Source organism: Balaenoptera ricei, chromosome 6 (assembly GCF_028023285.1).
Source record: "Balaenoptera ricei isolate mBalRic1 chromosome 6, mBalRic1.hap2, whole genome shotgun sequence".
In the NCBI taxonomy this organism is placed as follows: Eukaryota; Metazoa; Chordata; class Mammalia; order Artiodactyla; family Balaenopteridae; genus Balaenoptera; species Balaenoptera ricei.
Genome location: NC_082644.1, coordinates 44,089,595 through 44,233,773, shown reverse-complemented (window position 1 = coordinate 44,233,773; position 144,179 = coordinate 44,089,595). Strand labels below are relative to the sequence as shown.

Sequence of the window (144,179 nt, the reverse complement as noted above, 5' to 3'; positions counted from 1 at the left end):
TATATATATATAAATTAAAAAAAGGTAGAGAGCAACCAAATCAATAAACAAATGTACCAATGATAATAAGCTCTAAATATTAAACTAAGATAAACATAATACCAGAAACAAATTAGATGCAGAAAGCAAACCCCAAGTCTACAGTTGCTCCCAAATTCCACCGCCTCCATTTTGGGATGATTCGTTGTCTATTCACGTATTCTAGAGATGCTGGGTACATCAAGTTGATTGTGGAGATTTCATCCACTACTCCTGAGGCTGCTGGGAGAAATTTCCCTTTCTCTTCTGTGTTCGCATTGCTCCTGGGGTTCAGCTTTGGATTTGGCCCCGCCTCTGCATGTCGGTCACCTGAGGGCATCTGTTCCCCACCCAAACAGGGTTAAAGTACCATCCGCTTAGTGGGCTCTGGCTCACTCAGACCGGGGAGAGGGAGGGGTACGGGATGCGGGGCGCACCTGTGGTGGCAGAGGCCAGCATGACGTTGCAACAGCCTGAGGCACACTGTGTGTTCTCCCGGAGAATCTGTCCCTGGGTCACTGGACCCTGGCAGTGGCGGGCTGCACAGGCTCCCAGGAAGGGAGGTGTAGATAGTGACCTGTGCTTGCACACAGGATTCTTGGTGGCTGCTTAGTGTCTCAAGCCCATCTCCGGTGTCTGAGCTGACAGCAGAGGCTCACGCTCATCTCTGGAGCTCGTTTAGGCAGTTCTCTGAATCCCCTCTCCTCGCACACCCTGAAACAATGGTCTCTTGACTCTTAGGCAGATCCAGACTTTTTCCCGGACTCCCTCCCGGATAGCTGTGGCACACTAGCCCCTTCAGGCTGTGTTCATGCAGCCAACCCCAGTCCTCTCCCTGGGATCTGACCTCCAAAGCCCGAGCCTCAGCTCCCAGCCCCCACCCGCCCTAGTGGGTGAGCAGACAAGCCTCTCGGGCTGGTGAGTGCTGTTCAGCACTGATCCTCTGTGCAGGAATCTCTCCACTTTGCCCTCTAAACCCCTGTTGCTGAGCTCTCTTCCATGGCTTCAAAGCTCCCCCCCTCCACCATTTCCACCAGTGAAGGGGCTTCCTTGTGTGTGGAAATTTTTCCTCCTTCATAGCTCCCTCCCATATGTGCAGGTCCCATCCCTATTCTTTTGTCTCTGTTTTTTCCTTTTTCCTTCTGCCCTTCCCAGTTACGTGGGGAGTTTCTTGCCTTTTGGGAAGTCTGAGGTCTTCTGCCAGTGTTCAGTAGGTGTTCTGTAGGAGTTGTTCCACATGTAGATGTATTTTTGATGTCTTTGTAGGGCGGAAGGTGATCTCCACGTCTTACTCTTCTGCCATCTTGAAGGTCCCCCTCTGCTTCTGATAATTCTTTAATTCTCATCTTAGGTGCCATTTCCTCTGAAGAGTGTCCCCTTACTTCCAACATTAAGTTGTTTGTTCACTCCATGTTCTTGAATTTCACACTTCCATATGAGATTATTGTACATAATATTTACTTATTTTTGCCTGAAGGACCACTCTCTAGACAGATCGCATAAGAGAGAAATCACTCTTATCTTTCTTTTTCTGTTCTGTACCAGTTTATGCTTCAGAAATTGTATAATGGGTGGATAGATGGATAGATGGATGGACACTTACATAGATAAGTGAACTGGAGCCTGTATACCTTCAGGAGCCTATTTCCTTTTACCTTTTAAGGAGTCATTATCTTAGAAAGGAACAGGCTCTCTCACATGTGTGACCATTATCTCTTTCTGATATATAAGGTTCTGCCCTTTATTCTCATTGTAAGTATACATATTTAGGAAAGGGATACTTTGGATATGCTTAAACTTCCATAAAGTTAATGTGAGTAAAAAAAGTTCTGGATGCTCTTATTCAAACTTCTCCTTATGCAATAGAGACCAAAAAGTCATATTCATTTTGGAAAACAAAATATAATATGTGAAAAGTGCTTTACATCTAGCTTCTGCCAGCTTACTTTTGTTGATAAATAAATGATGTCAATTTATATATGACAATGAAATCCCAATATTGACAGTAATGAAAATAGGAATGATAGTACACTTTACAGTGTGAAATAAACTGTGAAATGTTTTACACACATTTTAACTATTACTAACTTCTCTTTGAGAGATATTTATTCTTATTGTAGATCTAATAATTCATGGTTGCTCATTCATCATTTAGACAGCATATTTCAATTTATCTATATATAACTATAAAATAAAAAGAAGGGATAAATCTTCTGCCTTCAGACAGATATATACATGTCCCATTGTACAATTATGTAGATATAATTTCAAGGATTCTATGTGCCTATTTTTAAAACTTCAAGTGTAAGACTTGAAATTCAAGTTTAAGACACTTTCTGTGTTTTTTCCCAATATTTCTTACAAGATGTATTTTTGTCTGGAGATCTCTAACTGTGGACACAGTAAGTTTACTAGACTGAGTCCAAAGTTATTCTTTTAAATGTCTGAAGAGGGCTTCCCTGGTGGCGCAGTGGTTGAGAGTCTGCCTGCCAATGCAGGGGACACGGGTTCGAGCCCTGGTCTGGGAGGATCCCACGTGCCACGGAGCGGCTAGGCCCGTGAGCCACAATTACTGAGCCTGCGTGTCTGGAGCCTGTGCTCCGCAACAAGAGAGGCCACGATAGTGAGAGGCCCGTGAACCGTGATGAAGAGTGGCCCCCACTTGCCACAACTAGAGAAAGCCCTCACACAGAAACGAAGACCCAACACAGCCATAAATAAATAAATATATAAATAAATAAATTGTAAATCTTATTACAAAAAAAATGTCTGAAGAAAACATGTTTATGAAGGGATATATTCCTTTAAAATGCATCTCAACAGAGGGAGAATCAAGAATTCTGTGAAATCTCTGAAGAGATTATGATCATTCCTACTAAGTCTTAGAGAGAAATGTATTAGTGCATGCAAAGTGAGATAAGTATGAACAAGAATATTTTCAATTACAGCAGCAAACAGCTTCAGAAACACAGCAACATGTTATCAATCAGTGAGATTCTTTTGGTATGCTTTTCATTAGTAGTAACAGTCGGTGAGGAACTTTGTGTGTGTGTGTGTGTGTGTGTGTGAACACGTGTTGGTGAAGAGCAAGAACAAGAGTTTCAAGAGAACAAGAGAGAAACTTGACTACTTTTCTAGTTATCACCTTACTGCTTTTTATCTAGTTTGAAAATATGTGTGTCTCCCTTTTCAACTGTTTTATATACAACAATGATTCTTCTTTGGGAAAACTGAAAAATAATTGATTATGATAATTATGAAAATTATAATTTTGTTTCTCAGTTAATTAAGTTATAATAAAATAAAAAGGTCATCATAAAAGTTGTTTAAAACTGGAAAACAGTATGTAGCTTAGATCTCTAGGTGAGAAAAACCAAGACATTCTATTAAATTTTCTAAATATGAATATCTCCAGTAGTAGTGGTTATTTTCCTGTTTGTAAATGATAGTATTTAAAGCATTTTGATTAAACTGACTGATTATTTGACTGAACTGGTAAGCCATTTTTATCCAAATTGTTGAAAGGTTGCTACATTTTGACAAAGCTTTGGTAACTTCTATCATAAAGGGAGCAATGCCAATGTCTGTGTGTTTGTGTGTGTGTGTGTGTGTGTGTGTGTATATAACACGTATTTGTACATAAATAAACAAAATACTGTTAGTAATTTTACCCCTGTTGCCCATAATGCAAGTCCAATATGAATAAATGACAATGGCAGAATGACAGCAGATCAAGGAGAATTGAATGCTACAAAGCACTGACTTTGCTGAAAGTTTATAAAATTCAGAATCAGGATGCTAATCTAAGAATATTTTTGTCCAGGTCCTTTTGTTTTGATGTCTGAATTTCCCTCTTGTTACCATGCTCTGACCTCAAGGAAACATAAAGAAAACCTTACTACCTTTATCCATTCTATATTGAAAGTATTATTTTGTTTACTTGGTTATATTCTTCTTTTAATAATGGAGAAGGCAAGTGTGCTTAGTGCGCCCCTTGCTTCCATTTGCCACCTTTCCTTGGTATTTTTATAATTATTGCTTCTTTTATTCATTGAATGGACTTTTCTAGAAATTGCTAATTAAGACCAAGAGTTATCTGTACTCACTTTTCAACTCACTGCAATTGGATTTCTTCCTAAAGTATTCTCTTTACATCACTCTCATTAAGGTCAGCAATGAAGATTTGGAAAAGAGAGAATGAGACTAAGTCACAGACTGTCAGGTGGCCTCTCTCCAATTAAGCTAATCACTCCCTCCACTTGCCCCTTGAAGTAACAGGAACTGGCTGTTAATAATGGTCCCATTTACCCTGTTTGTAAACCTGGGATAGTACACTATTTCTGTTTTCCTGCATGTTGCCCATACCTTTTTAAATTATTGCTTTATTAGATTATCCTTAAATTATCAAATTTGTGTCTATTACTTGTTTTATTCAGGATCCTCACTGACTATCCATTTCTTCTTGAAATTATATTTCCTCTTACCTGCCTAGTAGTTCCATTTTTTTTTCTTTCTAGAATCTTTCACGAAACCAGTCTTTCTCCATATCCTGGCCCTTACATTTCAGAGTTTTCTAGATGCCCCTCTTTATTCTTTTATCACTCTCTATTCATTCACTCCCCCATTGCTTAAATTATCATCTATATTCACATAAATTACTTATATCTATGTTTAGCATGGGTGTCAAACTTGAACTTCTGATCTAAGATATATATTAAATGACTCCTCCTATGTGTTGCCAAACTGACCACACCATCTTCCACCTCACACATTCATTATTGCTATGTTCACTGAATGATACTCCATCTACCAAGTTGCTCAAGATTATAAATTGAGGTATCATTGGCAACTTCTAATTCCCTGTGTCCAGTCAGAAAATTCTATCAATTCTATCTCTTCATGTCTCTTCAATATTATCCCTGCATTGTACTGTCACTATTACTAACTTAGTTCAAGCACAAATAATTCTTTTATTTTTAAATTTTTATTTATTTTATGTATTTATTTTTGGCTGTGTTGGGTCTTCATTGCTGCACGTGGGCTTTCTCTAGTTGTGGTGAGCGGGGGCTACTCTTCGTTGCGGTGCACAGGCTTCTCATTGCAGTGGCTTCTCTTGTTGAGGAGCACGGGGTCTAGGCATGCAGCCTTCAGTAGTTGTGGTGTGCAGGCTCAGTAGTTGTGGCACGCAGGCTTAGTTGCTCCGCAGCATGTGGGATCTTCCCGGACCAGGGATCGAACCCGTGTCCCCTGCATTGGATTCTTAACCACTGCGCCATCAGGGAAGTCCCAAGCACAAATAATACTTAAACTGAATTATTCCAGTATCTGTTTTACTAAAACCTATCATGGTGTCCCATGCTTCAGACTTTCACTCAGGCTATTATTACCTGAGCCCTTATCTCTAAACATCGGTCTTCATCTGACTGACTGACTCCCAATTATGTGTTTAATTTCAGTCTACCATCTTCTTTAGAAAGCTGCTCCTTGCCTTCTCACCCAATGTTACTTGCTTAAACATGCTTCAATAGCACTCTATTCGTATGTCTACTAAAGCATTTATCACAGTGATAGATAAAAATCTGTTCATTAGTTTTTGAGATCAATGATATTGACATATGTATCTTTAATTACTAAAATAGTACCTGCAACAGTGTAAGCATGCATTCTAATAACTATTATATCAAAAAATTTAAAAAGCAATGTGAACCCTGCTCCCACAAAACTCATCTTAGTACGTGTGCAGAAACACTATGCTGTAAGATTTGCTAGCCTCACTGAAGCTAGCAGATTGCCCTGCAGGTGCTATAATGCCACAGGATGCAGTATTCCATGCCATATGGACTGGTTTTCAAACATGAAATTCAAAATAGAATGAGAACATTTTAAATCATTTTGAGGTTATATAAGTGAAGAATTAGACATTTAATATAATTTTGCTCTTAAAAAAAAGTCCCTTTCTTTTTAATGGATACTTCAATCCAAAGAGTTAATATTACATAATGAGAGTAGAAATTGCTACAGGATAGAGAGCTTTAGATTAGGCTAAGATTGTACTTAATTTTATTTCTCTTCAAAGTTCCCATTAATGGAGAATATCTGTATCCTTTGAAAAGATAGTCTAAGTAAACTAAGGCTAAGATCAATTCTGCTTTCAGTCTGCAGTAAAACTGTCATAGAGAGTTACCAAATAAAATAAAATAATGATTGGCAAAGAGTAGTGAGATCAGCAGCTCAGTCAGACTAGTAATACTGAAGAGTTTTGCCAGCCTGAAGAAAAGGCAACTTAATGATAATAATAAAAGGTTGCACTTGTTACGGTGTGTTGATTTTTGCCTTTTTTTTTTTTTTTTCAAGCTGTAAATTGTAGAATTCAGACTTTTAAGTATTTGTAGATGAAACAAGGAACATAAACTTAAATACTTCTCCTTGGAGAGAAATCAATAGTTACAGTTCTCTCTTTTAAGTCAATATTTTATATTCTCACCAAAAGGAGAGCCATATCAATATTTTAACATCAGTGTCGTACACATCCTTATTTAGCCACTTGTTTGTCTGAGTCCTCTGATGATAGTAAAAATGTCTGTGATGGTTTCCAAATAAAGCTCCACAGTAAAAAAGAACGGGCCATTAACAGTAACTTAATGAGGGTATTTCTGCTTCCAAAACTTAGAATTTAATGATCACTTAATTATACAAGCCTCATCTATCTAAAATAGGAAATGCCACCAAATTTATGATGGGAAAGGCATCTTTCCCAGTAGCCTTACCTCTAATTGCAATGACAATTAAGAATTCTGATTTGTGTCCACATTTTTAATCTAATGTAATCATTAAATGAAAATAATATAAAACCATGCTATCTCAGAAATTTGAGCTTAATTACCCAGTGGATATTATAAAGTAAATACATGCTGACTGTTTTTCAATATTAAAGAAGAAGAAAATCCTGCTGTTTGTGACAACATGGATGACCCCAGAGGACATTATCCTAAGTGAAATAAGACAGTCGCAGAAAGACAAATAACTCCAGTTACATGAAGTATCTAAAAAAATCATACTCATAGATGCAGAGAATACAATAAGTGGTTGCCAAAGGCTGCAGGGTAGAGGGAAGTGGGGAGTTATACAATGGGCATAAATTTCATTTATGTAAGAGGAATAAGTTCTAGAGATGTGCTGTACAATCTGGTGCCTATAGTTAATAATAGTGTCTTGTTCACTTCAAAATTTAAGATAATAGGTGCCATATAAAGTATTCTTTTCACAAAAATATAGATACACACACAAAACACAAGAGGACAGGAAACTCTGGGAAGTGTTGGACATGACTATAACCCTGATCGTAGTGACTGTATCACTACAATGTCCTATGTCCAAACTCATCAAATTGTATATATTAAATAAGTGCAGTTATTTGCATGTTAATATTTCAATAAAGCTATTAAAATAAAACAAAATGAAGGAAAATAAAACCAGACAATTAAAAAGTAAATATGTTCTTGGTGTAAGCCAGGAAAATATTTAGGTGGTTTATTTCATTAAAGGTATGTGTGCATGTTTAGGTATGTATGTTTGTATGTGTGTGTGTGTAATAGCCAGTTTTAGACAATTGATTAAATTATATAATTAAATAATTCATTACTCGATTGTTTTTCATAATTTATTAATCTGATTATTCAGGTCTTTACTGAGGTGACATGACCAAGGCAGACATAGCCTTAAGGCACAATGACTTATAATAAACTCAAGCCATGATCCTGGTAGTCATCTCATTGCATTTCTAATGTCCATACTTGGTCTCTCTCTTTTAACTGAACTCTTCCCTCAGTACCTTAAATAAATTTTGGAATTTAAAGGTACTTGAGTAGCCCATTCTCACCTTAGGTGCCTCAACAGCAAATCACTTTACATCTTAATTCTATTCTATGGAGTGTTTCATTTCTGATAATTCTATTTGCTTAACATTTTAAAGCCCTAGATACTAATAATACAGTTGACCCTGGAACATCATGGGTTTAAACAGCATGGGTCCGCCTATACATGTTTTTGTATTCAATAAATATAGTATCAAGATTTTCATTTTACAGATCTGTAAAATAAAATGTGGGGACTCAAAATCAGGTAGTGTTCAATTAGAGATCACAATATGTGGAATCAAAAGGACTAGGGCTTAAGTCATGATTATATCCAAACTGTTTCAGCTTCCTGCCCTTGGGTGAGTCATTCATCAATTCCTTTGGTTTTGAGGCAGAGATAGCAGTATGCAGATTTTCCTGTGCCTAGGGTTTGGCATCTCTAACCCCTGCATTGTTCAAGGGTCACTTGTATGACTTGGTTTTGCTAACTAAATGTTGGGCTCACTCTCTGTCCCCAAATTACTATTCTAATTATATGCCCACTATCCCAGGTCCTTTCTCTGAAGAGACAGTTTTACTTTTACTATCCTCCATCCTAGGGAGTAAGAGCTGAGAGACGCTTTACATCCCAGTGCCTCAAAATGTGATAAATACTGACAAACCTACTGGATGCTTGTCTGAACTTTAAGGTGCTCTGCACCCCTATACCATCTTTTGGGATAACCTTATTTTGAATTTTAAATCATATCTAGGAAGTGAGATTGAACATGTTCAAAAATGATTAACTGTATTTTGTCTTCCTTCAGTGAAGGACCATTTCAGAAATGATACCTACTTCCTAAAGCACAACCACATACAAGTGCTTAAATCAATGAATTCTAGTCTAACATGAAAGTGGCAAGTAAAGACCGAGTGCCACTGGTCCACCACATCATATAGAGGCAGCCATAAGACTCAGACTTCAATCCCCTGACTATGACAGATGAGGGACTGCTACTTCCCTGACAATGAATTCTGAAGAAGTGGCAGAACAGAGCTGGATGCCAAGTTTTCTTCATAGTACCATAAGATTTGATTTCAAACCCTGTTTATACGAGGCATAGAAATGGTTCTTTCTCAAATCTACGGCAAAATATTGGAACAGATTTGGAGGCCAGATTCCACAATGTCATATGTATAATTGTAACCCAAAGAACCTAGTCTTCGTGTCACTTTGGGTGAGGCAGCTTTCTGAAGCTGAGACAATCCCTGTATGGGATGGCAGTTGAATACTAACTTTCAGGACTGGACCACAAATCTACCTTTGCAATATGATCATAGTGGCTCATCCCAACATCCACCTCATATGTTTTGAGTCCATGTTAATTGGGTACATACCTATTAAGAATTTTTATATATTGTTGGTGGATTGAACTTTCATCAGTATGAAATATCACTCTTTGCCAAAAGTACTGCTTCATTCCTTAAAGTCTACTTTATCTTGTACTAATATAGTTATACTAGCTTTCTTGGTGGGTATATCTTTTTCCATCACTTTACTTCCAAACATTTTGTTTCTTTATATTTAAAACCTGTCTTTTAGAAGCCATATTTTAAAATTCCAGTTTGAAAATATTAACCTTTCAATTGAAATTCACATTTATTTGATGTGATTAGTGATATATTTGGTTTCAGATCTACCTTCTTTCCATTTGTGCAATACTTGATTTATCTGTCTCATGAAGTTCCTTTTTTTCTCCTTGTTTGCCTCCTTTCAGATGGGTCAAATATCTTATTTTATTATTTTAGCTTAATGTTAGTTTTTCATTTTTTAAAAATAAAACAATTTTACTTGTTCTTTTACTGGGTAAATGACTTAAACATACACTCTTATTATAGTAAAATGAAACGATTGATTTTATCATGCCTTAGTAACAGCAAAACTGAGAGCACTATATAGCCATTTACATCCCTCCATATTTTGGCATCATTTTATATTATTTTATGTGTTTTGATGCTACATATATTTTAACTTTCAAAATGCATTTCAATTAGTTTTATAAGTAAATATTTACTTCTATTTTAGCATCACGTTCAATTTTCATTGCTCCTCATTTTTTCTACATTACCATGATTCTATCTGGAATTATTCTTTTTTTCTGCTGGGAGAACTCCATTTAAGATCTGTTTTAATATGGTTAATTCCCACAATTTTTATTTCTCTAGAAACATATCTCCTTTTCCTCTCATTACTTTTAGTTTTTTTTTCACTTTGCCTTTACTTTTAGACAGTAGGACAAACTGGAAATAACCCAACCATCACATGGAATGATATACATCAGTCTCAAAATCATTAGGCTGAGTGAAAGGAGCCAGATAGGAAAAAAAAACTATATGATTTCATATTATCTAATTTTAAAACACTAGAAAACGTGAACTAATCTGTAGTATTCCCCCTGTCATCTATCTTCCAGTTAACTTATCTATCATCTATTTAATCTATCTACTGTCTTTTTTTATCTACCATCTACCTTTTCTGCCTATCATCTATAAATCAATCTACTATCAATTATCTGTGTACCTTTCCATTATTTTTTACACATATATCATCTATCTTTAGCCTATCTTCTATCTTAAATCTATATGTTATCCTTCTATCTCTCTTTTTCAATCAGTTGCTATTCTATCTCTTTCAATCTATCTGCTATTTATATATTTGAATGTCCATCCATCTCTGCCATTGGTTTATCTACAATTTTTTTCTCTGCTGCTTTTACACTATAATAGGCTTTACTTGTTAATGAATTATTATGACACATAAAACAGACACTCTTTAAAGTGTCATTTCTTTAGCCTAAAAGAAAAGACTAAAAGAAGATATAATTAAAATCCATTAAACTATAAACATTTGTTTAAGCAGAATCCTAAAACAACAGAAGGCAGGAAAAAAATCTGTCACTTGGAAAAAAATAATCACAGATTTAAAATAACTATAATTTTGGGGGGTAACAAACATATGTCAGATTTTACATCCAATTAACTTTTTATCTAAATCTCACAATAGTCCCAGGATGTAGGAATGACTCTCTTCATTTTATAGATAAGGTGACTAAACTTACTAGTTGCTCCCAGCTAGTAAGTGGCAGAGGTGACATGGAAATGCAGGACTTGTGTAAATAACATTTAGACTTGGATTAAGAGTTTACTATAACGAATATCCTGCATATCTAGTATAGGATAAAACTAAGGAAGGATTTATAAAATTTTGGAAAGACTCCTTGACTTAAGACCAAGATGCCTCACTGATATAAAATAGAATATTTGGTAGTGTGTGCCAAGTTCCTGAAGTCACCAGCAGAGAAGACAATCATGATCCTTTATTGTATGCCACTTGATATTTCCAAGAGAGACTCCAGAGATAGAGGAAGTGAGCCATGGGTTAGACTGAGCATGGACAAACAGTAGGCTGCCTTGTATGGTAACGTGCAAATAATAGGCAAGCAAATATCTGTGCACTTTAAATAAATAAGTACAGACATCTTAGAAATCTCTTACAAGATTGATAAGTAAAGAATTACTTATTATCTTTTCTGGACCACGTTAGAATAATTGGCCTATACTATGCTGTAATTTAGTTTAGCAAATTGGCATATACTGCACTAAAATTTACACTTTCTATCATAAAATCCTCAAAAATGCTATGGAGTAAATATTCTTCACCTTTTATTTATTTATTTTTACAGATAAAGGAACTGAATCTCAAGGACATTATAACATTTTCCATGTACATACAGATAGTAAAAGGCAAAGCAGGGACTCAAAATCAGGTAGTCTGAGTGTAAATCATCCTTTTGTATTTTAGACAACAAAATATATTAGATCATGAGGAAAAAATAAAACACACTCAACTCATCAAGAGCACAGCAATTGTTTACAAGTATAAACGTCCTTGGATAATAGTAACACCATCTGGATCAGTGAACTGCCACTTCCTCCTCTGGACACAGAATCCAACCTAACACGCCTTACCTCCTGTTACCACCAACTGGACAACCTAACAGACAAACAGAGAAGAAAGCACAGCAGTGGTTTTGTGGGAACATTTAGACAGAAAATTGCTTCCTAATGATTTTGAAACTTCAACCTAAGGAAGGCTGGGGCTTCTATTACGAGTGTGGCCCACTGAGAAATCGGCAGAGAAAAGCTGAAGACAACTCTAGACATCCACAGCAGAAAAGAAGGAGGAGGAGAAAACGTATGTATCATCAGGGCTGTGCTCCTTCCAGGAGGCCCTGAGGGATAATTCATCCCCTGGCTCTTCTAGCTTTTGGTGGCTCCACAGAGGCCTTAAGAGTTCCTTGGCTAATGGTAACATCACTCCAATCTCTGTCTTCTTTACATTGTTTCTTCTCTGTGTGTTTGTGTGTCTCTGGTCTTTATGTCTTTTAAAGGGACATCTCTGTTGGAATTACAAGATGATCGATTCTCAAAATCCTTAATTTCATCTTCAAAGACCCATTTTTTTTCACATAGGGTGACTGATATTCACAGGTTCGAGGGATTAGGAATACATAGTTTTGGAGGTAACTATTCACGCTAGCACACTGGGAAAAATATTATTTACATCAATCTCTATTGCCTTTCTACACAAAATATCCAGAACACTAACTGGGGTCCACACTCATGGAAAAATCCACAAAAGATGGGAAAGTCACCAGTTGCTACTTCTTTCTTTCACATATACAATCTGCTCCAGTTTTTGCACACTTTTAATTCCCCCTTGGTGCCTTCAGTTGTTGTACTATTTTTTGTTTTAATATTTTGTCCAAAGTTTATAATGGTTATTAGTGGTAGGTTTTATCTGATAGGGGGGATTCCTCTATCACTGGAAGACAAAGGTGTGCAAATCCATTTAAGTTGATTCTCTTTATACTCAAATTGTTGTCTTTTCAACACCACCATCAGCAGTCCCTGGAAGACTGCTGTAAAGGGAGATTCTCAGTCTCCATTCTGAGCTGACTGAAACAAAATCTGCATTTAAACCGGATTGACAGTTGATTCTTGGCATATTAAAGTTTATTGCTATTACTCACTAGAATATGCTTGCTCCTTGCCACTTGCTCACACATCTCTATTTAATAGTTAGTATGATTCTTGATATACCTTGAGACAAAAAAGGAAAATATGTATGTCTGCATGTATCAGGAGTGGTGAGGAAAATTTGGAAAATTGGACACAAACTTGGCTCTTTACAGACTGTGTAGCATTTGTCATCAAAGAGTGGTTTGAACTAATTATATGTGTCCCTCAAATTTACTGCCTTTCAAGACTATTTAAATAATCTTCTTATTACATATATTTGAAATATTTTAAGATTTTCATTCTATACACATATTAGAAGAATGAAATTAGCTATTATTACAAAGACTTCTAGAACATTCAGCTTAGAAGGAACCTTGGAATGACTTTAGTATACAGTTTATAAAGTAATATAGAACTTTAAAACTATAACTGTGATTTTATTTCTGCTTTTCTTAAAAATTTACAAACACACACATATAGCATTTGAGGCAATATACAAAATGATATGACATCAAGGTACACCAAGTCCCTCCCCAACATAGCAGCTCACTTTTTCCTTACTGTAGTATTTTTATTCAAAAACAGATATCCACCTAATTTATACCTGTCATTTTATCAAAATGTCAGCATGTGTTTTTCCCTTCCATCTTATTCCAGATCACAAATTTGATGAAATTATTACTATGTGGTTCATTTCAAAACTTCTTATGATTCTAATTCATTCTTGCTGAACTTTTCTACGGCTAGTACTACCATAATCAGTGGTTTTTGATATATATAAAAAACCACTGATTTTATATATATATATATATATATATATATATATATATATATATATATATATATAAAATTTAGCAATATCTAGTCATATAATTTAGCAAAATTGTATAATTATATAATACATATATAATTTAGCAATTTGGCAAAACCTTAAGGTCTTCAGAATATAACATGAATGTGATGCACTGAGGGGAGTCAACCATTGGTTATCCAAGTTTTAACTCCTTTGCAGATCTAATACATGCACTGAAAGAACTAAAACTAGGATAATGGTACACTTAGTAATCAGCATTTCTGCTTGGCCTCTCAATAAAACACCCTGAATATACCAATGTCTATTTATGTATATCTCCTTCACAAATCACATTGGATTTGAATTTTATTTCAATGAATTCTATACAGCTCGGTCTCTATCTATCTCATTACTTTGGGGAGAAGTCATTCCTCATGTTTTAAAAAATGGTCTTTAAAGAAATTCCCTAATCATTATTTTTTAAAAGCGTGATTATCAAAGACAGGTAAATGTCAATGTAATTTATAAGATATGTAAGAAAGTAATTATGACAGAGGTTAATTGAAATGCATTGACATAATTAAACTCTCAGAGAAGTCATGGAAAATTTTAGAAAACACAATCAACAACTCCCTTATCTATATTTACTCATAGACAGTAATCTATTCACACACACACACACCACCCTCATTTCTGAATGTATGAATGTTGGCTTTTATTTCTTATTTTTATTTTTCATAATGATAAGGTTTCATTTTTATATAAATAATAGAAGTGTTCCTTTCAAAGAGTGCTGAAAAGTTTTTCTCTTATAATAGCTTTATTCTCTATAGGACCTGCTTCAGAACTGTTCTATAATCTTTAAGCTTCCAGCATGAACTTTGTTCTATTTCAAAATCTGACCAGGCACTTAGACCTGGACAGGGCTTACTGTGCTCTGGATCTCATTTTTGCTTACTTTCTCAAGATTTCATTCCTTTGGGTATTTACAAAAGAAATTATAAGATATTTGGTATTTTCTTAAAAACAACATCTGGGAGTAGGAGAGAGGAGGAAGCATAGGAAGTATGGAGGAAACAAGATGAAACATATTTTGATAATTTGAAACCAGGTTAAAAGGGACATCAGCATTTATTGTGCCATTCTTTGTACTCTTGTTTGTGTGTAAAATTTTCATAATGAAAATTTTAAAAATATATCTTCTTTTGGTAATCCCCACTCTCTCCTACATCTTCTAGCAGTTTTCTCTTTTTAAATAGTGCCCTTAGCATTCAAATATACTCCATTATTAGCAATCTTTAAAAAAATGAGCACTCCAATAGTTGTCCCAGATGCTCTGCTCTTTTCTGTCTACACTGTTGAACCAACCTTGAGTCAATACCTCCCAAATGTATAATTCAGATACCTTATTTCCTTATTTTTACCTCATTTAAATATCTTCCACATTCCATAGAATGTCTTTTTTTTTTTAAGTTAAGTTACACCACTGCTTAAAATTCTTCAATGCTTTGTGTGCCAGTACCATACTGTTTTGATTACTGTAGCTTTGTAGTATAGTTTGAAATCAGGGAGCATGATACCTCCAGCTTTGTTCTTTTTTCTCAAGACTGTTTTGGCTATGCAGGGTCTTTTGCGTTTCCATACAAATTTTAGAATTATTTGTTCTAGTTCTGTAAATACATTGGTATTTTGGTAGGAATTGCATTAAATCTGTAGATTGCATTGGGTAATATGGTCATTTTAACAATATTAATTCTTCCAATTCATGATCAAAATATATCTTTCCATCTGTTTGTGCCATTTTCAATTTCTTTCATCAGTGTCTTATAGTTTTCTGAGTACAGATCTTTTACCTCTTCAGTTAGAGTTATTCCAAAAACAGACACATAGATCAATGAAATAGAATAGAGATTCCAGAAATGAACCCACACTTATGTGGGAAATTAATCTACAACAAAGTAGACAAGAATATACAATGGGGAAAAGATAGCCTATTCAATTAATGGTATTGGGAAAATTGTATAGCTACAAACAAAAGAATCAAACTGGAATACTTTCTCACACCATATACAAAATTAAACTCAAAACAGACTAAAGACGTAAATGTAAGACACAAAACCATAAAACTTCTAGAAAGAAACATAGGCAGTATGCTCTGACATCAGTCTTAATGATATTTTTTCAGACACGTCTCCTCAACAAGAGAAACAACAGCAAAAAAAAAAAAAAAAAAAAAACAAATGGGACAGGACTTCCCTGGTGGCCCAGTGGTAAAGAATCCACCTTCCAATGCAGGGGACACGGGTTCGATCCCTGGTCGGGGAACTAAGATCCCACATGCCATGGGGCAACTAAGCCCACGTGCCACAACTACTGAGCTCGCATGCCACAACTAGAGAGAAGCACACACACTGCAACAAAGGGCCCATGCACCACAGTGAAAGATCTGGCATGCCTCAACAAACATCCTGCGTGCCTCAACTAAGACTCAATACAGCCAAAAAATGAAGAAAATAAATAAATTTAAAAAAAAACAAAAACAAATGGGATTACATCAAACTAAAAATCTTCTGCACAGCAAAGGAAACTATCAATGAAACAAAAAGACTGCCTACTGAATGAGAGAAGATATTGGCAAACAATATAACCATTTAGGAGTAAATATACAAAATATACAAAGAACATATGCAAGTCAACATCAGAAAACAAGCAACCCAAATTAAAAATGGGCAAAGGATCTGAATAAACATTTTTCCAAAGAACACATAAAAGAGGACCAAAAGGCACATGAAAGATGCTCAACATATCAGGGAAATGCAAATCAAAATCACAATGAGATATCACCTCACAACTGTTAGGATGGCTACCATCAAAAAGATAACAAAGCAGGAACTAACACACCATTGTAAAGCAATTATACTCTAATAAAGATGTTAAAAAAAATAAAATAAACTTAATTTTCAAGGAAAAAAAAAAGACAACAAATAGCAAGTGTTGCTGAGGACATGGAGAAAAGGGAACCCTCGTGCACTGTTGGTGGGAATACAAGTTGGTACAGCCACTATGGAAAACAGTATGAAGATTCCTCAAAAAATTAAAAATAGAACTACCACATCATCTAGCATTTCCTCTCCTGGGTATTTATCTGAAGGAAAAAAAAAAAAACTGATTGGAAAATATATATGTACTCCTATGTTCATTGCATCATGTTTACATTAGCCAAGATACAGAAGCAATGTAACTGCCCATCAATACAAAAATGGGTAAAGAAGATGTGGTATAAACACACACACACACACACACACACACACACACACACACACTGGACTATTACTCAGTCATAAAAAAAGAAATCTTGCCATTTGTGACATGGATGGAATAGAGAGTATTATGCTAAGTGAAATAAGTCAGACAAAAAATGACAAATACTGTACAATTTCACTTTTATGTGGAATCTAAAAAGTTAAATAAACAAACATAACTAAACAAAAACAGAGTCATAGATACAGACAGCAAACAGGTGGCTGCCAGTGGTAGAGAGAGCGGGGATAGGAGAGAAATAGGTGATGGGGATTAAGAGGTACAAACCTCCAGTTGCAAAATAAAAAAGTCATGGATATGAAAAGCAGTGTGGGGAATATAGTCAATAATCATGTAATATCTTTTTATGTTGACAGATGGTAACTAGACTTATCATGGTGATCATTTTGAAATGTATAGAAATATCAAACCACTATGTTGTGTAACAGGAACTAACATAGTGTTGTAGGTCAATTATATTTCAAAAACAAACAAACAAACTCATAGCAAAAGAGACCAGATCTGTGGTTACCAAAGGCAGGGTGTGGGGTGAGGGGGAATTAGTGAAGACAGCCAAAAGGTACAAACTTCCAGTTATAAGATAAATAAGTAGTAGGGATGTAGTGTACAGCATGATAAATATAACAAAGCTGCTGTATGTTTTATATGAAAGTCGTTATGAGAGTAAATCCTAAGATTTATCATCCCAGGGAAAAATATTTTTTCTTTTTTTTTTTTCTGTATTTATATGAGATGATGGATGTTCACAAGACTTACTGTGATAATCATTTCATGATGTATAAAAGCCAAATAATAAGACTGTACAGCTTAAACTTATACAGTGCTATGTGTCAGTTATATCTCAATATAACTGGAAGAAAAAAAGAAAAGGTCTTCAATGGTTTTTCATTGAGCATAGGATAAAATACAAATTCCTTAGTAAGATCTTCCAGGTTTTGCCTGTTTTTGTCCATATCTACTCCTGTGACTTCATCTGCTTTCACTCATCTCTCTTAACAACTAAATTTCTGTCACTTGATTTTTTTTTTCAAACACTCAAATATATCAAGCTCTTTCCTACTTCAAAATGGTTTGCATTTTGTGTTCTCACTCCAAGAAAAGTGTTTCATCCTACTCTTTAAATGGTCTTATTTTTTATTAAACTTTTCATTTTAAATGTTGAGTATTCAGAGATGTTTTTTCTGACTACCTTTTCTGGAATAGTTCCCTTCATAAACTCTTTCTTAAAATACTATTTTATAAATACCACAGTATATAAATAGTTCATTCAACTGATTACTTGGTTTTGTATGCTCCCTTTTCTAAACTGTCTCCTTTATGAGATCAAGCATATTTTTATTTACTATCTAGAACATTATCTGGTACATGATTAATCTTTAATGTATTTGTTAAATGCATGAGTAAAAGGTAGACTGTACTTTCTAGAAACTAAAATCTTTAGAGAATATTTCAATATTAATCTATGGTAATTAGCATGCAATATAAGTAAATCTAAATTTAAATTATAATATATATTTGTTAAATATATATAACATATATATATCTAAAGTATAAATTATAACACATATTTGTTAAAATAAAAACTATCCTATTTTTTAAAAGTTAACTGTAAATTTTATGCTAGGGTGATATGATAGTTTCCAAAAATTATACTAATCGGCTCTTTAGTATTAAAAGGGAATTTTTGGAAATTGGACTTGAGGTATGGAAAGGTGGACTGTACTGTATAAGGTGTACAGCTTAGTTATCTGATACATACATCATGAAATGATTACCACAATAAGTTTACTGAACATCCATCATCTCATATAGATACAAAAAAAGAAAAAAAGAATGCTTTCCTTGTGTTGAGAAATCTTAGGATTTACTCTCTTAACATGGAAAGGTGGTGCAAGTTGTTTTTTGGATATGGAAAAAAAGTGTTACTTGAGAAATATAGCATGTTTACAAGCACTTAATTTACCTATAGAATTTCATAAAGTGATTTTTATACACAAAATTATTTTATACATATTAATTGTTCTACTTTATACTCCTGTGGAATCCTGTGGGAATACAGTAATTAAAATGATCTGGAAATTATTTTCTTCTTATGGTACAAGAAATTATTTTCTTCTTATGCTTGCAAAGAGTTGCAATGGCTTAACCATGTTCACACAATTGGTATGTAATAGAGACATGTCAGGAGAAAACGTGAAAAGTCTCTAAAATGGGCAAAAGTTGCTGGGGGTCCATTCAATGGTATGTTGGGCTTGCTGGGGTTTTTGTACTTACCTAACACTATAGGATTTGCAATTTTATTTTCTTTGACTATAAATCTGTAAGTTATAGAACACTGAAGACATTCCAAGTGTTTTGTTTTGTTTTTTTTTTTTTCAGTAGAAATGCAAGTGTCAGGCAGAGATACAACTGTTTCTACCCACATGAAAAGGTTATTTCAAATGACCATACTACCCAAGGAAATCTATAGAGTCACTGCAACCTCTATCAAATTACTAATGGCATTTTTCACAGAACTAGAGCAAAATTTTTTTAAATTTGTATGGAAACACAAAAGACCCTGAAGAGCCAAAGCAACCTTGAGAGAAAAGAACAGAGCTGGAGGAATCAAGCTCCCTGACTTAAAACTATACCACAAAGCTACAGTCATCAAAACAGTATGGTACTGGCACAAAAACAAACATATAGATCTATGGAACAAGATAGAAAGCCCAGAAATAAACCCATGCACTTATGGTCATTAATCTATGATAAAGGAAGCAAGAATATACAATGGAGAAAAGACAACCTCTTCAATAAGTGGTGCTGGGAAAACTGGACAGCTACATGTAAAAGAATGAAATTAGAACATTCTCTAACACCATACATAAAAATAAACTTAAAATGGATAAAAGACCTAAATGTAAGACAAGATACTATAAAACTCCTAGAGGAAAACATAGGCAGAACACTCTTTGACATAAATCGCAGCAATATTTTTTTGGATCCACCTCCTAGAGTAATAGAAATAAAAACAAAAATAAACAAATGGGACCTAATCAAACTTAAAACCTTCTGTACAGCAAAGGAAACCATAAACAAAATGTAAAGAAAACCTATGGAATGGGAGAAAACATTTGCAAATGATGCAACCAAGGGCTTAAGTTCCGAAATATACAAACAGCTCATACAGTTTAATAATAATAATAATAAAACCAACAGAACAACAGGTAGAAGATCTAAACAGACGTTTCTTCAAAGAAGACATAGAGATGGCCAAAAGGCACATGGAAAGATGCTCAACATTACTAATTATTAGAGAAATGTAAGTCAGAACTGCAATGAGATATCACTTCACACCAGTCAGAATGGCCATCCTCAAAAAGTCTACAAATAATAAATGCTAGAAAGATGTGGAAAAAAAGGAACCCTCCAATGCTGTCGTTGGAAATGTAAATTGGTGCAGCCACTATGGAGAACAGTATGGAGGCCCATTAAAAAACTAAAAATAGAACAACCATATGATCCAGCAATCCACTCCTGGGCATATATCCAGAGAAAACTATAATTAGAAAAGAGGCAGGATCTCAGTTAATGAGCCAGGGGGTTGGGCTGAAGCTCCTGCAGTGGGAGCTCCAAGTCCAAACAACCAGACTAACAGAGAACCTCAGGCCCCAGGGAATATTCATCGGAGTGAGGTCTCCCAGATGTCCTCACCTCAGCACCAAGACCCAGCTCTACACAAAAGCCTACAAACTGCAGTGCTGGAAGCCACAGGCCAAACAACCAGTAAGACAAGAACACAATGCCACTCATAAAAAAAAGGAAAAAAAAATGAGACGGCAAAAAAATATGTCACAGATGAAGGAGCAAGGTAAAAACCTACAAGACCAAATAAATGAAGAGGAAACAGGCAATCTACCTGAAAAAGAATTCAGAGTAATGATAATAAAGATGATCCAGAATTTCAGAAATCGAATGGAGGCATGGATTGAGAAAATACAAGAAATGTTTAACAAAGATCTAGAAGAACTAAAGAACAAACAAATAGAGATGAAGACAACAATGACTGAAATGAAAAATACACTAGAAGGAATCAATAAGAGAATAACTGAAGCAGAAGAATGAATAAGTGAGCAGGAAGACAAAATGGTGGAAATATCTGCTAAAGAGCAGAATAAAGAAAAAAGAAAGAAAAGAACTGAAGACAATCTCAGAGACCTCTAGGACAACACTAAATGCACCAACATTCGAATTACAGGAGTCCCAGAAGAAGAAGAGAAAAAGAAAGGGTCTGAGAAAATATTTGAAGAGACTATAGTGGAAAACTTCCCTAACATGGGAAAGGAAATAGTCACCCAAGTCCAGAAAGAAGAGAGAGTCCCATAGAGAATAAACCCTAGGAGAAACACACCAAGACACATATTAATCAAACTAATAAAATTTAAATTCAAAGAAAAAATATTAAAAGCAGCAAGGGAGAAACAACAAATAACATACAAAGGAATCCGCATAAGATTATCAGCTGATTTTTCAGCAGAAACTCTGCAGGCCAGAATGGAGTGGCAGGACATACTTAAAGTGATGAAAGAGAAAAACCTACAATCAAGATTCCTCTACCTGGCAAAGATCTCATTCAGATTTGATGGAGAAATCAAAAGCTTTTCAGACAAGCAAAAGCTAAGAGAATTCAGCACCACCAAACCAGCTTTACAACAAATGCTAAAGGAACTTCTCTAAGTGGGTAACACAAGAGAACAAAAAGACCCACAAAAACAAACCCAAAACAATTAAGAAAATGGTAATAGGAACATACATATTGATAACTACCTTAAATGTAAGTGGATTAAATGCCCCAACCAAAAGACACAGACCAGCTGAATGGATACAAAAACAAGACCCATATATATGCTGCCTACCAGAGACCCATTTCAGACCCAGGGACACATACAGACTGAAAGTGAAGGGATGGAGAAAGATATTCTATGCAAATGGAACTCAAAAGAAAGCTGGAGTAGCAATACTCGTATCAGATAAAATAGACTTTAAAATAAAGACTGTTACAAGAGATAAGGAAGGACACTACATAATGATCAAGGGATCAATCCAAGAAGAAGATATAACAATTATAAATGTTTATGCACCCAACATAGGAGCACCTCAGTACATAAGGCAAATGCTAACAACCATGAAAGGTGAAATCGACAGTAACACAATAATAGTAGGGGACTTTAACACCCCACTTACACCAATGGACAGATCATCCAAACAGAAAATAAATAAGGAAACACAAGCTTTAAATGACACAAAACACCAGATAGATTTAATTGTTATTTATAGAACATTCCACCCGAAAGTGTCAGAATACACTTTCTTCTCAAGGGCACACGGAACATTCTCCAGGATTGATCACATCTTGGGTCACAAATCAAGCCTCGATAAATTTAAGAAAATTGAAATCATATCAAGCATCTTTTCCAACCACAACGCTATGAGATTAGAAATCAATTACAGGGGAAAAAAACATAAAAAACACAAACACATAGAGGTTAAACAGTGTGCTACTAAATAAACAAGAGATCACTGAAGAAATCAAAGAAGAAATAAAAAAATACATAGAAACAAATGTCAACGAAAACATAGTGACCCAAACCTATGGGATGCAGCTAAAGCAGTTCTAAGAGGGAAGATTATAGCAATTCAATCTCACCTCAAGGAACAAGAAAAATCTCAAATAAACAATCTAACTCTACACCTAAAGCAACTAGAGAAAGAAGAACAAAGAAAACCCAAAGTCAGCAGAAGGAAAGAAATCATAAAGATCAGGGCAGAAATGAATGAAATAGAAATGAAGAAAACAATAGCAAAGATCAATAAAACTAAAAGCTCATTCTTTGAGAAGATAAACAAAATTGCTAAACCATTAGCCAGACTCATCAAGAAATAAAGGGAGAGGATGCAAAACAATAAAATTACAAATGAAAATTGAGAAATCACAACTGACACAACAGAAATACAAAGGATTATAAGAGACTGCTACAAACAAATATATGCCAGTAAAATGGACAACCACGAAGAAATGGACAAATTCTTGGAAAGGTACAATTTTCCAAGACTGAACCAGGAAGAATTAGGTAATATAAACAGACCTACCACAAGTAACGAAATTGAAACTGTAATTTAAAATGTTACAACAAACAAAAGTCCAGGACCAGATGGCTTCACAGGTGAATTCTATCAAACATTTAGAGAAGAGCTAACACCTATCCTTCTCAATCTCTTCCAAAAAACTGCAAAGAGAGGAACACTCCTAAATTCCTTCTAGAAGCCACCATCACCCTGATACCAAACCAGACAAAGATATCACAAGAAAAGAAAATTATAGACCAATATCACTGATGAACAGAGATGCAAAAACTCTGAACAAAATGCTAGCAAACAGAATCCAACAACATATTAAAGGATCATACACCATGATCAAGTGGGGTTTATCCCAGGGATGCAAGGATTCTTCAATATATGCAAATCAATCAATGTGATACACCATATCAACAAATTAAGGAATAAAAACCATATGATCATCTCAATAGATGCAGAAAAACTTTTGACAAAATTCAACACTAATTTATGATAAAAACTCTCCAGAAAATCAGTATAGAGGGAAACTACCTGAACATAATAAAGGCCTATATAACAAAACCACAGCCAACATCATTCTCAATGGTGAAAAACTGAAACCATTTCCACTAAGATCAGGAAGAAGACAAGGATGTCCACTCTGGCCACTCTTATTCAACATAGTTTTGGAAGTCCTAGCCATGGCAATAAGAGAAGAAAAAGAAATAAAAGAAATACAAACTGGAAAAGAAGAGTAAAACTGTTACTGTTGGTAGCTGACATGATACTATACATAGAAAATCCTAAGGATGCCACTAGAAAACTACTAGAACTAATCAATGAATTTGGTAAGGTTTCAGGATAAAAATTAAAGCACAGAAATCTCTGGCATTCCTATACACTAACAACGAAAACTCAGAAAGAGAAATTAAGGAAATAATCCCATTTACCACCGCAACAAAAATAATAAAATGCCTAGGAATAAATCTACCTAAGGAAGCAAAAGACTTGTACTCAGAAAACGATAAAACACTGATGAAAGAAATCAAAGTTGACATAAACAGATGGAGAAATATACCATATTCTTGAATTGGAAGAATCAATATTGTGAAAATGACTATACTACCCAAAGCAATCTACAGATTTAATGCAATCCCTATCAAACTACCAATGGCAATTTTTCACAGAACTAGAACAAAAAAATTTACAATTCATATGGAAACACAAAAGACCCTGAACAGCCAAAGCTGTCTTGAGAAAGAAAAACGGAGCTGGACGAATCAGGCTCCCTGACTTCAGACTATACTACAAAGCTACAGTAATCAAGACAGTATGGTACTGGCACAAAAACAGAAATATAGATCAGTGGAACAGAATAGAAAGCCCAGAGATAAACACATGCACATATGGTCACCTAATTTATGAGAAAGGAGGCAAGAACATACAATGGAGAAAAGACAGCCTCTTCAATAAGTGGTGCTGGGAAAACTGGACAGTTACATGTAAATGAATGAAATTAGAACACTACTTAACACCATACACAAAAATAAACTCAAAATGGATTAAAGACATAAATGTAAGGCCAGACACTATAAAACTCTTAGAGGAAAACATAGGAAAAACACACTTTGACATAAACCACAGCAAGATCTTTTTGGACCCACCTCCTAGAGTAATGGAAATAAAAACAAAAATAAACAAATGGGACCTAATGAAACTTAAAAGGTTTTGCACAGTAAAGGAAACCATAAACGAGACAAAAAGACAACTCTCAGAATGGGAGAAAATATTTGCAAATGAAACAACGGACAAAGGATTAATCTCCAAAATATACAAACAGCTCATGGAGCTCAATATCAAAAAAACAAACAAATCAATTAAAAAATGGGCAGAAGACCTAAATAGACATTTCACCAAAGAAGACATACAGATGGCCAAGAGGCACATGAAAATATGCTCAACATTACTAATTATTCGAGAAATGCAAATCAAAATTACATGAGGTATCACCTCACACTGGTCAGAATGGCCATTATCAAAATATCTAGAAACAATAAGTGCTGGAAAGGGTGTGCTGCACTTTTGGTGGGAATGTAAATTGATACCACCACTATGGAGAACAGTATGGAGGTTCCTTAAAAAACTAAAAATAGAACTACCATATGACCCAGCAATCCCACTACTAGGCATATACCCTGAGAAAACCATAATCAAAAAAGAGACATTTACCACAATGTTCATTGCAGCACTATTTCCAATAGCCAGGACATGGAAGCAACCTAAATGTCCATCGACAGATGAATGGATAAAGAAGATGTGGCACATGTATACAATGGAACATTACTCAGCCATAAAACGGAATGAAATTGAGTTATTTGTAGTGAGGTGTTGGACATAGAGTCTGTCATACAGAGTGAAGTCAGAAAGAGAAAAAGAAATACCGTATACTAACGCATATATATGGAATCTAAAAAAAAAAATGGTACTGATGAAGCTAGTGGCAGGGCAGGAATAAAGACACAGACATAGAGAATGGATTTGAGGACACGGCGGGGGAGGGGGAAGCTGAGGCGAAGTGAGAGTAGCATCGACATATATACACTACTGAATGTAAAATAGTTAGCTAGTGGGAAGCAGCAGAACAGAACAGGGAGATCAGCTTGGTGCTTTGCGATGACCCAGAGACGTGGGATAGGGACAGTGGGAGTGAGGCTCAAGAGGGAGGAGATATGGGGACATGTGTATGCATATGACTGATTCACTTTGCTGTACAACAGAAACTAACACAGTATTATGAAGCAATTATTCTCCAATAAAGATCTATTTAAAAAAATAAAAGAAAAAAAAAGATACTTGCACCCCAATATTCGTAAAGTACTGTTTACAATAGCCAAGACATGGAAGCAACCTAAGTGTCCATTGACAGAAGAATGGATAAAAAAGATGTGGCATATATACACAATGGGATATTACTCGGCCATAAAAAAGAATGAAATAATGCCATTTGCAGGAACATGGATGGACCTACAGATGATCAAACTAAGTGAAATAAGTCAGACAGAGGAAAACATACATCATATGATATTGCTTATATGTGGAATCTAAAAAATGGTACCAATGAACTTATTCACAAAACAGAAATAGACTCACAAACACAGAAAATAAACTTATGGTTACCAAAGGGGAGAGGGAGGGGAGGGATAAATTAAGAGTTTGGGATGAACAGATACACACTACTATATATAAAATAGATAAACAACACGGACCTACTGTATAGCACAGGGAACTATATTCAATATATTTAGTAACCTATAATGGAAAAGAATCTAAAATATGTATATATATATTATATATATATATATATATATATATATATATATATATATATATAAAAACCTCAATCACTTTACTGTATACCTGAAAGTAACACAACATTGTCAATCAACTATATTTCAATAAAAATTTATAAATATATAAATACAAATACTCTATTTCATATCCCTATAGAGTTTAAAATATTTTATATCTCTTGGCAAATTCATTTATCATTCCTAATTTGCTATGTGTGTGTATATATATATATATATGTATATATATATGTTTGCTATTCAGGTATTCCTTTGTAACAATTCCTGATTGTAACATCTTATCATCTTATTGGTTCCTTCACTAATTAATGTGTTAAATAAAAGCTTTGGGTGATTATTTTATAAAGGTCATAATTTTATCTTTTTTAAAAATGGTCATCTAGGAGCCAACACACAATTACCAATGAACTGACTACAGATTTTGTGTGTTCTTCCTCTTGAAACCAGAGTTACTTGCCAGTGTGGGCTGTTTGTGTTAGGGCTGCTGCCTACAAGACGGAGAGCTTCAGTTGGGAAGGGTTTGATAAGGCAGGAAAAAGAACATAGTTTGATGACTGCGAAACACAGTCTGCTGAAATCTCCTGTGTGTGTGAATAATTCCTAATTAGCAATGTGGAAACTCAGCCTGGTCATGCTTCATCAGAATCTCTGAAGAGTCAAGTACTTTTATTTTTCTAACCTCATAGAGGTATTTCTAGCACTGACAATCATCTGACTAGCGAATGGAGTTGATGGAAAAGCACAGCGTGTCCCTCCCCCCGGCAAGCAACTTTTAAGAAAGGAGCCCTTGTGACTTTAGACAACAACTGGAAGTCCATTAGGCCCTAAGACTTACTTATAAGTTTGGAAAGAGGGGTTAACTACTTCAGATTAAGTCCTAGTAATGTGTTATAACTCTGCCTTGATGACATAAGACTTCGATGGTCCTTTAAAAATCTCATCCATTTATCACTTGCAGTCTTGATATCTGACACATTTGAGATCATGAACAGACTCTCCAGATTCTTTGGCTCCAGACCCCATCAGTGATGCTTGCTGCCTGTAAATCCAGTTACAGGCAGGGCTTCATCATTGCCGTGGATGGAACCCTCCATCATAATAAAGATTTAGCAGCAATGGTCAGTCTTCTGAAGTACCAAAAGTGCAGATCCCTTATGATGATTGAAGGAGTCTTTTTCACTGTGATATTTATTGGACTTAAACTGAGCTCATTTCCCAGACCAAGGGGATATAATAAGCTTCTCTTCTATGCCGTCTCATTTTGTCACTTGAGTATCTAAGTGATATTCCCTGGGCCACTTTAATCTGTGATTTACAAAGAACTTCCACAGAAGCGAATAAAATGTTTTCATAGGGGATTCAGATGAGGGAAGGTTAGGGAATGGTTGTTACTACAAAGTCCAAGCAGTCATATGCCCACCATTCCATTCTTGTTCTCCCAGCTCTCCCTTCCTCACCTCTACCCTTCAATTCACAGCCTCATCTCCTTCCACATCCCTTTTCCTAATGCAAATCAGCCCACACAGCAGATGGGCACAAATGGTCTGATGTTCAGGGAGCCCCCCTCTTCTTCATAAGGTCACCTCCCAAGAGGAGCTTTGCTTTATCAGTTGTCTATGGTATGTAACAAATTACCACATACTTGTGGTTTAAAACAACACACAGATCGGTGGTTCAAATAAATATACATCTATTCTCTTACAGTTCTGGAAGCCAGAGGTGAGAAATGGTTTCAATGGGCCAAAACCAAAATGTTGGCACAGCCAGGCTTCCTCAGAAGCTTTAGAGTAGAATCTGTTTCTTTGTCTTTTCCAGTTGCTAGAGCTGCATTCCTTGCATTCCCCGGCCTACAGCTCTTCTTTCCAGGTTCACAGCCAGAAGCAGCATTATCACTCACCTTCTCCTCTTCCGTGTAGTCAGATCTGCCTCTGTCTGCCTTTCATAAGGACACTGTGAGTGCATTAGGGCCCGCCTAGATAATCTAGGATAATCTCCCCACCTTAAAATCTTTAACTTAATGGTATCTGCAAACTCCTTTTGTCATATACGGTAACATTCACAAATTCCAGGGATTAATACGTGCATCACTTTGGGGACCACTATTCAGCCCCCCACACCTACTTATCTTTTCCTCTTTTGGTTGCTGCCAAAGCATCAAATAACAAACTACCAAACACTTGCCAGTGCTTTCAGGGAAAACATCCAGAGGGAATAAAATGTAAACTTAAGCAAAAATTCAAAGCAAAAACTAGTATAATGGAAGTACCACACACTTTCAGAGATATATTAATTAAAACTTTTGCTGAAGAAAGATGATGTGTGGCATTTCTTGATAAGCGGAAAACAATACTTCAAAAATGAAAAATTATTTTCATTGCTAAAAAATGAAACATTAAATAATATTTTGAAAGAACACACAGAAAGGTAAAAGATATTTTCATGCCAGGAGGGACAGTGAGTCATAAATAGTAGATAATGAACAAAAAGTTTGACTCACTATATACAAAGCCAAATTGACCACGTTTCCAGAAATAACTACTGAGGAAAACAGAGGTTCATAAGCAGAGCTATATTATGTAAGAGCTGAGAAAGGAACTCGGTAAAAACAACAGATGAAGATATGTTAGCACAATGCTTGTTTTTTTTAAAAAGTCTTTATCTGGAGACTTGCTCAAAAATAGAATGTTATAAGCAGATTACATAAACTTAAATAGACTCCAAACTTTCACATAACACTGAACTGAATCTTCCAGTTTTTCTCCTAAATAGGAAAATATTTTCTCTAGAATTCTTGACATCCCTTTTATAAGCCACGTTAACAGCATTTGCTAATATGTATGGAAGTTTGACGAAAGTTGAGTTTAGCTCTGCAGCTATAATTTAAAAGCTTTTAAATTATAGATCAAAATATTTTATTTCATAGCAATTTGTATGTACACATAAACATGTTTAAAGTATACCTTGTTCTCATTTCCTGGAGCTGACGTAACAAAGTACCACAAATTGGGTGATTTAAGCATCAGAAGTGTTATCATCTCACAGTTCGGAAAGCTAGAAATCCAAAATCAGGGTTGACTTCTTCTGAGGGATCTTTTCCATGAGTCTCTCCTAGCTTTAGATTGCCTCAGGCATTCATTGGCTTGTGGATAGCATTCTGTGTCTCCACTTCACATTCCCTCTATGGGTGTCTGTCTCTGTGCCCTAATTTCCCCTTAATACATATTATAAGGAGGTTCCCCTAATGACCTTATCTGAACTTGAGCATCTGCAAAGACCATATTTCCAATAAAGTCACACTCATAGGTATAAAGGTTAGGACTTCAACATCTTTTGGGGGGGAAATAATTACAATTTGTTTATTCATTTATGTTGGACTTTGGTCATCTCTCACTCTCAGATAAATTAGGAGAGCCAAAATTTTGATAAAAATTGTAAAGGAAAATATTGAAATGGAGAAACACGGTATTTCCCAACCCTCCCCGTATCCACACACAAGAATTGGAATAGTACCAAGATTAGTTTAAGCAATGAGACACCACAGTCTAGCTTATTCAAAAATACAGATTACAAAGCAATTTTCTCATGGGGGATCAGAGTTTCCTAAACCAGACTGAATTAAGATGAATGTCAAGTGTTCATAATAAACAAAGCCAAAAGCTAAATTCTACATGGGTTTGTCTATGTGTATAGACTCATGTGCACATTGCTTAATTAAGACTCACATTTTCCCTTTCATTATTTCATAAGTTCCATTTGAGAAAAGAGGAAGAATGGCAAACGGCTTCTAAGACTTTTTTTCATGAAAATCTTTCTCTAACATGTTTTCTTTTTCATGGATGCTATATATTTTCCTTTCGATATATCTAAAAAATTTCTTGTGATGACTCAGCCTTTTTTTTTTTTTTGTACTCTATAATTCTTCCTGCTGCACAGATCTGTCCAAACTCACTTCATACTTGGCTTCCCCAATCAGTTACTTTGCCTAACTAAGCACAGTTGAGAATCCTTAATGTCTGGTCTAGGGTAGTTCTCTGTCCATTTTGATGGGCTCAATAGCTTATACTTTTTTAGATTCTTAGACAACCTTAATTACTTCTTTTCTGGAGCTGTAAGTTTATATTAGGTAAGTCATTAACTTTTTGGATACCAAAATTTGCAATTATTTCCTGAAGTCCCTTAAATATAGGAAGTCTTACTTGTGTATTTTTCAGAACCAAGTTTGGTCATGAATTGATTATTTTAATACTTAACTTAATAAATTTTAATATTTATTAACTGCATATCATTAACTATGCACTGTGCCAGGTGGTGATATTCCTTGCTTCCAAACAGATAATTAAAACACAATTGACAGGTACTCAAATTCCAGAACTCCAAACCTGCTCATAGTTAACAGCTCCGGTGCAGTCTGCTTACATGTAGGTGACCACCCTCACTTACAAGTGAGCTCTCATAATCCATTGCTTTACTGTAAATCAGAACAGGAAGGCATATTCTGCATTAAAGTAGATCAATGGATTTTAAGAGCTCACTTGTAAGTGGCAATTTTAGACATGAAGATATCAATTCAAGGACCATAAATTATTGAATAGACCACCCTTCTAAACAAAGCAGCATCAATACAAATTGATATCACTGATACATGTTCTCTGATAGCTCAGAGAAAATCTCACGATCACACCATAGTTGAGCAAGTCATAGCACAGAATTGGGTATAATTAACCATTTCATGTTTCTTGGCCTTTTCTGAGCAAAAGATCCTAATTCTACCCTCCCTTGCAAAATGATTCTTACAGGGCTTAATGAAAATAAACTTCTAGGAACCCTACACCAAGAAAGCATGGTCAACAGAAGGTAATTGATATTATATACGTTTACAGATTATGAATCCTTGGTGTACAGAGTTTTTGGTTACTTAATGTGAAGCCATTTCAGAGCTAAATTAGGGAGACAGTATTCATACTAATTTAATTCTGGCCAAGTAGTCTTCACAATAGTGGGCAACATGTCAGCATATCTGAAATTAAATATCAAATCCTTAAGGTTTTCTTTTTATTTTAACCTGTGAATTATCTGCAATTTAATTTATTTTGTCTATTCTATAGGTGCTCTTACCATGAAAACTGTCTACTGTTTTGTTAGCACTTGCTAGTATTGCATATAAAATGGGTTGTTATAACATGATAATTAACATTGGCCACTGTACTACTCAGGGTTCTCCATAGAAACTGAACCAATAGGATGTGTATGTATATACACGTAGAGAGAGACTTAGTTTAAGCATTTGGCCCACATGATGGTGGGCTGGCAAGACTGAAGTTTGCAGAGCAGGTCTGTAGGCTGAAGACCTAAGGAAAAGTTGACCTGAGCTGAAGCTCAAACTCGAAGATAGTGTGGAGGCAGAATTTCCTTTTCTGGCCAAGGGGGACCGCAGTCTGATCCCCAACTGTTTGGATAAAGTCCACTTTCCCAGCCTCAGAATCAGTGATTTGTATATCAGTTTTATATGCTTTTAATTTGCCAGGTATAGTAATATTGTTACAGATAAGACTCATAGATAAAATAGAATTGGTAAACTGTAGGAGCACATAAGGTAACAAAGAGCAGCTGTGATGGTTAATTTTATATGTCAACTTGGCTAGGCTACAGTGCCCAGATGTTTGGTCAAACACCAACCTAGATGTTGTTTGGAAGGCATTATTTAGATGTGATTAACACTTAAATCAGTAACTTTGACTAAAGCAGATTACCTTCCAAAATATGTGTGGACTTCAACCATAGGTGAGAAATAAAATTTCGGTAAAGTTTGAAATTACAGTTACAGAGAAATAAAGTTTTATATATATATATTCAATTTATTTAAATTTTAAAAATAAACAGCTCACCCATTTCTCCCATCCCCCTACCCTCCACCTCTGGCAACCATCAATCTCTTCTCTGTACCTATGATCTTGTGTTTTTTAAAAATTTATATTTTTTATTTTATTATACTATTACAATATATTAATATTATTATATTAATTAATATTTATACAATAAATCAGTATTCATTAATACTTAATATTAATACAGTACTATTGATATGGTCAATATAATTTTCATATATTATTTGTACTTAGAATATTACATATTCTAAAGTCTGGTCATTTCATAAGCCAATGCATCTTAATACTCCAGAAACTTGCCTCATTTTCAGAACTCTCCATAAAGCCATCCCGATTTATTTTTCATCAACTTCCCAAACACATCATTCCCTTTGACAAAATAGATTTCTACATTACCCTAAGCCTACATAGATGAGGATATTTCATTATTTATTTTTGCTTTTGAGACTTTATTTCTTATTATTTTTATAACTTGCCTAATGCTTTCTCACTTTCAAGAGTCAGTAAAAGTCCCATCAACTCCTTGAAACCCCTTAGGTTCCTCTGTTTTGATACTTTGAAAAAATATATATAGGTCTTATCACTTAATTACAATCCCCTCTACTAGCATTTTCTAGGGTAGCCCTGCACATTTCATTAGAGAATAAGTTCCTTGGGTGTAAATATCAAAGTCTCCAAGCTGAATGAAATGGTCCTGTGTACTCATGGGAATTCAGTATTTATTCAATGACTGTTATTCTGATCCACAATTCAAAATAATTATAAAGGATGTGAAATGAGGAACTACCCTAATGAATTCTGAAAGTATTTTAATGGCTCTACTTTGAGATTTTTCACAATTTAATTGTCTGTAGAGAATTTGTTTTTAAAATGTGTTGATGAAAATTTCAATACATTAGTGGCCTGAATCTTTAAGCAATATATTTTTAGCAAAACAAATTACCCAGAGGAATTCTAAATCCTCCAAAGCACACTGGCAGTATAACCAGGGCTTAGATATATTAATGCATTATTAATAAATTCCCAGAATTGATAAGTTTTTATGAATGTTTCTATATGTCTTTTATACCCTCAGGAAGTACACAGGTAGTACAAGAAAATAAATGAAAATTATGGCCCTATTGACATCAAAATAATAGTTTTCTAGATGAAATATGGTTACATATGTAAACTTTGTCTAGATATAGCAAATACTAGAAAATCAATTTAAAATTCTTATAAAATCCTTGTATTGAAGAAATCTGTTAAAGTATGAGCCTCTAATGTGCTATTTAGAATATCAATACCTATTTGATTTACAAAGGCTTCATAAATCTATAAATTTGTGATTCATCCAACCATTCACTCATCTACCCATTGATCCATCTATTTACCCATTAATTTATTCCTATAAATATGAGTGCATAAGTTAGTCAACCTCAATCTCTTAGGGTACTAGTTAGATGTAAGGTTAAAGCAATAATTTGCACATACCCTTCTTTAAAAATAAAACATAAATATTCAATTATTGTCACACTAATATTTTTTCTTGTATTATCTATGTGCATTTGTCCTTCATGCATGTATATTTTAATTTAGCAAAAGTGCAAAAAAAAAAAAAAAGAGAGAGGACTCTCCCTATGAATAATTATAAATAGTCAGCATCCAATGAAAGTATGTTGAGGAAAAAGATGTGTGTGGGTAGAGTAATATTCTACTCTGATAAAATTATAATAATATTTATAATAGTAAGCCAAACAAAACATCTTTAGTCAGGAAATAGTGTGAGAAAATCAGGAAAGCTAGGTCTAGAGTTCCCATTATTTGAGTTGAATATCTAGTCAATAAATTAGACTAATTTGATGATCTGGGACATTCTATGCTCTAAGACTCTACTCAAAACTCATAAGGATTCACAAGGATTTCTGAAGACAGAGAAACACAAGGAGAACATCGTGTAAAGATGAAGGTAGAGGTTGGAGTTATGTTGCTACAAGCCAAGGAACACTTTGGAGTACCAGTAAGTGGATGAGGCAAGAAAGGATCCTCCCCTAAAGACTTGAGAGAGACTGCCACTCAGCAGACACCTTGATTTTGGACTTCTAGCCTCCAGAACTGCTAAAGCAAAATTTCTGTTGTCTTAAGTCATCCAGTCTGTGGCACTTTGTTACAGCATCTTTAGGAAACTAATACACCGTCTAAGGAACACCCTTTTCACATCAAATGTCCAAAATCTTGGCAATTGGTGATCAGTGAGATTTAGAGGCTTCAGGTATTAGTTATGTACCTGGGTTTGCTGTCAGTCAGTTCTGTGGTATGATTTAAATGCATTTCTTCAAAACAACATACAAAGAAGGCACTTGATAAAAGCAATTCCCTTTCCATGCACAATAGTATGCTTCCTCAGGCACCTACTAACAGGAGCATTAAAAAAAAAAAAAAAAGTAACTGTGATTAAACCTCAGATCTCTATATAAGTGCTTTTTTTTAATGTTGGTAAGAAAACTGATCTAGTCCTCATACCTAAAATAAGAATGTGGAATTCCAGTTGAACATTGCCATGGAATGAATATTTTATTCCCTTTGTCTTCCAAAATGCCACTAAGTTGAATAAATAATAATAGGAGGATAAGAAAAGTTACACGTTGCTCTGTAGTTGGCTCCCCAAGGACTGATTCACGTGGATTCCCTCCCACAGCTTACAGGGAAGTCACGTGACAACAGCAATCTCCCTGCACAATCGTGTATACCCTGTCACCTAGTAACTACGCAGGCAAAAATAAACAGATAAATAACTAAATGCATTTGATAAAAGAAGAAAAATTTGAAAACACATCTCATTAGGGGGATCTAGATTTTTGCATATAGAACCTCCCACCAAATAACCATCAAGGATAATTACTAAGTTTTCATGATTGATTTATCTTCCAAATTATTAAAAATAACTATAGATAGACAGATAGACAAATAAATAAAACATTTTCTAAATTGTTCTTCATTCCAGCCAGTTGTGTTGAGGTCCATAATGTTAGGCTATTAGTATAGTGCTTTTAACCCAAGTTCTGCACACTTCAGTTCTTTTGACATTTATTTTGCAGTATGGGAAAATATGCACTAGATACTTTGGCTTGTCCCCAGTGGTAGATACAAAAGTTTCTAATCTCGAATATGTTTTATTTCTTTGAAATGGCTGTACAGTTGACTCTTGAGCTGTTGCAACATGGGTTTGAACTCTGTGGGCCCACTTACGTGCAGATTTTTTTTCAGTAAATATGTACTACCACACTACATGATCCTCCTATAGTTGAATCCATGGATGTGGAACCACAGATACAAAGGGCCTACTGTACAGTTATACTAGGATTTTCAACTACACAGGGGTCTGTGCCCCTAACCCTTACATTTTTCAAGGGTCAACTATGTATATTATTTCCAACTTTTTTTTTTTTTGTCTTATTTCTACATCTCACTACTGGTGTGTTCAATTTTGTACAAAATTATATTGTAGTCACAAAACATCATAATAGCTACATTCATGAGCAACTCTGAATTATGTTTAAATTCTGTATACAAAACACATAGAATACTTTATATCAAACAGATACAAATGGTATAATCGGTGTATAGGTGTGGGTAGAAAAGAGAAAACTTATGAAAAGTTACTTTTCATAAGTTACTTCCTTTTACAGGAATTACAGAATTCCTGTAATTCTATTGTTACAGGAATTTACTACAGGCAATTTGTTTACCTATAAATTTCTATATTTTCTAATCCTTTAGAACAGAATAGTAGATTGCCATTATTACTATAAGAAGTGTCCAGATTTCTTGTTTAAGGTATGAAAAGAGTTTCTGAGAGTAAAAAAGAACAGGCATTTTTCTTGCTAGTATTTTTTTTAACCAGGAATAAGTTTCTGGATATATTTGTACAGCATAAAAACGATTGTTCTGTCTCAACACAGCTGTGTACAATTACCAAAATTGAAAACATTCGTGTAGGAAAGATATAATTAAAAATAACTAAATATCTTACATTGGTAATTAAATGGAGTAAACTTTGGAAATAAGAAAATGTCTGACTTCTGCCCCCAAAAAGGTGACGTTGTGCACTCAACCATGACAGTTACAGGAATGAGACTGTTGCTAAGCAACACGTCTTCTATAATCTTGTAAGGCTTTTGTATCCAGGAAAATTGAAGCAAGGAAAAGTTTGGAAAGCTAATGAGGAAGAAATGGCTTCAGTGCAAATCGATCAATAGTGCACCTGACCAGAAAATCAACTATTAACGGGATGAAAGGAAGAAAAGCTACTTAAAGCTACTTGAGAACAAATTTATTATCACCAGGTATGTTTAATTGTCTGCCCCTAATTCTCTGTTATCATTTTGTCTTTCTGCACATGCAGCAATACTTTCTTATGTGGAAGTTAAATAATATGCAGCAGACTTTCTACTCAGTGGGTTTAACAATAACCCCAAACAATGTTTTGATCACTTCATTTTCTGTGTCATTTAAGAATCCAATAAGCTGTCATTGGCCTCCTTTCATGTTGTGGTTATATGAATGGCAATAAAGTATGATTTGAACTGAGCTGGGCTGCCTGCAAAGATGGAGTCACTTCATTGACATTACAGTAAATCAAACTCGGAGACTTATTCTATAAATAAGAAGTTCAGAGTCTGGGGGTCAAGATAGGATAGGAGTCAAGAGAAGAATTACAGGCAAATTCTTAGTTCTGTCTGTGAAAAAGGAGCCATGGTCAAATCTGAGTTGCCAAATCTTTGATCAGTTGCCAAGGGGACCCTCCAGATCAATTCAAACATTAGTACCTGCTGAAGTTCTTCTGTGTCCTTAATTGGTGAGCTGACCTGGACCACACATCACTTAGCAAGCTTTTAAACTAGGGTAGAAGCAAACATCACGGTCTTAAGCAAACAGGAGGTCTTTAGGGAATATTCAAGTACTCTCCAAAGATTTTCAGAAATCGTTGGGGGGAAAGAACTTGATCAATCAGTATTCCCTAAGGCACCTAAGAAGGAAGCTTCGATTAGGTCATTTGACTATTAAATTAGGACCTCTGCAGGCTTCAGATTTGGAAATATCTGAACGAAATAAAACTACCCTAGAATCTGGATGGTAACACAATTTGGGGGATCAGACACAGGAGACAATTGAATGAGAAGCTAAGAAAACACAAAACCAAAATGAAGCCCCAAAGGAAAAACTGATGAGGCTTTTTCTCTTTGGTCTAATCTCATTAATGTTTGACTCGAAGTCTGAGAAGTGGAGCATGCTGTCCCACAATGTGCGCCGGAGCAGACCAGCTCGCGGAATTTAGGTCACACTCTGATTTCTCAAATAACTACACAACTGCAGTGCTGGGGTTACACGTAACACTAAGAGCTGTGTTTATTTCTTTTGTTTAAATATAATGTTTAATGCTAACAATGTAAGAATAGAGGCATGCTCACTGACACACAGAGACCTATTTCACTAAATAGCATTTCACTGATACTCACATTTGTCATTCCCTTCTATCTGACATATAACTTAATTGTTTTAACACAGAGCTATTTATTCATTTATTTCTGTTTATAACTTTCTATAAGGCTTATTTGAGCACTCATTTCAAGAGAAACCAATGGATTTCAAAATACTGTTAACTTTCATGTTCCATTGTCTCTAGCCTGTGGCTGAAACAGCAGGCTGGCAGGGAAGAAACCCAAAATGAGTTTATGCAGCTGCCTTCATGGAGGCACAGTTAAACCCATTAAAGAAAAATGGGTTGGAGGGTGGGAGGGAGGGAGACGCAAGAGGGAAGAGATATGGGCATATATATGTATAACTGATTCACTTTGTTATAGAGCAGAAACTAACACACCATTGTAAAGCAATTATACTCCAATAAAGATGTTTAAAAAAAAAAAAAAAGAAAAATGAGTTAAAGAAAAATGCCCCACCCAATCCCCAATCCAACACCATATGACCACAAACACACCCATCTCAAAGATGTTTGATTACAACTGTAAATAATGTCAGAAATTTTACATACTACAAAATGAATACAGTTTTTTTCCACAACTTGGAAGGAAAACAAACAAACAAACAAATAGGTCTGGTTTCCATTTCTAGCTTTGCCAATGGCTACTTTGACTTTCTGCAAGTCACTGTGGAAGACTTGGTTTCCTCCTCTGTAAAGGGGAGACGGTGGATTAAATAACTGCAAAGGTCCCTTCAAAACCAAATATTCTATAACCTTTTGTAATCTAAAACAATAAAACACAGCCTTCCCTTATGTCTAAATTATGTCCTTCCTAATGCAATCAAAACACAATTTATCCTCTAGAGAGGAAAGAAGAAAATATGTAGCACTGTATTTCAGTATCAGGAGAGAGAAAAAAATGACCTCATAATTTTATAAGTGTAATTTAATTTGCATAAAGTCTTTCAATTTAAGGATTATATTTTGTAATAAATATTCAATCCTAATACATATTTTCAAATCTGTGTAATTAAAAGTATAGACATCAGAAGACTTTTTATAGGAGATTTGTCTACAGTATTCAAAGGCTGGCATTTTAAAAAACATAATAGTAAGCAGTTTAACTTACCTAATCAAAAATTTTTGTAAGCATGTTCCTTCTTCCACTATTAATGTTTTATTTTTTAATTATCTGACAATTATAATTTTGGGAACTGCTCAGGGTAAATTAATTTTGAGATTAAGAAATTGCCTACATATATGTAAGCTCATTTTTAGAAAGAAATTTTATCTTGAAATCAACCATAATATGACAATTGTTCAAAATCTTTCATAGACTGAGATCAAATATATTTTCAAAATATTTAGATAGGCTACTGTCATTATAATAACTATCAACAGTGATTCTGCAGCTCTACCTAGTAAATAAAAGTTCCCAGACTAAACACAGAGTTACATTTTTCTAAATTGAATTATCTTTTGTTTTCACAGAAACTATATCCTAGAGAGAATAGATCATTGTTTATCTTTGCTAATAAAATCATGCAAATATTCCAGTCCGGTTTGTAGCTTCCTTTTTATTAAGTTATAGAAGCAATATATAGTTTTGTAAGTATAGAGGTACACGGTGACTAGAAAATAAATTATCCCAAATTATTATAAATAATTCCGAGAAACATCCCTTGTATTCTTGAGTCCTGGTTCACACTCGCAGCTATTACTTGTAATAATTTATCATTACTTGCTATTACATAGCAACTTTATTCTTATAAGCAATAAGAATTATTTTATTTCATCCACATAATCCTACAAATATTTTTTAACTTGTATTACCCTAACTTTATATTTTTATATTAACTTATTCTTCCAATAGCTCTATATTATAGGTATTGTTAATATCATCACACGGATAAGGACACTGAAGCATGGGAAGGTTAAATAACTTGTTCAAGTTCATGCCACAATTTATAGGAAGTTCACATCAGCCAAACTGGCAACTGACTATGTGCTACTAACTAGTAAGGTACCCAGCCTCCCTCGTTTATACGAAAGTAGACTTTTTTACTCATTCAAATGTAATTTGCTTTAAATCCTGTGGTTTCTGGGGCTCCTTATGCTCCTCCTTCTGTTCAGCTGTGTGTGTGTATACATACACACACAAATACATACATACATGTATATATGAATTATATGAATATGTATACATATATACTCTGTGGGTTCACACTGGTCATTTTACATGCTCACATCAACATACGGGAAGGTAGACACCACAAAGCCTTGACTTCCTTGTGCTTGTGCTTGTTTGTTTGTTAAAAGGCACCCAAGACCCGTAATTCTTAGTATTTATTCCCACCTCTCCCTCCCATCTTCAGGAATCTTCTGGAAGAAATCCATTTCTTGTGGGCTGTGTGTGAATCCCTTCAGAAACGATTGCATCTTTCTCTTTTTAGGGAAACGCTTTACTTTCCTTCACCCCAATCCTGTCACCTCTCCATCTTCAACTCTAAGCCCTAGGCTCCATTCCAGCTGGGAGAATACATCATTGTAGGCATTTCTTTTTCATCCCCACTAATGAAGTCAGGTTTTATATTCAAAAAGAAAAAGCAAACTTTAATTATTAATTCAATAAATTATCCTACCATAGTTCTTAGAAAAGACAGAAAATCTCTCTCGTCTAAGAAGCTTTCCCTGAATTAATATAGCCAACAACTTCATAGAGCTCTTTGTTTCAGAAAAGCAAACAAAGGGACAAACTAAGCCATTGCTACCAACACCAACACTGATTAAGTTTGTAGGAGAGGCAGAATTGTCTATCAGCAAGAATCATTAACACTAGTTTGCAATTCATTTTTCCTTTCTAGGTGCCCTTGACAAAAGTTGGTCCTTAGTTTTCTAATTTGAAAATGCAGAAGAAACCAGACAATAATGGTATATACTGAGCACTTTCAATGCCCAGAATACTGCAGTAAACCTTTAAAAATCATATTATCGCCTTAATTCCACACAATGTCTATTATATATATATGTATTCTTTCTATTCTCCATTTTTCAGATGAAAACAATTGAGTGTTGGAGATATTAAGAGATTTACACACTTAACTGTCACAAAACCATGTATATGGTAAATTAAAGAGCTGAGATTCAAAACCCAGATTTGTTGAAATCCAAAGTCCAAGATCTTAACCCATGTGCCACTCACCTTCCAGAGTCAATATAAAGGCAAAGTGAAATCTTGAACACTATGGCCCTGTGGACTTCATAGCACTTTACATAGTAAAGCTTTTTATTGTTATTAGTATTTGACTCCCCAAGTATACTATAAATATATTAATTGCAAGATCTATGACTTTTACTTTTGTTAGTTTTCCTTTGTCAATTGTCCTAACTTAACAGATACACACTAATACATTCACACCTACTCACTGACTTCATTATATGATTAAATATTGTGCTTCATGGACTTGGCATTTAAAAGAAGGCAAAAATATACAATAATAAAGGCTTCATCTGCCACACACTTCGATTAATATTACATTTTTTATTTGCTAGATCAAATGAAGGCAACAGATATCATTGAATTGGCTACCATACATATAATTTTCATACCTATTTTTTGTCATTATTGAAAAAAATTTTATCTGTAGAAGCACAACTTAGATCTATTAGCAAGAGCATCAATATTATGACACTGTGTTTTGGTCCAAATGTTCTACTTTGCCCACTCTCACATTAGAAAAAAAATGTTTTGCTGGTTAAATTGCATGTTGTATATATCCCTGGAAAGAGGCAAAACATCATGAAATGAATCATGGAGGATAATCTGTAAATGAAATGATTTAAATGTGGAGAAAAGAGAGCTGACACTTAAAGAGGGTGCAGTTGTTTAATTTTAAAATAAATTATATTTCTAGAAACTTAAAAAATGTAATAGACAACTCAGAATTCAGATTTGTTGGGTGAGAGGTAGTTGTTAGTCAAGAGTGTTCTAAGACTGCTCTTTACTCTTTGTACAACAAGACTACGCCCCACCCACCTCACCTCTGTGCACTGACTAGTTCTCAGTCCAAATCCTTAGGGATAATTTTCATTTATGCATATACATTTTACATTTGGAATTGCCCTTGATAATCAACCCTAAACTTCAGTCCAAACTGATCTTAGGAGCCACTATTGTTGGATCTAAACTTCCTGCTAGTACAGGTTTCTGATTCCCCCTAATTTTCCTTTATTTCTCCTGCTGCCCTCCATATAAAGCCCATCCCACCAGTAAACCTCAGTTTCTCTACAATATCCAGAATTAAATCATTCTTTCTAGTTCTCTTAACCACATAATCATCTATATCAAAGTTTACCTGGTTACTGAAGAAAATGAGGTACTTTCAGGAGCTAATACCTCATTGTATGATAGTAGTTTCTACTTTTCTTAAATTAAGACAATTAATACAACCATGTTGACCTCATTTTATTCATCATAGTCCCTGAATTATGTAATAAAGTATTATCTCTATCCTTAGCCTCATTCAGACTTTTCTATCAGACCAGGAAATGTTACTGTAGATACAGTGGATATAAAATTTTGTTCTGCCAATACAAAGCAAAACTTCATTACATATATACTATACTTTTTTTTTTAGTATATTATACTTTTTTAAAGCAAGGTTATGAGATGTAAATGTTAAGCACTAAAGCAAAATAATGACTTCTTGGTAGTCGTTTGCATTTTTTATAGTAACTCCAAGTGTCATGCCCTTTCTCAAAGACTTTTTTTTCCCAAACAAACAGATTGAAAGCCATCCTGGACTTAAAGATTTACCCTTTTAACAGAATTTTTAACTTGACTTAGGTTGGTGAGAAAGAAAATAAACACAACTGCTTTGATGATATATTGCTGTAATGCATCATCAGAGTTCTGCTCAGGTGATAAACTAAATATTAGTATAATTCATCATCAAGAGTGCTGTCACTCTAAAAACATATTAGTCTAATTCATCAGCAGCCATCACCACGCACTGCCACTTCCAACAGTGTTTAAGGAATTCTATTGTGCTACCATCTGCCAGGAAGGAAAGAACACCCTTCCTAAATGTAAGCATAATGGATTAATTTTATTTTAAAATTGTCTTTAGAAGCCCACTTTTCCATATCTCTGTCTTCTCAACTTTTATTAACTCTTCTGCCCTTTTAATTCCTTCCTTTATTCACATATTAATCCATGCGATACAGCATTTAAGAAATTGCCTTAGTTTCTCACATTCATTGTCCAAGTTTTCAGACAGTGGGTGCCCGTCTACTCTGCAAAAAGTAAGCCCATGAGGGACAACTGATGGGCACCAGCTTGGCTTGTCTCTATTAAGGCTTTGTGTTACTGGACTTATTCTTGCCAGGCCATTTTACCATAGCTTCTGGTGTTCCATAGTAGATTCTCAGAAAATAAAACCAGAAACTTCTAAGGCCATGGGCACACATTTTATATAAATGTTTCCCTTTCCATAAATGTCACTAAAGTTTCTCCTATCACACTATTCCACTCTCCAATGAACCAGTGCCTCTTTCACTGCTACTATTCACTCTCCCCTGAAGAGTTCAATATCGACTTTCAATATTTTTAGTAGTTTCCTGACAATGATGAGTACCATTTATCTTCTCATCATAGTTAATACACTGAACAATGTGCACTTGTGATATATTTCCTTTCCAAGCTGTTTTTAAGGGTTTTGCCTCACATTTGGTTGTAATAATATGTGCATATGGGTGCTGTGAAAGGCAGGGCTGAAGGCAGACACTTATGCAAGTTTTTCTTTTAATCCCTCACTGTCCAGCATGTACTTCTCTACCTTTTCATTCCAGCTAAGTAACAACATCTTAGAAATACTAAAATACTGGGTACTGGATATTAGGAATATTAATTTTAGGTGTTCGTGGTATAAAATATGGTAGAGAATATAGTTTTTTAAAATGTGTTATGAATTGTTAAAGGTTAAGTGTTAGGACCTCTGGAATTTACTTTAAAATAGTTTAGCAATATAGTTAGACAGATGATTTGATAGATAAATAGATTTATTAAATGTAGCGAAATACTAGTAATTGAACCTAGATTCCAGACAAATAGTTCCTCATTGTATTATTTGTTTCTACTTTTCTTTATATATAAAACAATTTCTCCAAAACTGCATGAAAAATAGACTCAAGAAGCATAAGAAAATATAATATGAAGGCCTTGTTTGAATCCTAGTCCTGAAAAAAAAAACCAAATGTACAACTATTTTGTAAACAATTAGTAAAATTTAATGAAATTTTAACTGAATTTAAGGAATGAAATATTAACTGAAATATTAACTGAATTTAAGGAATTGCTAATTTGTTAGCTATGATAGCTGCATTGTATTGGGGATGCCCTTAATTTTAGAAATGCATTTGGGGATGAAATGATGTGAATTCATAATTTATTTTAGATACACATAGAACAGAAGACTGTTACATAGTAATAACAGCTACTTATTATTACAATAAGATTACACTAATCTTAACTGATTATTTTTATCAGTAATAAATATTAATACTTGTTAAATGTATATATGGGGGTTTTTTGTATTATTTTATACTGATTTCTAAATGCTAAAAACTTATGCATTAACACTAAAGGAAAACCCAGACTGACTTTCTTCCAGCTGAATTTCAAAGATTAAGAACAGAGATTTCCATCATTTATTGCTTACACACGCACTTCCAGGTGTTTAGCTAGTTTCTTCATATTCATTTAACTATGCATAAAAATTATATGACAAGGTATCAACACTCATGACTCCAAATAAGAAAACTGAAGCTCAGAGAGGAGGTTAAGTCATGGGTTAAAGTTCACGCAGCCAGTAGGAAGGAGGGATCTCAAGTGGTCAACTACATCTCTGCTTCATGCCATCTTTCCAGAATTCATAGTGCTGTAGCAGCCCTTATCTGGGACATTATTAGTCTTGGTATAGAGGAAAAATAAACATGACAAGCTGTGAGGTAACTCAAACAGCTTTTGCTCAGAAAAGACATGATGCCCATCACTCGGGCTCACAATTTTACTGGCCAAAATAAGTCATGTAGGCAAGAGTGTCATCAAAGAGAAGGGGATAATAGAATCCTCTTACTGAAAATGACACAACAGGTAGGATGAGGAATATTTGGTAGAAAAATACTGCTACATCACAACCATATTAGCTAAGTTATTGAGCACAACCATTACAAACATAATTGTCAATGTATCCAAATCCACATGGCATCATCAGGATAACATGAAATACTGTGCAAGTGATGTACTGAGTTAGTCACACTAGAGAAGTGGAAACTATTATTTTATAATTTTTTATGTCAACTTTTGTATTTGAGTCACATTCCAAAATTTGAAATTTAGGAGAAAAATGATAATAGGTTTTGCAAAGTTTTGTGTTTTTTTAAACTTTTCCTTAAGTATAATCCCTTAAATCCACCCTACTCTGTGTGAAATATGACTTAAAGTTGCATGATGCTGAGATATGCACTTTTGCTGAGATATATAATGCAATCCATTCCAAATAAACACTATGATGAAATCTAATCATTATTTTGAATAAATCATTTAGAATGTGGAGTGAAAGAATTCTAGAAAGCCAGTGGGAGGTTCAGATTTTTTAAACTGTGTTTTATATATTTCTCTAGTTGTTGGGAAAATGAATATTTTTATGTAGCTCATAACGAATTTAAAGATTTAAATAACTTGCATTTGGAAATTGAAAACAAATTTAGTACATGATTATAGATGAAATAAATTTAATTTATTTGAGATGCTTTGGAAGAATTGCCATTGTCTTCAAATAATTCACTCCTATTCCACAAATGTGTTAGAAACACAACAAATGTATGAAAGCATCTATATATTGAGCCCATACTATGTGTCAAGCAGTGTTTAGATTCTGGGAATAAATGAGACACAGGCCTGTCCTCAATTAGATAGCGGAAGTAAGAATACAAGATTATAGTCAGGCTAATAGCATATGGTAAGTGCTATGATACAGGGCACTCTGGAAAGGTATATAAGCAGAAAGTAATACAATATTGTGTCATCTGCTAAGGCTCCCAGACAAGGTGATGTTAAGAAGAATACGAAAAGTTAACAGGAATTATGTCTGTGAAAATTAAGAGCAGAATTGAACCAAGCTGTTTAAGTCAAATGGAACAGTTTTGCAAAGGTGCCAAATTAAACAGAGTAGGGTAATTTCTGAGAACCTCAGTAACCCCCTATGGCTACACAGTTGATTGAAACACTAGGCTGGAGGAAAAAAGGGGGAAATTGAGTAAAATGACTTTGAAAAGCACATTTGGACAAAATAGGAGCCATCAAAAAGTTTTAAACAAGGGTAGGAAATCAGCATATTTGAAAAAATATTGGAATGCTTTCTCTCTTTATTCAGTTAACCTAGAAAAATCTCAGATGTGATAAGTTAGTCAGGACTAAGTGGAAAAAGGCATTTCTGACCACACTGAGGATCGCAAAAAAGCTTCTAGAGTTAATCATTAAAGTACTTTTTTAACCCCTTCTTGACTGTTATGAAACCATGTCCCTTAGGGTTAACAGAAACTGGTGACTGACAGAAATTCTTGAGCTAGTCTTGCAGCTTGCTAAAATCCCCTCCACTTGCAGCCCACCTTCACTGAGCAAGCTCGCCTTTATTATTTGGTGCAAATTGCATACACTCCAAGCTTCACCTAGCCTAAACAGATGTTTGCCTGAAGTGTTTTCTAGAAACTTGGAGTCAGCTGTGTCTAGTTCGAGCTCAAGCTGGCTAAGACTGGTTGGGGCCACCGACCCTAAAACTGGACCTGTGCAGGTGTCCGATGAATGACCTTTTGACGTTAGAGGGCCAAAAACTCCACCCTCAGATCATGCTAAGCACCTCCATTTTAAAACATACATCCCACGAAGAAGCATGTAACTCAGATAAGCCTGCATAGAACACAGATTATCTCACCTTTTCCCTATCCCCAAACTCCTTTCCCCACACCTAAGAAGTACCCTGCTTGTTTATTCCATAAATATCCTAAGCCCCTGTCCTTCAGGGAGGCAGATTTGAGACTTGTTCTTGCATCTCCTTGCTTGGCTGCCTTGTGAATAAATCTTTTCTCTGCTGCAAATCTCAGCATCTCAGCGTTTGGCTAGCTGCATGTCTGGCAATGAAAAAACCTGGTTTAGTAACACTTGGTGATTAAATATAAAAATCAGTTATTTTTAAAAATTTGTATCACTTTTGATGAGAATGTTTTAAGATACAACATACCACAATATTGATATTTTGTTCAGGGTTCCCATTTACAATGCTACTTTGAGAAACCTTTCAAATGATTTGGATACATTATAATAATCTCCTTTTTTATGTATTTCTGTATTTTCACATTATTTCTATCCTCATTTGCTAGATTTTGCTTTCTTCAGTTTTAAAGTTAGATAAGACAATTTCACATTGTGGTGAGAAAACAAAGATTAAAAATAAAATGGAATTATAATAATGTTTTACTAAATGTATTTAGCACCAGTGGGAAATAATATGACTTTTATTAAACTACTTTGTCAATAACCTAAAAACAATCAAGGTGCTCTACACATAGAAAAGTAGTATTTTTTTCCCAAACATGTGTCATAAACTTTACTACCTCCCTAAATAAACTGCTTGAAATCCCATTAGGTATTTTCAATTTCTGCTATTAAGTAAAGGCTCCTGAGTAATTCAGATTGCACCTTTAAAATAAATTAAGTTGAGAAAAGATACATATCAAAACACCATAAATGGAATATTATTCAGCCATAAAAAAGAATGAAATAATGCCATTTGCAGCAACATGGATGAACCTAGAGATTATCATACTAAGTGAAGTAAGCCAGACAAAGACAAATATCATATAATATCACTTATATGTGGAATCTAAAAAAAACTATACAAATGAACTTATTTACAAAACAGAAATAGACTCACAAACACTGAAAACAAACTTACAGTTACCAAAGGGGAAGGGGGGGTAAGTTAGGAGTTTGGGATGAAAAGATACACACTACTATATATAAAATAGATAAATAACCAGAACCTGCTATATAGCACAGGGAACTATAATCAATATTTTGTAATAACTTATAAGGGAAAAGAATCTGAAAAATACACACATACACACACATCTATATAACTGAATCACTCTGCTGTACTCCTGAAACTAACACAATGTTGTAAATCAACTATACTCCAATTTTTTTAAAAATCAAAATCAAATCAAATCAAATCAAAATACCATGGTAGGAATGCAAATATTTTTCAGTTAAAAGTGTTTGAAAACTTTGTCTTTATCAGCAACTGGAAATAAATTTATATTTCAACACAACATTAGAAGTTTAGTAGTATAGAGATTTTCTTAGAATAAAGATCAGTAACAGTCTCTGTCTCACTCTTTCACTCTGTCTCCTGCTTTCACAGGAGGGCATAAGCTTGATGTACTGGTCATTTTAAAGGTCTTTTCATCTTTAACTGCTGCGATTTCTGAATTTCAGAAGCATAAACTTCCATAAAACATGAATGATTTGCTAATTCCCAGCTCAAAAGGATGGCCTTTGAGGAAAAATGACTCAGGTAGAAAAAAAATTTCTACTAGATGTTCATAAATTTTAAGCCTAATGGTAGAGTCTCAACTCAGTTTCTTAAGTATATCAAGCATTGGACTTTATAAAATGATGAAAATGCTAACTCTATAAAATGAAACAGTCACTGCATTTGTAAAACAGGTGTGTTTTAAGATAGTTGTTAGATACATGACAAATTTTGTAAGGGAACATTTAGAAAGACTCTTCCATAAGAAAAGGTTCACCCTGGCACAGAGCAGCCTATGTCAAGGTATCTTCCCCAGGAAGAGTGTTATTATAATGAAAGTGGGTGCCATTCAAATGACAGTTCCCTGAAGAGAGAAGTGTCCTAGGATTTTACTTTATAGAGATAATTTTAATTACCCATCATCTATTTTGACTTCAGATAACAATGATATTGCAATTGGGAATAGCCCTCCCTGAATCAAATAGCACATCTGGTTTGGGTATATTTAACAACTTCTACACATTCGGTTTTAGAAAGAGTATCTTGCTAATCGGAACATTGTATCTCCTTGGCCACAGTGGTTGCTCGAAGCTGTACATATGACTTAATTTAAGCTTATAAACCTCAGTAATGGGAGTTTTATGAAATTGTTGTAATGATACTATTCTCCTAAGGTTATTATTCATGATAAAGGTGGTGGAATCTTGCCAGTGCTAGGGCTACCATGTGTGGCTTAAGACAATACCACTGTCAGAAGTAAAACAGGATCTTATGGATAGCCATCTTTGGGTCTTTTGATCCATATGGGAAATTCCACCTGTTCTATCGCCACAGATGCCCAAGACCAAATTTACTAATGTGCAGCAGTATCATAATGCCTTGGAATAAATTTCAGCCAGGCCTGAGAGTGATGGTAGACCCAGGAAATTGATATATCGGATTCATGCAGGGAACACTCGCAATATGCTGGGCTGACTTCCTGTTACTTGTCCCTGGACATTTTGAGTGCCCTCTTTTAGGAAGAATTCAACATTGACTTCCAAGTTCTACTATCACTTCAGCCAGCCCACTTTTAGACCTTGATGAAAACCATTCCTAAATGTATTATGACAACCAGTACACATAATGAATGGTAAACAGGATCTCCAGAACAGATGACAGAGACCAGTGGGATCAAACAATGCCAATAAATTAGTAAGGAGAGCTTTTCATAGAGGATCTTCAAGCCATCAAGTGGCATTATAAGCAGTAGGTTTCTTTTAGGGGACTTCAAAGAGCAGGGTTTCCTGACCTTTATCATAGAGCTGTTAATTGGTGTGCAGTAACTACATACTTTCCGGCAACTTTTATCTACATTCAGGTAACTCGTTTCAATTTGCCTGGGTTATGTTGGCCACATTCCATCAATCACATCACCTTGGAAAGAATTGTGAAACAAGTTAACCAGACATTTTTTTTCCTACAGAAAACTTCAGTAAAAGTTGAAACCTAATCAAGAATCATTTTATGTTAGCTAATAAAGTTCCACTAATTTTGAAATGCATTTTTTCATTTCCTGTATTGTCTTCATAGTAGTTACTTAATTGGGTTCTGAAAAATTTGTAGTAAAAGAGAGAAATGTTTAAGTACATTTAAAGGTTAGACAATTGAATATATTTTGCCAGGAAACTTTTTTCTATTATCTTCAGAAAGGATTTTTCTTTACCCACAGATCAGGAATTAACTCACTCAAGGATCCACTCAATACCATTATAAGTGTCATTTCATGTGTTCTTTTTATGACTGACTCTGCCCAAATGAAATATAGCAGATTGTTTACTCAGTTTTACCAGTTATACAGTATGTCTTCCTCTAGTTCTCACTTTTAGGATTATAGACATAAAGTGTAGATCGCCCTAAATTTACACTGGGTCATATACATGTCAGATAACATTTTTACTCCCATTTGTTCCTTCAAAACAAAACAAAATAAAACAAACTGATTTCATGCACCTCAGGGGACACACACACAAATTCTACAAGTGAATGGGAAGAAAAATATTAGAACTTCTATTCCTATTTATTTTTATCTTATTTTCATCTTTATTTAATTCTCTATTGTTCTTAATAAATCAGCATAGCAGTACCTGCATACAAAGATTCATATACCTATGATGGGGATGTCTGTGCACCTATCTTTACTAACAGGATTGATGGTGTGAAGTTTGGAGAGGTTTTCCATAGGAAATCAAAATTATTTCCATTTAAACAGAATGTTTCCTTTTTAATTTGATTATTCAGTCATTCAATAAAGTTTATTTAATACCTAATATGTACCAATTATATAAAGTGAGGTATAAATTGAGGTATTGCAGATTTATCAGTCAAGATAAAACAATCAACACAAAATTAAAACATCAAAAATCTCTAGCCCCATGGAGCTTAAAGTCTGGGGTTTCACTTAACAAACTTAAAATAAGATGGCATAAGAAATATTTGCCAACTTGCTTTCCTCTTTACTGAAATATGAGCTTCTATAGGACAGGGACTAAAAATGTCTTATGACTATTTCATGCTCGGTACAGTATTTGCCATTTGATAAATATTTAATACATGCTTTTTGAATTACATTGAACTAAACCTTCTGCTTCTCTGCCATTGAAACTCTGGGAACTTTTTTATCCTGTTAATCTTCTTGAGTGTTTAGATGATTTGGAGAAGGTGTTTCACTGTCAATTATCACGTTTGATGCAACTCCTTTATGAAAGTTCCTTTGGTCCTTAACAATTTCTCTAATTTCATTAACTCTACTAGAGGCTTTCTTTCTGCCTACAGAATATCTCCATTTCCTCACTTATGGAAATGCACATTTTTACACCAACAATCATCACTATCTGGACCAGAACTTTCACTCTCATCTTTTTACCTATTTAGAGACTTTAAAACAGACGATTTCTTACCTTTCACTGTATAAACCACAGACTCCATTTTGGTTATCATCAGTGCAAAATTACTTTGACTGATGGAAATTCTATCATATAGTTCTCCCCCAATTACTTATGGTGGATTTCCTTTCTATAATTACATAATTATTTAAACAGGCAAAAGTTAGTGAATTGCTCCAGAATTCCTAAGAATAACTTGTTCCCAATTACTGCTAAGGAATCTTGAGTGAAAGAGAGGAAACTGCCTTTTATTTAGCACTCTATTATGCTTCAGATATTTCATATTTTTTTTTCTCATTTTAACCTCACCAACCTAAAAATAAGGTTTGTGATTTCCGTGTCTTACATGAAGCAACTTGTCTCAATTCTCTCAGTTCTATAATGACTCTGAAGACCTCGTCACCCCATCTGCAACTCTATCCCAAAACATCATACCAATCAAATTTGCAGTTAAAAGATTGAATTTGACACAAGTGACCATGGCTGAAGCCACTTTATTTCACTTTAAAATATAGTCTCTTTATTCATTTTGAATTGCTCCACACAACTGATTTCCTCCCATCTCCGTACTTGAAAGATTGGGTCTGAAAGATTGCTTATTTTCTGTGTCCTGTGGGAAACAAATGCTCACTGGTGACTGCAGGACTGTAGTGTCATTAAATTTATGTCTTATGAATTTAACAACATTTGGCCATGTCTGTAACCTCGTCAGTAATATTGGGAACTGATCAGCATGGCTGCCTAATTCTAGGAGCCTGAATCAAAATTTGACCGTTCTGAATTTCCATTCCCATCAATTCCGCCACCTTTCTTCATGAGTTATACATCATCAGTCACAGACAGACCTTACTCTGTGACAGTAGAAAGAGGTGTCAGGCAGTGCCGTGACTGAATACATCTAACCAGACTCAGAAGTAATACGGGGTCCACTGTAATGATTTCATTTCTACAAAGTATAGGTTTAGTTTTTCTTCCTGGATTTATCCATACAAAAGCACTACATGCAAATAACTAATTTGTTCAAGTGTTTTAAGCAGCGGAAAGGAAAAACAGACCAATAACAAAATGCAAGTCATCTAGTAAGCAGTGTGAGAGCAGGAACAGTAGATATGAATTCAGAGAGTGCTATATTGTGAAATACATAAATATTTATGCTAAACATAAATATTTAAGCTAAACACAAAGGAGACATAGTAGACTACATGTTAATTTCTTAAAGTTGCTTTTTTCTACTGAACTAATGAAAGACATTTGATTATGCGTGATGTTTAAATCATACGTTAATTGCAAATGAGAAATGAATGTAAAAATGAGAAGATATCTGGACTGACCATGTGGCATGTAAGCTTTGGAAGATGAGGTAATTCAACAAATAGAAGTCTATATAAATGAAATGTTATTTAATATGAAGAAAACATAGTACACCAAAAGCCTACAAATAGCAATATTATTTCTCTTCACATTCTCTTATTAACTTCCCATTTGCTGCACATGAAGATAAAATTATTTCAAACTTTTATCACAATATTTGTTTGTCTTACATGTACCACCTCCACGGAGCCTCCTTTAATTTCCTTAAGGAAAACAATTAATGATCCTTTCTTCAGCCAAATGCAGCACAACCTGAACTACTGAGTGATGAGCACTTGTTATTCATTGTTCAAATGTCTCCTTTCACAAACTGGACCAAGAAGTTTCTAAGGAAAGAAGGACTGAGTGCTATGCATCAAGAAAACCCTAGGACGTAGCACTGTACCCAGCACAAAATTGCTCTTAAAGTGAGATGAAGAAATATACAGCAATACACATTATAACTACAACACATTCTTGGTAACATAAAATTAAAGGACTCTGGGAACTTTCTCTGGTAATGTATGACCGGCCATACTAAGGTCTCCAGCTGATAACTTCAAGGTCTCAAAATTTTCTCATAACTGTTCTGTCCCTTTTCCACTTCCCAGCCCCATTTGTCACAGTTCCATCAATCAGAAAACAAAGAACACGACTTTGTAACTTGATTCTTGACCCCAGACCCTTGAATTCAAGTTAAGCCAATACAGTATTGTTGAGAGTCATCCTTGTCCTGAACCAACCTCTTTGACCCATCTAAATACTATACACATTCCTCTGTGATATACTGTTTTAGTCATTTTGCACTGTGTGAAAATCTCAGTACCTTTCTAGAGGCAAAAGTGAAAAAGGTTTTGCAAAAACAAAGCTTCTGCATAAAGTCATGGGTAAAAGATTTTGTTCCCTATGTTCCCAAAGGCTTACAGCTCAGACTCTTGTTCCAACAATAGATCATGGTGTGTATTACACCAGGGAGTACTTGGCTTTTCCTTCACATAAATGCTTTCAGCAATGTCGGCATACAAGCCAGGTTTTCCTGCTAACCTGCATGAAGCTATTTCACTGATTTTGTAATAAAGTATGTCAGATTCATTTTCACACACTGTACACACCGAGAGCTTAATGCCATTCAGGGCAACTGGTTCAGCAATGTTTTCTTTCTTTTTCTACCCCCTCTTTTTTCATTGGAAACATTTCCCCAAAAAAATGAATAAGTCTTACAGTCAAGATGTTAGTTGTGTAAAAAGCATTAAAAGATGTGCTTTGTTTGTGTATTTTAGTTGATGTATTTGTCACTTCAGATAATCCAGGTTTAATTCTAAGAGTCTGATATTACTTGGTTGCCCAATTTGCTTTATTTTTCTAACTTGCCTTCATACTTTTTAGACATTTATTACATAGAATAACTTACAAACATTTTACTTTATGGGAGATAGTGTCTACTGCAAGATTTAAAGTAGTGGAGTAACATGATCTCTTTTCTCTTAAAGACATATCTCTAGCTGCTAGTAAGAAATGGATTTGGGGTGGGGGTGAGTACAGAAGGGAGGAAAACAGGATCATCAAGTAGGTCAGGCTGTGATCTGAACTAGGGTGGATAAGGCAGGAATAGAAAGAAGAGGATGGCTTAAAAGGTACATTTTGAAAGAAGAATTAAACAACGTAGATGGACAGTTCTTTTTTGGGGCTAGAATGCCCTTCCATTTTTTATCTGGCTAAATCATACTCTTCCTTCCAAGCTTCCATATCCAGGAAGCCTTCTCTACCCTTCTCTCACTGAATAATGGTCTTCTGAATGATGCCTTCGCACCATGCCTTCATCTTACAGAAGAAATTCTCTCCAAGCATTTCTTTACTTGCTTATCGTCCTCAGGAGACTCTGAAGTGTTCAGAATCAAAATCAACACTTTCCATTTCTGTAATTCTGGTGCCAAGCAATATTTTTAATATGCATTGGGCTTATTGATTAAGAATGTTTGGCTGCATTAAACAGAATACTTAACTTTCAATGGCTTAAATATTTGATTTTTTTATATATAACAAGATGCATAGAGGCAAGTGTGCACTGAAGTTCATTCAGTTGCCCAAAACTAGGACTTGTATATCTGCGATGATATATCATTTCCTTCATTATTGCAAAATAGCCTTACTGGCAGTAAACACTGTATTTGCATTCAAAGCCAAATGAACTGGGAGATCTGGAGACAAACTTTATCTTTTCTTTTTATCAGATAAAGCCAAACACTTTTCAGAAACTTCCCCAAACTGTCATGTTGAATTGGACAGAACTGCTGCCAAGAAACTCATAGGTTCAAGAGAGGCTAGGAAAGTATATGGCTTTTCTGTCTTCTGTATGGAAGTGAGAAGGAAGAAGGGCATCTGAAATCCTTAATAACTGAGTGAGTCAACCGTGCATGCTTCACCAGATGCTCAAAACCATATTTTAATAAATTATATAAATATTTAATGTTTAATAAATTTCAGGTAATATATACTTATCTATGCTAAATTAATAAAAGACAATTGATTAATCTCTACTCTGATATAAAATTGTACTCAAATTAAATTTTAAATATTCTTTTCTGTTGTAGGTATTAACTCAAATTTGACAATCATTATAAAACTTAAAAATTTGCAGGCTTGTAGAGACCATGGTCTCTACACTTATATGTTTCTGTTTAATAAGCTTGGATTGTCATAACAAAATACCATAGACTAGGTTGCTTAAACAACAGAAATGTAATTTTCTCACAGTTCTGAAGGCTGCAAATTGGAGATCAGAGTGTCAGCATGGTTGGGTTCTGGTGAGAGCTCTTTTTCCGGCTTGCCAATGGCCACCTTCTCACAATGTCTTCATATGTTGAAGAGAGAGAGAGAAAATAAGAAAGGGAAAGAAATATTTCTTTTCTTTTTATAAGATCACAGTCCTATTGGATTAAAGCCTCATCCTTATGGATTCATTTAACCTCAAATACCTCCTAAAGACTCCCATCTCCTGATAGAGTCACCTTGGGGGTTAGCGCTTCATCAAATGAATTTGGGGGCAACACAATTCAGACCATAGCATCTATATAGCCAGCTAGCTATTTTCTATGATTTGTAAAAATACAAAAACAATGACGACAACAACAGCAAGAACAAACCAATTTTTTCAGCCTGTCCGTGAATACGTACATTTGGATATCTGGCATTAACTCATATCACTTTTACATTTAAGTGCATTTCATTTAGAATGGTGAGGTGAAATATATTGTATATTTTTTCAACAGTTTTATTGGACAACGTAATGTTTAACACACACACACATTCCTGAGAAGGCATCATCACAATCAATATCCATCACTCTTAACTTCTTTCTCATGACTCTTTGTAAAATAATTTCTGTCTTTCCTCATACCCTCATCCCAAGGTAAGTGCTGATCTTCTTTCTGTTTTCTGTCAATATATTTGAATTTTATAAAATTTTATACTATCATATAGGATGGATTTGGGGGGATCTGATTTCTTTCAATCAATAAAATTACCTTGGGTTTTATCCATCTTTAGTATATATTGATAGTTTATTCCTTTTTATTCTTCAGTAATACAGTACTTCAATTATGGCCATACCATAATTTATTTATCAATTCATCTACTGACAGACATTTATTGTATCCATTTTTTGGCAAATACAGATGCTATAAATTTTGTATACAAATATTTATGTAAATATATGCCTTCATTTCCTTTCAGTAAATATTTAGGTGTGAAATTTTTGGGTAGTATGGAAGGTGTATGTATAACCTTTAATGAAATATTCAAACTCTTTTCTAAGTACTTGTACCATGTACATTCCACCAGCATTGCATGAGAGTTCTGGTTACTTCACATCCTCCTGAACTCCATACAGTCAGTCTTTTTCAATCTTAGACAATCTGTTAAGTGTGTTGTAATATCTTATCATAGTTTCAATTTGCATTTCCTTAAGGACTAATACTGTTGCACACATTATTATGTGCTTATTTAATAGCCACATATCTTCTTCTATAATGTGTATGTTTAAATATTTCTTTTTTTAGTAATCTGTTATTTTTAAGTTTTGAGAATTCTCTATACAGCCCAAATATAAGTCCTTTGGTCAGACATGTGACCTACAAGTAATTATTTCCAGTCTCTGGCTTGTCATTTCATTCTTCTAATAGTGTCTTTTGAACAGCATATATTATTAATTGTGATGAATCCAATTTATCAGTTTTTGAGAGATCATGCTTATGATATTGTATCAAAGGGATCTTTGCCTTAGTAATATTATGAAAATATCCCCCTATATAATCTTCTAGAAGTCTGACAGTTTTCTCTTTTCCATTAGGCCTATATTGACTAGTTTTTGCATATGCTACAGATATGGATCAAAGTGTATATATGTATGTATGTATGTGCATATCTATCTATCTATCTATCTATCTATCTATCTATCTATCTATCTCAAATTGATCCAGTGCCATTGTGGAAAAGTTTGCCTTTTGTTGATTATTAGAGTAATGCTGATTTTATAGAAGGAGTTGGGAAGTATTTCTTCCTCTTCAATTTTCTAGAAGAGTTTCTATAGAATTGATATTAATTCTTCTTTAAAATGTCATAGATGTCACCAATGAAGCTATCTGGACCTACTTTTTCAACTACAAATATAGAGAAATTTATTCAGCTAATCTATTGTTTACTGAGCTTTGGGTTTGTCATTTTTGAAGAAATGTCCATTTTATACAAGTTGTAAAATTTGTTGGCATAGAGTTACTGACAATATTCCATTAGTATATTTTTAATACTAGTAGAATTAGCAGCATCTTCACCTCTCTCATTCCTTATATTAGTAATATGTGTCTTTTCTCTTATTTTTCCTAGTTACTCTGGTTATAGGTTTATCAATTTAAATTCCTGTCTGGAAGGACACACTTTTGGTTTCATTGATTTACTTATTATTTTTCTGTTTTCTATTTTCATACTAACCTCTACTATTTATTTTCTCCTGCTTACTTAGGACTTAATTTGATACTTTTAAAACTTTTTTAGAATGGAAGAAAATTAATTTGAGATCCTTTTCTTTTATAATAAAGGCATCCAATGCTATAAATTTTCCTCAATGCAGTGTTTTATCTGTATCTCACTAATTTTGGTACATTATATTTGCATTTTATTTTCTAATCATCATTTTTGATTGCTTTTCTGACCTATCATTTTAAAAGTCTATTATTAAGGTTTTCAAATATTTGATGATTTTTCAAATTTATTTCTGATATTTATTTCTAATCATTGCCGAATTGTCTTAAAACATGCTTTCTGTGATTTGATTCCATGGAACTTTATTTAAATTTGCTTTATGGTTTAGAAAATGGTCCATTTGGTAAATTTACTTTTGTATACTTGAAAACAATTTGTGTTCTGTTGTTTTTAGGTGGAATGTTCTATAAATGTCAGTGAAGTAAAAGCTCTGTGATAAGATACCAAAGCATTTATAATTATCATGTTCCCATGATGAATTAACTCATTCATCACTACTAAATAAGCCTCTTTACACCTGGTAATATTTTTGCGATGAAATATATTTTGGCTGATATTAATGTAATCATCCCAGTCTTCTTTGACTAGTGTTAGCATAGTATATCTTTTTCTCTTCTTTTACTTTTAACCTATCTGCATGTTTATATTTAAAATCACTTTCTTTATGGCAGCATATAGTTTTTTCTTGCTTTTTATCCATTGGACAACCTCTGCCTTTTAATGGAGATCTTTAAATTATGTACCTTTATTGTAAATATCAATACGAGTGTGTCCTTATATATATATAATATTACTATTTGTTTTATATTTGTCCTATTTGTTCCTCTCAAAACTTCTCTTTCTTCTTCCTATGAAGAAAGCAAAGGATATGGATGTACTCATTTTGATATATCTGTCCTGTTCTGCCCAACATGATAGCCACTTGAAACATACGGCCATTGAGTACTTGAAGTATGAGCAGGTCAAATTGAAATATACTCTAAATATCAAAGATTTAGAAAAAAAAAGTAAAATGTATTATTATTTTCTAAGTATATTACATGGTGAAATGATATTTTTTGATATAAAGGATTTAAGAATTACATTATTAAAATGAATTTTGCTTGTTCATTTTTACTTTTTTAATGTGGCTTCTAGAAAATTTAAACTATATATGTGGCTCACATTATACTCTTTCTAATAGATACTGTCTTAGATCATGACTCAGCAAACTATTTTTTATAAAGCACCAGATAGCAAACATTTGGCTTTGTAGGACTATAGTCTCTGTCACAACTATGCAATCCTGCCATTTGTATCGTGAAAGCAGCCTTAGACAACACATAATAAATGGGGGTGGCTGTGCTCCAACACAACTTTATATACAGAATTTGACAGAGTGGATTTGGCCTGTGGCCTTTGATTTGGTGCCCTTCTGATACAATAATTTTGATTAATGAAGCTATGAATAATTTATGATCAAAGAACAGAAAGAAAAAAGTCTTGTTCCCTGATGATATTAGGGGCTACCATAGCAGCCCTTGACCAACAATGTTTTAGGTATAACAAAAATAAACTGTCTCATTTATGCCTCAGTATTTTTAATATATGTAGCTAAATCTAATTAAGTCCATATGTCATGATTCCACTATATGATTTTGCAAGTTTAAAATTCATAAATTCTTCAGTCCATCCTCAGTCCAAAATTGGCCACTTCCATGTTCACTGTCACTTTCATATAGCTAATTAATATACAGCTTGTCTTATTATCTTCCTATATCATCAAATAATATCTAGTAGGTTTGCTATGTACTAAGCTAATATTTAATAAGTATTAATGGAATAAATAAATATCAGTATCTTGTACAAAAAATGTATGTATCACTTAAGTTTCTACATCTAAGAAATCAACCTCAGTGAGCAAAGAAAAAAAAAGCTCAATTAGTAAAATAATACTACCAAACGTAAAAGAATTCATTATTCAAAACCTTATTAATTTTCTTCACAGCTACAAACTTTATGAAAAATAATTCTCATTAAATATGATAGCTTAAAGTAATTCATCAGCTAATTCACTGTTTCATATGCTGATTAGGATATGAAACATCACAGCTGATTCTATTTTTTAAATCTAGTTACCTATACAAATTGTATGGCTTTATGTTAAATTTGTATTATATGCCCCCTAACATCAGATGACTTGGCAGTTCTCGCCAGCTTACATTGAATTGACATTCAATAAAGCCAGGTTCAACATTTTCTAAATAATACAGAAGAAAATTAAGTAGGACTTAAATGATGTATAAGTTAAGACAAATTTGTGTGGAGTTAATACTAATAGTACTATTACAGAATGCTAGAAAAACTCTAGAATGAAAAGATTTACCGCTTTTCATAAACAAACAAATCTTCCTGGTGCCCTATTTCAATGTATAAAATTCCAACAACCTATAATGTGGAACTAATATGTAGCCAAGACAATACCCTTGGGAATAACGTTGACAAGAAGAGAGAGGCAAGTAGGTTAAATAGCAGCAAACACCACTCATTGCACCACAGTTTGCTCATTGTTCAGTATTCATGACCTTTGCATTCTAAAAATTTTTATCCCACTATATTCTTTGTATATAGACAAAAAAACAGGCATATCAGAAAGGTTGAAAAACATATCCAATGTTGCTGAACTAGTACATTGATTAAAATTCAAGTCTGGTTGATGTGAAAACTGATTCCTTGACAATACAGTCTAAGACAGTAGATGATTGATATGCTTGTCTGTGAATTATAATCTCATCTAGAAAAAGGAATTACTTTCAGACACCAATGAGGAAAGAATGAATTGTCCAGTTGTCACTGCTTATATGACAGTGGTGTCAGTGAACTTATATAAGAAAACACACCTAATAGATTGTCTAAGTTGCTAGAAGTCAGCAAGAGCAAAGATAAATGTGACATCTATAATACTCAACTTATTTTTTCTTGTCATAGCTTTTTTGATTATAGTTTCAGACATTTCCAGGGTACAAGTGGTTTGAATTGGCTTCATAACCTCAGGAATAAAACTAATATTACCTCTTCATTAAATCCTCAATTTTCAATGACTCCAGCCTTCTCTCCTGGTTGATTATCCCACAATGTATATTTTTCTGAAATAACCATCTTCACATAATTTGAAAAAAATCATAATGGAGCTTTCAAGTGCTCAACAAATTCAAACAATGAATTGATAACTCAAAATAAATACCATTAAATACTGAGGAATATTTGTAGCTATCATCACCATCAGTTGAGATTCTAAAAAGGCCCCACTGTGTAACTGACTATTCTTTTAATTTACACACACACACGCACACACACACACTCATGGTAACCAGTTCAGCATGGGTTCTAGAACCAGCTGCAGTCTTTTTTATAGTAACAACAACAAAAAACTCGGGTGCTTAAGTCATAATGCTGCAATGAACACTGGGATGTATATATCTTTTCAAATTAGAGTTTTTGTTTTCTTTAGATAAACATCCAGAAGTGGAATTGCTAGATTGTATGGTAGTTCTATTTTTAATTTTTTGAGGAGCTTCCCATACTGTTTTCCATAGTGGTTGTACCAACTGACATTCCCACTGACAGCATATAAGGTTTCCCTTTTCTCCACACCCTCACCAATCCTTGTCGCTTCTTGTCTTTTTGATAACAACTATTCCGACTGGTGTTAGGTGATATCTCACTGTGGTTTTGATTTGTATTTCCCTGATGATGAGGGATGTTGAGCACTTTTTCAAGTACCTGTTACTCATTTGTGTATCTTCTTTGGAAAAATATCTATTCAGGATGCCTGCTCATTTTTCAGCAGGTTGTTTGGTTTATTTTGATACTGGACTGTATGAATTCTTCATATATTTTGGATATAAGCTACTTATCAGATACAGGCATACCTCAGAAATACTGAGGGTTGGGTTCCAGACCACTGCAATAAAGCAAATATAGCAGTAAAGTGAGTCACATGAATTTTTTAGTTTCCCAGTGCATATAAAAGTTGTATTTATACTATACAGTAGTCTATTAAGCATGCAGTAGCATTATGTCTAAAAATAAAAGGTACATACCTTAATTTAAAAAAGATTTTATTGCTAAAAGATGCTAACGATCGTTAGAACCTTCAGCAAGTCATAGTAGTAACATCAAAGGTGACTGATTACAGATCACCAAAACAAGTATAACAATAAAGAAAAAGTTGGAAATATTGTAAGAATTACCAAGATGTAACAGAGAGACACAAGGTAAGCAAATACTTTTGGAAAAATCATGCCAAGAGATTTATTTCACACAGGGTTGCCACAGAACTTCAATTTGTAAAAAAATGCAGTATCTGTGAAGAGCAGTAAAATGAGGTATGCTGGTATACTGTTTGCAAATATCTTCTCCCACTAGGTTGTCTTTTCTTTTTGTTGATGGTTTCCTTTGCTGTGCAAAAGCTTTTTAGCTTGATGTAGTCTCATTTGTTTATCTTTGCTATAGGCACCCCAGTATTCAGTGAAGCATTATTTCCAATAGCCAAGTATAGATATATATATTTACAATGGAATAATACTCAACCATAGAAATAAATGAAATCTTGTCATCTATGATAACATGGATAGACCTAGAAGGTATTTGCTAAGTGAAATAAGATAGACAGATAAAGGCAGATACCATATTATTTCACTTTAATGTGGAATAAAAAAAACAAAAGAAATGAACAAACATAACAAAACAGAAACAGACCCACTGATACAGAGAACAAACTAGTGGTTGGCAGAGTGGAAGGGGGTGAGGAGATGGGAAAAGTAGGTAAAGGGGATTAAGAGGTACAAACTTCCAGTTATGAAATAAATAAGTCATGGGGATCTAATGTACAGCGTAGAAAATATTGTCAATAATTGTAATAACTTTGTATTGTGACATATGGTAACCAGACTTATCATGGTGATCATTTTGTAGTGCATAAAAATATTGAATCACCATGTTGTACAGCAGAAACTAATATAATGTTGTAAGTTAATTATATTTCATTAAAAAAAAAAAAGTCCTATTTCTGAATCCACATCACTCCCAGGATTTCCCCTTCCTTGATAACATTCTGGGTTCACTCTTATCTTCAATGAGATATCCATCAACTCCACCCACAGTGCCCACCCGCCTTTGTCCATAGCAAACATTTTTATTTCTTTTTACATGCTTTGACCTTAACTAGATAACTATTTAAGACCCTTTATTCACTGGGGGAGGTCCAAGCTTCACTATACAAATTAATTGAATTCAAATATATATACAGGGATAATGTGCTACCTTTTGGGACACATTGGCTTTAACAAAATTCCTGGTTTAAACTGATTTACTGGGAGAAAGATGGCACCTAACTTAACACACCAAGAAAATAAAAGCCTCATCCCTCTTCTCAGTCAAAATATCCCATTTGGTACATACACACTTGAAAGCATGTGCACCCCTCTCCCACCCCCCCACAGACACATAGAACAGTATCTCATTTTTACTTAAACTAGGTTTTTTTTTTTTCCTCTTTTGAATGTGGGTAATGCTTTCTGGAAAGAAAAAACAAAGCAGGAAGTCACTACTGTTTAAGTACTGTGTCTCCTTCAAGTTATTATGAGACATATTGAAACAATAATGGATTCGGGGGTCAAATTCTAAGGAATCGAATGCTTGGAAAGGAGGTCTGAATATCCGTTGGAATGAAAGACCTATTAGTATGTGGGGATTTTACCAAAGTTCAGGGAAACCCTGCTGGGGTGCAGTATATCTAAGAAGGGTAATACAGAATTTAAGAGACTGAGGAAGGTGGGGAATCCCCTGGAAGAGAACTGCATCAAAGGCAATAAATATACTTCTGGATTTACGAGCTTTTAAAGATTCACCAAGTGGGAATCCCTCTCAGAAGAGTTTGGCAGTTTTGTTCTTTTTTACTGTGGGTTTTATGGTTTGCCTGAGAATGAAAACCATACTTTGCAGTTTTCTGCTAGATTAGGGAAAGCAGAACAACCTCTAAAATCTACCAGCAAGCACAAAACTTTGTGGAGAGGCATCTTGTGCCAATAATGACAAAGGCATATGAAAGCTGGAAGTTTCGTATGCTGTAAATACTGATTATTCGTACAACCTGTTCATCATGTTGGTGATTATCTAGTACTCCCAGTGCCAGTACAAGCTGAGGTTTTAAAAAAAGCCACTTGCTTGATTTGAAGCACAGGTACCCAAATAGAAGAATAAAACAATGAGGAGGAAAGCTCCAAAGTAAAAGAGATGAATCAGATGAAAACAATAAATATTTTGGTTCCCTGGGGAACTGAATAGGAACACATGGAGGGACTTGAGATTGCCTGGCCCTCAATAAGCCCTGCATGATCTTGCTATCCATCATTTCAATATTTGATGCCTGGTCTTGTAAAAACCAAATATTTCACCAGAGGAGGTAAAGTATTGGGACACTGCAGGAGCCCCAGTCGGAACACTTTCAGATTCATATTTCTTACAACAAAGACTGTTTTTACCGATCAAAACTTGTGCAGATTAGGCTGGGCTCTGAGATTCATATAACTAATCTACAATATCTGGATTACACATACATAAAAAATTAATTTCTAAATAGCATTAACCCATTTCTGTAGGCTAGGAGCATTATATTAAGTTACAAAAATTGTGTGGCCAATTATGAAAATTAGGATGGGGGATTTTTCTTCTATATTATCCCTAAGTCATAGGTATAGTTTAGGAATCTGGACTGGCTACTGAAGAGCACTTAGTCAAGTAATTTAAACCATCTGTGCTTTTGTTCCTCTCTGTCAAAAGAATATTCATTTCAGGGGATTATCATGGGATTACATGAGGTAATAATAGCAAGCACATAGCGTTCACAATGTACGAGGCACTGCTCATGTGTTACCTCATTAACTCCTCATAGAAACTCTATGAGGTAGGTCTTATTATTATCCTCATGAACAGATGATAAAATTGAGGTACAGAAAAGTAACTTCCCCAAGGTCCCATAGTAGTGATAAAGCCTGGATTCAGCAACCCAAGCAGCCTAGTTCCAAACTACGTATCTTCAACCACTATGCATTTTGTTTCTATCAAATAGGGCATATAAGTGCTTAGCACAATGCCTCATGCAAACTAAGTTCTCAAGTGATAGTCTTTATTATTATTACAAATTAATACACTATAATTTAAAAGTTGGCATAACTTTTTCAGAAGCAAAATTTCAATATAAGTTCTGGTTTCAGCTCCAACATTTATGTAAAGGGCTTAGAAGTCATTACTCCTATCTTTAGTAAGAAAAGGAGGGGAAAAAAATCACTGAAAACCCATGACTTTTTCTGGACTCATCAGATGATTGAGGTCACAGGGCAAACCGCTGCCCTGAAATCTGGAGACAAGCAAATCCAGAGTCACAGCTGAGATCTGTTTATTGCAGAAGGCCCTGGACTCATAAACTGGCAGGAATATTTAACTGGAAATTCTCTTAATGAATTGCTGGAGGCTAATGTGCATTGACTTGAGAGTGAGAAACCCCTGGGGCTTGTGAGGGGCTCCCACATTTTCCAGGCTTTTATATCCAGGGATTTCACCAGGTTTTCAAGATGAACAGCCAAGAGACAGTCCCTAATGACACTGGCAGGGGCAGGGCAAAGGTAACCATTAAAATATGCCCATAGTGTTGTCCATTACAAAGGCCTACTCTACCGGAGAAAAGCCTTTACCAGAGCCTTTTCTCACCTGTAGGAAAGGTGTTACTCAAAATCCAGGCTCCTCCAGCCTTCCCATCTCACCTAAGGGAAGCGGAACTAAGAAATCCCTATGAAGGATACAGCCTAAGTGCACAGGCCTACCCCCTAAAAGACTGAGATGCAATCATAGGATTATAGAATTGTTGCCATCCTTCAAACCTTACCACCACACCAAAAGGACTCCTGTGTAATAACAGTGGCTTACAGCCAACAAAAATAACTGCAAGACACAGACTCTAACTGAGGAGCAACTGATGGGGAAGTCCAAAGACTACAGGCAAGACAAGAACAAGGACACTTAAATTGGAAGCCTCTGGCACCTACAGCTATAGTAATCATTAAGCACAGTCCAATGCCCAGCCAGATTAATTTGAAACCTCACACTAAAAGCCTATTTAGCTCAGTTGCTATTACCCAGTTTTCAATAATAAATTACAAGGCATGCTAAAAGGTACGAAAAACACAATCTAAAAAGACAAAGCAAGAATCAGAACCAGACTCAGAAAAGACACAGCTTTTGAAATTATCAGATAAGGAATTTAAAATAACTATGATTAATATGTGAAGAATTCTAATGGAAAAAGTAAACACCATGAAAGAAGAGATGGGTATTATAAGCAGAGAGATGGAAAGAATAAAAATAAATGCTAGAAAAAAAAAACTTCAACAGAAATGAAAAATGCCTTTGATGGGTCCAGTAGTAGATTGAACGCAGCTGAAAAAGGATTAGTGAGCTTGAAAATATGTCAATAGAAACTTTGTATTCTAAAATGAAAAGAGAGAAAGAATGAAAATAATAAAGAATAGAACATGCAAGAACTGTAAGACAATTTCAAAAGTAAAACATACATATTATAGAAATACTAAGAGAACAAAGAGGGAAGGTGTAGATGAACTGTTTGAAATAATGACAGAGAGCTTTCCAAAATTAGTAACAGACACCAAACTACAGGTCAAGAAAGCTCAGAGAACATCAAGCAGGATAAATACCAAAAAACATACACTTAGGTGTATCATAATCAAATTGTAAAAAAACTAAATGAAGAGAAAAATCTCGAAAGAAGAGAAAAAGAATTATGGTTATAAAAGAACAAAGATAAGAATTACATTGGACTTCTCTTTAGAACACATGCAGACAAGAAGAGAAAAGAGTGAATATGTAACATGTTGAAAGAAAAATTACAGTACAGTGGATATTTATTATCTAAATATTCATTATGCAGAGTTTAGAGCAAAATAACATTAATATGGACATATTTTTAATAAACTGAGAATTCATTATATTAGTCCTGGCTATGGATTGAATTGTGTTCCCTCAAAATTCATATGTTGAAGCCCTAAACCCCCAATGTGACTGTATTTGGAGATAGAATTTTTAAAGAAGATTAAGGTTAAATGAAGTCATAAAGCTGGAGACCTAACATTTTAGGACTGGTGTCCTTATAAGAAGAGGAAGAGACACCAAAGATCTCTCTCTCTTTCTCTCTATGCATTCACAGAGAAAAGGCCATGTAAGGACACAATGAGAAGGTGTCCATCTACAAGTCAGGAAGAGAGGTCTCACCAGAAACCAATCTCCTTGCACCTTGACCTTAGACTTCTGGCTTTCGAAACTGTACCAAAATATTTTCTGTTGTTTAAGCTACCCAGTCTGGTATTTTGTCATGGTGATCCAAGCAGACTGATACACTCTTCCCCAAATCAGCTGTCCCTATTTTACAATAATGTATATCCCTGTCTGTTTGAGCAGTCTAATTTTTCTATATATTAGATATCACAAAATATAATGGAAATGGAATTCAAATTGATTATCAAGTGAAATGGCAAATTCTAACATACAGAATTTCAGGAAGCTGATAAAAATGTTAGAGAATTTCTGGAATTCATGCATAATCATCACCCAGGAGACTGTCTACAAAGAAAGTCGCCCGCCATATCAGTAAACAAAGGATGTTGCAGCCATCAAGCCATCAGCCATCAGCCACTGCAGCAGCCCCAGACTGTGCACCCTGAGGGGATTCAGGATGGAAAAGAACAGGATACTGGCCCTAGATAGCTGAGGTGCATATCAAAGGAACGATTTTAAAGAGCCCAGACTCTTGCATGTTCCCATACATAGAAAAGCACTAAATTCATTAACTTGAGATGTCTGTTTTTCTTTAATTAACAGTAATCTTTTGGTGTCTTGTTCAGACTGCCTGGTTTTGTTGCAAAAACTGCTCTATATCCTGTCTCCTTCCTTATCTCTTCAGAGCATCCCTCAGAGCTGAGAAGCTATCTTCCTGGCTTAAGTCCTCAGTTCCGTCTGCCAAGTAAAACAATTCTCAACTTTTAGGTTGTGTATCTTTTTCAGTTGACAAGAGCTAGACCTCTAAAAATGAAAATAATAATAGATTCTTTTCAAGAGAATGTTTTCATTATTAAGGAGTTATTACAGGATAATAAAAACTTCAATAATGCCCTAATAGGTTTATTAAATTATTTTCTTTAGACGATGTAAAATGATCACAGGTTTTTTTTTTTCATGATAAAATTGTCAAAAGAAATTTCAGAAAAGATTGGAAAATACTTAATTTTACCAAGATGTTTGTATATTTTAATCAATTGTTAATCTGAGGTTTATAATTAAAATTTATATGGTTGTATTTTAATAAAATGTTACTCTCTGACTTAAAAAATTAAGCTGGAAATATTTGATCAATTCTTTGTTGATGATGAGGACCAAGAAGAATCTTATTAATATTGTATCTAGAACCTTGCTTCTAATTAGCATAAGAATTTCTGAATTTGAAATAGAAAAATAGGTGGTATTCTTTTATTGCATTATATGTCAGTAGCTTTTGTGGGGATAATATCAAAATATATAGAGTTGAATACGTTCTTTAATTTACACATGCAGTAAACATTAAACCAGAAGATTTACTACATACCTAATGAATCTTAAACTTCAGAGCCATTTGCTCACAAAGACTCTTTCAAAGGTGACACCCTGGCAGTTGTTTCATATGGCTGTATAATTATGCTAAATTTATACAATTAAAATATTTTAACAGTTAGTTAAGACTGATAATCTCTTCAAGCAACAATTTCCCCTCTGTCACACCTCTCCTTTTGTGTCAGGGAACACTGAAGCAGCCATGGGCATCTTTGCTACCTGATAGCAGAAGTTGAGTTGCGGATACATAAACTTTGTATTTAGTAGATGAAACCCCTTTCATGTACTGTCAAGGCATTTTGAATCCACTGTATAGGAATGGTGGGTACCCCTAAGGGCCCTGTGCCGAGCCATCCATCATCATGTCACAAACTTTTACAGCCACAGATCACGATGGGATATAAATGTGTCCCAAGATACGCAACAAAAGAAATATGTAAATAATAGAGGTATGAAAAGGACAGAGCTCAAAAGATTTGGGACTTCCCTGGTGGTGCAGTGGCTAAGACTCCGTGCTCACAATGCAGGGGGCCCAGGTTCGATCCCTGGCCAGGGAACTAGATGACACATGCATACTGCAACTAACAGTTCACATGCCACAACTAAGGGGCCCACATGCAGCAACTAAGATCAGGAACAACCAAATAAATAAATAAATGTTAAAAAAAAAAAAAAAAGATTTTGTTGTTATTGGAATATTCTTTTAGTCATAAGAAGTATAAAATTGTAAGAAGAGTATTTAGTTCTCATCAGCGCCTAAATCAGAGGAGAATTTCTCTCTGTCAGGCATATACTCAGTAATATATATGACTACAAAAACATTATGCATTTAAAAATGAGAATTATGTAAAATAAAATTTAATAAAATTCCTATGTTTCTAGGACACAAACCTATAGCAATACTACAGAAAGTATATCTGAAATATCTCCTATACAAAAGAAACTCAATGGAAGTTTCCCAAATTTCAAAGTAATTTTTAAAATCCACATGACATAATCAATACTTATTTGTGAAACTGAAAGAACCTTTTCTAAATTGTCATTATTAATTAAAAAATAATCAACCATGCTAGTGGAAATATTGAATACCCTTCTCTCTAAAGAAAATAATAATTTAAAAGTGTTATAAAGAAATAATCAGAGAATATACAGCCAAAGCCAAAGAAAAAGTACAATAAATGATATGTCTGGCAGTTAATTATAGAGAGTTGAATTATTTTTAATGTATGATGAATTTGTCAGCTTCTTCAAAGTTCTATTCTATTGTGATTTCTTTGTTAATTCTAAATAAATATTCACAATCATTCCTATTTTGTATCCTTTTTCTTAAAGAGCACTCCCAAAAGTATTGCTTTAGGTCCCATAAAATCTGGATCTACTCCTGTCTATAAGGCAGATACAACAGTATCACTGCTGAAACTGCCTCTCAGAAAAGTTAAGCACCCTGACCTAATTTACCGGGAAATGAATGTTGAGACTGGAATTTGATTCCGAGATTGTCATTTCAAAGTCCATGCTAATGCAATGCGACCAACCTTCTAATCCCTCCTCAGATAAGGTGAGAGAGGCAATAGCTCTCTAATAGAAAGACAGAGACACAGGCAGGGTCTATCTCCCTGAACCCTCAGCCAGCTACCTACCACCACCAAAGGTTCTTAAGACAGGTACATTAAAGGACACTCCAAGCAAAGAAATGCTTTCTATTGGGGACTTCATTGTTTTGAATAATAAGTCACAGCATGTGGAAGTCCTTCTATATGATGTGCACCAAGTCAAGTCCTGAAAAGCAGGTAACCTCTAAGGTTTTTCTTTTTTTCTAAATGCATCTACAATGTTAAGAATGAATGAAACTTTAGCACTCAAATATGCTTTATGTTTTATTATGTGGGAAGTATTTTGAACTCAATGACTATTTATTGTATCATAGCCTGTGACATAGTCTGCTCACACCTCTTAAGGTAAGTTGTGCCATGATTCACTACAATCCTAATTGCTTTAATTAAGCAGTCAATGATATCCTGGCATTGCATCTTAATTATATATACAAAAAGGTAGACTTATTTTGCATACGTAAACTAAGAGTTGTCAAAGCAAATGGAGATTGTATTCTGCACATAAAGTCAGTTTAATTTTCTCTCTAAAATTTCTAGGAACATTATTTAAATAAAATTAATATTCAAACTGAAGCTTTTAGTTAAAAAAATGAATGTAGACTAAAGTTTCTTTGCATCTTAAACATAATCAAGAGTACAATTATGGTATTTCATTGATGTTATCTAAAACAGTAGAAGTCCTACTGCCTCTAACATGCAAACTTAAAAAAATGGCTGAGGCAGAGGGCAGAATACTGGATTTGAAACTGGAAATTCTGGGCTTGTTTATAAATCCTTCATAGATTTATCTTATGATTGCAAGCCCTTAACCTTTCTAAACTTTACATCCACCAATTATAAAATGGGCATAGTGAGTCCACATCAATGCTGACACCTTAGCTATTGTAAGAATCTTGTAATATGATGTAAGTGACAGCATAATGTGAACTAATTTCTAGGCCATCTTTGACCTGTTTATACAGAAACATACACTATCCTTTCTGTTTGTAGGGTTAACATCAAAGCAAGCACCAGAAAGAGAATTATATCCTTGATGCATTCTATCAGAATCATATAGGGAGGAAATAAATGTGCAAACAAAAGACAAATGATAAACACTTCTTCAGCAAACACAAAGTCCTCCCCTTTTCTCACTTGCCAAGGAATCATTATATTCCAACCATTTTTATGCACACAATTGGGTTTTAGTTTAGTTAGAAATTAACTTTTCAATGTTTCACTGTTTGAAATGAACATCATTCTACGTCTTTCCTCAAGCTGTTATTGTGCTAAAAATTTAACAGAAAACTGAGGAACATAAATTCTTCTGCTTTTCATTATTATGCAAATGATATGTGTCCTGCCATCGGGGAAAATAAGCACTTTGAACTTTAAGGGAGGAGCCAGCTAGTCTTTCCTCAACCAAAAAGTCTTCCAAAACCACTCCAAGATCACATAGAACTCCTCACACGTATTTCATGGAATATTGTTCTTGAATACTCTACCAATCCAACATATCACTTCAGTTCTCTGTGGCTGAGCTTCATCTGGGAGGATACAGTCTCTATTTCGATGAATCAACCGTAATGAAGAGAATAGCAACCGACTGAAACCAATCCAGAACTGACACAGATGTTAGATTAGTAGATAAGAACTTTAAAACAAGTATTGTAACTGTATTACATATATTTTAAAAACTTAGTTAGAGCTACTAAAAAACAAAAAGCACTCGAATCAAATTTCTTGAGACAGAAACTGCAATATCTGGGATGAAGAATACATTGGAGAGCATTAATGCATTAATGGAAGATTAGACACTGTAGAAAAAAGATGACTCAAGTTGAACAGAAAGAAAAAAAAATATGTAGTGAACTGTGGGACAATGTCAAGTGACCTAACATATGGGTAATTGAGGTCTTTAAAGGAAAGAAAAGAGAGGGGCTTGAGCTATGACAGTGGCAAACGTCATGAAAGAAAGTGAGGAAGCCGTTATGGAAGACAAAACTGAACTTGGAAACTGTCGAGTTTTAACTAAGGAAGGAAGATGTGGAAGAATACTGTGATGTTTGTTGAGTTCGAATCTAACCAGATCATAATCCCAAGTATAACCCAGAGTTAAATTGAATGGAATGATGGGAAAAGAATAAAACACCCAATAATGTAAACTATGAAAAGGATTGGAGGATAGATAGAAGTTCGTATAGATCTTGTTTGGCTCTTTGTATACTCAGAGTTTGATTCTTTTAGCCTCTCAACACCTCATGAGGATTTCTTTACAAATTAGACTTCTCAGCTCTGTGATAAAATAACCGAGATAAAATATGACACAATTTGAAAAAATTATCCCCAGGAATATTCATACTGTGATACCATATTATTAGCTAAACTTCTGACTGACACTAATTTTTCCCTCTGGTTATGTGAAACCTGGTATTACTGATCACTGTCAGAAAAATTTATCATTTAAATGTTTTTTTCAAATATTTTACCTAAATCATCTGTTACAGTTAGAGAGCCTTTTTATCTTTAAATATTTATAAGCTCCTTGGAGAAATAAAGAGATCTTCATAGCCTAAATCTGTAAAAATATCTTTTTTCAGGTTTTTATATCTAGTAGACTTCTGACTAAATTATAATGCCTATAATTTGCTGAGCAATTTAGGCCAGCTCCATGAAAGTGTTTAACATGCAATTATGATAATCTAACCAAAAACAGTGGCAGAATTTTTTTTATAATACATATAAGTAAATTAAAAAACTGCTAAGTATATTTTCCTGTGTATACATAACCTCCAATGTTATATCATTGACTATACAAAATAGTGTTGCTTTAATATGTTTATTTATGTAAAAACTCCATTTTTATAATATGAATATATTTGTTTTATATATAAATCAATAAATATTATTTATGTTAGGATTTTGATGAATTATTATAAAGATCTTAGAAAGAATGCTCAATTGCCAACCATAATTCCTTGACGCAGCAGTAACCAATTTTAGTGATTTAAAACATATACCTTCAGGGTTCTCTTTCTCTGTCAAACATAAACACACACACATTTAAAAATACATCATGGACATCTTTTCTAGGTCAGAAATTATAAATGGTATCATCATTTTTAACGATTATGCACTATTTTTTATATCACCATAGTATTGATGGAGATTTGAATTATATTTTTATTTCACCATTAGAAATAGCTCTGAAATGAACATTATAACGTGGATATTTTTTCATGTATTCTGCTATCATTTATGCACATAATTGTCGTCTATATTTTGGTCCATGTACTTTTTCATTGATTGCCTAATTTCAGTAGTGTGGCTTGATTTCCTCTCCTGCCAACAGAGAGCGCCAAGGAAAACCCTCAACAACAGGTTGGTGTAAAGTGGGGAAGTCTAAGAAACTGTTGGTCAGAATAGTTCTGTGAACAGGTGATGATAACATATACTAAAGCAGTGGTCACAAAATGGACAGGAGGGAAAACTGAAGAGGCATTTCTGACATGGAAAAAGATTCTCTAGATTAAGATTTCCTTGAGGACAGAGACTTTGGCTCTCTCTTCTTTATTCCCAGAGCTTATTGTAGTGACTGGCACATACTAAGGAATCAAAAAAACAGTATGGAAAGAATGATGAATGAAAAGAGTATTTACGGCAATGGATGCCTAGATTGTGTCCACACTGAGTGAGAGTAAGGAAATGAAGAAGCCTGTTTTGTTGTGAAAAATGGGAGGATCAATACTCACATTGCTATTTGCACTTTCAATGCCATTGTTTTTCATCATTATGTGCATGGAAGCCCCTTCTAAGAATCTTTCTCTGTTCTTCAAATCATTACCTCAGAAAACATAAATTTCTTCCCTTCCAAATAATCTTAAACATTTGCTGTTAATTTCTACTCTATGCTATAGTGCTCGATTTTATTTCCTCTACTTGATGGTGATGCCATTGACAAGTACCTTGTTTTTTCACACTTAAATCTCCCATGCTGCCTAGTATAATAGCTTGTATATTATAAATATTTTAAAATTTGTAAATAAAAGGAAACTGTGTAACTGAATCCTATATATTATCAGAGTTATTACTGATACTGGTTATCTCCTAATAAAGGAGGCTAGTTTATTTATTTACATTTTTATTATTATATTTTGTGAGTCAGGGAACTGTGTTTCCCACTCACCTGCTGTTTGATTTATGGCATACCGAGTCACACTAAGACTTCCCACAATCTGTGTTCAGGCACCCCTGTAATCAACTCACCAATCAATCTTATTTAGAAGCTAGAGGAGTAATAATAAAGTGTGTGAGAGCAAAGAAGGGAATAAAATATATACAAAAGAAAGACTTTCTGTGCACTTTCAATATGTTTCTTGTTACTAAACATGCATTTCTCAATGCAGTTTCTAATTGTCTTCCTGAAGACTTTGCATATTTTACTATGGAGAAATGCATATAAATTACTTTCTCTTAAATCAAAGAATTGGAAGGTTATATACTGACTTTGCAGAGTAGGACAGATCTTACACAAATAATTGATATCACATTAAAATAATATAAATTTTTTCTTGCTAATTAAACATTTGGTAATTATTTTGGATTCCATGAAATAAAATATTTAAAAAATTCCATCTTATCAATGAAATACTCTCACAAAGAGCCAAAAAATCCTGATTTATGGATACAAGTGTGGACTCTGTAATCAGAATAAATTTTTTAGACTCTTGGCTCTGTTATTTTATTAGGTATAGGACCATGGGTGCCAGTTTTCACAAATCTGTTAAGAGAGACAGTAATATTAATGAAGAGTGTGGTTGTAGAGATTTAAAAAATAAAATCGGTGAGGTTCTTACACTGCCTGGCACATAGAAAGTGATGAATAAATATATATATTTTTCCATTTATCTGTTGTACTGAGTTAAAGATTCTTGCCACAGTCTCTAATACATTTCCCGTTGTATAGATATGCATATTCTGTGCACTCTCACTATTCACATATTGGAGTATTTATTAATTCTGGAGCTACTGCACTTCAAATGTGACCTTTATTAAATGGATTACATCATTTAACTATAGCTCTTGTTTAAGAATGCCCTAATAGCAAGATAGGAAATAAATAAATAAATAAATAAATAAATAAATAAGAGACCATTGCAGATTTCTTCTCTTGAAGAGAAATACCTTTGTTCAGAAAAATGTCCAACGCATATGGATGCATATAGAAATAATATTCTCTAGGCCTGGCTTGAATGGGCAGGGATGAAAAACAAGTCTGAAGGGAAGGAGAGATAACAAGAGAGAAAAGCAAGTCCACTGAAATCCTCTGTGGAAATACACAGCCAGGGACTTTTTAAGAACAGGGAATATTTTATATTGTATTTTTATTGCTATGGTTTATATTTTCTATCAAATCTAAAATTATACTAGAAAGAATGTGCCCAGTATTTTTAATAAATCTTGGAAGTGGGTATGTGTTTCACATTTGGCTAAACATAAGGCCTAGATAAGGCTACAGGCATTACTGGAAGTGCAATTATTATTAAAAGGGGAACAAGAAAGTGATAAGAACAGACCTTGGAAATGAGAATTTAAGCCACTAGTAGACATCCTATACTGGGTATCAGATTTTTCACAGGACAGAGATGGGAGGTCAAGCCAATTTTATTTAAAATGAATAATTTGATATCAAGGTGACATCAGATCATATATCTTCTTAGTAGTATAATAATTACAGGATATTATACTCTTCAGAAGCATGTTTTTAATTTAATCACACATGTTATTGATTTAATATTTATTATCAATCTTTCTGTAGATAGATAATATTGTTGCAATAAATATCGTGCATATCCTTCTGAGTAGGCTTACAGAATCTTGCATTGCTGCTCATTTGTTTCCCCCTTCTGAATAGGTAGTTCACATCTTCTCAGTAATAATTATATTCAGACAATTTGAAAGATTTTTCCCCCCAGAGGCAACATAACTTGTATAACACTAGAACTGGGTGATATCATGTACACTTTTTTTTAGGAGTTAATCTTTCTGCAGTTCAATTATATGCTTGTACTATAAACAGTCATATTTAGACAACCAGCATGTCCCCTCAATACATTTATTTGATAGGAGTAGATACTGTCAAGAGCAGAGCTGAGCCACCAGGTGTTGGAGTACTAGTCAATTAAAACAATAAGCCAAAATGAAAGTAACACGCAAGCCTTTCATTACTTCCTGCTATAGGGTAAGTAAGAGGCTAAAGCTAGAGAAAGGAATGGCTCCTCCACTGTTGCATGTTTTGCCATGGGACTGCACTGGGTGGGGGGCAGCAGGGGGTGCAGCGGATCAGCACAGACATGAGGATCCTCTCACTAAAGAGGGAGCTTCAAATATAAGGTTGCTGTCATTTTATGGACCCAGGAACCAGGGAGGGAGTTGAGGAGAAGGGCTAGGTATGAAAAACTACTTAGTACTGAGTCTGAGCAGAGTAAGGTGTCTTCAAGCTTCCCCCCCATAAGGAGATCTCCCAATGGAGGCACCTAGGCTAGGAGTGGAGATGCGCATAAGAGTGTAAATGGCCAAGGAGGCCTGAGTCCTTGACTGTAACTCCTTACAGAGACTGCAATAACCTAGATAGGTACCATGTGCGTTGTGGGGCAGCTTTTTCCCATAAGGCTCTGCCAGGTAAAACCTTTGTCATTGTCTATGATCAGGTCTGAAAGATCACACATAGACCACAGTCCAGACTACTCAGATACTTGACCAGGATACTGGGCTTCTTACCTACCCATATCTAGAACCTGACTCTTTGTCCATAGTTGATGGATCCATAGTTGGGATCTCTGATCTCATGAGAAGATAAATTCCATTTAGCCTCAAGTGGCTACACAAAATCATAAAATATGGAGCTACTAAAATCAAACAAACAAAAAGTTCTATTTCCCCCACCCATGGACTAAATAAGCAGAAGTGGATGATTACCAAAGAGAAAGAAAATGAAGTAAATGCAGTATTGAGGAACTGAAAAAAAGAAAATTCCAGTGTCATCTGAGAGCTTGGTTCTATTTGGACCTCTAGTTGAGGTCCAAGTGAATCCTTGTATTTCATCTTTATGGATATTTCTTTTTAATATAGTATGCATTGTCCTACTTTGTTTGAAATGGCTAAAGTACTTTTGTTATTTGAAACCAAGAGCCCCAGCAAACACAAATGGGTACATGAAGAGAAAACCAAAACAGTAATATCCTCTTTGAAATTCTTGAAACATACGTAACCACTTCTTGAAAAATTTTCTGAGAACTCACTATCTGACAAAGCCATTTATTATGTAAATACATTGAATCTACAGATTTTATTTTTTAGACTCAAATCAGTCTCCTGAAACTTTTGTCCTTTTTGTCTCAGTCCTCTGCATTGAGGTAAAATCAATTCCTATATATATTTCTTTCCATTTGGTGGCTATTTGATAGTCTCAAAAGAGCTGGGTTTAATAGGCTTTTGTCAATTCACCTGGGATCCTGACTATACCAACGTACCATGTTAGCGAAGAAATTTTTAAACTGATGGTTGTGTCTTTCTTCTCCCCCCAGATGTATTTTATAAATTCACACTATAATAAAATGAGTGTAATCATTCTAGAAGGGTAAAGAAGCAAAGAATATCAATTGGGAGAGAGTGTTTAGAAAAAAAAGTAGCCTCCTCATAAAGCTGGCTGTAGATTGCATGTAGCCACTGCGAAGTATCCTCAGATGAATGAATGGGTAAATAGCCTCGTTGGTGGATAAAGAGTGGATAATGAGACATTATTGTGTAGATTTATATAAAGAATATTAAAAAATAGGAGGTCCCTAGTTTGTTTGATGAAATGGTAATTGTTTGAAAGACAGAATGCTAACACTTTTATGATTTCATCATTGTGGAATGCTAGACACCTTGAGAATTGCCAGTGTATGAGAAATGAAGCAGCTCAGCATGGTTTGTGAGCCTAAAGAGGGTTTTTAGCTGAATCATCAGAATCTTAATTTAAAAAAAAGAAAATCTTGAGAACCTGCATTCTACCATCACAGATTGAGGAAAAATTGTCTCTTGAGTCTATATAAGATCAATCTTTAAAAATCACACCCTATACTGGTAAGAAGCAATGGCAGCAATATACTAACTAGACCTAAGTCCCCTCTCCATTGTGTGTGGCATCAAAGTAGATGCTCTCCCTGAAGTGTATAAGCCTTAGGGGTTCCTGGAGAAGTCAGAGGATGGTAGAAATCGGCAAAGTGAGATACCAAATTTCCTTTCCTTTTTTCTTAACATTTTATTTTGAAGTAGTTGTAGATGCATAAAAAGTAGGGAAGATTGTACACAGAGTCCACAGTACCTTTCACCCAGATTTCTTGTGGTGATATCTTATATAGCTGTAGTACAGAATCAATGCCCATACCAGGAAACTGGCCTCAGTACAATGTTAAGTCGACTACAGTCCTTATTCACTTTTTAAAATTATTTTTACATGCATTCCTCTGTCTGTGTGTAAACATGGGCACATAGTTCCAAACAATTTCATCATACATATGAACTCTTCCAACACTACTAGGGAACTCCCTCATACTAGCCCTTTATATTTACAAGCCTAGTCTCTGTCTCCTGACAACTACTAAAGTGCTCTCTACCATTAAAATTCCCAGAACGTTATATAATGTTATACAAATGAAAACATATGGTTTTTAAACTTCAGAATTGTTTTCCACCAATAATAATATCCTAGAAATCCACCTAAATTATTACATGTATTGTGTTTATTTTTGGTGTTGAATAGAATTCCATGGTATGAATATGGCACAGTTATTTAAACATTTACCCACTGAAGGATATTCAAATGTTTCCAGTTTGGAACTGTTACAAAAATCCAATAGGAAGATTCATGTACAGGTTTTAATATGAATGTATGTTTTCATTTCTCTGGGATAAGTGCCCAAGAATACGACTGCTGAGTTGTCTGGTTAGTACCTGTACAATTTTATAACAAACTACCAAATTATTTTTTAGAGTTGCCTGTACCATTTTGTATTTTCACTAGAAATGTATGAACGATCCAATTTATCCATTTTCTCACCAGTATTTGGTTTTGTCACATATTTAAAAATTTAAATGTTTGAATAAGTGTGCAGTGATGTTTCATAGTGATTTTAATTTGCATATCACTAATGGTAAATGATATTGAACATATTTTCATGTGTTTATTTGCCATCCATATCTCTTTCTCAGATTTTCTAACTAGATTTTTTAAGCTTAGGTTTTGAAAGTTCTTTACAGATTCTAGATAAAAGAGCTTTACCAGACATGTGATTTACAAATGTTTCATCCCAGTTTATAGTCTTATTTTTCTCATCTTCTCTATAGGATATTTCACAGTGGTACCCCTTTAACAGAGCAGAGTTTTAGCCAATTAATTATAAAGAAAAAAATAAATAAATAAGTCTAACTATATTCCCACCCTGAGTTTGTGGAGCTATTCATATAAGTAACAAAGCCACCATTTATTATATTACAGCAAGGGAAAATACATTCCAATGTTCAAATAATTGATTTACACATCACTATTTAGAAGACAACCTACTCATAAGTAGGAGGCTTCTATTTAAATGAACTAATTTGGAACAAAAACTGCAGTTAATTTCTTTTCCTAAACACAAATATTTTGACTTTCACTCTGAGTCAATTCAAATGAAAATAAATTAATGCCCCAAATACCTTCTCATATATTTTCTCACTGAGTCAATATTTTGACATTTGTATGTGATGTTCAAAGAGATGTATCTAAAAATTTCTATTGAAATTAAGATTCAACAATATTGTGCAAGTCTTTGTAAACAATATTTTTAAATTATTTTTTCAATTTTTAACTTAGTTTTAATAAGATTGAGTTACTTAGATGGTAATAACGAAAACATGATATACTAACTTAAGATGTTACCCCTAACATTATTATCCACTGTCCTTTCCTTGTGCTATTATTAAATTTACTTATTTCTAGCATATATTTTATTATAAGTTCACTTTAATTTTAAGATAACAAATCTTCTCATATTGCTTTTCCCTTTTACAATATTATGTCATCTTAGATAAAATGATAAAGATTTGTTTACATGATAAATAACAATTTTTGGTGTTCTGCCTACTTTGATAAATTTTTGTTACATAAAATAAAAATAATGAAGCTGAATTGATAGAAACCCTTTTTGGTCAAATCCAATTAATGACTACTGTCATTTCTCAACCAGTCATAAAACTATTTCCTCCATATTTACCACACATATTTTTTACTTAATACTTTGAAAGATGAAGAATGAGTTAGAATGAGGAATGAACATATAGTGTGCCGACTATTTTCTTTGTGATGAGACTGAAACTATGAAGAATGTATACATCTGTTTTAAGACTTAAATTTATTGACCATTTCTTTGCTGTCTAGTATTATGCTAAGTATTTTGAGGGCTTTAGATTAGGGTCTGAATTCTGACATCAGGGATATTACGTTTTTAGGGAGATAATGTGAATACGAACCAAGTTATCATTAAATCAGTTTGTAATAAAACGTTAAATACCAATTACCAGCTAAAAGTGCTACAGTGATCTATGAGAATACAGAGGGAAAAAAAGTGTACTAATGAAAAAGTAAAGCTTAAACTGGGTCCTATAAAATTAGGAGAATTTGGCTCAGCAGATTACAGCAGAAGTATTTTAAAAATACCTAAGAAGATGCAAATGAGGTAGTTGGAGAGGAAAGAAAACCAAGGATGTGTCCTTTTCCTACAAAAATAAATTTTATAGTGATATTAAATAACATGGGGCTTTCCCCCCATGTTATTCCCCCATGGAGAAACTCCCCACATACCTGGGTAGGGCAAAAGAAAAAAGAAAAAACAGACACAAAAGAATAGGGACGGGACCTGCACCTCTGGGAGGGAGCTGTGAAGGAGGAAAAGTTTCCACACACTAGGAAGCCCCTTCACTGGCAGAGACGGGGGTGGGGGGGCGGTGGGCGGGGGGGAATCTTCAGAGCCACGGAGGAGAGAGCAGCAACAGGGGCGAGAGGGCAAAGCGGAGAGACTCCCACACAGAGGATCAGTGCCAACCAGCACTCACCAGCCTGAGACGCTTGTCTGCTCACCCGTCAAGGTGGGTGGGGGCTGGGAGCTGAGGCTTGGGCTTCAGAGGTCAGATCCCAGGTAGAGGAGTGGGGTTGGCTGCGTGAACACAGCCTAAAGGGGGCTAGTGCACCACAGCTGCTGGGAGGGAGTCCAGGAAAAAGTCTGGACCTGCCTAAGAGGCAAGAGACCATTGTTTCAGGGTGCACGAGGACAGGGGATTCCTTCCCTGTCTGCCCACAGAAAGCAGAGCACCACCTAAGTGAGCTCCAGAGACAGGCACGAGCTGTGGCTATCAGCTCGGACACCAGAGACAGGCATGAAATGCTAACACTGCTGCTACAGCCACCAAGAAGCCTGTGTGCAAGCACAGGTCACTACCCACACCACCCCACCCCAGGAGCCTGTGCAGCCCGCCACTGCCAGGGTCCCATGATCCAGGGACAACTTCCCCGGGAGAACACATGGCATGCCTCAGGCTGTTGCAATGTCACGCCAGTCTCGGCCCGCCACAGGCTCACCCCGCATTCAAATTATAACTATCGTACCCCTCTCTCCCTCAGGCATGAGTGAGCCAGAGCCCCCTAATCAGCCACTGCTTTAACCCATCCTGTCTGGGTGGGAACAGAAGCCTGAGACAACCTACGCACAGAGGAGGGATAAAAACCAAAGCTGAACCCAGGAGCTGTACGAAAAAAGAAGGGAAAGGGAAATTTCTCCACGCACCCTGAGGAGCAGTGGATTAAATCCACACAATCAACCTGAGGTACCCTGCATCTGTGGAATACCTGAATAGACAACGAATCAACCCAAAACTGAGGCAGTAGACTTTGGGAGCAAATGTAGACATGGGGTTTGCTCTCTGTGACTGACTTGTTTCTGATCTTTATGTTTATCTTAGTATAGTTTTTAGCACTTGTTATCATTGGTGGATTTGTTTATTGGTTTCATTGCTCTCGAGCAAACCAAGATCCTGGTACTTTTTAATTTTAATAATTTTAAAAAATTTTTAAATTTAAATTATTTTATTCTATTTTATTTTTATATATTTATTCATTTATTTATTTTTCTTTCTTTTTTTTCTCCTTTTTCTTCTGAGCTGTGTGGCTGACAGGATCTTGGTGCTCTGGCATGGTGTCAGGCCTGAGCCTCTGAGGTGGGAGAGCCAACTTCAGGACATTGGACCACCAGAGACCTCCTAGCCCCATGTAATCTCAGTCGGCAAGAGTTGTCCCAGAGATCTTTGTCTCAATGCTAAGACCCAGCTCCACTCAAGGACCAGCAAGCTACAGTGCTGGACACCCTATGCCAAACAACTAGTGAGACAGAAACACAAAGCCACCCATTAGCAGAGAGCCTACATAAAATCATAATAATCTCACAGACACCCTAAAACACACCACCGGATGTGGTCCTGCCCACCAGAGAGACATGGTCCAGCCCCACCCACCAGAACACAGGCACCAGTCCCCTCCACCAGGAAGCCTACACAAGCCACTGAACCAACCTTACCCCTTGGAGGCAGACACCAAAAACAACGGGAACTATGAACCCACAGACTGTGAAATGGAGACCACAAACACAGTAAGTTAAGCAAAATGAGAAGACAGAGAAATATGTAGCACATGAAGGAGCAAGGTAAAAACCCACCAGACCAAACAAATGAAGAGGAAATAGTCAGTCTACCTGAAAAAGAATTCAGAGTAATGACAGTAAAGATGATCCAAAATCTTGGAAATAGAATGGAGAAATTACAATAAGCATTTAATAAGCACCTAGAAGAACTAAATATAAATGAAATTCAAAATTTGCTAGAAGGAATCAATAGCAGAATAAGTGAGGCAGAAGAACAGATAAGTGATCTGGAAGATAAAATACTGGAAATAACTCCCACAGAGCAGAATAAAGAAAAAAGCAAGAAAAGAATTGAGGTGTCTCAGAGACCTCTTGGACAACATTAAATGTACCAATATTGTAATTATAGGGATCCTAGAAGAAGAGAAAAAGAAAGGGTCTGAGAAAATATTTGAAGACATTATAGTTGAAAACTTCCCTAACATGGGAAAGGAAATAGTCAATCAAGTCCAGGAAGTGCAGAGAGTCCCATACAGGATAAATTCAAGGAGAAACACGCCAAGACACATATTAATCAAACTATCAAAAATTAAATAAAAGACAAAATATTAAAAGCAGCAAGGGAAAAGCAACAAATAATATACAAGGGAATCCCCAAAAGGGTAACAACTAATCTTTCAGCAGAAACTCTGCAAGCCAAAAGGCAGTGGCAGGACATACTTAAAGTGATGACAGGGGAAAACCAACAACCAAAATTACTCTACTCAGCAAGAATCTCATTCAGATTTGATGGAGAAAATAAAAGCTTTACAGACAAGCAAAAGCTAAGAGAATTCAGCACCACCAAACCAGCTTTACAACAAATGCTAAAGGAACTTCTCTAGGCAGGAAACACAAGAGAAAGAAAAGACCTAAAAAAAACCCAAAAAACCCGAAACAATTAAGAAAATGGTAATAGGAACATACATAGAGATAATTACCTTAAATGTAAATGGATAAAATGCCCCAACCAAAAGACATAGACTGGCTGAATGGATACAAAAACAAGACTCATATATATGCTGTCTACAGGAGACCCACTTCAGACCTAGGGACACATACAGAATGAAAGTGAGGGGATGGAAAAGAGATATTCATGCAAATGGAAATCAAAGGAAAGCTGGAGTAGCAATACTCATATGAGACAAAATAGATTTTAAAATAAAGACTATTACAAGAGGCAAAGAAGGACACAACATAATGATCAAGGGATCAATCCAAGAAGAAGATTTAACAATTGTAAATATTTATGTACCCAACATAGGAGCACCTCAATACATAAGGCAAATGCTAACAGCCATAAGGGAAATTGACAGTAACACAATAATAGTAGGGGACTTTAACACCCCACTTTCACTAATGGACAGATAATCCAAAATGAAAATAAATAAGGAAACACAAGCTTTAAAAGACACATTAGACCAGATAGACTTAACTGATATTTATAGGACATTCCATCCAAAAACAACAGAATACACTTTCTTCTCAAGTGCTCATGAAACATACTCCAGGTTAGATCGTATCTTGGGTCACAAATCAAGCCTTGGTAAATTTAAGAAAAGTGAAATCATATCAAGTATCTTTTCCGACCACAATGCTATGAGACTAGATATCAATTACAGGAAAACAACTGTAAAAAATACAAAAACGTGGAGGCTAAACAATAGGCTACTAAATAATGAAGATATCACTGAAAAAATTAAAGAGGAAATCAAAGAATACCTAGAAACAAATGACAAAGAAAACATGATGACCCAAAACCTATGGGATGCAGCAAAAGCAGTTCTAAGGAGGAAGTTTACAGCAATACAATTCTACCTCAAGAAACAAGAAACATCTCAAATAAACAAACTATTCTTACACCTAAAGCAATTAGAGAAAGAAGAACAAAAAACCTCATACTTAGCAGAAGGAAAGAAATCATAAAGATCAGATCAGAAATAAATGAAAAAGAAAAGAAGGAAATGATAGTAGAGATCAATAAAACTAAAAGCTAGTTCTTTGAGAAGATAAACAAAATTGATAAACCACTAGCCAGACTCATCAAGAAAAAAAGGGAGAAGACTCAAACCAATAGAATTAGAAGTGAAAATGGAGAAGTAACAACTGACACTGCAGAAATACAAAAGATCATGAGAAATTACTACAAGCAACTATATGGCAATAAAATGGACAACCTGGAAGAAATGGACAAATTCTTAGAAAAGCACAACCTTCTGAGTCTGAACCAGGAAGAAACAGAAAATATGAACAGACCAATCACAAGCACTGAAATTGAAACTGTGATTAAACATCTTCCAACAAACAAAAGCCTAGGACCAGATGGCTTCACAGGCGAATTCTATCAAACGTTTAGAGAAGAGCTAACACCTATCCTTCTCAAACTCTTCCAAAATATAGCAGAGGGAGGAACACTCTCAAACTCATTCTACAAGGCCACCATCACCCTGATACCAAAACCAAAGATGTCACAAAGAAGAAAACTACAGGCCAATATCTCTCATGAACATAGATGCAAAAATCCTCAACAAAATGCTAGCATACAGAATCCAAGAGCACATTAAAAGGATCATACACCATGATCAAGTGGGGTTTATTCCTGGAATGCAGGGCTTCTTCAATATATGCAAAACAATCAGTGTGATACAGCATATTAACAAACTGAAGGAGAAAAAAACATATGATAATCTCAATAGATGCAGAGAAAGCTTTTGACAAAATTCAACACCCATTTATGAGAAAAACTCTCCAGAAAGTAGGCATAGAGGGAACTTACCTCAACATAATAAAGGCAATATACGACAAACCCACAGTCAACATCCTTCGCATTGGTGAAAAACTGAAACCATTTCCACTAACATGAAAAACAAGACAAGGATGCCTACTCTCAGCACTACTATTCACCAAAGTTTTGGAAGTTTTAGCCACAGAAGAAAAAGAAATAAAAGGAATCCAAGGCGGAAAGGAAGAAGTAAAGCTGTCACTGTTTGCAGATGACATGATACTATACATAGGGAATCCTAAAGATGCTATCAGAAAACTGCTAGAGCTAATCAATGAATCTGGTAAAGTAGCAGGATACAAAATTAATGCACAGAAATCTCTTGCATTCCTATACACTAATGATGAAAAATCTGAAAGAAAAATTCAGGAAATACTCCTATTTACCACTGCAACAAAAAGAATAAAATACCTAGGAATAAACCTACCTACAGAGACAAACGGCCTATATGCAGAAAACTATAAGACACTGATGAAAGAAATTAAAGATGATACAAACAGATGGAGAGATATACCATGTTCTTGGATTGGAAGAATCAACATTGTGAAAACGACTATACTACCCAAAGCAATCTACAGATTCAATGCAATCCCTATCAAACTGCCAATGGCATTTTCACAGAACTAGAACAAAAATTTCACAATTTGTATGGAAACACAAAAGACCCTGAATAGCCAAAGCAATCTTGAGAAAGAAAAACGGAGCTGGAGGAATCAGGCTCCCAGACTTCAGATGATACTACAAAGCTACAGTAATCAAGAAAGTATGGTACTGGCATAAAAACAGAAATATGGATCAATGGAACAGAATAGAAAGCCCAGAGATAAACCCATGTATATATGGTCACCTTATCTTTGATAAAGGAGGCAAGAATATACATTGGAGAAAAGACAGCCTCTTCAATAAACGGTGCTGGGAAAACTGGACAGCTACATGTAAAAGAATGAAATTAGAACACTCCCTAACACCATACACAAAAATAAACTCAATATGGATTAAAGACCTAAATGTAAGGCCAGACACTATAAAACTCTTAGGGGAAAACATAGGCGGAACGCTCTATGACATGAATCACAGCAAGATCTTTTTGACCCACCTCCTAGAGAAATGGAAATAAAAAACAAAAATAAACAAATGGGACCTAATGAAACGTAAAAGCTTTGGCACAGGAAAGGAAACCATAAACAAGATGAAAAGACAACCCTGAGAATGGGAGAAAATATTTGCAAATGAAGCAACTGACAAAGGATTAATCTCCAAAATTTACAAGCAGCTCATGCAGCTCAGTATCAAAAAAACAAACAACCCAATCCAAAAATGGGCAGAAGACCTAAAGAGACATTTCTCTAAAGAAGATATACAGATTGCCAGTAAACACATGAAAGGATGCTCAACATCTCTAATCATTAGAGAAATGAAAATCAAATCCACAATGAGGTATCACCTCACACCGGTCAGAATGGCCTTCATCAAAAAGTCTACAAAAAATAAATGCTGGATAGGGTGTGGAGAAAAGGGAACCCTCTTGCACTGTTGGTGGGAATGTAAGTTGATACAGCCACTATGGAGATCAGTATGGAGGTTCCTTAAAAAACTAAAAATAGAACTACCATATGACCCAGCAATCCCACTACTGGGCATATACCCTGAGAAAAACATAATTCAAAAAAGTCATGTACCACAAGTTTCATTGCAGCTCTATTTACAATAGCCAGGACATGGAAGCAACCAAAGTGTCCATCGACAGATGAATGGATAAAGAAGATGTGGCACACATATACAATGGAATATTACTCAGCCATAAGAAGAAATGAAATTGAGTGATTTGTAGTGAGGTGGATGGAGTTAGAGTCTGTCATATAGAGTGAAGTAAGTCAGAAAGAGAAAAACAAATACCGTATGCTAACACATATATATGGAATCTAAAAAAAAAAAAAAAATTCTGATGAACCTAGGGGCAGGACAGGAATAAAGACACAGACATAGAGAATGGACTTGAGGACACGGGGAGGGAGAAGGGTAAGCTTGGACGAAGTGAGAGAGTGGCATGGATGTATATACACTATGAAACATAAAACAGATAGCTAGTGGGAAGCAGCTGCATTGCACTGGGACATTAGCTCCATGCTTTGTGATCACCTAGAGGGGAGGGATGGGGGGGTGGGAGGGAGACGCAAGAGGGAGGGGATATGGGGATATATGTATATGTATAGCTGATTCACTTTGTCATACAGCAAAAACTAACACACCATTGTAAAGCAATTATACTCCAATAAAGATGTTAAAAAAATTTTTTAATTAAGAAAAATAAATAAAACATATAGCTAAAATCTAGTATTGGATATATTATGAAGAAAAAATATTTTATGATTTGTTCTTTGGAGTAGTAATTACAATATTTATTAAATAATTCAATACATTTAATATTTAAATATAAAATATATTTTGGTTTAGCAATGAGTTTGAAGAATCAATATAAAGAAAATAATTACACAAGTGAACCGATGTACTTACACAAAGACGTCATTTCATTATTGTTTATAGTAAACCAAATTAGAAATATAAAAAATGTCCATCAGTGAGAGCCAGATTAATCAGTTCACATATAAAATGCAATTCTACATATAGCTGATTCACTTTGTTATACAGCAGAAACTAACACACCACTGTAAAGCAATTTTACTCCAATACAGATGTTTAAAAAAAATGCAATTCTGTGCTAAGGAGACACTTAAATTGAGTAAGGAAATTCTCTCTCCTCTCTCTCTTTCTCTTTCTCTCCCCATGATATATTTTTGTGTATAGAACCTTCAAGAACAGCAGAATGTTAGGTTTCCATATATGTGAATTTATATTTACTTTATACTTTATATCTATCCAGAGGTATTCAGATGTAAATAATTGGAAGGAATATTATCAAAAATCTCACTTGAATGTTTATAAACAGTGCTAATTTGAATAATTTGTAATAGACTGACTGTTTGTTTTACTATAAATATCCTGTTCACTCTCAGAAGAAAATGGTATGTACGTTTTTTTTTTCTAATATAGAGTTCCCCTTGAACACAGCAACAGCTACAGTAACTACTTTCTCCAATAAGCTGACCTAGACCTACTCCCAGAAACCTTGTCTGATGTACCTGCAGTTGCCAGTGATAATGGCACCATCTATTCCTGTGTAGATACCTGCCAGCATGGGAAGTAGAGATAATTGCCAATGATTAGGTAGATCACCTGAAACTATTACCTTAATTAATATTTTCAATTAAGTGGTGATATGTTTCGAAGAATCAGACTGTGTTAGTTTGAATGTAGATGTGAAAATGCTGTTGTCCTGACATGTCTGGACATGTCTGACATGAATCATTGGCCGTTCTTGGTGGTAAATGATGCAAGAAGGCCTATGGTCCAGATGGAATACAAGGGAGAATCCAAAGGCTTCTAATCAGAGGAGGTATCATCTATGATTCTAGCAAAGATGAAGAAACCACAGAAGCCCACCTTGGGAAGACTGTTTACAAATGCTATTGCCACAGCATTAGTTTATTAATGACTGCCACCATCAGATTTCCAAAGATGGTAAACCTACTGCTTCTCTTAATATTCTCAGAAGTATCAAAGAGCTATTGGCTGCTGCTATGGCTTGAATAAGATACTGGTGGTGAAATAAATATGGTGACCTTTTTTCTTAAAAGGTGTGCTTTAAAATGTACAAATCCTCACTATTGACTATGGAATCTTTTGGGTCAAACCTATAGCAGAAGATTAAAGCTTATATGGAGAAGACTTTGACAAACAAAAGGTTTCATTGCAGACTTCAAGTCCAAGCATAAGAAGGATATTCATGAGAACAAGATATATGACTGTAGCCTCTTACTACTTGTAAACATGCACAATATAATTAAACAAAATCAGGTCAAAATTGATATTGATTCTCTCCAAGAGAGGGTTGAGCTCCACACGTTAATTATCTGTGCTAGTTTGAAAAACTGAATGCTGACCAGTGGCATTCTGGACTCTGTGGAGAAAGCCATTCACTATGTCAAATTAGACAAGACAGAGATGTATGTCCTCATTGTGATGAGTGATTATACACATATCTCTAGTATTCAGACACTTCTGCAAGACTTCTTCAAGGGAAAACAATTGACAGGTACATCAACCCCTACGGAGCTATTGTTCATGATACATCTGCCCAGGCAGTGATCTTATCTAGGGACAAATCTGAGGATGTTCAAGGTTTACTGCTCTTGGATATCACTACTTTTTCCATTAATATTGAAACCCCTGGTGGCGTCATAATCACCATGATCAACACAATATCAGCGTGCCCACAAAGCACACACAGACTTTCACAACTTACTCAACCAGCTCAGTGCACTTATTCTAGTTTATAAAGGGTGATGTGCCATGACAACCTGCTTGGCACGTTTTAATTCATAGGCATACTCCCATTTTCTGTGGTATATCTCAGATCACAGTATGCAGATAACAATACAGGAAAAAAGAACAGATTGCCACCACAAATGACAAGTGTCCTTTGAGCAAGGAAGACCTTGAGGGTACAATTCAGAAGGCTAAGAAACACAAAGTTGAAACGAGAAGCAGAGAGACAAGGTTTCTTCTAATTATTCTCTTAAATCCTACATCTTCAATGTGAAAGCCATCGTCGAATGTAAAAAAAATATCAAAGGCAATGTCAATGATGAGGACAAATAGAAGATTTTCTACAAGTGTAATGAAATCATTGACTGGTTCAATAATAACATTGTAGAGAAGGAGATACTTGCATCTCAGCAGAAAAATTTGGAGAACATCTGCAATCCCATCATTAACAAACACTAACAGAGTACAGAAGCATAACAGGAAACATACCTAGCTGTTTCCCTGGGGCAGATATCTGCCACCTGGTGTTGCTTCTTCTGGATCCATCATAGAAGAGAGTGATCAAGCCAGCAAGAGCATAGAAACTGTAGCATGATTCCACAATCAAAAAATGAAGACCCCACATTTGTAGCAAATTCAGTGACAGTTAAAAATATTAAACTGATATATTAAATCTTTCAGCGCTCTCAATACATAAATGAGTGCACAAGGAAAGGAAATAACAGTGCAGTTTATCAGTACTGTATTGTAAGTTAGTAGAAAATTCAATGTCCTAAATGAAAACTGTATTTAAAACTTGCACAGAAAGTTATAGTAAGGAATACTAAAGAAAAACCCCAGTCAAATAAAAAATCAACACACACACAATTCATATTATATTTCAAATCACAGGTCATGATTGCTAAATTTTAAAAATCCCCCTTTCCAAAGAGATAGGGAATTAGTTAACATGGCTGTTTGCTGTTGCTTCTTTGTAGATTCCACAAGTTGAAAATAAAGAATATATACAGGAAGAAGGCAAAACAAAAATAAAAACAAAAATAGGGAGGAATAGATCATTTTAATCATCACCATAATATCTATCTTTCCTATTAGCAATCTCTTCTTTAAAAAAAAGTCACAAATTGATACCAAAAGATAAAATTAAGCATTTATTATCTTTTTAATGTGGCACTGACTTACTACATTTTCTCCTTTCCTGATACTAATACTTTTGATAAATGAATTAAACACAGGATACTATCAATTGAAAAAGCAGAGAAGATATTTCATGCATTTATCTCATTTATGGTTACATTACTTCTGGGCATATAAGGAAATCAAGAACTGGGAACATATGAAAATGGATTGCACTGGATATGCACAATCTATCAGAAAAGGGATTTTTTAAATTTATTTTTTTCATTCTGAGCTTTAAAATTACTCTTCTTTGCTGCCTTGACAGCAGGATCAATAAATAACAGTTTAATGACATAAAGGCTTTAAGAGTAAGAATCATGTGCACTCTGTAGTTGAACTGCAGCCAGACTATTTGTCATCTGCTGTAGGCACTCCTATTAGTTTCATCTGCTCCAAGTACAACAAATGGAAGGTTTGTATGCATTTATTCATACATAACTCAGACACATGCTAATAAGCATATTTTAAGCATGTTTTAATTGGACAGAAATTGTACTACTAAAAAAGTCAGTTTATTGCCACCATATATACAGACATCAACTTAGTGCAAAGCATCAAAAACAAAGTTATTTTTTACTCTTCTCGCAAAGTTTTTCTACATATTAACCTAGATGCTATTTTTCTTGTAAAATTTAGGTTCCATTTAGACTGATAACTATAGTCTAGGGAGAACATAGGGAGAAGACGACCAGTCAGGAAAGAAAATAGGGGGGGATATTTAGTGATAAATAAATTTAAGATATACAGAAATATAAGAAGTACTGACATCTATAATCTTAAGATATATAAGGTTAAACAAGTTTATTCTTGGCTCTTTAATATGATCCATTCCACAGAAACAAGAATTCATGATGGAAATATCAATAATAATCATTAAAATGTACGAGTACTTGAAATTATCAAGTACTGTGTTCTCCATTCCCTAGATTTTATGTCACTTCACAAATATACAAACACACACACACACACATACACACCCATGAGAGAGTATTACTGTGTTTCCTATGTATTAGACTTTATAAATCATTATTCACATACTTAAATGACTCTTCACTACTTCCTTGCCACGCCTGAACTTTGAGCTTTGAGAATTGTGTGTGAGACTGAGGATTTTATATCCTTGCTTCCCCGCACAGACCCAGGTTTGGTTGTCTGCCTTGGGCACTGTCAAGAATCAGGGAAACAAGTCTCCCCTGCTCCATCCCCCGCTACCCCCCACCCCATGCCAAAGACTATTCCCTCCCATTCTTGTGGGGAACAGCCACATTTCTCTCTCCCCTACAACTTTTCCCTGTAATGTTACTCCATCAACATTTTGTCAGTTGTTTTCTTCATAGTAGGTGCTCAAAACCTAAGAGCAAAATCAAAAGACGTCAGCAACCGACAATTCGGAGAACAAAGAGAGCTTTGATGTCCATTTAAAAACAAAGAGAAAAAGAACACCAAAAAATAAAACAAATACAAACAAGCAAAAGGACAAAAACAAACCCCTTAACCAATGCAAATGTTCACATATTGTCACTTCTTAACTATCACACACAGCAATCCAGGTTAGTCTGACACCAGAGAAAGAGTTGCTAACCAGAGCAAAGTGGAGATGATAAAACATTGGCTTAATCAACACAGACTCACTTGGAAGTCAGTTTAGCTTCAGTTCCCAGCTCCAGCATGTGCAAGCTCTGTGACCCTGCAAAAGTGGCTATGTCTCAGTTTTCCTGTAAAAGGTTGATAATTCACTATAAAACTGGTCTTCTTGGTTTCTTGTGATCATTAAATGAAATGATTCCTATGAAGAGCTTACAGCAGTACATGGAGCATATTCGGTCCTCTAAAAAACTACTGATCTCCAGTTCTGGGGACAAATTGGCACCTGCCCTGACTCTGAGCCTTCCTTCTTCACTCATGCAGGCTTTGACCACTGATACGTCCTGACTCGTACCTTTGTGATTGTCGGACTTTGACTTGGGTAAGCGATATGGGGAATTGAGGAACACAGGTTTTGGAGAAATGTCGACTATTATTTCAAATCTGTGTGATTTGGGATGAGATACTTAAACTTTCAGCGTCATATTCTTCATTACTAAAACTGGAAATTATAATACTTACTGAGGCTTCTGTGAGAATAAGTGAGGTAATATAATAAAAAAACTTTTATCAGGTCATACTACCACCACCACCACTACTACTACTACTATTATTGCTACTACTACATCAGCAAAGGCAACCAAAATTTGCTGAGAGCTATATGTGTTCCAGGTATTTTTGAATCATTTTCTAAAAATCATTTTATTTAACCCTCATAACTATGGGCTTAGGGAGTTATTTACATTGATACTTTAAAAGCAAATTTCTGAGCTGCAAAATGCCATATCAATGCTTAAATGACTTGTCCAAAGGACTACTTTCACCAGGACCTTGAAATAATGCAATTCTGAAGTTCGTATTCAGTATCACATAGTTATCTATTCATTTATATATGCATAGTTAATATCATTCAAGCTGGGGTCACTGTCATTTATATACTCTAGAAATTGGGAGAAGTATGAGTTCTTGTTGCTATCTCAGTGTATCATGGCTTCTAGTTGCAGGAGAACCACCACTAACTAGTTTAAGAAGACAATAGATTTATTAGAAGATACTTAAATGTTCTCCGACTCGTCAGTAGGATCACAAAGTTAGGTGTGAAGGCTGTTCCAGTTATGACCTCCTTGCCCTTATGTTGGGCACTACCCTGCAGTTTACGACGCTGATGCTGGACGCTGTACGGTAAAACCTCCAGTGCTACTGATGGCCCTGAAAACCAGACTCCTGTGTGGACTTCCTCATGCTGCCTGCATACTGTTCTCTTCTGAACTGATGTCTCATATGGATCTAGCAGATTGGCAGACAAGCCATATTCCTGCTACATCACCTCATAGGAGAATAGGAAGCAAGTTACACCTCTGCCTGGAGAGACATGTCTTGGAAGGGTTTGGAAAATGTCCAGAGGCCAAGACGCATGATCAATTTCCAGAACATTTATAAAACTTCAAATCTGGTCGTTATTCTATTCCAGGGCAATTTGTGGTGTTCGTCCTCACCTCTGTTTTAGGATAGTTACATTTCTTCTCTAAGATCTATATATGCCACTGCCTCTTACAAAACAGATTGCTGAAAGAATGAATTCTCAAATAAATCCCTTTACAAAACCACTCGTGCAAACATGTTTATAAGCTATTTCGTAAGCTGATTTGTTTTAAAAAAGGTGAGGGATGCTATTTTGGAAATAATATAACTATGTCTATTTCTGTTTATATCATAACCTCCACCACTACTGTCCCTCCCTGAAGCCAGATACCTGTGTTACCCTCCTTACAGTGTCATAGAATTGCCTGAATAAGTGTCTTCTGAATTACTATTGTTATAGGTCATGCTCAAAAAAACTGAGGGAGTCCAAACGTCTTTTTTCTCTTTCATAAAAAGTGATCACCAATATAAGTCTCCCTCTTTCACTGAAGTATATTCCTCCTTTCCTTTCTCCAGAACAACTACTACCAAGTATGGAGAAGCAACCACAAAACTGGCCATAGTGACTTTCCTTGCCAAAAGCTGAGACCGGTGAAGGAGTGTTTTTAAAGGGTAAGAATCTAGAAGGGAAAGGTCCTCTTTCTTATTGCACTGAGTAATCACTGTAAATGTCTGCTTTCAGTTTGACATCAAGATATAACTGTCAAAAGCGAGAGCCCCTACCTGGCAGAAATAAAACCTTGTGATTATCCCTGAAATGTTTTATTTACTTGTTAGCAAAGAATTATCCAAAGTTCTGCATTCAACATGTGATTCAATAATCATTTTAATAGGTCAGCACAACAGGGAGTAAAAGGACTTTGATGAAAAGCAGTCAGAGAAATTATGCTTTTTAAGCTTCCTGAAGAGTTACTTTCTTGGTAAAGCTATTAAAAAAAATAATTAACTTTCAAACTAGTTCATTGAAAACAGCCAACACTACCATAATTCCTTTCAATTGAATTATCTAATTTTTAGGGCCACAGACCATTATATTGAAGTTACCACTGCAGTTTACATGAACGTTAAAATCCCTATCACATTACACAATGTATCAGGATATGTAAACAAAAGCAGAACAATTCTGATATGTCTGCCTTTTACTCACCAGCCATAGGAAATCCCAGAGCTGGTAGATAGTTCAAGAACTTTTGTGTATTCTTACTTCCAGTTAGGACTGATGTAAATATTCAAGACATGAAATTAATTTACATATCTGAATTTATGAATGTGTACTTTATTCCAATCACAGTTCTGAGTCCTTTGCATACATACATTCATGTATATATCAATTCCATGAGATTGGTATGACCATCATCGTTTTTAAAATGAGAAAAACAAAACGAACAAACAAAAATAAATTCTAGGGTACAAAGAGCTTAAGATAATTCCCAGAGGGTACATGGTAATTCATTGTGAAGCTCTTCAAGGCTTCTACTATATGGCTTTTTAGTTATTTAGCAAAATTTTTGGAATGTGCACAAAATATTTGCAAAATATTGAGGGGAATATACAAATGTGTAAACCTTGGTGCTTAAATCTTGGCCTTTATTAAATTGATGATTAGTGATGGATGGAATACGTTGAGAAATGGACATCTCTCCAGTGAATACTATCATGTCAGTACTAAGCTCTTAAGGTGGGAGTGATCAAATCTGACTGTGGTCATGGAGGTCAACCAAACCTTCAGGGTAAATAAGTATTTGCCAGGCAGAAAAATGAGGGAAGATGAAGAGGTTCTGAAGAGAGGTTTCAGGAACTATAAAGTGCGAGACTGTGAAAATGCAAATAAGACCCTCAATATGATTATAGCAGTGTGGGTCCTAAGGACTATGTTAAGAAATTGGGGAGGAATTAGGACATGTTGCTGGGGAGGTTGACTGAGGCTAGCTGGGAAAGTAATTTGAATTCTCTATTTTAAGCAATTTTTAACCAATGAGGAGAATGACCAGATATTAGACATACCATTCTGACCCTGACAGCATTTTAATAATATATATTTAATAAGAACAAGCCTAATGCTTAAGATATATATCAACACTGATCAATCTTTACTAAAATGTATTAAACCATTTCCATTTATTATATTTTCATTATCCTACTTAATGTTCTGTAAATATATTTTTAAATTTTATGCATCACTTAGATTTTTTTTCAGTTTCAAATTTTACTCTTTATAACTCCACCACTGTAAGTTTGTGTGGTGTGTGTGATGTCTAATGGTTGAGGGTAAAAATATTGCAGAACTCATTTTTTATAATGAGAAGTTTTGGTTATTGTTCATTTTACTTTATATTAAAGACAGATGCCAATGATCTGCGTTATGACTGAGGTGGTAACTAACCAATGAGAAAAATATGCCAAATTGCTTTCAGATGTCCTAGGAGTGTTTCTATTGATCAGATTGCACATGTTCTACCACTCACTCTGTTCTGCACCCATCTTTTTATTGCTTTGCAAGAGGTGTTGTAACTCTCCCCACCAGTAACAGAGCAAAGACAAAACAAAGGGTCAAACAGTGAAGTCAAAATACCCTTAAGTATAAAAATGAAAAGATCAAAATATTTTGCTATGAAGTGATGCTATCATAGTTGTTTAAAGAGGGAAAGATGATTTAAAATTTTAAGAAAGGTAGTTGGTGGCATCGTGGACAAGAGCTTGTAGCACAGAGAGACTAAAAACAGGAACTAATAAGTAAGATTGTGATGACAGCTAAAACCAATGATACTGAATTGTCCTTAAGGAGTAAGGTCAGACATGTGAGGGAGAGAGATGTGAAAGAAAACAAAAACCTACAGAAAACAAAGCCCAGCAATATATTATTAGAGGATGGTGATATGAAAAAGAAATCGTTTTTCAAGTGGCCCAAAATTATAAAAATGAAATTCCAACTAAATATTACTTGAAAATGGAAAATAAAACGAGGTTTATCTAGATGGCAATCAAAACTGTATGTTTTACTTGTTCCCAAGATTCCTAAACATGTCCATGGACTTGTATTTTCATGATTGCTATGGCTTCTGACTTTATGATTCTGATTCCTTGTAATTTCCCATCCCAATTAAGCCTCATGTATCCATGATTCTTCTCTTTGTTTAAGGCTCAGTCAGTTGATTGTCCATTTCATATACACAAACACATATATACATAGCCTGAGAGGGAGAGGGATTTTACATCAGTGATTTAAGGAACTGTATATTAAGTATCTTTTCTTACAACCCCTTCAGTTACATCATTGACTCTAGAAATTCCTAATTCCATCTTTCCCACAGGTTTCAGCTTCTCCTAAACTCCTATTTATTTGCAATGAAAATAACATTAGCTATCCCTTTGTATCTCCTTCTAATCCATGACTAAAGTAGTGCCCTAACTTATGATACCAAACAGTAATTTTTTCTAAACTAGACAGTTCTCTCCCTAAGAAGGAATTTTTTTTTTTTTTTTTTTTTACTTTGGCTGTTTAGATATATTTCCAAAATGTACTTTACAGTGGTAAGCTTTGTGCTATGCACACTTTTGCATGGTATATTTCCACTTTAGAATCTGACTGGGAGTTTAACTTCTCTGTTTGTAAAAACAGCAATGTCTCTCCACATCCAGATATTAACTTCTTCATTTCATTTCATTTCAACATGTTTTACCAGTCACCTGAAGGAGTTTGTTAGTGATGGTTTAATAAAGGTCAGCAAGGACTGTGGAAATGCCTGCAGATAATGAATGCCATTCTAATGGGATGTGTGAAGCTGCTCTTTCCACGCAATGCAGTCATTTATTATTAAAAATCTTATTTTTAAATAAGTTTATATTTCTTATTCATTTGAGTGAGGGTCCTGAGCAATAGTGGTTATGCTGTCGCTCTTTCAGACCCTATAAAAAGGGATCCTTATAAATCTTCTTCACTAACATGATAAAGTTGGAATTTTCAGTGCACGTGTCCTAGGAAACTAACTTGAATAGAGAAAGTGATTTAAATCTGGCAATGCTAATGCTTAGTTCAGGACTTTGTTTATTAGAGCTGCAATCCCAAAAAGGGACTTTGTTTATTTGAGCTGCAATCCCAAAAAGGCCCTAGGTGACCATTATTGTGAACACATTCAAGATAAATGACCACATTTTCATCCATAAGGGCCAGTAAAACAAGAACTAATCACTGCCCTCTTCACAAAGAAATTAGTTAATTCATTAAGTCAAGAAACATTGCAAAGCTTTGGGAATTAGAATCTTGAGATCTATTAAACATTATGTTTCTGAATAAATCACTTATCAGATCTATGTATCAAAACTCTGGGGTTGGTATTATTTGACCTTCTCATTTCTCACAGGTGAGTAGTGTGAATAAATGAGATAGGGTAAAAGATTGGTTTTGAATTTCTTGAAATAAATGCCCTATATCTATTCTAGGAACTATTTCAAGAGATGGATTTCAGAACCTAGAATCTTAAATTGCCTGCTGTGTGACATGCCGCAGCGTAATGCCTTGGCTTCTTCCCTTTGCCCTGGGGCAGCATCGCCCAATATTTTTTCAGGCTGTGACACAGTTATGAACTTCTAGGGGCACACTGTAAAAGCAAATAGAACTTCTCAGTTGGAGTTGCCTCAACATTAAAGGAAATTGTATTTATAGATCCTCTACCACGCAAGAGGCATTGTGTAAAACTTGTTACATATATAATAACATTTAGCACTTCTCAAATTCTATGCAATGGATATTATTTTAGAGCAAGCCAGGGGACAGTCTATTTTAATTGTCAGCCTGATTTTCAGCTTACCAGTTGCAGTACATTCAGAAAAATCTCCTAACTTTTATGATTGGCTGTGAGACTGAGAATGTTTTATCTGTCACACTGATATCTAAGTGCTTCCTCCCTTCATCCCTCAATTATTAATATGTATTCTCTGTCAGATAGGCCAGTCTTCCCAGATTGGCATTGGTTCTTTAACCAAGAATTAGTTAAGGTAAAAAACTTGATTAAATTTCCAAGCAGGATCTTAAGATCCATTTCTCAGAAATGTATTAAACATTAGTTTCTGTATTTCAAATTTCTGGTTATCATAAAGCTATTCTGTACTTCAAATTAAATCATATATATAAATTTACAGGATAAAGATTAAAATATTATACAGGTATAACATCCTGAGCAGGCATTACCACAGATAACAGAGGAAAAATGAGTTAGGAGACAACAAAGCAAAAGAAAATGTGGGTGAAAAAGCAAAATTGCATATACACATGAAGGTAAAAGTTTATTGCTTAACAATTCTGACCTCAATTTTACAGTCAAGGTCATCAGTCAGCCTAGCCCTGCTATGCACAAGATTATGGGCATAGACTTGAACAAGCTTATGTGCTGCCATTCTTTCTGCCATATAGACAAATCCAATGTGGCTAATCAATGAATTAGTTAAGGCTTATGGAAGCTGGAAATGTTACAGTTTTATCTAGCTTGGTTTAACATAATTTGAATGTACCATTTCTCCTCTAAAATCTGAAAATAAAATGGGGTATCAAGAAAGCTTCAAGTTGTATATGACAATACCTCCTATTTTTTATGAAGCTGATTAGGTTCTGGTCAGATAGGTATTCTACTGCTCTTTGATAAAACTAGATACATCATATAAAAAGCCTTAACAGACATATTCTCCTCCTTATTGATCAGCCACTGATTTATAATAATATTTATTGAGCAGCCACAGCATGGTATGGTGTTTATTAAGTGATTATTGTGCTCAGTGTGCTATTCTAGCAAGGTAGAAATCAGGTGGGGTAGAATAATAATTTCCCAATTTAGGATGTAATTGGGCCAGGCTTGTGCTTAATGCTTAAAGTCATTATTAAGTATATTAAGTATAAACTTTATAACAGCTCATTGAGGTAAGTATTACTATTGCCCCTTTACAGATAAGGACACCAGAGTACTGATTTTGTGTATGTTTCCTGATACATTTTGTGGGTCAGTAGCAGAACTGCTATTTGAAAGGATATGTGCCTAATTCTGAACCACTATATACATGAAAGCATTCGGGGAGCCAAACCACACTCAAAAACAAGCTACTGTTTTCAAAAAACATTCCTAAAATCGTCTTTAACCTTGTTGAATTATCTAACTTATTATATTCATTGTATTCTATTTTATAAAATGTGGTTTGAACAAAATGATTTTTACATAAGCACAAAGATTTTCACTAATACTAATTGCCCATATATTCCTTTACACTAACCTATTTTGTTGTATGACATTCCTAAAATGTGACAAAATATTTATGCCAGAAACAGAGAAAAAGAAAAGTCATTACATGCATTCTGAAATATGGATTACATTTAAAATTCTAATTAGACTTTCATCAAATTGAGGTCAATATAATGCCATTTCTCTATTAGATATTAATTTTAACTAATGCAAAATCTAAATATTTCCATAGACCTATACCTAATTAGAGTCAAGTACTGACATTACAAAACTAAAGTTGATAATTGAGTCACAGTATTTAATGTAAAAAATGATTAATTTTTTCAAATTCACTGGTTTTCTTGTTATAACAAAATTATTTGGTATATGAAAATATGTTAACACCACTAACTATCAGGGAAATGCAAATCAAAACCACAGTGAGATATCACTTCACACTTGTACAGATAGCTATTATAGAAAAGAATCACACATACATATGGAATCTAAGGGAAAAAAAAAAAAAGGTCATGAAGAACCTAATGGTAAGACGGGAATAAAGACACAGACCTACTAGAGAATGGACTTGAGGATATGGGGAAGCGAAAGGGTAAGCTGTGACAAAGTGAGAGAGTGGCATGGACACATACACACTACCAAACATAAAATAGATAGCTAGTGGGAAGCAGCCGCATAGCAGAGGGAGATCAGCTTGGTGCTTTGTGATCACCTAGAGGGGTGGGATAGGGAGGGTGGGAGGGAGGGAGATGCAAGAGAGAAGAGATATGGGAACATATGTATATGTATAACTGATTCACTTTGTTATAAAGCAGAAACTAACACACCATTTTAAAGCAATTATACTCCAATAAAGATGTTAAAAAAATATTCACTACCTAATAGTTTCAAGATTTAATGTCATAAAATAGCATTCATCACTAAGTGATTCAATAATAAATTTTACTGCCTTGTCAAAAAAAAAAAGAATCACAAAAAATAATGAGTTGGCAAAGATATGAAGAAACTGGAATTCTCATACACTGCTGGAGGAAATTAAAATGGTAGAGGTGCTATGGAAAATAGTATGGAGGTTCCTCAAAAGCTTAAAGATAGAACTACCATATGATCCAACAATCCCACTTCTGGGTATTTATCCAAAGTAATTGAAATTAAGATCATAAGAGATATTCAGGAACTCAGAGTGTTCAGTGAACACCTCCATGTTCACTGAAGTACAAGAGCCAAGATGAGGAAACAATCTAAATGTCCACTGACAAGTACCTGAATAAAGGAAATGTCATATATACATACAATGAAATATTATACAGTCTTAAAGAAGAAGTAAATTCTGCAATATGCGACAACATGATGAAACTTGAGGGCAATATATTAGGTGAAATAAGTCAGTCACAGAAAGACAAATACTGTAGGATTCCACTTATATGTTGCATATCAAATAGTCAGGCTCATAGAAGGAGAAAGTAGAATGGAGGGGTACATGGGGAGTTGCCATTCAATGGGTAGTTTAGTTATACAAAATGAATAAGTTCTAGAGATCTGCTATACAACATAGTGCCTATAATTAACAAGATGGTATCGTGTACTGCGAAAGATCTCATGTTAAGTGTTCTTAACACAAACACACACACACACAAAGGGAAGAAAAGAAACTCTGGGAGGTCTTGGATATGCCTATTACCTTGATTGTGGTGATGGTACCACAGGTGTTTGCATATGTCCAAACTCATCGTTATACACGTTAAAAATGTGCATTATTTGTATAAAAAATCTCAATAAGGCTGTTTTAAATAAATCATAAATAAATACATAAGCAAAATCCCCACCTCTCTGAAAAATAAGAGCACAGAGAATAATTTGAGACACGTCTGAAATAATGATGTAGTCTTTACAGTGGGGTAAGACTATGCATTACTTTTTAGGTGATGTTAAAGATTTTGACTGTTTTGAAGGGCATTTGGAAGCAATTGGAGAGTTATGAGAGGGAGAAGAAATGGAGTGACATAAAATTTGCTTTTTGAAAAGACAAATACATGATCACTGTGACTGCATTAAGAAGAACTGATTGAACAGGGGCAAAAATTGATGTGGAGAAACTTGTTCAGAGGTTATATAAACAATATAGGTGAGGGATGATTGGCCCTGGAATGGGGAATAATAAATAAAATGTAGAAAGAAATGGAATCAAGATATATTGGTAGAATGACTAAGAGAACTGGGAGATGTATTAGATGTGGGAAATGAGGGGAAAGGAGACATTCAACAACAGATACTTAGATTCTGACCTGCACAACTAGATGGATGGTGTTGCCATTCATTTAGAAAAGAGTTACAGAAGGAAATACAGGCTTAGAGTGAATGATCATGATTCTTTTTGCATATGTTGAGTGTAAAGTGACACTGAAGCTTCCAAGAAGAGATTTTTGTATGGATACAAGGGTCTAGACCTCAGAGGGTATCCAGACTTAAAGACATAAAACAGTGAGTCATTGAATTTTAAGTATTAAAGAGTGAAAGAGGTATAATTTTGGAGAGATTATATACTGAGAAGAGAATCCAGGCTCAAATCCTAAAGAACTCCAACTTGTAAGAGATGCATAGATGAGAATGAGTCCATAAGAGGGAACACTGTGAGGATGCCAAGAGGGTATAGTGTTACTGAAGTGTAGCCAATACATTATCCTGAGAAGGAGGAGAAAATCAATGGATGCTGCCCGAGTCAAGAAAAAAGAAAAAAAAAAATTAATTTGCATTGACGATAGTATTGAGATCATAAGTTGTCAGTCAAACTGAAGTGAATTGAACAGTGAATGAGAAATGATGGACTAAAGACTGAATAAAGGCAACTGTTATCAGAAGTTTTCTTCAGAGAGAATAAGAAAGCGATAAGAAATGGCATCTGGCAGTTTAGGGTGGATAATTGTTTGTTTCCTGATGCAGAAAGGGATGTGAAAACACCACAAGCAATGTGCAAGATTCAACTTAGAGGCAGTAGTTAATAAGCACACAAGTAAACAGAAAAAAAAAGGTGTATTTTCAAAGGTGGTATGAGGGATGAATCAAAACATAGGTGGCAGAATTGATTTCAAATAATAAGAAGGGCATCCCTTTTATTACAAGAGGTAAGAATGAGGAAAATGACAATTAGAAGTAGGTTGGTTTGTTTAGTGGAGAGACGTTAATAGAATTCATGCTTACTGGCCCACTGCCCTTTAAGTGTCTTATGTGAAGAAGATGACATCACTTGACGAAGGTGTGTGTGTGGCAGGGGGGTGATTTTAGGCATTAGGAATTTGGGGAGAGTGAAAATTTCACTAATTGTAGTGAAGAGGGTGAGAGTGGGTTGAAAAAGAGAAAGAATGTCCAGAGAATCATAAGACCTTGCATTTTGTGACCATGAATTTGTACTGGTACAAAATATATAACTCCCTCCAGCAGGAATTAGCTACTTCAGTAGAGGTATGGTTAAAATGAATCATTTGGTTTGATCCATGTTTTGAGATTTGCCAGAGGGATGGGTTAAAAATAGGATGAACAAGAGAGTTTGTGGTTTTGTCAAACTTACAATAATAAACGCTTATATATAAATTATATATTGTAATGTTAATAACTACCAACCAAGAGTGAAGTCACTTCACCCTTACAACAACCCTGTAAAATAAATACTACTATTGCGAATATTAAGGAACAGAAATCAAAGCACACGTTAATGATCTAGGAAGCTTCAGGGATGGAATTTGAACCCAGATTTTGTGGCTACAGAGTCCATGTCCTTAACAAATATATTATGATGTTTCTTGAAATGGAAAACAACATAATAAGATTATGAGTAATATGGATAGGATGGGATAAAAAGACCTGAATGATGTATTTGGAGCAGGTAGAGAGATGTTAGACTCAAAGTCTCAATAAAGCTATAAAAGACTGAAGTGGGAGTAATTGGACAGGCAAACTGAAAAACTAAAAGATTATAATATCAGGACGTAATACCTGACAAAGATTTTTACAGATGAATGAAAAATGTGAATTACAGTTACAGACACGTGGTCAAGTAAGTGGGTAGCTAAGATAGAGGGTCAAAAAGTGTTTGGAGATAAGGAAGTTTAGAATGGCTAGTTCTTTCAGATATTAAAACAGATATTAAAATCATCCAGAATGATGCCAGGTTTAGTAAAGAGAAATATGGTGATCCAGGTGCCAAAATCTTTGCTGAATCAAGATGAATGGCAGGGTGATTAACAGATAGTACGATAAAGAAGGCCAGAAGATATTCAATGACCAGACACTAAACATTTTATAAAAGGCAATAATAAGCAAGGAGGGGCAGTATGGTAAGATGATGGGTACCAGCTCCATATTCTGACTCTGAGGTATGAGAATTATGAATGCACAGCTATTTCTTTTACAGAGGTCATGATGAGAAGCAATTCCTCAGGTAAAAACTGGATTCTACTAAGGCAAGGAGATAAAAGAAACATCCAAAGATGAAGTTGAAATTGAGAAACTTTGAGACTATCATAAAAAAAATATGATTCTCCAGGTTGTACACTAAAAGTAAATTATTCTGTGTGTGGAAAGATCCCTGTGGGTAGGCTTCTGAACCTGTCAAGTTGTGTTCTTTCAAGCTGAAGGCAGACAGGTAGGAGGTTCTGTTACTGCAATGAACCCTCAAGGGATCAGCTGACTGCAAAGTCTGAAGTACCGTCTGTAAGGATCAAGGACCCACTGGTGTGAAGATCTAAAAGAAGATCACTTTAATAAGTTGGACTTACATCATTGGCATTAAGAATTCCCAATTGCCAAGAGGTAGACCTTAGTTCTTACCCACTTAGGTAATTTTCTAGGAGTCTTCAAGGTGGGGTGGTTTGCCTTGCCAGTTACTCATACGGGCCACTTCTGTACTGTGGTCATTTGTGTTTGGAGAGCCTCTCTCCCTGTTAATTGCCTCCCTGTCTCCAGAGCTTTGAAATTGTCATCAATGCTCAACTCAACCACCAATGAGGTGAGCTTTGTCACTGTTTTCCTGCTGTTGCTGCTTGGTGCTGTATTCTTCTTGAACCACCTGCTGCTTTGTAACTCATTCTGTTTTTCTCCTGCAGGCAAGCACCTCTCTTTTCTAGATAACAACTTTTTAAAGTGTTGAGCAGGGTGTTGCAGCCAAGGTACTCAGGTTCTTAGTAATAGTCTTTAAAAAAAAAATCAAAGTGTTCTCCTCCTCACAATAAACAAGTATTATATTTAAAAAGAGGTGAGAGTTGGTGTGAAGCTGTATTAGGATGTATTCAAATGTAGCGTTACACTGTACCGGTGACCAGGGCTCACTCACAACTCCCAGAGCTGCTGCTAAGTCTATGGACCCTACCAGCACCAATGTCCACCATGATGCTTTCCTTCTTCTTCATCCCTCTCTAGACACAACTGTCCAGGATCCAGCACTCCGCCCCTGAGATAAAACATACACCTCAACATATCAGGTGTGTGAAGTTATATCTGAAGTGGATTCAAGTTCTTTACCATTGGATTCCTGGATCCTATATAAATTGAGAAATTCCGGCAGGCAACTGTTTAAACAGCCTTAAACATTCTGTGAGAGTTAAAGAGAATTGTTTTTTCCCCTGCATTAGGTAGACTTATTTAGATCATCTTATAAAATAAGTAGCCTATTGTTTCTAGCCTAGAATAATTTTTAAAACAATTTTAGCATTTTTACTACTCTTATTAAACAGGACATCATTAAAACATTAGTATATAGATGTTGAATGCTCTGATCAATTTGATTAAATTTTACATAAAGTTTTTTTTGTTTTTGGGATTTTTTTTTGCAAGCTGAACCTCCAGTGGCCCTGGGAGTTTAAGTTAGCTTTAAGTGTCTTCACAAGTCTTTTTGTACTTCCCTTATTTTACAAGAAATGCCTAACCCCACCATTTATTTTTCTTTTCCAAAATGGTTAAAATCACTATTTTCCTTTCATGCCTGTGCTACACCTTTTATTTACCATCAGCACAAACATGGGGATGAGCTAGAATAAATAGAGAGCTAACACTCAACACAACAGATGGAGATGAAAACGCATCCACACATGTAGTACTTGTTATCAGCTTCATCTGAGCAGAACAGAATGGGACATTAACTCCAACCTCCTCCCCTCACTGATCCAGAGCTAAAGCTTTCAAATGCGGTGTTGATTTTGAATTTCATTAGTCTTTTATGCTCAGGCTGTGAGAAGATTCATTCTCATGCAAGGCCTGGAACTGGTTGCTAATAAAATCATACCCTGACAAATAAATGGACTGTAATATAACCTGTTTCAGGCCCATGAAATCTCAACCACTCAAACATGATCCACAGAAAATCAATACACAGCTTACTACTTGTTGCCCCAGCAATTCCTGCCGAATATTCCTCTATCCCTTGTCTTGTCCCAAATTTCTCCATTAACGAAATGAAAACCTTAGATCATCTGCCATAGAATTCCAATTTTCTTTTGTTATAATATCATAGCTGGACAAGTAGATGAGCCCCAAAGGAGACTGGTAAAAGAAAAGATGAAGTAAAAATTATTCAAAGTCCTCGAGATCTTGGAACCTTTTGAAGTGAAACAAAACAAACCATACACACACACACACACACACACACACACACACACACACATTTTGTTTAGTTTAGTTGAAAGCAGTGTGTGTGACTTTGCATATATCACTTAACATCTCCAAGTCTTTGTGTTCTCAGCTATACCATGAAGATAATAATGATAATAATAATAATAATAGATGTCAGGATCATTATGAGGTGCTTACTAGTTACTAACTATTATTACTTAGCAATCATTGAATAAGAAGTGAAACAGTGATGCAGAGTTTGAGGAAGATAAAGAAATTTATTTAGAAAATAAATTTCTTTCATTTGTTTCCAGTTATCAAGTTCCCCAATTGTAATTGAATCACATATGAATCATAGGTCATGGGAGTCATTTTACTAGGAAGTTTTTCAAGGATAGAAACATTGTATATTAGAGAGAAACCAGACTTAGTCATTCCAGAAATGTCTTCAAATCTAGGATTGCTCATTTATTTGTATGGTTTTGTATAAAGTATTTAACATACTTGAACCTAATAAAATGATTATATTAATGATACGTTCTTGAAAGAGATATGAGAAAAAATGAGCTAAGGGATTAAATAGCCATATATGTTTAAAAGAACATTATATCTTTAATTTCCATCCCCTTTCTTTCCCTTAAAAAAACCATAGTAGAAAATGTTACATCACAGACTTCATTTCTGTTAGTACCAGAAAGAAGAAGTAAGTATTGGAAGTAGGGTAAACACAGGTTGGCTTACAATGTTATACATTCTGTTTCTCTCTCCCTTTCTCTCTCTCTCTTTTCCTCCCTCTCCCTCTCCACTCCCCCCGCCCACACACACACATTCTTTTTTAAAAAAAATAAAGGTTAATAAACAAAAGGAAAATTGAAAAGTCAGCTCACAGGCAAATACACCAACCAGATGATCTTTCAAGGAACTTGAAATTCCTTGAATTTCCTTGGTTTTGACTTGCATTGTCCTGATCTACAATGGAATATTATTTGGCCATAAAAATGAAGGACATCTTGCCATTTGCAGCAACATCGGTGAATGTTGAGGGCCTTATGTGAAGTGAAATAAGTCAAAGAAGACAAATACTTTATGATCTCATATGTGGAATCTAAAAATATCAAACTCATAGAAAAAGAAAGTAGAATGATGGTTGCTGGGGGACTAGGGGGTGGGAAATGGGGAGATGTTGGTTAAAAGGTTCAAACTTTCAGTTATAAGATGAATGATTTCTGGGAATCTAATGTAGGGCCAATTATCAAGTTCCCCAACTGTAACTGAATCGCATATGAATCATAGGTCATGGGAGTCAGTTAACTAGGAAGTTTTTCAAGGATAAAAACATTGTATATTAAAAAGAAACGGACTTAGTCATTCCAGGAAGGTCTTCAAATCTAGGATCTCTTATGTATTGAGTGGTTTTGTACAAAGTACTTATTTGTACAATAAGTTGTACAGTTGTATTTGTAACTAAAGTACAGCATGACAACTATAGCTAACAATACTGCTTTGAAAAAAAAAAAAGAAGAAGAAGAAGCTATCTGACCCATAATTCTACCAATGTGGACATTTAATCTGATGTCCAATGAATACTAAATGTAGACTGGAATTCTTCTAAAAGAATTCAGTAGCCCACATCACAGAAAACTGTTTTGCCTTATTCAAGCAGAAAAGGAAAATACCTATTTTGGACCTTTATTAACCTGAAAATTTGGGTTCATTTAACGTTTGACAGCATTTCCAGACATTACTTTCCTGAACTCTGCTCTCAGTATAGGTTTTTGGAAAGGAGACAGTAAACGATACAGACAATGTTCTTTTACATGAGATCTTTTGGTCACTTCTATCTCTGGCAATATTCAGATACTGTTTTTAAGAAAAGCAAAGTCCGTAATGCTCTACATAGGGCATATTATTTCTGAAATGTTATTGGATTATGACTTGGAATACTTAAAGTCATTTACTGTTTTTGGTAACAATACTTCATAATTTAAGATTAACTTTTTACAAAAAAGAAATCAAATTAACTGGGGTGAAAATGCAAGGATTATTATATAATGGGCAATACCTGAATATGACAACCAAAAAGGGGCTGAAAGGTATGACACATACTTCAAAATGAAGCTCTTGTGGCTTCGAGACTTGCTGTTTTGTCTGGGCCTGATGTTAGGCTCAGTGCTATGCATAACTGAACCTTCACTTACTTTTTAGTTACTTATTATTTATTAGATAATTATTGTGTATTATTTATCACACAATAGTTCAATCAAAATCCTTAGTCAATCCGTTCATTAGACTGTGAGTTCCTTAAGAAACACACTCTGCATTATACGGCATTGAGTTCATCCTTTGTATTTAGTGAATCGGTGAATCAACCAACATATAGGAAGTGACTACTGTATGAATCCTGGGGATTAAGAAATTCATTTCTAAGCATGTCAGTAAATTATGAACTAGATGTGGAGACTAGGCACATGTGTATGATGAGAAGAAACAAGGAAGTGATCAAAATTTGAAACTAAAAATGTAACACTCTGGTTGCAAAAGACTGTATATTATAATTAATCATGATTAGTGGATGTTTTTGCATGTGAAACCCTGAATTAGACACTAGATTTTGCTTTGAGGTTTCACACACACACACACACACACACACACACACACACACACAAATGATAGATGAAACTGAGGCATGTTCTATTATGTTGATTAACAATCAACCTTCAGACCAAGTATAAACTGGATCCTGATTCAGGCATTTACCCATTTTCTCATTTGACAGTACTGTGACAGATATGTAAGTTCCCTGGGATCAAATGTTAGAAAAGGAAAAAAAAAAAGATTTAGAGCAATAATTTGTAACCGATTCACCAACAACCCTCATTTCATATTTCTCTTCATTGGGTTCCATATCATGAAAGATTATGCCACTAATCAGCATTGATTTAACAATAAGGAATTTATTTTCCTATTTATTTAAAACACATGTGTTTGCCTGGCAGCCCATGTGCCATTAGCTACATGTGACCTTTGCCATCACAGCAAGTGGAAGTAATTTCTGCTCATGTATTTTGGACTCTTGAGCCAGTCATAGCAGGTTTTCCAGTGCTATGTGTACTCTGTCCTACAGGCTCTTTGTGAGAGCAGATATTGCTTGTGTACCACCCATAACCCTTCTCCATTAGTAGCCTCTGAGTAGCCTAAGGAGGCATGAGCTCACATTGGGAAGCACTGACTCACAGGCTATAGACAGAACAAGGACTAATTTGTAAAGAAGTATCCAGGGTACATGGATAGCCTTTAAAGGGGGTATTGTAACATTGGCACATCTAAATCCTAAAATTTCATAGGCATAGGATTGTGAAGAAATGGAATGCACATATAACATATCTTCAAAAGATGACATCTTATGTAATGTACAAAATGACTAATTAACACAGTTATATGTTATACATGAAAGTTAAGAGAATAAATCCTGAGTTCTCATCACAAGGAAAAATATTGTTTTTTCTTTTATTTTGTATCTATATGAGATGGATGTTCACTAAATTTATTGTGGTAATCATTTCACGATATATGTAAGTCAAATCATTATGCTGTACACTGTAAACTTACGCAGTGCTGTATGTCAGCTGCATCTCAATAAAAATGGGAAAAAAGATGGCATCTTCTAAAATTGATTAAATTTTAGAAACCAATGCCATATATATTTTTTCTACTATATCAAACATGGAGTTCCTCATAAAGCCATCATTTCACTTACCTACTGAAAGTAAGGCAACAACCATTTATTTGGGTGAAAAACAATGTTATGGCGCCTGTGTCGAAACCACTGTAATGTAGACTTTAATATAAAACTAGGTGATGCAGTCTTTAAGAAATCATAACCAACATAGATGAATGATAATCTATGTCCACTCCATTTTTCATATTAAAATGCGTATATTGAAACCAGAATGCTATTTTAGTTTTTTAAGGCATATTCCCAAACTAAGTATATGAGAGTAAAAATACAGCATTATATCTCAACACTATTTTAATATCTAGTTCTGAGCACATTTGTATAAATATGGGATTTAGGAATGAAGAAACATGTTTTAGATGTGTGTTATTATTTACTTTTATTCAATCTATTCAAAGTAAATGGTAGAATACATTGCATGTGATAAAGAGGTTTATGCTCATAAAGAAAAACATTCTATCTCAGCCCCACAGTCTCCTTTTGCCAATATCACTACAATATAAGTTCCAATGGAATGGCATTGCTCTCTAATGGATTCTTCTAACATTCTTCTACAGTACAAACTGAACATTGAATCAAGGATGAAAACTGACTTTTCCTAGAGAAAGTACACTGCAGAAGATATTATTTGATTTTTCCAGTACAGGTTTAATGAAAATGAAGGCTGTATGGGATAATAAAAAGGAATGGACCAGAAGCCTAGAATTCTATAAATGTAAGGTTCTTGGTTTTGTGGATAACGCAATGTCAGCCCACCGCAATTGTCTCAATGGCCTTGAGCAAAACACTTAAATACTCTGTGCCTCTGTTTATTCATCTTCATAATGAAGAGCTGGATGAATTGGCCTTTTAGTTCCCTTCCAGTTCTAACATTCAGTGCTAGCCTACATTTTATCACAATACAAACAATAATTTTCACTGTCCCTTCTCTTTATGCACTCAGAAAGTAGCAGAACATTTTCTTTCTAAATAATGTGTTGCCGGGTATGTTAGAGAAAGAGATGGTTCATCATTATGGAAAAAAATAAACTTTATACTGAAAGCACCTCTTTTGCCCCTTTCCTGTTTGCCCATTTCTATTCCCCTCTAACCTTAAAAGAATCTAATTATAGAAATGAGATCACTAAGTAATTGAAACTAACTCCTGACATGCTCTCCTGAATGTACACCATGCCTTGTCTTACCTGTTGATTCTTTTCCTAGACAAAAAAAAAATGAAGAATTAAGCAGGTAAAAAGTGACTAGCCTTCTGTCCCCTATAGCCCCCTTAACAATTCTGCAGGCAGATCATGCAGGCAAGATAACATCTGAAGAGAGAGTCAGACAGTCTGCACTCAATGATGCAGAACCCAACCTCCTACCTCAGTGATTCACTGAGATTCTTCCCCCGTTTTTTTTCCTTTAAAAACTGTCATGGCTGAGCAGAATCTTTGGAGTTGGTCTCTAGACACAAGTCCACCTCTTCCCCAGATTTCCGGCTTTTCTGATTAAAGCACCTTTCTTCTCTACTGACACTTGCCTCTGGAATTATTGGCTTTTGAGCAGCAAACAGTCGAACCTGGGTTCGTTTACCATACTAGCTATTTCTGCCTAGAAAGAATCAGATAACACCCCATTAAAAAAAAAAAAAAAAGTTCTGTTACTGAACTATCTTCCAGTTTAATTATAAATACGTGTTTTGCCAAAAATGTGATTAGACCCTATACTTTTTGTCCAACAGCTTTTTGTAAATACCTTAAATCACACCATAACCAATGATTAATGGGCACTTATAGAATCTTTTGATGAAAGTAAAAACTACTGCTGATTCATCCAGTGGCTCACAAGACACAGGAGGCAAAAGGGGGCAAACGGAGAATGCACCTTCCTTCGCCTCTGGGTCCTGACTCTAGCTATTAGATGAGAGTTGTATTTTCTTTCATTGTGTGGTTGACATAAGGGATAAAAGAAATGCTCTTTGACAGCCCAGCCTCTCTCCCTGCTCACTTCAGCTATGTAAATACAGAGATGCTGTGAAAGTGGGGTCAGAAACAAAGCCCAAATCTATCATTCCTTCTGCTTCTCAAGCACATGCTTATAGCTCCCTGGCTGGGAGCTATTTCAGCTTTCTTTTTGAGGCTTCCGTTCCCCTAAGATTATGTGCACATGACCCAAGCTAGGAAATGCTACGGAAATGACCATGGTAAGAGATATTTCTAGAAATGACTCAGGGAGAAGTTGCAAAGATATTAAAATCATCTTTCTCACTGTGATTGTTGTGATGGTTGCACCATTTTCCCTCAAGCTGCAGAAGAAAATGTAAATGAAAAAGCATTCATTACACCCTGGCATGGCGAGGAACTGGCAGTCAGTATAGGAAAGTAAAGAACTCAGGACACGCTCCAGAGCAAGGGTTTTTACTGGAGCCTTGGCAGCACAAGATTTGACTTGCTTTTTGAGAGCAAATATAGCTAGTTAGAGGCATTCATTGTTTGTCCCTTTTTATAATATAGGAACAAGTGATTTCATCAAAATGATGAATTTTGACCATGTGGTAAAAACACAGTATTTCTTTTCAAGGATGTATGTCTCTTAGAACACCAATTTCATTTGGAAAAAAATAAGTAAAACCACAACCAAAAATGAAAAAGTTTGTGGTGCTGTGTTTTAATAAAGCTATAACTGAAACATATAAGTCATATGTGTTTTAATGATAAAAGGATAGTAAGGACTCTGTTTGATAAACTTCACAAAAACTGCAAAGCGTGGCCAACGCTGGTAGGCTTTAGGAATTTAATGGACATGGCTGCCTTTTCAATTAAGCTTCTATGAATGTAAATTATTTAACCTTCATCTTAAAACAACCATGTAAGAAATTAAGAGGTGTGAACATCATCAGTATCCTAGAAGGTCTTTATTTGTCTAGACATCACATCACAGATAAGTCTCTAGCTGATTTTAGTTTACCTTTCAAAGTTCTAATGACCTTTAAAATAGCTTACTATTAAAAAAGAAAGAGAGGAAAGGTGACACTGCAGACAAGTTGATGCCAGCAGTGTGGGAAAATACATTAGTAGAACTCAGAAAGGAAAAGAACCCTTCGTGGAAAAAGTTCAAATCAGGGATGGGCTTCATATTCCCCAGGGCTTCAGTGAGAACTTGACAAAATAATTGGCTTGGCAAACCCACAGGAACAGCATCATATATTGAAATCAAGCACTTGACTACTTTAATTTCAAAATTGACCTTTTTGCCTTCAGGCAAAGGAATGACTTGTTTTCTTAAGAGAGTAGGAAGCCTGAGGCTACTGGGCAAATTTTGGCCCCAAATCCCCTATTGTCTCTGCCAGCCGCATCCCATGCCTTTCTACATGTAACCTCCTGTCATTTTCACTACACAGAGAATCAGACCACAGTCCCATTCAAGTGCCCTATACTACTTCATTGAAATCCTCATTTCCCATAAATGCGCTAGTGCCAAACCCATGACATAAGCTCTCAACATATCTGTTAATTTTATTTAAATTTCCTTTCACAGAAAAATTAAAACTTTAAATGTATAAAAGGCATCATCCAAAGACCCCACACCCACCAAAATCCACTGTGAATGTTTTATCATATTTCTTTAAGAAAAAAAATTTATTTTAATGTTTACATAGTTACTGATATGTACTTTTGCAGCCTTTTTCTCACTTAGGTTTTTATATATATTCCATAGTCATGTCAGTCTTATTTCTAATTATTTCTACATGATGTTACTAGTAATATTTTATGACTTAAGAAGAGTTCTAATTATCATATTAAGAATATTATACTACCTTATGCAACCACTTCAGAACTGTTGACTATTTACGTTGTTTTCAATTTTTCTCTAATATAAGTAACATTGAATGATTTTTTTGTATTGTGCCAATATTAACTTTCAAATACAGAGTATACAAGTTTTTCTTACTCTGTCAGGCATGTCCAAGTTTAAAAAAATATTTACAATTTAATATGTGAAAATTATACCTCATTTAAAAATATTTCTATAAGTATTCATGAAATTCACTATTATGTCTCATGGTTGTCATTTATATTCCATTTTTATTATTTTTATTTCTTGCATTTAATATGAATTAAGGTGTCAATTATTTTGTTTTAAAAGCTCTCTGTTTTAAAGCTATCAATCTTTTTTTATTAAAGTATAGTTGATTTGCAATGTTGTGTTAATGTCTGCTGTACAGCAAAGATTTATATATATATATATATATATATATATATATATACATTCTTTTCCATTAAGGTTTATCATAGGATATTGAAAATAGTTCCCTGTGCTATACAGTAGGACCTTGTTGTTTATCCATCCTATGTATAAAAGTTTACATCTTCTAAGCCCAACCTCCCACTCCATCCCTCCCCCAACCCCCTCCCCCTTGGCAACCACAAGTCTGTTCTCTACATCTGTGATTCTGTTTCTGTTTCATAGACAGGTTCATTTGTGTCATATTTTAGATTCCACATATAAGTGATATCGTATTTGTCTTTCTCTTTCTGACTTACTTCACTGAGTATGATCACCTCCAGTCGCATAAAGCTGTCAATCTTTATGGTAAATATGCCCTCAGTGTCCAGTTTGGGTTTTCATTTTGTTCGACAATATTTCCTGCTACCTCTTTTCTATTACTAATCTTCTCAGATAATAAAAAAATGAGATGAAAATAGGAAAAGGTTTTTATTCTCGGGTTCATAAAACAATGATATGTTCACAACTCTTAACATGTTCCTATTCATACACTGGTAAGCTGATTCTTACGTTGTTTGGACCTTTTCAGATAGAAAGATGCTTGTGGCCATTTCAGTAACAGGTTCAGATCTTGCAGAAGGAAAAGCATCACACCTCCTAGGCAGCAACAGACTGAGTTTGTTTCTGCCATAAATTTCTATCATCTACTTCCAGTTAGTCTTCAAATTCCCAACTAAATACCAGCTTTCACGGTGCTTATAATGTTCTAGTTATTTTATAATGAGACACATGTATATGCATCTGTTAGTACACTTAAAATTTGAGCCTATAATTATTTATTTATAGGTATTTCTTCCCAAAAACCATGAACTAGGGAGGAAAATGTGTTTTTTAACTCTAATATTATGCCTGGTACAGAATAGGTGTCCGTTGAATATTAAATGAATAGCATAATTACCTAATTAGTTAAATAACAAGCAACTAGAGAGGGAAATATAGAGGGACAGGTGTAGAGAGGAAATACATAATTATACGGTTTTCTGTTGTACTATGGAAAGACTTGCAAATCATGACACCGACAGGCACCAAAAGAAGAGAAACTGTACTATATCACTCAGTCACCTCTTCAGGGAAGAGGAAGAGTGACAGGGTTTCAAGCAGCCTATGCACTTACCCAAGCCTCTGATTTCCTGTGTCAGTTATTATCTTCACAATAGTTCTGCTGCTAGTCAGTGGCACCATAGCTGTATGTTGGCCTTGCCCTCTTTAGGGTCATGCTCACTTTCAAACTTGCTTTCTCATATTTCTACTACAATAATTATGACCAAAGAGAGCCATGCCCTTGAGTGGAGTGCAATTACATTTCCTATGTAAAGACCCATAGAGATGCCTCATACACCACGTGGCCGCTCACTCCCTCTCCCACAAAGAGCGGGCTACTGAACCTCTTTGAAAGAGGATCAGGGTAACTGCATAGTATGGATGTTTTTACAAGTAAACACAGAAAAGAGGAATTAAATTAAGGAATACAAGAGATAAATTAAAAAAAAACACTGTGATAATTAAGCAAATAGAAAGAAATATGCTCTGCATGGAAAAAGAATATTAAGTACTAAAATGACCAAAAGGCAGGATTTCAGTGATGGAGAGTTTCCTGAAGGACTGGGTACATCCATTACGTTGCTCATAGGATGATTTTGTTACTCACATAGTAATGCTGAACTTGACAATCTGCAGAAATCATGCCCTATATGTGAGGATCCTGTGATTCATCAATTATTTGTGATCTAGGAAGAATAGTTAGAAATGTTTCCATAGATAGAGCTTTTCATCAGGTTGAGCATTTTCAATCATTTCATCTTTTACTAAACATACATTTATTAATCATAAAATAACAGGAGCTCAAAATTTATATAATTCAACTGATGAACAAAAATATGAGGAATTATTGCAAATGGACACTGCTTGTTTATCACCTCCATATCCATTTTCAGAAGGAAAAAGAAGGGTTTCATGTAAGGTATTTAGCCATGTTTGAGTTCAAGCTTAGTCTCATTGTTCGAGTTTTAAAACGGCATGAAAGAAGAAAGAACATGATTTACCTCACTTCTTCCTGGATTTTACACAAAATCAACAAGGAGAATTAATGACTGAAAAACAGCATCCTCAACAAAACTCTGGTATTTCCATAAGACTGAACCTAATAAATGAGGAAGGATTGACAAATTTAGTGAAGACAGATAGAAGTTGATGATTATCTCGTAAAGTCAGGATTCCCACAGGAACAGTACATCCCGTGGGAGAAACCAACAATTCCTTGTTTTTGACAGTGGAACTCAAGGCCAGGGCTGTAGCAAAAACTCCCAGATACCCCATTCAGCAAGCCTGGGGAGGCAGGTAAGATGGAACCGAACTAGAAAGAACCCAGGCAAATCACTTTTGCAGAAAGCAAACCGTGTATAAGTGTAAAGAGAAGACACTGCATTTTTACCAACCCTGCCCTTTTCAGTTTACTGGGGAGACAAAAAAAAACTTAAAAGGGGGCACAACAAATTCTGCTACTATGGGACTGCCCTCAAATAGCTGATAGAGAAAAATCCCACTACTTCTCAAGATGAGTAATATTACATAATGGAACCAGAAATAGATCTATTCAAACATGCTACCTGTATAAAAGGAGTAAGAAGAAGGGAAAGAGAAAAGGAGAAAAAAAGGAAATGAATAGGAATGTAGAAAAATGTTGCCAAAGAGAAATTGAAAATGATAACCAAATGTATATGTATATATAGATAGATATAGATATATACATATTGATACATGTGTGTATATGTACATACACACATTTTAAGCAGGGCAGTAGCATCAGTCTCTCGGACTACACCTATCCTACAAAGCCCCCATTCAGGGCACTTGGAGCAAGATACCAGGGAGGTATAGTGGCTACTGGCAGGGAACAGTCCAGTTTCTGTAATGTATTCCTGTCCTCCTCCTATGCTTTTCTCTCTGAGCCCCTCCTCCCAGTCTCAGAGGGGGATTTAATCTCTTTCCTAGGGTCAGCATGGTGTCACCTTCCTACTAAATAGTTTATTGAAGACTTCTATGCTCTAGTCATACAGGCTTGGCACTCTCAAAATTTACTGTTTACTCTTTCAAAAAATTGTTCCTTACAGATTAAAATGCTTGTTTGACACCTGCGCTTTGAAAACCCTATTTTCAAACCCCAAACTGCATGTCTACCTTCCTTAGGCTTTAACTGGAGGAGAACACCAAGCCAACTAGGAACAAGTATAAGCTATTAGGAATTTAAACACTTCAGCTTGACAGATTCAAAAATAGTATCCTTGGTGCAATAATATTATGATTAAAGTTTTATCTGCAGTGGAAAATCTGAATACGTAAATAACATAATAAATTTCTTACTGCATCATATAAATACACTGAGAAATGATTTTAAAGAAATTCACCATTTCTATATACTAATTCAAAAATATTTATTGCATTTTGACTATGTTGCAGGTATTGTGCTAGGTACTAGAAACAAAAGGATGAATAACACACAACTATCCTCTTCCATTTCTTCCTTCACTGGCCTAGAGCTTAGGGTTGCTCTCAACCTATCTCATCTTTAAAAATTTACCTCCATTCTATCATTTTATTCTGGTGAGAGGCAACACATCACTAAGCAACATGTTTGGGAAAACATGTTTATTCCACAAATTGGATCTCTTTAAATTCAGTAAACAGGACTTTGAAAATACCAGCCTGTGGATATGATACTACTATACATGAATAAAATATGATACAACTGGGATATATATTCATATTCATATCCTGTAAATGAAAATGTGTCCTCACTCAGCCTTCAGGGTATTGTTCCACATTCTCTTGGTATGTTCACCTGCTGATCCTAATAATCCTCTAGCATTAAATCCATCCTATTTATTTCTTACAGCACATATGCTGTTGACTGCCATCCTGAAGGAATGCAAAGCCAGAAACATTTTTCTTATCTTTATCCCCATTGTCTTGGGACAAAAACATTCCTGATTGGTGATTAATTCATGTCAAAGTTATTTTGATTCATGTTCTTTGAGTGGTTTCTAAACGTAAGTTTATATATTTTTCAGATTGCATTCATAATTGGGTATGACTTATGGTTTCTCCCGTTGTAAAAAATTGAGTTGCCTGTTTTCCTGGAAATGTTTACTAAGACCACATTAATGATAATAATAAGGAGAGGAAGGAGAGGAAAGAGGAGGAGAAGGAGGGGGAGGAAAAGGAGAAGGAGGAGAAGAAGAAAAATATAACCTCATTTAATCTTTGCAACATTCCTATGTGGTAAATAATATTACTATCCTTATTTAAAGAGGGAAAATAATGAATGGGCAAGAGTTTGCTTGTACTTTGATCACATTCATACAATCAGTTGGTGGATTCTCAATTTCAACCCAGGAATCCGGCTTCAGGTACCCAGTGCCTGGCTCTGTACTACTAAACTCAAGTCTCCCTGTATTCTCTAGTAGTATTTCAATCTCCTGGGTCCTTGGGACCCTATATGGCCTCCCTCAGGAAAGAAAAATGTGACTAGGGAAAAAGAAGGTATGGAGAAACCATTCACAGAGTCTAAGTCAGGATAAAGCATGTCCACTGGGGAGTGGGAAGAGGAGATTTAACTTTAAGAGGAAAAGGTTCTTTAGCAAATGGGACAGGAATAAAACTACAAAGAATGACAGAATAACTTTGTCACCTAATTAGACAAAGAAGTTTCCAAAAATCACTAAATAAAGAAAAGACAGGGAATACTTTCATCCAATCTTACAAACAAAGTCCCCACATCCTCTATACTGTATCAGCTTGATCTAAGATGATTGGACCACATAGATACAGCAGGTTCTTCATATCCACGAGTTTCACATCCAAGGATTAACCAACCAGGGATCAAAAATATTCAGGAAATAAAACATTTCAGAAAGTTCCAAAAAGTAAAAATTGAAATGGCTGGGCTTGTTAACTATTTAAATAATATTTACATATATTGTAGTAGGTATTATAAGTAATCTAGAGATGATTTAAAGTATTCAGGAGGATGCACATAGGTTATTTGAAGATACTACAGCATTTTATATAGGAGACTTGAACATCCTCAGATTTTGGTATCTGTGGGGTCCTGGAACCAATCTCCCTAAGCATACTGAGGGATGACTGTATTCTTGATATTGAGGATTCCACAATCCACTATTTAAAGAAATACATCCAATGCATGTTCTATGTAACTTTTCAGGATGAAATAAATTTTTAATACCTGCAGAACAGAGTCCAGGCTTTAAACACTTTCTAAAGTCTTCATTCCCTCTTAACACAGTGCCCTTTAATATGTGCTAAATAAATATGTAATTTGATGTGGTCTTTGTTTTCAGTTCCAGGATTTAATTACAAATATAAGAAATAAAAAATATGGTTCAGCATTTGGAAAGCTTGAACACATCTAATTCATACAGAAGGCTGAAGCCTTTTATTATTTGTTTCTGTTGCAGTTGATGTTATGAAGCTCTAATGTGGGCAATGTAAAGAGTTGTGATGTTACATATCAAGATACCTCTGTGTTATTAACAGTGTTCTTTTCATTCCAATGCCAACAGATTCAGACTAGACGGGAAGATGTTCATAGGAAAGAAAGAGATGGAAACTGGGTGCCTAAAAGAATAGCATTTTATGAGTTAAGTAAAATCAGTGCTATTGATATATATATATATACACACACATATATATACAATATTTTGAAATAAACAACTCTCAATTTATTGAGAGTAATGATTTAGAGACTGGAATACTGAAGGCAGATAGTCTATCAACACAAGTGGTCCAAACATGCAGACTAAGCAAACTATCAAGAAAAACAACAAAAATGTGAAAAAACAGTGTTTCCCTACTCTAGACATTTCCATAAGTCTGCTAATTGCCCAAGGCCTTTAACAGTCTGTAGTAGGCAATGTTAGAAAAATCACATGTTACTTCGCTGCTAACATATCTGTGAACATCATGCATTCTCAGTGGTTTTTCCAAGTGTATTTGTCTTCTGGAGTCGGGGAAGAATCCTGCCTTTTGTGATAATTTACAGATTACCTCAGGCACCTGAGTAGGACAGTATTCAGATACCCACAAGTCTATTATCAATGATAAATTGGATAAAATAATGACTCTTTGCCACATATTTATCTAAGCCCCATACACTGCATTTAACAGTTACTGAGACTTGATTACACTCCAGACATGAGGCTAAATATTTCACATATATTATCACATGTAATCCTAACAACCACTCTCTAAATCAATCACTATTATTATCTTAATATTTTAGTTGCAGAACTCAAGGTTTGGAGATTTTTTTCTTTAACTCACCAGCCCCACCCATAGCATCTGGATTAAGCCATTATTAAGCCATTATCATCATCTCTTGCTTCATCAATTACTCCCTATACCCTTCTCTTGATTTACTTTCTTCTATCCTTTAACACCTAACATCCTATTTGATATATGCTCATGACTTATTTATTGTCTCACTTCTCTTCCATCACACGCAAGTCAAATTTATGCCTTCTAAGTGGAAGAATGGAATTTGATTGCAGGAAAAAGATATTTTGAAAATGTATTTTTTTCCTGCCAGAAAGATGATGATTTCAAATTCTGCAGTTAGAAGTTTTCAGTTCTGTGGTTACATTGGACTGAAGCTAATCTGTAACTCGAGAATTATGCATTGGAGTTTCATCTAATTACTTAGTTGATCAATTTATGTGCAAATGTATTGAGCATAGGATTATTTAAGGCAGTGCATTAGAGGTATGGAAAACCAAGTTTAAAATATGATCACATTTCTGCCTGTAAGAGACTTACAGGCTACATAAAAGTAGATTACATCATTGGATTCTTATTCAAAAAGATATCTGTTTATTCAGTCTTTCTACAGATGTGTAGTGAGCATCTACTATTTGCCAGACACAGTTCTATTGCTAGACACAGAAACTTGAACAGAAGAAATGCACTTCTCTGATTTCACTGAGCTTGTATTCCAGTGGAGGTAGACCAACATGACAGTTAATATAATCTGTCAGATGGAAACATATTATGAAGGACAATAAAGCAGAGAAGGGGCATAAGCAGTGCCATCTTGGTGTGAATATCATTTTAGATAAAATGGCCAAGAAAAACCTCACTGGAAAAGTAATATTTGAGCATACAAATGAAGAATATGAGAGAATGGATCACACAGATATGAAGGAAAAACAGCTTTTCATCATGAGGAAATAGAAATGGAGTTATAAATCAAGACTATCTTCATATGTGAGAAAACAACGGGTAATAATAGAATATTCAAAACTAAGAAAGATAATAAAAATGTTGCACTATTAAAAAGTCATTTGTTCTTCCTTTGGCTGGTGCTGTCTGACTATTTTAAATGGAATGAATGCAAAATAATTATAAATATATTGTTTTCTAAGTTGTAAATTCACTGATCTCTGAGCCACCTAACTCCCTGAAAGGAGATGGAGATTGAAAAAAGTTATATCCAAACATGCAAGATTGACATTCATTGGATCACATTGCCCTTGTGCTTTTTCCAGAAATCAGCTTACCTCCAACACAATGTTGTGAATCACAGAAAACCTATTCAGAAACTCTGTCTTTAGCTATTTAACTACGTAAAGATTTTCTTAATTAGAAATTAATCAACACACTAAAAACAAACAAAAGCTTAAACAGACATATACAGTGAACACTTTCCAGGATTATCTGGATGATTTTTCTTCTATTAAAATGAATACATTTTAGGGTCATATATAGGTAGAAAACATCCTACAGAAATTCTACCAACAACAAGAATTGAAAAAGCAAACGCCTGACCCAGTGCCTGACCCATGGTAAGGTTCACTCATTATTTGTTGAATGAAGAAATAAATGAATGAATAAATGAATAATGAATGGAGGTAGAAATATTTAGATATCGAGAGATTTACCGACAATTATAAATCATAAATAACGTGCCACTCCCTTGTTCACAGCTACTATATTTTCTTAATGACCCTCCACCTCTGTAATGTATCTATGTATTAATACACTATTACAGTGCACAGCACACTTCTCATTTGTAGGTTTTTTCATGCTAACCTTGTAATCAATACCTTGTTGACACCAGGACCTGTTTTAAAAATATATGAATGAGACCAGAAGTGCAGAGCCAAGCTGAAATCTGGCTGGAGAGAAAAGAAAGTATTTCTGGAATAAAAGGAAAGATGAACAGTATTATATGAAAATGAGTTCAAAGGTAAATTATTAATTTGTTTCAATGCAGAAGATGGTGAAATGACACTTTGATTTGTTCTCACAATATTATTTTCTTTAAAAAAACCCCACAAATCATACATTGATTTCACACGTGTCAATAAGATGTTTATCCTCAAAGGAAGGGAAGACACCAATCAGTTCTTCTCTGCTAAGATTTTATGGTCAAGCCTTCTGACATATGAAATTTTTTATTTTATAGTGTTCTATGGCAACTGGAAATTAGGCCCCACTTGGGACTAGCTCATTTAGTTACACCAAAAGTCCACTGATAATTAAAGTCATGGTATTGAGCTTTTATTGTCACTTTAGCTCTGATGTCTTCAATGTTCCCACCTATAATCTCTTACCAAGCCTAAAAATATGGAAATGTTCACTGTTGATCATAAGGATAGTGAGAAGATGTAGTTTAACTTCAACTTAAAACAAAAACAAAAGAGCTCAATTTAGACCACAAGCCTTATTTCTGGTGTTTTATATGTATCTTTCTACCAGAAAGGGTAGAGAGAATGGTCACTGTTACTAACATAAATAAAAAAGTTGTAAAACTAAACTACCATTTCAAAACACCTCTCCATAAGCATGACTAGTAAATTTTGATTTAACTACCAGTAAAAGTATAGCAGTAAACTCAATGGCTTAGCAAACTTAAAATAGAGTACTCCCTTGCATCTTTTCTAATATTAAACATCCAAAGTAAACTGTCCTATGAGACAGTCTAGAATACCAAAGCAATGTTCACCTCTTTTTCTTTGTATTTCTCCATGTATTGTTATTAACAAGTTCCATATATATTTTAGTGAATTTTTGTGTTACTTATATTAAGTCTAAACAGGAGATAAGTCATTTTTCCCCATACCCATTCCTAAAATATGTTTATTTTTTAAATGCACAGAAATAATATAAACAGTAAAACATATATATAAAAAAAATATCATTCTCCAACCTATTCCAGGACCAATCCTCACTTAACAGATATTACCAGTATCACCAAAATATCACACAAAGTTTCATATACTCTTCAAGAATATGCATGTATATATATATATATATATATATATATATATATATATATACGCCTGTGTGTGTGCAGTGTGTTTCTTCATATATTTTTTTCCACAAATGAGAGAATTTCTCACACATTATTATTTAATTGGCTTTTTGTTCACTCAAGTTTAACTTGCACTTCTTTTTCAAAAGGTACTTTTAGTTCTGCCTCATTGTTTTTGATAGTTGAAGGTTATTCCATTTTATAGCTGCTGTAATAATTTATGCAGCTTTTGTTTTCATGACCAATGCTGCTGGACATTCAGGTTGTTTTAAAGAGGTTTCTATTACAAGGCTGAAATAATATCTTGTGCATACATTTTTGCCTTTATATGCTAGCATATGAGGATATGTTTGTAGCGGTAGAGCTGATGTGATAATTTATTGTTTTCATTTTGTTTTGTATAGCATGTTGCAGTGAAAAATGAAAGAGACTTGTGATATCCAAGATGAGGTTCTCATTGCTGAATTGTGCTACCATCTTTATATCTTCTATGGCATATCCAGACTTACCTCCTAGTTAGCTATCTATTATAATGAAAAGATTGGCTATTTGATCTCTAATTTTATTTGATTTAGAAAAGCCCTTTGATTAAATGTGTACTCAATGTTAAGTAAGAATATAATCCTACTAAATTGTATTTAATTTTGATTTCATCTCGCATCAAAGCATGAAATACATGGTATCCCCCATACATCCTTGATTACAATTTCCAAGAGGGCAAGTATTGTGATAACAGTCTCATTATTTCTACAGCATGTAGCACAGTGAGTGGCAGGCTCAATAATTCTTTCCTGAGTTAAAAACAGTACATTATCTTCTCAAAGAGGAGGTGTAAGAAAGAAATAAGATGTAAGAAATAGAAAAATAACAGGTTCTATAAAATTATGGAGCATTTCCTGTATGTACATCTTTTTAATTCCTGTGCTTTGCACAATATCTAACTAGTAGAGAATAGTCAGCCTGAAAAATATGTATGGATTTATGGTTTCCTCTTTCAAGATTCAGAAAAGTAGTATTAAATTCAATTAGCAATGGGACATCTTGCTATATCATAACTTCACATATTTATCATGTTTTCTAAGCTTGGGGACACAGTTTGTACTTAGGTATGCATCAATGGCACAGAGGAAAGCAGGTGAAGGAGTTTATGAGAAATTAAAGAATATTAATATTAATCTTGTAATAATTGTTCCAATCACCATTTTAAAATATTATATCTGTAATATGTGTTTAAGCAAAAAGAAAGATAGGTCTTTCAATGGCGTGGACAAAGTAATTAATTGCCTGGGTGAGCCAAACTCCATTTTTAATGCTTGTGAAAATTAAACAAGTAAGAGATGAATGTTATTATTTAAAAGTGAGTAATTTTTGATAAAGATTTTACAGGAAGATTGGGTGATGGACTCAGTAAAGTCTTGAAGGTATTATATCTCACATGCCAATAGAGATTAACAGATTTTTTGCTACCCATTAAAGAAAAAAAAGGAAAAAAATCTTTGAGTTTGACAAACACTAGATACGATAAGACGCTTGAGATTTCTGCTGTCATCTGGTGTCACTGACAACAGTGGAATAGCTTGTTTCAGAATAACTCTTCTGTAAAATTCAACCAGAAAAAGTTTGAAAAAATTAAAATAAGAGAAATAAAAACAACTTTTTGAAGATGCTGGGAGGCTCCAAGGCAGTCAAGGAGTTGGAGGACCAAGATCCCAGAAATGAGAGAGGCCCAAAGAAGAGAATTTAACATTTGGTGTTAGCTTTTACTCTTGAGAAATGAGAAACTGGGAAGTTACAAAGAAAGTGTAAGCTTAAAAATTAAGAAAATAAGCAGAGCTTTAGATCATCTCACAGACCCGGGAAAGTATTTGTATTTCAGGGTCCACTGAGGAAGAGGACTGCTGGTAAAGACTCCAGGCTTTCAGCTGAAACCTGAGGGTGCTAAAACTCCAGGTATTAAAGGAAACTAAAAATAGATCAACCCCCCCAAAAATGCTAGAAAAATCACTGTCAACCTCCAAATGTACATCAAGTGAACACATTCTTTAAAAATGGGCAGGAAAGATATATTTAGAGAAACAAAAATTGAGAGAATTCATTATCCATAAGCCAAGACCAAAGGAAACACTAAAGAGCGATTTTTAGGCAGAAGGAAAATGATCCAAGATGGAAGCATGGTGATATATGAGGAATGACAAGCAAAGGAAAGAGTAAATATTTGAAGAAATCTAAATGAATATTGAATTTAGACACTAAATAATAATAATATGTGTGGTTTAAAATATAAATATAGTTAAAAATACATAGTAATAGTAACTTAAATGGCAAGAGGCGTTGAATAAATGTGAAATGTTAATAAATTCATAAAAGAATTTATGATAGACTAATTAATTGATGCATGTTTAATTTCTATGATACTAGTATAAAATTCTAAAGGAATGAAAAATGAGAAAGTTAGAAAAAATAATCAAAATAACTTAAGGAAGAGAAATAACATACTGCAAATAGAACAAACATAAAACAAAGAGGAAAGTGGCAGATTTAAACTTAAATACTTTAGTAATTACATTAAGTATAAATGGCTTAAAAACAAAATGTTGCTTAAATTTGTATATAAAATAATTTAATCATCAGATTCCTTGTAATCTACTCTTACAAATATAAAGAAAAGGGGCAATTAAAATTCAATGAAAACCAGAATGAAGAGAATGGAGAGGAATATATACAATGCAGAAAAGGAAAAGAAAATCACAAGAAGAAAAAATAAGGGACAGTGAGAAGTAGGAAAATGGGAGAAGATAATTAGACATGGCAATGTGGGTGGGAAAAGAGGAGACTATATATAAAATTAAGATCTGAGCCATATATGGTATAAATTTTACTTCATTTCATATCTAATTAGAAAAGGAAATAAAATAAGCCAATCTTCCTATTATCATTTTTAGATATTATTTGCAAACATGTAGTAATATTGGCTTTGAAGTTTTCATTTGACTTGTATTTTAAAGCTAATTAAAGCAACTCTCTAAGAGAGATGAAAAAGATATTCCTTATCCCAGAAAACTCTTTTTAAAATACGATGCATAACATTCTATAACATTCAAGGTATTATAGTAAAACTCTATAGCATGGCCTGACATTTTGATAGATAGCTCAAATTATCTGCTAGGAAACAGCAATGCATCTCTCTACTCTTGATGGATTTACTCTAAGTTTCCACACTTTCAGCTTCATCAGTCATGTGGTACATGAAGAAATGTGATTTCCAGATTTAGAATAAAGGATAGGTATCTTCTATGTACTGTACAGTACTAACTAATCCAAAAGATCTTGAGAAGATCAATTTAGGATTCCACTTAACTGGCCTAAATAGGCTGGGGCATAGTGTACTAAGAGTGGGAGGGAGAATAAAATCTTAAGTGGACAAGGTAGTTAATTTTTAGCTGCTATATCAAGGATGGTCTTAGAGTCCAAATACCTAAAATCACAGAATTTTAGAACTGGGAAAGACTTATTACTCATCCATGGTAACTCACTTATTCACTTATCAAACAGAATTTATTTAATGTTTATATTTTTTTAATTTAATGTTTACTTTTTTCAGGTACTATTATAGGTGTTAGAAATTGAAAATGAAACTATACCTATTGATCCTGAGATACCTGTATGAAATAAAATAGCCTAAGTAAAATATCACAGAAATGCATACACAGTACAGTGGAATCACAAAGGAGTTGGTGATTAAATTTAATGGAATGAAAGGAGTCAGAAAACTTATGAAAAAGCCAGCTTCAACTGAATTTTGTAAATTAGCAGATGCTGACCAGTTGGGAAGAAAGAAAAGTGAATTCAATTAAGAGTGAGTGCCATGAGGAAGCGGTATGGAAAATGAGAAATGTCAGAGAGGTGTCAAGACACACAGGATCCTTGGCCTGTTATTCTAAGCAATTTAGATACCTCATTGTCCCATAGACAATGTGGAGCTTTTGAATTATTAACATGGGAGGCAAGGTACATGATTAAATTTGTATTTTATCCAGGTGACTATGGTAAAAAGATCTAGGGTGAATTTGGAGAGTGTGAGATTCTAGGGAAGGAGACCAATTAGGAGATTAAAGATTATCACAATAATCCCAAATGATACATTTGGGGGATAAAGCACTTGGGGAATGAGAGAAGACTGGAGATGGAAAAGACAGGTACTAGAGACTGTACAAAGAAACCTTACCTATCATTAGGATGTGTTTTTTTAAAATATATTATCAAGTGAGATACAGTTTTGATTAAATCACTAATCTCTGGCTTTGTGTAACTTTAAGTGGTAAGTCAGTCTCTTTCAAACCTAATTCTCTATTTCTTGGAAATATTGTAAGATGCAGAGATACCTGGTTTAGTGAGCAAATTTGTGCTTTAAATCTAATCTGTCATTAAGCAAATAATTTCCATCATGGGATATCAATTGTGCTAGTAACAAAAAAAACAGATTACAGTTGATATAAATAGTTATCACTGTTCTTATTTGACACATGTTCCTAGAATTATGTATAAGGGGTATGTGTGTGTCTGTGTGTGTGAGGTTTCAGGTACAGTATTACATTTTAATTAGCATGAAAATTGAATCAAATTTCAGCAAATGTGGAAAAATACTGGGAAGCTATTTTTACACCAATGGCAAACATTCAACATTAGGCCAAAGAGATGATTAATAAAAAACAACATGATAAAACAAGCTATACATCTCTAGAATACTGTGAACATTGAAACCCCTACCAAATCCCTTTTGGGGATCCCAAGCCTTTTAAAAGTATCTTGTATTAAATTCTCACAGTCAATGGCAAGGGGGAGTGGGTGATGGTGGGTTTTATATCTATTGTACTGGTGTAATTATTAATAGTATCTCTTACAGTTTCTAAAGTGACTCATTTGGATGATACATTACATGTTCACCCCAATTTTAGGCCTCTCTGACTTGTCCTGAATCTTATCAGCTCCTTATATTTACGCCCTGGCTCTCTCTTATCTCTGTTTTATATATTAATGAAACTCAAACAGCATTTTAGCTTACAGTGGTTTAAGTCACACTAGGGCAATTTAAATGTTAAAGATTTATGCAGGAACATGTTAATAAGCAGGGTTTGAATACATGCAAAAATTTATTGCCTTATAATGAAATCAGTTTCTTAAAAATAGAAATGTGAATATCCTCTTGATCATCTCTCATGGGATGCTAAGCGTATAAACAGTGAAAGAAAGTTCCAGAGCTGAGTTTTCAAGGGTCCTTTCAACATAAATTGTATTATTTGTCCAATCTTTTTCACAATTATTATTTAAAACACGTTAGTGTGATTGAAGCATATGGATTTCTCTGTATTTTGAAGGGTTTATTAATTTTAAGTTAGAGACCATATCAATATATTTTCTCCACTGCAAAAATCTTACTCCAGAGTATTGACTCAATAAAAGTTTGCTGAATGATTGAACCAGAAAACAAATTCTGGTAACAAAAGGATGCGTGGAATGGCAGTGATATAAACTAAGATAGTACAATGATTTTCATATACAAATTATCACCAATTGTGATATAAGATAATAAAACAGAAATTAAATTTAATGAAACATACACAGCCAAGTGAACTGGGTATAACTTGCAGGTACCACTAAAAGGTATCATGTAAATATCGAGAAAAAAACTCAATTTGAGAGCAAACTCAGTGCACTGAATGTTTTGCCAAAGGCTAGGGACTTGACACTTCTCTAAAGTAGTCATATGCTACCAGAAACTTTGCCTTGGCCACAATTTTTTCAAAATTAAATATTTGATGTCTGGTATGGTATAACTCACTCTTATGGTCTGGTCTTGTATATATTCTCTTTTCACTTCAGCAGTCTTACTCCATTTCCTGCCTTTTATATTACTTTTTATATAAACTAGAGGAATCAACTGTACCCAGACATAGAATAAATAATACAGTTTAAAGAGTTCTTAATATTTTGCCTTATATTAATTGAATTCCAAATTAATAAACTCACCCTTGAATGTAAATTTGAAATTGTTATGAAATTATTAAGGTCTAAAGAATTGTAACAAATTTATTATTGATCATAAAACATTGCTAATTTGCAAGTTTGTCAAAGTTCTAATTATTCAATGCTATTAACAGAAAAAAAATCAGAAGGGAGAAATATTGATTAGAAAATTTATACAGAACATGTGAAGACTGAAGAGAGACTGAGAAAAGCCTATTTCAAAATTATGATTTTCACAGATGAAGCCAAATAAGCATGCCCTCCCTTTTGACACTGAGATAAAATGTTACTAGTATTATATATTAGGAGGTCACCTAAAATCCTGAATTATTTTTAAAGAAAAAAATAAATTTCTTTTGGTATGATTAGAGTATGAAAATACATGTAATAAACTGATTAGACTCTCTCAAACCACCAATCATTTTCATGTTGACCAATTTAAGAAATAAAACTTTTTAAGATAACCCCTTAAAAAAGCTTAAACAAATAAGTCACTAGACTACAACCTTATTAATTGCATGCTTGTCTGTAATATAAAATCATACTCTCATTCTATCAGCATAGTCTTTTGATGCCTATTTTTTGCAGTTTTATATTGCTTATTCTTTGAATTCTTTATATTTGAATCTCGTTGTTTCTGTTCTTAATCATACTCATTACAATCACCTCTCCCTTCAACTTGTTTTCTAGTTCTTGCTATTTCAAATCTCTTCTTTGAATTTAAATATTTAATATTCAGATTCCTTCCTGGACACTTTAAACAAAAACCCTTTAGTTCTTCTGGTTTTCTCTCTTTCGAGCAGTTTTTAATTAAATGTCAAATCAGTGCTATACTAATCTTCTTTATTTTCCCTGTGGGAGTTAAGGCACACTTCTATGTGAAGAACTTTTTTAAATATAAAGTTTGAAACAGATTTTTATCTTCCTGTCTTTGACTCTTTCTTCAGAAAGATGCTGTTTTGAAGAATTTTTTTTTCTCACCATCAGATGATCCTTATCAGCAGTACTAAGTTTAATTTCTCTGTGTTCACAAAAACAGACAAATCATTTGATGTGGGCTTGCCTTTTTAAGGTAAATAATTCAGGAGTTAGATTATCGGGTAAATTCAAGGTATACAGAAAAGTAGCTGAGAGTTTCTGCCGTAGTTACTTTTTATCAGGTTATATAAGATTGATACAATGAAGTGCTACAGAGAAGAATTCTACATACTGAAGTCCCATGGTTGTAAAAGTAACATTATTTCTGCCAAGAAAAAAAAGTGAAGGGCTAAGATATTTGGAAGAAAAAAATAGCACTAATGAAAAAAATACTTTTATTTTTCTATCAGCTGAGACTTCATGTGTCCAGTAGATGTCAGAGCAATTGAGAAAAGGGAATGATGGGGAAAAAATTCCCAAACACTATAATATCTTTAGGTCCCACAAACACTGGAAATGTAATAGAAGCAATGGTGTTAGTAAGATATAGATACAACATTCAAATGCCATATTTAACCATCATATACAACCTGTTTGCCTATTTTAATGCACATATGGTTCATGAATCAGCTTACTGAGATAAATGATAATGACATTTTTCTCCCGGATGAAGGAAGTGTTATGCATCCTCAAAGATAATTTATTTGATAGATGATTCTGTTATTAAGATGAGGAAACAAGATCCTCCATCTTGCCCTGGAAAGGAATGTGGTCACAGCTCTCTGCCCTTTCTTCTCTCTCCACTTGCCAATTTGATGAAGGAACTCCTTGAACTTCCGGATAACTTGGAACTTCTTGATAATGCTGGGCACTTATTCAAGACACACCCAAACTCGGCCTGCTTTACCACACCAACCCGTTAATGATTGGAACTGAATATGTTTCCTTAACCTGTAAGGTGTGTGTGAGGTGGGGGGTTGGTGGTCACTGGGTGGGGAACAGGAACACAGTAATACAGAAAGGTAATTCCTAGCTCAAAGCCTCCAGTATTGGTGGCAAGAGATTACTAGTAGACCATCATGGCTTTGCAAAGTCTTATCTCTCAGCTGGGTTGCCAGGGTCAAAGAAACTCAGTATCTTTTAAAGCAAGAACAAGAGATATTATAATATGTTTTATATTACTATGAATAGAATTCTCAATTATAATATGTAATTTTATTGCTTTATTTTCAAATATGTTTTTAATAACCCATTGCGGATGAGAACATGGCTCCACCACAACCACCAACTCTGTAGTCATTGTGAGCCTAGAATTGGAAGGTAACTTCCTCTCTAACTCCTAATAAGAGGATCATTTTAAACACTGAATTGGATTTTATGAGGAAAGGGAATTTTCAGCTTAAAGTCTTTTATATGAAATCTTCTATTAAACTTCTTAATGTAATTCTCTGCTCAAGAGTGATGGCTAGACAAGGTATTCATGAAAAACAATCTAGACCTTTGAGTAAAGTAGTATACTGAACTAAAAAATAGAGTTTTCACAACTATTACAAGATTTAAAAAGATATATTGTAAGCATGTTCATTTTATTTTAGATATATTTGTATATAGTACACATACATGTATATTTACATATATTCTATATATGTATATACACACATATACATATATACAATCTAAATTGTTCTCAGTATATGTAATCATTTATTTTTCACTATTACTTGATTAAAAAATTGAAAGGATCAATTATCAGCTATTCCTAAGGGTTGTTTGCAAATTTATACTACTTTATATTTTAAAGGTTAAACATGAATCCTTTTGCAAAAATCCACTGAATCCTTTAAATCCCTGGGATATTTTCAGTGACCTTTGAAGAGCTATTTAAGATACCGCCACAAGAATTAAACATGATAAATTACAAGCAACAGAACCATCAGGTCAGAACTAAATAAGACACCTTAATTACTGCTGGATGTTTTCAATTCCCAAGCCAAAAAATCATTCTAAATTTCCATGTTTTAGATGCGTCTACAGTTTTTAAATGTCAGTGGACTTATTTGAGATTCTGTTTAAAATGAAAGTACTGGCTACCAGCTACAGAGAAACAGTAAATGCTACTAAAAGCAGAAGGAATGTACATATTACTGAACACTATACTTCAATAGACAAGAAAAATGAAAGTCAGCCTCACCTTGAAGGCCAAATCTTCAATAGCATTTACTTCCCAAGCTCACATTGACTTGTCATGTTTACTTAGAGATGAATAAATATACCAACACATATTCAATAAATATTGTTACTCACTGACTATTTGTATTTTATTGAAATGGAAAAATAGAATCATGATCAATAATGTTAACAGCTATCTTTTTACTGGGAAGACAAGGTAGCCAAATACAGATTTCATACTTTATGTAAACAAACAGTTCACTGAGTAAAAGGGGAAAAAAATTACAGAGTAGAAAAATTATAAAATGTATTTGGAGAAGGTAGGTTTTTAAAAAGGACATTAGGTTATTCAGGTGATATCCCTAAATCTTTGTACTCATTATAATGGGAGGGAATTTTCAATCTCTTCCACAGGAAATCCTTTCATATCATGGTCAGGATACATAAACCTGTACTGGATGATTTTATAAATTATTGTTATTGGCTATTATATCAGGAATGCCTTGTTATCTAGAAAATTCCAAAAGCCAAAATATCTAAAATTGTTTTAACTTTGTTTAGTATAATGGGAACTTGGTTCCTTTGGAGATAAACACAAGGAATCATATTATGAGTTCTGTTCAAGTTAATATAGTAAAATAAAATGATAAGCAATGTCCATAAGATGAAAAGTTTATGAAAAATTACCATATCAAAAATTTCACTCCAGGAATACACACACACTCAGACACAACCACCTTGCATGACTAGGTGTTCATAGTTTCCATAATCCATGAGCGAGGTAACCGTGGTTTAAGTGAAGCAAAAGGAAGATTAAGAAGGAATCCCATCATTTCCAGTGATCTTTTGGACAAATTCAAAGCAACTGACTGAACTTTTGTCTTTTTTTCAATCTGTGCTCTGTAGGGTTAGGACTTATATATCTTGAGACAAATATTTCTTTTTTCATCCTGTCATCTTGGTCAGTTTGGTTTTGCAGAGGTGAGACAAAGATGTCTTTTATCATGAAGGTCTGTTTGATCTGAGAGGAGTGCACTTATCAGGTTATTAACTCGTCAGAGAGGACTTCTTTCCAGTTAAGCAAGGAAAGTGTAAGCTTCAGAAATCTTCTGTAAACCTTTCATTCTACCTTTTGCTTTGTTCCCTGATAAGGTAAACCATAAATTCAATTACCTAATCATTCCTCATCATCTCTTATTTGTTATTGTGTTTTATATAATGAGTTTGATGAATCTTACTATTCTAGGGTATAAAATATGTAATATATTTATTTTCTCCCATCATTATATTCAACTATGTTCTGTCAGATCTCCTTTCCTATCTCTTAACAATAGCTTGAGTGGGTCTCATAATTTGTTGGTCAGTTCTAACTATTAAAACTTAGCAAGCATTTGGCCATCAATCTCAAGACAAATTCAAAGTTTTCTTCTCCCAAGGGCAGGCTTAACATGTGGGTTGTGGGTTTGGGAGTAGGTGCTAGGGCATGTCCTTCTCTTTATGTACATTATCTCACCTACATCCATCATCTAGGCTCTAGAGAGACTCCACTATTTTTTTTAAAAATTTATTTATTTATTTTATTTTTGGCTGTGTTGGGTCTTCGTTTCTGTGCGAGGGCTTTCTCTAGTTGCGGCAAGTGAGGGCCACTCTTCATCGTGGTGCGTGGGCCTCTCACTATCGCGGCCTCTCTTATTGTGGAGCACAGTCTCCAGACGCGCAGGCTCGGTAGTTGTGGCTCACGGGCCCGGTTGCTCCATGGCATGTGGGATCTTCCCAGACCAGGGCTCGAACCCGTGTCCCCTGCATTGGCAGGCAGATTCTCAACCACTGTGCGACCAGGGAAGCCCGAGACTCCACTATTGAGTGGAGAGGAAAAGGAGAAAAGGGCAAACGTCTCTTAACAAACTGGGTGAACAAGTAGTAAGTTTGTCTTCGGTTTGTCTTGTTGTGTTTTGGTTTATACTTCTCTAACACACTGTTCCTGGCCATGGAAACCATAGTCAGGGAAGATATATTGCAGGTGTTCAAGTACTGACTGTCTTTTGTGTATGTGTGTGTGTGTGTGTGTGTGTGTGTGTGTGTGTTGTGTGTGTATATATATATATATATATGTGTATATATATATATATATATATATATATATATATATATATATATATATATAGGTTCTTCAGAGTACCTTGAAAGACCTCCTCATTGCACGATTCTCTGCTATGACAAGTATGTCTTAAAAGCAATCTCTTAAACCTCACCTCACAAATTATGATTGACAGTCCATTGTGCAACATTTACTGTTGAAATCCTCTACAAAATGACTAAAGCCTAGTTACCTTTCATGGTGAACCCTCAATCTACAAGAATTTCACAAATTCTTGACAAGGCAAATCATGAAACTTCAGGCTATTGCACTGCTACTCCTTTTCTCCTTTCCTCACCTCTCTTCAATTCTCCTGTATTTGTTCAGGTTAACACACAAAAATTATGAGCACATATAATGCCTGGTTAGATGCTCAATCCAAGAAATGCCAGCCCACTCCTCTTTCAGACTCTCCATTCAGTTTTTGTGAGTACTTCCTCTCACTTGGCTTTTGGGATGGGAAATAATCATTTGTTTCCCTGGAAAACCATTCACCACAAGAAGATCACCACAACCATCTCTCAATCCATCCTTGTACTCAATGAATACAGAAAGGAGATTTGTATTAAGTTGTATTAAGTTGAAGCAGACACTTGTAAAATCCTGGAGGCTGATTGGGTGTTTTCTTTAAAATGTGAGGATATTTTCCTCCTTTAGGACTTAGCCAAAATTCCAGGACAGTAGGAAAAATTTCACTCAACCTATTATTGCAATAATTTTTTTTTTCAAATTCTCCATTCAAATAATCCTTTAGTTTCATATGGATAGATATTCCTTGAGCATATTATTCTCCAAAACCAATGGTTCAAAACTTATTCCTACAATTGATATTAGAATTCCTATCTAGTAGATTTTCCAACAGTCCCAATTACTAGATTGCTTCTTGGCATATGGCTTTAAGTTGAATCATTGTCAGTGTAAGTGTCAATATTCAACCTAAAACAATGTTGCCCCCTCTCACAGAAAGCAATTTTATATGATTCAAGCTAATATTTAGGAGTAAAAAAAGGGCCAAATAAGAACAAATGGAAAAATGATGTAGTGGGTAAACTATTTGTGCAAGTGAAATTATGTATGGCTACATACTGTGTCTTCTGCTGTTCATATGAAACTTTTGCTTTTTTCCTGATTTTAAGAAAAATGCTTTTGACTTCTATTATAAGCAAAAACACAAACAAAGCCATACTTGACTACTGTGTCAATGCCCTTTGTAAATGAAGAAGAGAAAGTGAAGACGTTAAGAAATATATCAGAGAGGCAGCAAATGAAGGTCTCAAGATGTGTGAGGAAAAACAGCTCTGCCATTCTATTCTCCCTTTCTGAGTTTTCTGAGTCCTTTAAGTTCAAAACCATGATCTGAACCTATGTATTACAAACTTGTCATGTGCTAGCTGGATATGAGTGGGCGATCATTGACTTTAGGACAGATAGCTTCTACTCCCTTCCTTAAAATAAGATATCCATATTCTCTTGGTCTCATATAGAATTTGAAATAATATAAAGAGGAAGAGAATTAGAGGCTGTTCATCTGATACCATCTACAAATGCCTACCACTAGAAATGTATAGCTAAATGTATCATACACTATTAATCTATATCTCATGTACAAATTGCTGGCCTGCAATCCAAGTGGAAAAAACACAATTTGACATAGACAATAATTAGGGATTAAAAGATAACTCTTTGTTGACTATTTAATTCTGTGCTGCTCCTAGGTAGGCCAATGCCAACAAGCCAAGGCTCAAACAGCTGTTAGGTACGAAGGGCCAAAAACACTATACCAGTTAAAAAATAACCACGTGATGATGGAGAACAGCCACAGAGAAAGTGGCTTTATCTTGTCAAGTAAAGGCTTGAGCTAATGTTTCCTTCATTAATGACTCCACTTTGATCTATATACATAACTCTATTTACTCTGATTACTAAATGTTAAGTCCCACTCTATTTCTTACTGTTTTCCAGACAAAGCATCATTTGTGGTGAATAATCAATCATACCCTTTCAACCACTGATATTGCTTGTACTAATGGAGAAAATGCACACACACACACACATACAGAATCATAAAAGATAAACAGATCAGTTTTAGTATTAATAAAATTGAATTGAAAAAAATTAAATCTATGATCACAATTGGTTTTCTTAATAATGTTTTCTTAATCTCCATTCTTCGTGGAAGGTTGTTTCAATACATCACCTGAAGGAGATAATTATCTAGCCATCTAAAGTGATGAGAGCATAATCTAAAGTGCTTATGGGTTATGCCCACCAGGCTCCAGTCAGTAATCAGGAATACAAACAGACAGACCTCAATCCCAACTAGATGAGTTTACCACGTAGACTCAGGGAAGGGAGGGTAATTTCTTCCATCTTGTGTTCAGTCTGGACTGATAGAAAAATGGAGCTTAGGGAAGGCAGACAGGAACTTGTATACCATTGCCATAAAGCCTTTTTTTTGGAAAAAGAAACAGGAATGGGTGAATGTACAGGTCAGAAGTATTCATTCACAGACGACATGGGAATGGTTTGTGTGTCTGTGTACTTGCTTTCTTCTAAGACAACAGGAAAGACTGGCCTTAACTTCCTTTGCTATTTCATATATGCTGCTTAAAAGAAAACTCAGGAGAATGACATAATCAAAAATGGTGGGGTAGGAAACTCCAGGGATTTATCTCTCTACAAAACGAACTAATGAGCTGGTGAAAACAAAAAGAGTCAACTTTTCCAGAATTCTAGAATCAGCCAAAAACTTAAACCAACCAGGGAAAGACTAGGTGACAAAAGAATTCTGCTTTGTGATGCTGCCATCCCCCATCCTCATTTTGGCATGGAAGCCCATACTACCCCTGGTGCACACTGCTTGTACTGGAGCTCGCAACCCAGACTCTATTTGCAAGGAAACATGGTTGTTCATTTTGACCTGTCTAGTGGCCACCCAAGGGACAGATGCAAGGGCTGGCCTTTGTTTATCCCATCTCAGAGTGTTCTCAGAGCTGGTGTGGCTTTCTAGGTGTCATTTGCCAAAAACATTGAAGGTACAAGTACTGGCCACAGCAGATAAGTAACAACAGTCAAGATGAGCACTAGACAGGATGTAAAGAGAAATCTGAAGTAAGTTCAGAAAAGGGATATAATTGACCAAAAAAAATGGCCTTATGGTACAGATTTTGTGATCAGAATCTATAGATTAGTGTGTTCTACTTAGTTGTAATTTCAAATGGGATAGTCTCCCATTAAATTGTTGTTTGAATGATTGATGATTGGATCCATGCTAGGATGGCTGGGTAGATGGATGGAATAAATATGGTACTACATTAACTATTTCTTATATATTATAACTTGATTTTTATTTACCTTCTGTCCATATTTCTGTTTTTAATACATATTTCTATAATAGAACAATAAGACCCTCTTCTATTTCTTTTAGAATAGCCAAACAATCAATATGGTGTTTATATACACACACACACACATACTATATATAATGTTTATATATAAATACATAAATTATTTAAGTTGTGATTTTATATTGCTGGTTTTCTAAGTAATAGTTTAAGTAATGAAAATGTGCAATTGAATACCTATCAATACCAAGATATGGGCTAGCAATTATAAATATGACTTTATTAAATCTTCATAATGATCTGTGCTGTATGTATTATCAGACATATGTGACAGATGAAAAGCTAAAGTTCAGAAAGTCTAAGAAAAAAACAAACGAACAAACAAAAAAAACAAATAACCAAGATCACACACAAAGTTAGTAGCTCTACCCCAATTTAAAAGTAGCTCTATCAGAATTTAAAACTAGGTCTGTATTCCAGGATGTTTTTAATAAACTATCTTCATGCAAAAAATAATAATTAAGAAACTTATGAACAAATATAGTTTTGGCATTAACTGGCATTGCTTGAAGTTTAAATCTTCTTAATATCTTAAAAATATCTTAAATGAAGCTTTCTTATTATATTTTCATGCCAGTTTTACTCATGTGCAAAATTTATAGATTAAGTAAAATTAGAAAAACACTTGGAACAAAAATACTAATACATCTAGGAAGTTTAAATCTCTTGTGTAACAAAACAAACCACTTAAATGTGGAAAATAAAGACTAATTAAATAGCATTTATTTTGTAAATTCTATGTACTATGTTTTTTTTTCCACTTACTTGTTTCATTATTTTAGATTGAAACTCTATTGATATCCAAACTCATAAATGATAAAACTGAAGCCCAGAGAATATAAACTGAGAGGCAAAGATGACATTCAAACTCAGAACACTTTCAAGCCAGAGTTTATCATTTAATGATAGATCCTGAACCTACTCCAAGTGTTAAGTAACAGGATTTTTTATAATTTATTAAGGACAATTTAAAGTGAATTCAGTGTCGCTCCTAAATATAACAAAAAATTAACTGCAAAAGGAAAAGTGTCATAAGATGATGTCTGATAATTTTAAAATAGATTAAATCCTATTTTCAAATGGAAACCAGGACATTTCTTTTTACTTTGATGATATCATTATCTACTTGATATTGCAGATTTTGTTTTACAAGGATGCCAACATATATTACTTGTCATTATTTATTCGCAAATAGCTTGAGTATGCTTGCACCCAAAGTATGTGATACAACCAAGGGGGAAAGGACAGGCTAATAACATACACTATGAATGAGTTAGGCTCTACACATGTTATCTGATTTTATCCTCAGTAGAACCCTATGAAGTATATATTTTAAATTATATTTAATTGAGAAAGATTTACAACTAAGAAATAGAGAAGTTATAAATCTATTTGTATACATTACATTTTTATTAAGTGATCCATCACACACACACACACAATATGTTGTAAAACATCACAAGTTCTCTTTCTGTCCCCAGTCTCTGTCTAACACCCTAAAGGCCAGAAGGATTTGGGAACTGTGTAGCCTGATGGTGCTATAGACATTGCATGTCAAGAGTTAGCAAGAGGAAGATAAGAACCTGAATTATACCAATCCCCATGCCCTGAAAAGAAACCTAATAAATGTTTCCACTTATTTCTATGCCCATTTTGACAAGCAATCTTTGCAATAAGAAAAGTAACAAAAATCCTTTATGCCCATTTTAATAAGTAATATTTGTTTAAAAAATAATCATTTCAAAATAATCTGTGAGGAAATACTGGAAATATATATTGTTAGGGGTTCATCTACAAAATTTTTGTGAATGATTTCCTCTCTAGGGAAGTTTGACGTTGTCCTTATCTCTGTTACTGGACGGCTTCATGAAGTTAATAAAAATCTCTCAAGTCACTGCTACTTGTCTTCATTATGTTACCCCAAGTCTCTACAGAGATTAGACCAGAAAAATGTATTGTATAGTAATATATTTTATCTTATGAATCTTATAAATTAGCATATTGAACTAAATCTACATGTTTTCATGTCTGACACTAACACTACCTTCTAGATTTTAAGTTCCTTAAAAGCAGGAGACATTTCTTATTTTATTTGTTCCATAGCACTTAACCCAGTTCTTGTTACATAGAACTTGCTCAAATAAGAGCTTATTGACCTAAACTACACTGAATTCTTTAGTGAGAAAATAACTTTGTCGTAGAAATAATGAACCAATTTTCTTTTAAACTACTTTGGTGCTTTAATAATCCCTCAGGAGGATGATTTACAGATGAAGAATAATTTTGAATACATAGAGGACTGACATTGACACACACCCTATAATGGAGGTCAGCCCTTTGACTTTCCCCAAATAGAATTCAATTTCTTTCTTGCCAAGGGGAGCTATTCCACTTATCATTAGAACCATGGGAAACCCAGAAGGTGCTAATAATTTTACAAAGTATCAAGTTTAAATTTAAACATACATGGAAAGTAGCAGGGTCTTATTTGAGATGCTTACTTATAATCATTAAGACAATTTTACTGGGATAGATACAGAGATATAAAGAGAGTCTATGGACAGAAGGCCTCTGTATATGCTTTCAGAGATTAGGAGTATTTTCTTCTGGCAAGGGAATTATCATATAATTATGTTGCCTTGTTAGAAAGAATGTGTTAGTATTTTAAAATAAGTGACTCAAGATTGGGCAAGTAGTTAAGATTTAATAAGTTAATAAATTATCTATTAGATACAAGTATCCACAACCAGTCTAAGTTCTAGATAAATATTAAAAACGGTGAATGATTTAAGTGGTATCACATATCATAACTAGTAGTTTCCCATATACTATTATGCATGAATAGAATGTCCATTTTGATGGAGAAGGCAGGAATTCTGAGAAAGATCAATTCTATAATCAAATACTATTATCCTATCTTTGAACAAATAACTATTAGCGACTGATGTTTCTCAATAATGCTTCTTTGCATTTGGTATCTTGATGTAGAATTTTGTTTTGAAATGTATACCTGGTTTCTAGAAATATTTCATGAATGAAATAATTAATAAAATCTGCTCTGCATCCAGAAACATACAAAACCAAGAAAAGTCAGGAGGGAGTTTTTACTTTCTATTTTCAAAGGCTTCTTCCTAAACACTTGTTCAATTCACCTTGGATCACATAACTGGACAAATTTATGGTAAGGATTCATTTATTCACCAAATACTTATCAAGCACTTTCTGTGTATGAAGCTCTGTCCTAGAATCTGGGAATACAGACATGAACAAAACCATGACCTACTATTATAGAATTTAAATAGCAGTGGTCGGGGGGAGAAAATTTAGAAATTAGATCAATGAATCATTAGTGTAATTTCCACTGGTGATAAAGCCTATGAAAAAAAGAAGGCCAGTGAGACAGTGAAGAGTAACAAGTTTTACACAAGGTGATTAAGAAAGGCCTACCTAAGGAGGTAACATTTGAAGAGACCTGAAGCATATGAAACTCCGAGTGGCTAGAGACCTATGAGAACAATTATGACAATAGAAACTACATAGCAAAGACTTAGAGACAAGAACTAGCTGGCAGGATTAAGAATAGCAAGAAGGCCAATGTTGCTAGAGCAGAGTGAGCACAATGGAGACAGTTAGGACCTGAGATTGGCAAGATAGTCAGGTTTTGGATCATGAAAATTCTCCCAGGTTATGGTAAAGGTCTTATAGTTCAAACAGGGAAATAAGGTGATCAGATTTCCTTTGACAATCTCTCTCTAGGTGGAGTGTGGGCAAAGGGCAGAATAGGTGTAGCAGTGGAGGCTGGGAAACTAATCAGGAGGACCTTAGAGTGTTATGGGAAATTGATGATGATGATTTGAAGTAGGCTTAGAGCAGTCGTATTTAAGAAATATTTTTCAGGTAGAGAAAGCATGACTTACTGATGCATTGGATGTGAGTTGGAGAAGATCAAAAAGGGCGGAAGATGATTCTATGATACATATGACACATCCAAGTACAGGTGTTTAAAAGGCAGCTAATGTGGATTTGGAACTCAGTTGAGAAGTAAAGACCCCCAAATCTAAAATTTGGTTGTATATATGTGATTTTTAAAATCCCATGCCTTGATGAAATCATCTAGTAAATGATGTAACTAGAGAGGAAGAGGGCAGAGGGATGTTTCTAAGAATATCTCAAATGTTGTGAACAAGAAAGTCCAGGAAAAGAGATAAGGAGGAGTAGCCATGAAGTAAGATGAAAATATGAAGAGTGTGGGAACCCAAAACTAAAAGAAAAGAGTTAAGAGGCAGATGCTGCTAAAAGGACAATGTGACCCTCCCACAAAAAAAATGAGATTGACTTTTGTAGTTGTCAAGAGGGAGGCTTTTTATGACCTTGATCAAAATAGTTTCAGTGGTCAAAATTATAGCCTATTAGATTAAGTTAGAGACGAACTGTGAAAGGTGGGAAGTTGACACATTTAGTATACATGCTACTTTTGGGAAACTATCTTGTAAAATTTGGCAGAGAATTGAGCAGTAGCTAGAGGAGAACTTGATGGCAAGATAATTTTTAGCATTATTGTGGGAGATGTAATGCATTTTTATCACGATGGTAATTAACTAAAAGAGAGAAAATATTTATAATACAGGCCAAAAAGAAGAGAATTGCAGAGGCAAAGTACAAATAGAAAGAAGAGAGAGGCTGGAATCTAGTGCACAGATGGGAGAGTCAGGCTGCAACAGGAAAAGGAATTGATATTTCACTGTAGAGAGATTTTCAACATGCAACTACAGAACACTGAAGGAGGAGATAATGATAAGGAAGTGAGATGTTTAAAAATCAAGGTTTCAGGGCTTCCCTGGTGGTGCAGTGGTTGAGAATCTGCCTGCTAATGCAGGGGACACGGGTTCGAGCCCTGGTCTGGGAAGATCCCACATGCCGCAGAGCAGCTGGGCCCGTGAGCCACAATTACTGAGCCTGCGCGTCTGGAGCCTGTGCTCCGCAACAAGAGAGGCCGCGATAGTGAGAGGCCCGCGCACCACGATGAAGAGTGGCCTCCGCTTGCCACAACTAGAGAAAGCCCTCGCACAGAAACGAAGACCCAACATAGCCATAAATAAGTTAATTAAAAAAAAAAAAAAAAGTGGGACTCCTGATATTCATCCCACAAAAAAAAAAAAAAAATCAAGGTTTCAGATGTGGTGGTATTATTTGTGAGAAGTGGATTAAAGCTATAAGAG

The 144,179-nt window shown here is 34.7% G+C and overlaps 1 pseudogene; it reads left to right on the top strand.

Annotated features, from left to right (window-relative positions):
- The first annotated feature begins 34,340 nt into the window (after window positions 1-34,340).
- On the top strand, window positions 34,341-90,428 carry LOC132368052 (heat shock cognate 71 kDa protein-like; annotated as a pseudogene).
- The last annotated feature ends 53,751 nt before the right edge of the window (window positions 90,429-144,179 follow it).